General features: G+C 41.9%; 8 protein-coding genes and 1 pseudogene across 10 annotated transcripts in view; 2 read left to right on the top strand and 7 right to left on the bottom strand.

The window, feature by feature from the left end:
* Positions 1-9,160: 9,160 nt before the first annotated feature.
* On the top strand, positions 9,161-15,695 carry LOC124114685 (asparagine synthetase [glutamine-hydrolyzing]-like). Its single transcript, XM_048391854.1, has 10 exons — positions 9,161-9,200; positions 9,481-9,772; positions 9,921-10,151; positions 10,836-11,018; positions 11,147-11,239; positions 11,477-11,604; positions 12,436-12,562; positions 12,960-13,167; positions 13,529-13,766; positions 15,401-15,695. Exons 2-10 carry the CDS (start codon positions 9,520-9,522, stop codon positions 15,617-15,619), a joined length of 1,680 nt encoding a protein of 559 aa, XP_048247811.1. The 5' UTR covers positions 9,161-9,200; positions 9,481-9,519; the 3' UTR covers positions 15,620-15,695.
* A 5,782-nt stretch (positions 15,696-21,477) lies between these two features.
* Positions 21,478-53,134, top strand: LOC124114711 (asparagine synthetase [glutamine-hydrolyzing]-like). Its single transcript, XM_046475411.2, has 10 exons — positions 21,478-21,555; positions 40,201-40,488; positions 41,826-42,060; positions 42,546-42,728; positions 44,247-44,339; positions 44,619-44,746; positions 45,432-45,558; positions 46,017-46,224; positions 46,903-47,140; positions 52,067-53,134. The coding sequence occupies exons 2-10, from the start codon at positions 40,240-40,242 to the stop codon at positions 52,265-52,267; spliced, it is 1,662 nt and encodes a 553-aa protein (XP_046331367.2). The 5' UTR covers positions 21,478-21,555; positions 40,201-40,239; the 3' UTR covers positions 52,268-53,134.
* A 15,882-nt stretch (positions 53,135-69,016) lies between these two features.
* Positions 69,017-85,491, bottom strand: LOC124114705 (asparagine synthetase [glutamine-hydrolyzing]-like). 2 transcript variants are annotated; one of them, XM_048391023.1, is made up of 10 exons: positions 85,348-85,491; positions 79,198-79,468; positions 77,477-77,711; positions 75,327-75,509; positions 74,623-74,715; positions 73,213-73,340; positions 72,622-72,748; positions 72,142-72,349; positions 69,961-70,198; positions 69,017-69,350 (listed from the first exon to the last, which is right to left on the bottom strand). In XM_048391023.1, the coding sequence occupies exons 2-10, from the start codon at positions 79,444-79,446 to the stop codon at positions 69,120-69,122; spliced, it is 1,692 nt and encodes a 563-aa protein (XP_048246980.1). In that variant the 5' UTR covers positions 79,447-79,468; positions 85,348-85,491; the 3' UTR covers positions 69,017-69,119. The 2 variants fall into 2 exon arrangements, with proteins under 2 accessions (XP_048246980.1, XP_046331360.2); XM_046475404.2 differs by lacking the exon at positions 85,348-85,491 and having other exon boundaries at positions 79,198-79,992.
* Positions 85,492-87,985: 2,494 nt separating this feature from the next.
* LOC124114702 (polyribonucleotide 5'-hydroxyl-kinase Clp1-like) lies at positions 87,986-109,875 on the bottom strand. Of its 2 annotated transcripts, none has more exons than XM_046475399.2 (13): positions 109,756-109,875; positions 108,370-108,447; positions 107,406-107,519; positions 105,872-105,997; positions 103,790-103,903; positions 102,729-102,756; positions 101,646-101,816; positions 99,841-99,930; positions 99,363-99,463; positions 98,646-98,784; positions 96,495-96,575; positions 93,012-93,105; positions 87,986-91,005 (listed from the first exon to the last, which is right to left on the bottom strand). In XM_046475399.2, the coding sequence occupies exons 1-13, from the start codon at positions 109,774-109,776 to the stop codon at positions 90,894-90,896; spliced, it is 1,269 nt and encodes a 422-aa protein (XP_046331355.1). In that variant the 5' UTR covers positions 109,777-109,875; the 3' UTR covers positions 87,986-90,893. The 2 variants fall into 2 exon arrangements, with proteins under 2 accessions (XP_046331355.1, XP_046331356.1); XM_046475400.2 differs by lacking the exon at positions 87,986-91,005 and adding an exon at positions 91,035-92,513.
* Positions 109,876-113,622: 3,747 nt separating this feature from the next.
* Positions 113,623-116,033, bottom strand: LOC124114704 (tubulin alpha-1A chain-like). Its single transcript, XM_048391030.1, has 3 exons — positions 115,881-116,033; positions 115,103-115,325; positions 113,623-114,952 (listed from the first exon to the last, which is right to left on the bottom strand). The coding sequence occupies exons 1-3, from the start codon at positions 115,881-115,883 to the stop codon at positions 113,823-113,825; spliced, it is 1,356 nt and encodes a 451-aa protein (XP_048246987.1). The 5' UTR covers positions 115,884-116,033; the 3' UTR covers positions 113,623-113,822.
* A 4,985-nt stretch (positions 116,034-121,018) lies between these two features.
* On the bottom strand, positions 121,019-123,900 carry LOC124114701 (annotated as a pseudogene).
* Positions 123,901-130,619: 6,719 nt separating this feature from the next.
* Positions 130,620-133,287, bottom strand: LOC125377459 (tubulin alpha-1A chain-like). Its single transcript, XM_048391035.1, has 3 exons — positions 133,185-133,287; positions 132,389-132,611; positions 130,620-131,918 (listed from the first exon to the last, which is right to left on the bottom strand). The coding sequence occupies exons 1-3, from the start codon at positions 133,185-133,187 to the stop codon at positions 130,789-130,791; spliced, it is 1,356 nt and encodes a 451-aa protein (XP_048246992.1). The 5' UTR covers positions 133,188-133,287; the 3' UTR covers positions 130,620-130,788.
* A 3,829-nt stretch (positions 133,288-137,116) lies between these two features.
* On the bottom strand, positions 137,117-140,665 carry LOC124114697 (tubulin alpha-1A chain-like). The gene is made up of 3 exons (XM_046475395.2): positions 140,511-140,665; positions 138,714-138,936; positions 137,117-138,446 (listed from the first exon to the last, which is right to left on the bottom strand). Exons 1-3 carry the CDS (start codon positions 140,511-140,513, stop codon positions 137,317-137,319), a joined length of 1,356 nt encoding a protein of 451 aa, XP_046331351.1. The 5' UTR covers positions 140,514-140,665; the 3' UTR covers positions 137,117-137,316.
* Positions 140,666-142,110: 1,445 nt separating this feature from the next.
* Positions 142,111-142,929, bottom strand: part of LOC125377474 (tubulin alpha-1A chain-like) — a 1,700-nt gene continuing 881 nt past the window's right edge. The window contains exon 2 of the mRNA XM_048391053.1: positions 142,111-142,929. This exon is cut by the window's right edge and continues 517 nt beyond it. Coding sequence (XP_048247010.1) covers positions 142,317-142,929 — 613 coding nt within the window. The 3' untranslated portion in view covers positions 142,111-142,316.

Here is a 142,929-nt window from a genome sequence, read left to right as displayed (position 1 = left end):
CTGCTGCTGCCACTGTGGTTATTACCACTGTTATTACCATACCTCTATTACATGTGAAGCATCATATTAGTTATCCAATAATTATATAATGCGCTGTACAGCTGTAAATGATATTGTTTATCTGTATGTGTATATGGGCCAATGGCCTTTCATACAATAAAGATTGATTGATTGATTGAACTGGGTCTTCGGCTTGACGATCGAACGCTTTAACCACTAGACTACCCCACTGCCCCCATCGCTGTGGCGTTACCACAGTTGATATGTGTACTTGTGTAAACTACACATATGGAGAGACATAATTAGTGTGGGCACATAGTTAAGGTTCATAACAATATGAAATGCATTACTATGATTATCTATAACATATATTGAATCGTCAAATTGTCAAAATTATGTGTGTGTGTGTGTGTGTGTGTGTGTGTGTGAGTGTGTGTGTGTGTGTGTGTGTGTGTGTGTTTGTGTGTGTCCGACTCATTGTCTGTGTAAAATGGCAGTAGATAACTACATAACTCACACCAGAACGCACAATTGTTAACCATACAGTATAAATGGATAGAGAATTGCTACATAAATATGTATATATCTGTCTGAGCCTATACTATAATTGGATATATAGTCTAAACTTTATTTTACAAGCACTTTAGCATTAAATTTAATCCCCGAAGACAGTTTGATCGAAAGTCATTATAAGAAACGAGTTGTTTTCAAAAAATATTTACAACGCATTTCATTTCTGTTGTCCAAGGAATGGGGGTACGGGTTAATGACGCTCTCGAAAGTCCTTTATGTGACTTAAGGTAGAGACATATATCTAATTCATCTGTATTTTGTAAGGGAAACATAACTGTGTACATGTACAACTTTGGTTTGCATAATGTACATGCAACTTAATGAACATAATTGTGATCCCGAAATCGGACGTGCACATATTCGGCTTCAATTCCAAATCTAATGACCGAAAAAAATAATATTTTGGACGTTGCAAACAATACAAACTGGCTAATAAAACTGACAATTATTTGTCAATATATGATCTCCTTTTTATCAGTTTTAAGATTGATGGAGGCAAAATAGCGGTGAGAATTACAGGAATGGATAACTAAATATCATCAAAAACCGTTTTAATGTACGGCATTATGGGAAATATCGCTCTATCGCTTTCTCGCTTTCTCGCTCTATCGCTTTCTCGCTCTATCGCTTTCTCGCTTTATCGCTTTCTCGCTCTATCGCTTTCTCGCTTTATCGCTCTATCGCTTCTTCTAATGACTAACCTTAGTCATATGAAGGAATCGGGTGTTCTTTAACTTCTGTTGAATAGTATGTACTGTAAATCTTGAAATTAACGTTAGAGATAATTATAAATGCAAAAAAATTAGCGTAGACATAATTACCATATTCGACGTAATAAGAGCCCAGGCCGCTCTCAAAATTAGAATATTATTTTGGTGAAAAAAAAGTTGAGTTGAAAGATAAATTTCGTGGTTTATGCTTACAGCCTGAAATGTTTATGTACGACAGATATATTTTTCCCGAATTTAGTTGCCCATAATTAAGTGTGCATATAACGCACGAGTGCTTATAATACGCGAATAAATAAGTCTTGTGTACATTTATCAATCGGAAGGGGTGCTAATTGGGATTGTTCACTAGCCAATATAATTATTATTAGCAAATATCGCCGTGGGCGTTTATTAGAGCGCGGCGTTTATTACGTCGAATACGGTAGTTATACTTTGCATTTATGTCTCAGAAATGACTGTTGATAAGACAGCCTCACTGAACACTTTGAATAGCGGAAATACCAACTTGAATATAAAACCAATCAACTATCTATTTCCACATTACGGTTACTGAGAACAATATGTCATCCAAAACTAGAAATTACATAATGGACATTCGGTAGTATTACCATTGCTTGGGTGCAAACAGAATAAACATTGATATAAGCGTTGTTTTTAGGAAAACACTATTGCTTTTTAGGAAGTACGTACTACTCAGCGCTATTTGGTTTGATAACTTGGCCCGGGGGCGGGGGATCCAATAGCTAAATAGGGCCATAAATCAAACAAATTCTTTTATTCGCAGAAATACGTGGATTGCTATAAAAGCACATATGTCTGTACTGTCAAATTATATTTAAGTAACTTGTTTGATAGGCATTACTTAGACTGATGACTTTGGGGGGAATGCGTTGCCATTCATGGAGGAGGCATTGTTCCAATTCCTGGAGGTTAACTGGAGACACAGGGCGATTCCTGACTTTGCGGCCGAGAATGTCCAACATGTGTTCGATTGGGTTCATGTCCGGTGAACATGCCGGCCATGGTAAAACGTGAATGTTGGCGTTTGCTAGGAAGTTCTGGGTCAGCCGTGCCGTGTGAGGCCTCGCATTATCGTGCTGGAAAATGATACCATTAGGCTGTTGTTGGATGAATGGCACCACAACTGGTTGTAAGATGTCATCACGATAACGCTGCGCATTCAGGTTTCCTCGAATAACGACGAGTCTCGTTTTGACGTCACCGCAGATTTCACCCCAAACCATTAAACCTCCGCCTCCATATGGCCTGACTTGATGGATGCAGTTCGGTGCCAAACTTTCACCTACTCTTCGGTACACACGCTGCCGACCGTCGTTCCTGAAGATGCAAAATCTGCTTTCGTCAGAAAACATGACACGTGCCCAGTTCCACCGTTGCCACCGTCGAAGTCGCCTGGCCCATATCCGTCTGTTGAGTCGGTGTTGAGGTGTCAGGAACGTTCCTCGGTAGGGGCGACGTGCTCGGATATCATGTGCCCGCAGTCTCCTGTACACGGTTTGTCGACTAATCACGTGTCCCAGTGCCGTCCGTGCCGTTAACGTCGCCGTTACGAAGCGGTTCCGAAGGTGAAGTACCCGGATGTGGCGGTTCTCGGCCTGTCTGTTGTCCGACCTGTTTGACGCAACCGCTGCATTAACCTGGTGACGGTTATGCGCGCGCATCCTAACCTTCTCGCGACGTCGCGGTGCGTAGCTCCCTGTTGGAGCATTCCTACGGCTCTCTCTCTCTCAATCGCTGTCAAACGTTGCATTTCTTTTGTGTGCTTTTTGATCAAATGTTCCCGGTTTTATCGACCGAATACGTTTGGTTTGGATCGTAGGATACGCAAAAGTACCTTTTCAGACGAAAATCAACTCTTCATAATGAAATATATAGAAAAATGTGTGGTATCGTTTCTTTTGGACATTAGTTTATATACGTAAGATCCGGCGACGTAAGGAGGTGTTAATTGAAATTTATAGATAGCGCTGGAGATTAAGGGTCCTGCCCGGAGGGGCTTATGATAAGAGGGGATACACCGAATGTTTGCTGAATATATTAAACAGACAAAGGGCATAGAATTTAGGTGCACTTGGAAACATATTGAACCAGTTAGGTATTTAGATAAATGAAATGTTAAATAAGTATTGAAATGGTTTGCACTATTTTAAATAACAGTATTGAAATGGTTTGCACTATAACAGTGTCATGAGAACCATGCATGCTTGTCACCGTGTATCGTTTGTCAATTTGGGCTCAATAGTGAAGGACCTCTGGCTATTTCTCTGTACCTCTTCAGTTATTCACCCACAGGTTATTTTGTAATGAGAAAGAACTCTGGCTGTATGGGCTTTTTCAGTTCTTCCCATTATCTCAAATTGCTGTTTATTCGGGTGGTGAACTTCCATCCAATTTGCTTGGATGATGACATGAAAAGCTAAACAGTACAGCTTGGATGAAAAAGCAGTTGGCAGTTTGAAGGAAATATAAGGAGAAACCTTCATCCAATCGTCAAGAAAGTCTAGTAAGTATTCATCCGTTTTCACATTTATTACGGAATTACAGATATCTTCAATTGTTTTAAAGATATCTTGAAATGAATTGAAGATATCTTGAATGGAATTGAAGATATCTTGAATGGAATTGAAGATATCTTAAATGCAGATAATTGTAGATATCTGCAATAAAATTTAAGATATCTTCAATTGTTTTAAAGATATCTTGAAATGAATTGAAGATATCTTGAATGGAATTGAAGATATCTTGAAAAGAATTGCTGATATCTTAAATTCGATTATTGATATCAAAATATGATTTAAAGATATCAAAATGTCATGTTTTGTTATGTCATTAATTCAATTCCTGATATCTTGAAACTAAATACAGATTTAAATAATTAATTATTGATATCTTCAATTGTTGCCATTATTAAAGATGTAACATTAATAATGTTACTTAAATTAGATAACTGATATCAATAATTGATATAAAGATATCATCAAAAGTATTAATGATATCTTTAATTGAATGTTTGATATCAGTAACGGTCAGAATTAATGATATCTTGAATTGAATTTAAGATATCTCTAATCGAATGAAAGATATCTCTAATTGAATTAAAGATATCTGTAATGCATTTGTGGATATGTATAACTTATTTCAAGATATCTTGAATTGAATTAAAGATATCTTGAATTTTTTTCTAATATATTTATGTACTGCAGGATGGTAATTGTTTAATGATATCTTAAATACATTTAGAGATATCACAAACTAATTTGCTGATATCACCGTAACATTTTAAGATATCAGTAATTTTATTATGGATATCAGAAATGAATTTAAGATATCTTTAATTATTTTTTGATATCTTAAAAACATTATTGATATCTCTAAATAAAATACCGATATCTTTAAAACAATTAAAGATATCTGTAATTCTGTAATAAATGTGAAAACGGCTTGCCATACGAAGAAGCAGTTGGCAGTTAGATGGAAAGATAAGGAGAAGCCTTAATCCAATGGTTCGGCTTTTATCCAGGAGTTACGCTCTGTCAAGGAGGTCTAGTAAGTATTCATCTTTAGTGCTGTCCCAAAGTGGACCCTGGTTTAAAGTTGCAATCAACCTCAGCCTCGGCCTTCTCTGTTGCTGGACACGTGGTCAATGGATTTTGGAGAGGATACGTTAGCTTACTCTACACCTGATACTCCAGTGCTCTGGTATTCAATGAATTGGGGCATCAATAATCCAGACGAAGAGCACACCTATCACAATTACTAGTGTGCATTTCCCTATTTTATTTCACTGCCATACATTTAGATTAGTTGCTAAATTTGAAAAAAGCTACCTTGCACCCTGTGTATTCCTTATATAATGTCTCTAAATTTTGAGGAATAGAGAACATTTCTACATGCTTTTCAAGTGATCTCGATTTGGTATGTGCGTACGCTCTTTTTGCTGCAATCAAACCTGCAGTTTTTTCAGTTCAGTGAATTCATCATTACTAAAAGATGTACCATCGTATTTCAGACAATCGTTGACAAATTTCACATTTGCTTTTAAATAGTGCTTTTATAAAAAATGATTTATTTTCTATTTTGATATTATCAGTTGTCCATATATATTGTGTGCGAATATCTCCACATTCTGTTTGTTTAAATGACTAGTATTTTGACCAGGATTCCAATACCTCTTTCCAAAAGGGATTTCTGATCGTATGTAAAACGTTATTTTTCGATTAATTTGATCCCATATCTGTGGCTGCAAAGTGTAATTAGGAATATATATATAGAGATGATATTAGATGTTTGAGATTTGTGTTTTCAGTGTAATTTCTTCTTATCCCTGATATTTTTGTGTTACTATTGTTTCTAAGATCAATTGTACTCTAAGCCCACCATCGTTGTATTCTTTTATCATTATATTTCTTTTAATCTTGTCGGGTTTACCCTTCCAAATAAATGAGAAGCACTCTTGCGTTGAAAATTAGTTATTTTATCTGTTTTAGGATCAGGAAGTGCTGTAAAAAGATGGTTTAACGTGGGTAAAATCATACACTTTAATACTGTTAATCTTCCAAATGGCGTCATGTCATCGTCATACTTTTGTTGTGGCGGATAGGTTAGGACAACCTGCAACACATACACACGAATTATAACTATGCTTACCTCCACGAGATAAAAGCTAAAGTTGATTAATTAAATAAAATTGAACGCATTCATATGTGAAAAACATGATCAAGAAATATATCATATACGAACAAAGTTTTTAGGGTTGAAATCCTCTGTATGCAGTGTTTGTGATTGTGAAAGTGGTTGTGGATGAGTGGTTGAGGGTTGGGATAATATAGATGTTATAAACTGGGAGAGTGCAAACGTGAAAGAGAATGAGTGAGGACTGAAATAAGTAAGATTGAGTGTGCGAAAGTAATAAGCGATAGATTAATTGGTTTCTAGATGCAGGGATAGATTAAATTCATGATAACAGCTCTTTTTTTCGGCTCTATTTGGTTAAGAAACGAAATATATACACGTGTATTCATGTATTGGTCACACGAATGTGCAACGTGACAGGCTGCAGTCGTTGTGGTGTTTTCTGTGTGTCTCATTGTTCCAGTCTTCTACTATCAAGGTAGGCAGCTGTATTACTTCTCTGTAATACTGTGGATGTGTGTGTGTGTTTGTTTTGTGTGTGTGTGTGTGTTTGTGTGTGTTATATCGTGTGTGTGTGTGTGTCTGTGTTACAACGTGTGTGTGTGTGTTTCAACGTGTGTGTGTGTGTTACAACGTGTTTGTTTGTGTTACAACGTGTTTGTTTGTGTTACAACGTGTTTGTGTCTGTGTTACAACGTGTGTGTGTGTTACAACGTGTGTGTGTGTTACAATGTGTGTGTGTTAGTTACAACGTGTGTGTGTGTTACAACGTGTGTGTGTGTTACAACGTGTTTGTTTGTGTTACAACGTGTTTGTGTCTGTGTTACAACGTGTGTGTGTGTTACAACGTGTGTGTGTGTTACAATGTGTGTGTGTTAGTTACAACGTGTGTGTGTGTTACAACGTGTGTGTGTGTGTTACAACGTGTGTGTGTTACAACGTGTGTGTGTGCTACAATGTGTGTGTGTGTTACAACGTGTGTGTGTGTTACAATGTGTGTGTGTTAGTTACAACGTGTGTGTGTGTTACAACGTGTGTGTGTGTTACAACGTGTGTGTGTTACAACGTGTGTGTGTGCTACAATGTGTGTGTGTGTTACAACGTGTGTGTGTGTTACAACGTGTGTGTGTTACGTGTGTGTGTGTGCTGCCGTCGTTGTGGTGTTTTCTGTGTGTCTCATTGTTCCAGTCTTCTACTATCAAGGTAGGCAGCTGTATTACTTCTCTGTAATAATGTGGATGTGTGTGTGTGTTTCAACGTGTTTGTGTCTGTGTTACAACGTGTGTGTGTGTGTGTTACAACGTGTGTGTGTGTGTTAAAACGTGTGTGTGTGTGTGTTACAACGTGTGTGTGTGTGTTACAACGTGTGTGTGTGTGTTACAACGTGTGTGTGTCTGTGTTACAACGTGTGTGTGTGTTACAACGTGTGTGTGTTACAACGTGTGTGTGTGTGTTACAACGTGTGTGTGTGTTACAACGTGTGTGTGTGTGTTACAACGTGTGTGTGTGTTACGTGTGTGTGTGTTTTACAACGTGTGTGTGTGTTACAACGTGTGTGTGTGTGTTACAACGTGTGTGTGTGTTGGTTTTCATACTTCCTGGCACACTGGCACTTACTTTACAGGAGAAAATGTATGTTGTATTAAATGTCAAGGAAAGACACATTCTGCTTAAAATAATGTTTTTCAATAAAGGACTTACCTTCGAAGGTATGATTAAGTCATTCCACACACAATATTGTAGACATTCAGATGAATGTATTAAATGTGACAAGTTGCTTGCGAATATAATGCGTGACGCTTGCCTATTATTGTAACCTTTATATGGAGTGTTCATGGAGTGTTTCATCAGGGTTATAGTATTCATGGCTTAGTAAAACTTTGAAAACGTTTTATGGTAGACATTTCCAAATTTGACCAAAATGATGTTCCCGTGTTTCAGTGATCCATTCAAATATGCATTCAATCACTAGTTTGCCTATGGAATCTGTTTCGGTTGATATTTTGAGTTTGACGTTCCCTACATTTCGCAGTTTAAAATATCAAGCTGAAAAAGTACATATATCATACACATGGACGAACTTGTCCCCACTGCATGGCCGTCCAGCGTAGACGCTGTCTGCACCACTGTAGACGTGCTTGACGGTGGTTTCCTGTCAAAATGAGACGTCTGGCGGGTCTTCTGGCGACAATCCCTGCACATCTGAAGACGTACGGAAGGCCAGGGATGCTTCTTGCAGTCACTGTTGCTGGCTGGAATCGATTTCGTAGGTGTGTTGTTCGGATCCAGTTGTCTTGTCGATTATTGGTTACGCGTGGCCTGCCACTCCGAGGATGGTCTCTGACTGCATTCGTCAGTTGCCAACGGTGCCAAATGGTGTTTCTGTGGACGTTAAATTGTCTTGCAACATCACGTTGACTCGATCCTGCTTCAAGCAAACCAATGGCTCGCAGACGCTCATTTTCGGACAGTCGTGGCATTGAATAATTGCGTAATTTTGTTGTATTTCTGAGTGGTTGTTGTGAGCACGATTCTGAACAATGCATATGGAATCCCGTTAACGCACATGTTTTTATACCCATTCTTGAGGAGTGAAATGCATGGGGCTTACATAAAAGTCAACTTTTACATGGACTGCATGCTTTTCTGAAGCATTTGCGTTTTTGTGACTTGATTTCATACATGTACTACAATATTGAAAACCAAACTTTACTTGTTTGAAAAATACACTAAAATATTGGTGTCACAGGAACCTTTGTTGTTGAGTATATTATAGTTTGTAATAGTTGGTTAACAGTAAGTAATATACATCGCCCATTCAATTAACCAGCTGGTTCAACACCACTGTTTTTTAATATTTGTATTATTACAGATTACAGATTAAAATTAAAAAAACAGCAAAGAGGGATTTGGTGATGCTGGCACAGTCAGGCTGCTTTGACTCATCATCAGCTCAGGGCCCTTGCCCCGTCTACACGCAGCCCAGACAGCGAATGGGACTTCTCCCAGGAAACGCTGCCTAGTCAAACCCACCCAGAACTTTTCGGAGAATGTGAAACTCTCCAATACTGCAGCCTTCTACATTACCCAGATTGTCAGAAGGGCTGTATTCCTGGTAGCAAACCCGGGTACTCTCCCAATGCCAGTCAACTGATTGGGAGGTACCAAACCTAAGGCACTGAGAACAATGGGGAGTCGGACAACTTGGTACTTGGGATGCAAGCGTGACATTTCGAAAGCGAGGTCCGCATATTTGCCACGTTTTTCCTGAATCTTGTCAATCATATTTAAGCTGTACAAACCGATTTCTGTGTTGGAACAATGCTCGTAACAATACATATTATACCAATATATGTAGATTGCTATTGTTTGATAAGGAACAAACTACAAGCTAAACATATTGGGTGGAATGTTAAATATATTAATAGATAACGATTTTTCATGGGTTTACTTTTTTGTCCATATTTCTATCGTATCACCAACTCGAATCAAATAAAACCTCTATCTGTTTTTTTTATAACAGGGCAAGTGCCATCTCCTTGGGGCGTGTGACTGTATCACCATGTGTGGGATCTGGGCCGTGTTCGGTAGTGATGTACATGTCTCCGTGCAGTGTAAAGCTGCCCACAAGGTCGCACATCGTGGACCAGACGCCTTCAGGGTAGAAAACATCAACCACCTCCAGAACTGTTGTCTCGGCTTCCACCGATTGGCTATCGTTGATGACGTCAGAGGGATGCAGCCAATGAGACTGTACACCCATCCTCACATATGGCTGATATACAACGGGGAGATCTACAACTATAAATCAGTACGTCGGTATATTTATAATTATCATGTGATATGTCCTGGGTCTATTTATGTTATTCCAGTCAAACATACAGACAATAATTAACAGATTACTCAATTTTGCACCAAATCCATTACCCACTTTAACGACTAGATGGATATTCCAACAGGTAGCGAAAGAATATGGATTTCATCTGAACACAGACTGCGATGGAGAACCAATCATTCATCTGTACGCCAAATATGGCATTGATTTCCCCTCCCACTTGGATGGCGTGTTCGCCTTCTGTCTCCTCGACACAGCAAACAGAAAGGTCTTCATTGGTCGGGACACGTTTGGAGTCCGCCCCTGCTTCAAGCTTTTCACAGACAATGGCTTCCTAGCTGTGTGCTCAGAGGCTAAAGGTCAGATGTTAAACCATCCTATTCTGGCATATATGCTCAAGGTGCCCCATAACATCATTCAAAGTGAAAGTATATAGATGTTAAAACTGTACATTGAAATACAACACTTTTCTACTATACAGTTGTAAATGGAGACACCATAGAACCTAGAGCAAGACGTTATGATATTCAAGATGGAACATATTGAATAAGGGGTAGCACATTTTCAGAATGATCATGTGTTACCTTTGCTTTCCCTTGTTGCATATTCAGATGTATGACATAAAATATGTTGTATGGAAAGCAAGTTGCGCTGACTGGTTGACAGTCAATTCTTATACACACACATCCTTGTGATGTCTTGGCGGTACAGGTCTACGACAGCCTTAGGAGTCCGTGGGTTACATTTTAGATCCAACTGGATTACGATTCATAGTCTGTCAGCACCGAATCACAAGAATAGGCACACAATGTGTGGTAAATTGGGATTGCCCCACCTCCCACCCCCAACACACACACACACACACACACACACACACACACACACACACACACACACACACACACACACACACACACACACACACACACACACACACACACACACACACACACACACACACACACGCACGGCCTCATATGCTACAATAAATTACAACTGAAATACTGTAAAACAATAATATCTCACTCACATTACACATACAGGCTTATTTGGTTTGAGTCACGGCCTAACTGACGAGGCGGCTGACATCGTGCCCGTCGCACCCGGTACAGTGGAACAGTACGACCTCGACAACAACGGACGAGCCACGTTCCGGGAGAAGAGACAGTTCCATTCTATTGGCGACATGCCCCTGTATAAAACACCTGTAGACTCCGACTCACTAGGTAAGGGGCACTTTGTGTTTCAGTTGTGTGCATTTATTGAATCAAAGTCATGTTTATGCTCAGTGTAGTCTACAAAACGATTCTATGCACAATTTCTTATATTGTTAATGGAAGCTAAATTTCTACAGGAAGTGATGTGGCTGAGAACATCCGGGTACTGTTAGAAACCGCAGTGAAGAAACGTCTAATGGCCGACAGAAGGATTGGTTGTCTATTGTCAGGTGAGTCTGTCTATGATTGCAACATGTGAGTGCAAGAGTATAGTTTATATTGAAAATATTGAAAAGATACTGCTTTCCTATTGGGAAGTTCTAAGAATACCAAGGTCAAACTGACCTCAAAGTAAAAGGATAGTATCACAACCTCTACCATCTAAATCCTTCTAAGAAAAGTTATGTCGGTATTTGCTGGATAGCTATTTCTTCGAAAGTATACACTAAAAGCTTATCATCCCCAAGGGGGTCTCGACTCGAGTCTGGTAACAGCGTTGATGGTGAAGAATGCCAAGGAACAGAAGCTGTCCTACCCCATCCAGACCTTCTCTATTGGCATGGAGGGGAGTACAGATATCATGGCAGCCAGGAAGGTGAGTCTTGAAGCAGAACTTAAGGTGAGGTGAGGTGAAATTGGATTTAACGTCGCGTCGAAGATTATTGTACTTATATAGCGACGTTAGCATAACATAACCCGATACAGACCTTCTCTATTGGCATGGCGGGGGGGCACCGCTATCATGGCGGCCAGGAAGGTGAGTCTTGAAGCATCACATTACCCCATACAGACCTTCTCTATTGGCATGGCGGGGGGCACCGCTATCATGGCGGCCAAGAAGGTGAGTCTTGAAGCATCACCTTACCCCATACAGACCTTCTCTATTGGCATGGCGGGGGGCACCGCTATCATGGCGGCCAGGAAAGTGAGTCTTGAAGCAGAACTTAAGGTGAGGTGAGGTGAAATTGGATTTAACGTCGCGTCGAAGATTATTGTCTTGAAGCATTACATAATCCATACAGAACTCCTCTATTGGCTGGGAGGGGAGTACAGATCTCATAGCAGCCAGGAAGGCAAGTCATGGAGCATTACATTACTTTCCCTTTTTGTAGAGCAATATTCCTGCAGCTCCAGCCCTTGTGTCTACATTCAAAGAAATTTCAAAGAGCTGAAGGTATTTATTGAAGGTAACATTCAAGTCCACTTTTGGCGCATCGGTGATAAAAATGATGTTTTATGCAGTTCCCAATTTTGACCATATGTTACCGTGTTTTTTTCAGGTGAGCAATTGACTTGCCTTTGTGAATACCCCATAAGGCAAATGATAGAAAAATGAACTCGACTGACGATGAACATTTAATAAGAATGGATGCTATTGACAACTTATTTAAACTTTCACTTGATCTTTGTATTTGTTTTGATGCAGGTTGCGAAACATTTGAACACTGAACATCATGAAATTAAATTCACACCCCAAGACGCCTGCAGTGTTATAAATGAAGTAATTCGCCACACTGAAACATATGACGGTTCAACCATCAGATCTTCAATAGGTGTGTATGGTTACTGGTACATGCTGAACTGGTAAAACTTCTAGCATTCGAATGTAATTTTCGATAAGACAAAAGGAGAAATAATCACATATTATCAATATCATGTTGAAATGGCCATTCTTAGTGTCAGTTTCACGTGGTAATACTTTTATATCTGTAACTTTAATCCTCTTAATTTCGCAGACATTATTATATGTTTATTTGGTATGAAGGCGAGATAGCTACATTACCGTGTAGTGTCTGATCTCAGGCAGTTTTACTGCCCAATTTGAGTTTATTGTCTCCACTTTTCATGTACTAGCCTGGTAATATCTACCTTAACTACCCACGAGTCAATGCTCTTCCACAAAGGTACCAAATTTTTAAAACGATGTCATGTGTCATGTCTCATTTCCAGGTTTATACCTTGTCAGCAAGTACATCAAAGAGAACACAGACACCGTGGTCATCCTGTCCGGGGAGGGGTCTGACGAGCTGGCCCAGGGATACAACCACTTCCATAAAGCTCCATCAGCTGAGGCCGCGGACCAGGAGAGTCGGAGACTACTGAAAGACATCCACATGTACGACGTGCTGAGAGGGGACAGGGCCACGGCAGCTTGGGGGTAAGTTGACATACAATCCGGGACAGGCACTAGATATTTGTAGTTAATGAACATAGGGATTGGTTTCGGGTGGAAACTTCAGCATATATGGCGTGTTTTTTTTTTAAAACACGAATCCAATTCACCCTGCTAAAGCTGAGAGAGAATCTACATCATCACACATCTTCAATGACTTCACTGAATTCAGTAAATCACATACATTAAATGATAATCAGTAAATGTTATGTTTTGGATAATCCAGTAGAGGGGGTTACGTCATTTGAGAAAGTAAATACTTTTAAAATATTAAATGAGTGTTTCAGCACCAAGAGTTTACATACTAATATCTATGAAAATTCCGAGACTAATGCCTATCCTATAGACTGGAGATCCGGGTCCCCTTCCTTGACCATCAGTTCACCAGCTACTACTTGTCCCTCCCCAACGAGGACCGCGTCCCTCAGAAGGGGGTGGAGAAGTACCTACTCCGGTCAGCCTTCGGTGAGATGAACCTCCTACCCAAGGACATCTTGTGGAGGCCCAAGGAACCCTTCAGCGATGGAGTATCGGCTGTCAAGAGATCCCTTTATGAGGTCACCCAATATTTCTGTGATGAGCAGGTGAGTTTATCGAGTGAGATGGGATTACGTTGGCCTCATCTTCCTGAGGCAAAGACATCTTGTGGAGGCTTAGATGCCAAACATCCCCTGATTGAGATTATTCAAGAATCGGTGATCAAAGGCTTAGAACCATTACCACGGATCCCCACAGACGCCTTCTATTCAATGAGGATATAAGCGGGTATCTTCAGTTCATGTATATTATAACACATACGCCTCCATATGTTTATGTTACAAGAGATTTCGGAATCGTTTCCATATTGTCCAATCATAAGCTGACTTTCAGGTGCCCATGCCAGACTAATATTCGAGATTCGATTTGCCAGTGTTTGTGAGTGTATTCACAAGATGTGTACTGCTAGGACGCACATGGCAAATATGACAAAATCTGAATGAATGAAAAAGTAATGTTTGTGGTTGCCACGGGAGGCTGGCGTTACATCTGTTTTCTTGTTGATGGCAGAGATCAGGTCCATATCCAGAGCAATAGGGGGGAGGCAGTTTGGGGGCCTTCTCACTCAATACTGAAGTGGGATTAGGGCACCTGCACACTAGTAATTGTGATAGGTGTGCTCTTCGTCTGGATTATTGATGCCCCAATTCATTGAATACCAGAGCACTGGAGTATCAGGTGTAGAGTAAGCTAACGTATCTACTCCAAAATCCATTGACCACGTGTCCAGCAACAGAGAAGGCCGAGGCTGAGGGTGATTGCAACTTTAAACCAGGGTCCACTTTGGGACAGCACTAAAGATGAATACTTACTAGACTTTCTTGACGATTGGATGAAGGTTTCTCCTTATATTTCCTTCAAACTGCCAACTGCTTCTTCATCCAAGCTGTACTGTTAGCTTTTCATGTCATCATCAAAGCAATTTGGATGAAAGTTTACCACCAGAATAAACAGCAATTTTAAATTAAGGGAAGAACTGAAAAAAAGTCCATAGAACCAGAGTTCCTTTGCAAAGCAAAATAAGTTGTGAATGAATAACTGAAGATAAACAGAGATAAAGCCAGAGGTCCTTGGCTATTAAGCCCAAATTGACAAATTTACAAATAGACACATTGAAATGGCACTATCCCAAATAGCATGCATTGAAAATACACCTCGAACTGGATGTGTGATGATCGTGACTGTTTCGTGACTCTGAGAGCAGGTTAAGTGAAACCGAACTCCACATTTAGAAAATATTACAGAAATATTCAATGAAAATAGAAACCTGCCTCTCTCCTTAAAAACTATTAGGCAGAGATATGTCCGGGACAATCTCCAGATGCCACTACCATTGAAAACAAGCTTCAGGGGCATAAGAAATGCAGCTGAACTGGAGCGGGAGATTCGAGAATCTGGCAAACAGAGCCTTGAAATACATCAGGGATTCTACAGGACAATTTCCAAGCATATATTGAAACAATTTAGGTATAAGCAACAAATATGCATTTTTAAAAAAGGAAGAAACATTATATATATTATTCCATCTCGTTATAGATTTCGGACCTGTCTACACGCCGATCACGTCGGCGGCCATGCTTGTACGTTATAATATGGCCACTCACTGTACTATATGTATTAAGGTCTGATGAAAGGTGACGCTGGTGTTAAATAAAAGTAAAATCTCGACCCACTGTTTCAGATCAATGATGACCAGATGGAACAGGCAGCGTCCCTCTTCCCCTTCAACACACCCAGGACGAAGGAAGCGTTTTACTACAGGCAGGTGTTCGAGAACTACTACCCTACTAAGTCAGCCTGGATTCCCCGTATGTGGATGCCGCGCTGGGAGGATGCTACGGACCCCTCGGAAACGAGGTTTACCCAGAATGGAGTGTGCAGAATTGTATCTAAAATATAAAAAGTGTTAATAAATTGTCTGAGGGGACGTTACTTTGAATATTATGTGTATATGTCTGCGTGCATGTCTGTGTGTTATGCAATAGTTAAAACGTTTTGTTATCATGCAAAAAATCCCAACTTTGTGCAAAAACACCTCACTGTTAATAGGTTAATGACACGGTTTCGAGTGGAAACAAGTCAACACAAGTCTAGTGTCAGTGTCATTGCGCATGCTGAATCAAAATTTTAAATTGATCGTTTGTTCTTAGGCATTTTTCATAAAATGACGAAACCACAAATATAATTTGTTGAATTTTTTAAACCAATATTTTTTGGGGTATTCAAACAAGGATCGGCTGGATTCTATATTTGATTGTTTTTTTCACGTTTTCATTCGAAATTAACAACATACAAGCATTAATATCTTCGACACTAACAGCTCTTATTATTTTATCATATGTGTACATTGTAAAACATTTTTTCCAATTTGTAGAACGTTCTTGGATATTTGAATTTCTTTTTGCAATTGTATTAAATAGGTCCCATACTTGTGTCAATGCCTTAGCAAGGATGGAGCTGAAATGTTGCACATGGAAGAAGCCTTTCGTACTTTTGAATGGAATTCGGAATTATAAAGTTGATATCAGTGGTTACACACAGTCATGTTCAATAAATATATATATAGTGTCGCTAAACATTTTACATTATGTACTCGTGATACTAATACTTATCCTAGTAGCCTAGTTGTTGAAGCCTTCCTCCTCAGGGTACCTCATGGGTACAATGTGTGAAGCTCATTTCTGATGTCCTGCACCGTGATCTTGCTGGAATATTGCTAAAAGCGGCATAAAGCCACACTCACTTACTCTTTAACAATATTGTTTCTATTGGTGGCTCCATCAACCAACTCTTGATTGTTGAATAAAGTTGGGGTCCTCCTGACCATTCCGGTCCGCACATGGCATTGGCGAGGTAAACTGTTAACTGTGCTTTCTTTGCTTGGTTGCATACTTGACAATAATTGTATTATAAAACGGAACCAAATGTTGTTAATGTTCATATATGTGTCAGTTATTCTCCATCTAGTGTATATTATTTCAAAACCAAATGAACACAATTGTTGCAGTGCTAGATTGTTGTAATTATGTATACACACGTGCATGAACGTCGCTACACAAGTGCAATTATCTTGAACGAGGCGGCGTTAAACCCCATTTCACCTCACCCACCTAATTATGTATATAGTATAAAATAAAATAATTACAATACAGAGCTAAATCTATTTTAGATATGTTTGTTTGTTGTGTAATGTCGCAATATTCCAGCTATATCAGGCGGCCTTACACAAAAATATTATTTGTTTAGTACTTATATCAGATCTGTTTGACCCTATCAAGTTGATTTCCTTTGCCAATAAACAGACTTTGATCATTTTACTGAAATTAACTTCACCACCGCTTCAGGGAATTAACGAGTAGAATAACCACAACAAGGTGTATATTAATTTGCAAGTGACACTTAATCAACATGGCTGAAGTTTAGGGAACAGATACTGAACTAATTTGTGTCAGCGTTGCAGATAATCATCTGGAGACAACTACTTAAACTATATACATTATTAAACTTTAACTGGACTTTTAAACTAAAAAATGTTAAGTATCATGAGATAACATAAAATAGTGAGCCACCATAGACGGACTTGGTAAATGTTTGGATGCGTGATCTCCCCAAATAAATTGAACAGGACAGAACGATGTTTGAATTGTTACATAGCAGTATTATTGATTGTAAATGGCAGCACACTGATTGAAGGGCTCGTACAATGTTGAACAGTGGCAGCAACATGGACCTTGCCGCTATTAATATTCCAAACTCCGTCCGTCATCTTGGCTTGGACTCTCGCCCCGCGCACACGTCCTCCCAAGCTCTCCAAACCACCAAGCTGACAATGAGAGACCTCTCAATGTCGTTACCGAGGGAGCTTGTCTCCATCCTGGAGCCCTTGCTGGCCTGCCGGGTTGGGGACTACTCCCTCAGGACTTCCTACAAGTCCAACACCTCCACGCTCTCCATCTCCTTCGACCTAGGTCAGAGGAAGAGACCTCTGGTCAAAGCCCCGGCTAAGACCAAGCCTCAGGTGGCCCGAGCCCCAGCCCCTAAACCTCCTGCTCCCCGCCCGGCGCAGAAGAAGGGGCTCCCACGGGTAAAGAAGCTCCCTCCTCCAGTCCTCGACATGGAGATAGAGACTTCCCTCCCCACCACCCCGCCACCCCCGGTAGCTGCGTTGGACCTCGTTCCCCTCGACTCCAGAGGGGAGGAGCCCTTCCGCTCACCACGGGAGAAAGAAGAGGAAGAGGAGAGAAATCCCCTCACCCGAACCTGCCTCCCGCCCTCCTCCCATCACTGTGTCCACGGAAAGCCAGACCCAGTCGCCCACCATGAGTGACAGCGGAATCCAGACCGATCAACCAGAGCCCCCCTCTCTTAGTGACGTCCAGACCCAGACCACCCCGGTCCAGGTCGAGGATTCCAGCCTCAGAGCCGCACTACTAGAGAAGGCTAACAACATCATCAGACACTACAGGGCTCCCGGCATGCCAGATGCAACCCACCTCTGCAACAACGGGCAAGAGCTCTCCACCAACAACGTCAACACCGACGCCCCCCTCAGGATGATCCATATGATAGGTGCGGAGTGTTTCGACCACGAGATCTTCAAGTATCAAGATCTCTCCCACTTCCTCATGGACTGCGACATGAAGACTAACAAGCACTTCGTCGCCCACTCAGCCGCCCTCCTCACCAAGAACCTCTTCAAGTCGCCCATCCCCAAGGATGAGGCCCTTGCGAAGAGACTCCTGGGAGGATCTCGTCGCTAAGCACCATGCTCGCCCGCCGACGCCGTGCCTTCCCACGCTTGACCCCCTCCCCTCCAACCCACGCCCAAACTTTTCCATATTATTGAATATTTTTTCACTACCCCCCCCCCCCCCCCCCCCCCCCCCACCCAGCCAAACCCCCTCCCCCCGCAGCTTTATTAAATCAGATCTGTAAAAGTTACATTTTTTGGGGTCGCACTTCTTATTTATTCATTACGCTTCTTTTTCTCCCAATAGGATAAAGTGCTTCCCCGTGTGCGAAATACGCTATTAGTCTGAAAGCGCACGTTAAATCTCCTAGTGTCACTCACTCACTCCGAGCGCTGACACCTTTGTACCGTTGTGAGGAGCTTGCTTATAGACTTGTTACAGTTCTCAACTTCCAGAAGGCTGACGACGGCATTGCCTAAAAGTCGGGCCGGGCCGGGCCAAGACGGGCCAAAGTGTTACTGGCTAATTACTTCATTATCGGCGATCATACCTACATATAATTGATGCAACATACACACATGACATTAATGAACAATCACCAAACAAAAAAGTGCACCATAAATAAGTAATTCGGAGTAAATCGTTTGAAAACCAGAAAGTGGAGCTGTGTGTAAGCGTCGCTGATCTTGGTAACATGTAAAAGAGCAATCGTTAAACGAAATAAGATTTGAAACGTATCAAATACTTCTAGCTATCGTGATACAAATTTCCACCTGTCGACATGCGTTTATATTTATAGGAACGTACTATATCTAAGTAAATACCACTTTATAATGTCACTGATCGTCGTATTTAAAGCAGACACGTTGGTAAAAGTAGACCTCTTCTCCCTATACTCTCAACAGTCACACAAGTGTTCGGTCCGACTTGGCCCGGGCTGTCAAAATCAACTTTAAACTCACATATGTATCATCAAATGGATTCACATCTATAAACTAGTATAATATCTACCCAAATTCCACTTTATAGTGTCTCAGAACGCGGTATTGAAAGAAAACAAGGGGCTCAAAGTGAAGCCCTTTTCCCTCTACATTCTCAACATATTCTCTATAAGAAGTGTTTGGCTTGGCCCGGGCGGTCAAAATCAACTTTAAACACACAAATGTATCTCCAAATGTGTTTACATCTATAGATTAGTATTAAATCTACCTATATACCACTTTATAATGTCACGGTACATCGTATTTAAAGAAAACAAGGGGCTCAAAGTGAAGCCCTTTTCCCTCTACATTCTCAACATAGTCTCTATCAGAAGTGTATTGCTTGTGTTGGGTCCGACTTGGCCCGGGCGGTCAAAATCAACTTTAAACACACAGATGTATCTTCAAATGTGTTTACATCTATAGACTAGTGTTATATCTACCTATATACCACTTCATAATGTCACGGTACACCGTATTTAAAGAAAACAAGGGGCTCAAAGTAAAGCATTTTTTTATGTATTTTCTTAAGAAAATATATGTCAGAAGTGTTCGGTCCGACTTGGCCCGGGCTGTCAAAATCATCTTAAACCTCACAGATGTATCATCAAATGGATTCACATCTTTAGATTAGTATTATATCTTCCTAAATACCAGGCCATGCCCATTAGTTCTGCCGTGAATATTGATTGGTTGTTTGGGAGTCGGAAGGATTGTGTGGTTTTAGTTGGTTGTGTGGTATGGACTCCGAAACCTGTGTGTTTGGAGGTCGGATCTGAAGATCCGTCCGTGTAAATGTGACACCAATTTGGCCAATTTTAGTGTATGTATGCTAGTGTGGTGGTTTTAGCTATGTTTGGGTCGGTTCGTTTATTTATTTGGCTAGCTAGTGTTGTGTCTATTTTGGGTATTTTAAGTTTAGGGGTGAAGATATTTGATTGTTTGCAGTTTTGTTTAAGATTTTTAATTTGGTGTTCATTTAGGTAGTTTGTTATTCTTTGGGATATTGGGGTAAGTAAGGGGTGTTTACGAGCTAGAGCTTGGTTTTTGGGGCTGATGTTTTGGTTTATTAAGTTTTGGATGAGAGGGTTTGATTGGGACGCGGCCCAGAAATTTAAGCTTAGCTGTTCCCGAGACACTAAAGTTTTACATAGGTAGATATAATACTAGTCTATAGATGTTAAGTATGTGTTGTAATTTTAGAAGCGCTTTGACAGTTATTAACACGTGTCGGCCCTATGACATTCGCGAATATCCACTTGCAGAAAACATCCTGTGTTGGTTTAACATGAATTAGTAAAGGTTAATTAGGGATGCCAAACACGATAATTAATGAAAGAAAAGTAGTCAAAACACTGTCATTTCGAATTCCTGCCGAGGACATCACACCCCTACACGCTAAGGTCGGGTGAGAAACCTTCTCATCAAAGAAAAGACACAGTCAAGACACTGACTTTTCGGTATGTAGCTATAATTATCAGTTTATTACATTGCTGAAGATGCATTTTGAATCAAACTCAATTAAATGAGCAAAACTATACGTTTCTGGACAATTGAGATCTGCCTAGATATGCACGTTTCGTTTTATTATTCTGCAATCCATTTTTAGTATTACCCGCTGGCCCGGCCCCACTTTTCTTGGCCCGACTTTTAGGCAATCCCCTGACTGTACCGATATAAGAGCGAGACGAGGTCTTCTTGTTACGACCTGATTTGTGTCTTGTCCCAGATTCAAGACATTGAACTGTTACAATACTGGACGTTCGTGAGTGCACTGAATCTTGCATGGTTCATAGCTGATTTCACAATTCAGTTCTGTACGTACCGATTTCTCAACAGAAGTAACAGAATAAATATACCAAATTATTGATTCATTGTTATAGGTTTCCCCGTTGTATATTATCAATACGGATTGCTGAATATCTATTCTAACCCGGATCTTCACGGGTAGCAACGTCAATGAACCATGACGTACGCGTATACAACGACAATGTTTACGTTCTGAAGGCAATCACAGTACTACATGTGTCCTGTGGCAAGGTCCTGACACTCCCGTGGCAACATTCATCGTAAGTATACAACGACAATGTTTACGTTCTGAAGGCAATCACAGTACTACATGTGTCCTATGGCAAGGTCCTGACACTCCCGTGGCAACATTCATCGTAAGTATACAACACTTCACTTGGCTGTCGTTGACAAAATATACGGACGTTGTCATGTCCTTTGACATATGTTTGTCACGATTTCATGCCATTGATATGAATATATATTAATATTTCTTTATATGACGCTCTTTGAAATTGTAGTAGAACGAGCATGCTTGATTGTACCCACAACGTTGTGAAATGTAGAACCTAAAGGCTGGAGGTGTTGGACTATTGCTTGACATAAGCGATCCAGGCTATAAACCATGATCCCTGATCTCCATGTAAAGATCGAAAAGTGATAGCATCGCCTATCATGTTGGTTGGTTTGGAGTGTAACCCAATTAGGATCGATGACATGCATCGACCAAGTCAGCGAGCCTGATACTTACGTTTTGCTCTTGACTCCAGATGATTATCTGCAACGCTGACACAAATTAGTTCAGTATTTGTTCCCTAAACTTCAGTCCTGTTGATTTAGTGTCACTTGCAAATTAATATACACCTTGTTGTGGTTATTCTACTCGTTAATTCCCTGAAGCGGTGGTGACGTTAATTTCAGTAAAATGATCAAAGTCTGTGTATTGGCAAAGGAAATCAACTTGATAGGGTCAAACAGATCTGAGATATGTACTAAACAAATAATATTTGTGGAGGGCCGCCTGATATAGCTGGAATATTGCGACATTACACAACAAACATATCTAAAATAGATTTAGCTCTGTATTGTAATTATTTTATTTTATACTATATACATAATTAGGTGGGTGAGGTGAAATGGGGTTTAACGCCGCCTCGTTCAAGATAATTGCACTTGTGTAGCGACGTTCATGCACGTGTGCGTGTGGCTGTTTGTACTAGTCAAGACTAATGTCAATTTAATAGCCTACTGAGATACACACATAATACCTCACAGAAAACTGACTCCAAGCCAACCAGTCCTTGTTTCAGCCCCTTAATGCCGAGCACCAGCCAGGGTAACAAGAACCATCTTTTAACGTCTTTTGGTATGACGCGGCAGGGGTTCTACAACAAGACTACGGAGGCGGTCCTATACATTATTACAACAATCTGGCACTGCAACATTTGTGTACATTTGGTTTTGAAATAATATACACTAGATGGAGAATAACTGACACATATGAACATTAACAACATTTGGCTACGTTTTATAATACAATTATTGTCTAGTATGGAACCAAACAAAGAAAGCACAGTTAACAGTTTACCTCGCCAATGCCATGTGTGAACCGGAATGGTCAGTTGGACCCCAACTTTATTCAACTATCAGGCGTTGGTTGATGGAGCCACCAATATTAACAGACATAATATTGTTAAAGAGTAAGTGAGTGTGGTTTTATGCCGCATTTAGCAATATTCCAGCAAGATCACGGTGCAGGACATCAGAAATGAGCTTCACACATTGTACCCATATGGGGAATCGAACCTGGGTCCTCGGCGTAACGAGCGAACGCTTTGATCATTAGGCTACCACACCGTCGTTATTGTCAATGATCTATTTCTCCCTTCTCACTTCGCGAATACGTTCAACATATTCAGGCAATGTGACAATAGTTCATTGTCTCCCCCCATCGTCATTTGTACCTTCAGACCAACATTACTTTCATTTCATTTCATAGGTAGCTGGGGAGCGTCCAACCTGGAATTCCCACGTGGCCAGTACCATAAGAACAATCTCATCATCATAATGTTCCACTACCAAAAGTACCATATTGGAATATTGTCATAATTTCAGATGCAAGATCGGTGATGTGTATCTGTTTATGCATAAAGATTCAAAATGACAAAACACTCACCACAATGCAGTATGACAGAGGGATGACTTCAACTTTCCAATAGTCAACTTCCCCTTCATGTCGAACAATATTCCGGCAGCTCCAGCCTTCGGTGTTTACGTTTTAACTTTTGAGATACAATCGGGCATGCTCTTCCTACCAAGATTTCAAAGGGCGACTCTTGCCCAGGATTTGTTTGATCAAAGTTACAACATTCAAGTCCCCAGTAAAGCTTTCAAAACGTTTTATGGGAGACATGTGAAAGACATTTCCTAATTTGACGCATCAGTGACAAAAAGTGTCCGATGCAATTTCCTATTTCGACCTGTACCATGTGTTTTCATGCTTTTTTCATGTGAACAATTGACTTGTCTTTGCATGTGTTTTATGACGGGTGCCACCGTTTGGGCAGGATATGCCCACCTTTTAGCTGACACCTGGTATACTCACTATTTGATAGTGATTCATAAACACATGCTCATGATATACTCGGAATCGTACAATCGACGCTGCAGAGATGATGAATGTGGAAAGGGTTTTGTCATTTTTATTTATTGCGTGTGCATGTGTTTGTGACTTATGCGACAGGTCAGGCAGGATATGCTCAACTTATCGCGAACATCCGGTATGATGAATATTTAAAAGTGATTCATGAACAGATGCTCATGGTATAGTCGGAATCGTACAATCGCTTTTGGCCAAGATTTCGTATAAATATGGTATTGCTTATATATTTCTCCACATTTACACCAGCAGCAAAATCCTGGGCAATCAGACAGCCAAGTTTCTCATACAAACACTCGTATTTCAAGATTACTACAATTCATATTTTTTTAAATCTCTGAATTACTACATTGCAGAAAATTCTAAACCCAGTAGGTCATGTGGTCTCCCAAACTCGTCAAACAGGTGATCATCAGCTAAGGGCCCTTGCCCCCTCTACACGCAGCCAAGACAGTAAATGGGACTTCTCCCAGGATTATTTAGGGGCATACTATGTCGCTTAAGATACTGTGTTTGTGCCAAAGCTGGCCATGCGCTGACACGGTGTTAGACAGTCTCATTAAATCCATTGCATAATCTCCATTTCATATTTACATTTGAATGCAAAATCACACATTGACGTTTCGAGTGGGAAGATACTGGTCCTGAGCAGCAAAGAGAAAGTGTTCTGATTCGCTTCATCCACGCGAACAACTATCCAGGGTTGCTGATCTTCTCAACCCACCTCACATAAACGTATGTCGTGATCGTTCAGAGATCCTTTCCTTGATTACTCGAGGCTGTGCCGATTTGATATTGACACTCATTTCTGTACCGTCCAGTAGTACAGAACAATCAACAAAATATCATTTTGATTTTTATTGTAAACATTTGGATGTGCATTAATTAGTTTCTAGCTGCTCCAGGGAATTAATTGTTGCATGTTAAACACTAAATGTTGAGTAGAGCGTGATATTCACTGGAGCGGCGCTATCGTGTTATTCGGTAAACAAATCCATTGTATGTTTAAATATGTATTAGTCAAACGAACGTGTGCGACACGACAGGCTGGGGTCGCTGTGGACATAAATGTGTGTCTCCGTGTTCCACTCTTCCTGGCTGATTTCTTAGGTATTTGTGGTACACAGTGACTGGTTCTTGATGTGTGAACGATTATTAACATTGTAACAAAATACGCTTTTTGAGATGGAAATAAAATCAACAAAACTATTGCATTCCCCGGCTGTCCACGAGAGATTATCCGCTCTGAGGTCCGCGCGTAGTATATATATACTTCAGTCAGGATCCTGAGTCTCTACCCCAAGGCTTTGTTAAATCGCTTACGATGGTCTGGCTGCTTGGGTGGTCACGTTCGAAACTCAGGTTTCGTTAGTAAGTGGTTACGGGACATTGTTCAAGACACTGTCTTGATTCTGATTTAGTCTGGTTGTACTGAACTAAACTTAGTAACTAGGGTTTGTAATACTTAGTTTTTCTAGTAATCCGCAGATAACCAGCTTTCCCGTGATTGCCTAGCTACTTAGTAACTAGTGTTACCAATACTCCATTTTTCTAGTAATCTGTTGATAACCAATCTTCCGGTGATAGTCTAGCTGTTTGTATTATTTTGAATTTTAGTATTTCCTTGTTCAGTCAAAGTGGCTGAATCGTTATTCGAACTAGTTTAATTTTATTGGCAAAGTAATTTAGTTTAGGGATAGTTTAGTCACACAAAAAACTCCACAGCTGCTGTAGCCTTTTACTTCACACGTTCGTTTGACAAATGCATGAATATATAATTGTTTTTTTACCGAATGATCAGATAGAGATGCGCTGGTGAATTTAATCAGCAACTACTCTCTGGAACAGCAGGAAACAAGTACATTAATGGTCCCGAGAAAATATCCCTCGCTGTGGACCATCATGTGTGTCTCCGTGTTCCACTCTTCCTGTCTGATTTCTTAGGTATTTGTATTACACAGTGACTGGTTCTTGATGCATGAATGATTATTAACACTGTAACAAAATACGCTTTTTGAGATGGAAATAAAATCAACAAAATCATTTCCATAGTTTACCTCTTTTCCATTCCAATCCGACTATATCATAAGCATGTTTTTAGGAATCATATCAGGTTAGAGCGTATCCACCACAAACACATGCAGATGCAAGTCAGGTATTTGCAAGTCAAAGACATACATGTACAGTTACCACATTGAAATAACACAACTTTATACGAAGCTTCTGAAATAAACTTAGGGGAGAGCTGGTTTCGTGTATTAGAGGAAAGCGCTGGGATATGCATGCATATATTTACAAAGGATTTATCAGACCGATTATAACTAGATTTGATTGAGAAATTTAAATCAATTAGACGTATATTTCTTAGAACTGATAAGTACATGTAAATCTTCCATGAACTGATATTTAAGCATCTTCGGGAATTATAACATGGTGCCCCGATTTTGATTTCAGTGGAGGGTACGGGTGGCCCAGTCGTCTAAGGCGCTGCGATTCGCTATGCCTTTGGGCACGCCAGAAACCTATGATTGTGGGTTCGAATCCCGGTTCGCCCCGATTATGTTTCTAGATTTGTCAGCACCATACCAGTGCTCGTGTGTATTACCAAAGTGGTAAACGTCTGAGGCCTGCATCACTTAAGGCTTTCCTCCCGAAAAAGGCTGACTCACTCACAATGAGCAATGAAACTTATGAAAATAATTTTTCTCGACATGATATGTACACATTATATTTTCGCCGGGCATATAAACAGTGCATTTTCTTACTTATTTGTAATCCAATGTTATGAAATCCACCGATGTGTATAATTAAAAAAAATGAAACGAACTTATAAGAAAATATTTCCCAGTGACAATATCAAATTATTATCTATCCAGTGTCATGAAATTGAATGCTACCATGACTTTGAAGGACAATCTAATTTCACTGGTTAATTTTACTAAATTTGATTGTGTGACTGTGAGTGAGTGAGTTGGGTTTAACGCCGCTTTTAACACTATTCCAGTTATATCACGGCGTGTCAGCTTAATGTGGGAGGAAAGCCCGAAGTGATGCAAGTCTCGGACGTTTACCACTTCGGTGACACCAACGAGCACGGGTATGGTGCTGACAAACCTAGAAACATAATTGGGGCGAACCGGGATTCGAACCCACAATCATAGGTTTCTGGCGTGCCCAAGGGACGCAACTCTGCACAGCGAATCGCGGCGCCTTAGACAATTTAAGAGATAACCGCTTCACATCGCGTAGGAATATTGTTCACGTTATGACCCCGGCATAATGTAAACATGTTAGACATGGACGCGAATTTTGAATGAGAGCCGTTTGTAATTGCAAAACATATACAAATAATAATATGCGACTATATAATCAATCAATCTCAAATAACAACAAAACGATTACACGGTCACTGTTTGGTGATCGAAAACTGAACTCACGATGTTCGGCTATCCTGTAGAATATTGATCAAAATACTGCCCAAAGTAGTAGAAGTACGGTTGCTGTCACTGTCCCCTCAAGTATTATACCATTCGTGTTTCTTGTTTCTTAGAGTATCGATGCTCGAATGTCTGGCTTATTTCAAATTGGAAACAGTAGTGTGGTTATCAACAACAACTTTTGCAATTATGATAAGGATAATAGGATTTTACTGTGTTGAATTTGTGCACTCTGCGAGACTCATTTGAAAAAGGGATATTTTCTCGGGACCATTAATGTACTTGTTTCCTGCTGTTCCAGAGAGTAGTTGCTGATTAAATTCACCAGCGCAACTCTATCTGATCATTCGGTAAACAAAACAATTATATATTCATGCATTTGTCAAACGAACGTGTGAAGTAAAAGGCTACAGCAGCTGTGGAGTTTTTTGTGTGACTAAACTATCCCTAAACTAAATTACTTTGCCAATAAAATTAAACTAGTTCGAATAACGATTCAGCCACTTTGACTGAACAAGGAAATACTAAAATTCAAAATAATACAAACAGCTAGACTATCACCGGAAGATTGGTTATCAAGAGATTACTAGAAAAATGGAGTACGACACTTTATTCAGATGTATTGTAGGCCATAGGCCCATGATACAATGGTTACAGTGTGGTAATGGGAGTTGGATATCCCAACAGACTTTGCCTTAGATTCATAGCTTTCAGAATATACATGGCTAGTTTCTTAACAGTAAATGGGTTGGTAGATGACATTAAAATATTGTACTTATGTCTTGTCGGGAACTCATAATAATGCAAGGATATATATTCTGACCTCAAAGCTTGATAACAATCACAAATTAAAATAAAGTGATACTCATCTTCGATATAACCATGTTTACAGACAGTACAAACTCTTTATTCTCTAGGTTCCTTGTTATGTCTACCTGATTCAATTCTTAGATGATGAGAACTACATCTGAAACGTGCCATAATACTTCTAAATTTATCACATGATAGCCTTGTAATATACATTTCAACACCAAATGTTTGCTTATACAAAGAATAATAATATGATTTCGAACTTTCATGTATAGCTGAATGCCAGTCTTGTTGGTACGATAATTTTAGCCTCACAAAAAAATCCTTTATGAACAAAGGTATATTTGCAACACACTGTTGATCCCATATAAAACCAAATCCTGCTGACACAATTATGTGTCTAATTTTGGAAACCCAGTTTACTTTACCATTACTTGCAGTTGCATATTATAGCATTTCTTTACATATCTAGATTCTGGCATTTTCAAAATTTTGCACCAATATTTAACAACTCTTTTATAAGCATAAATGTATAGAGGATATCGGCCATATTCACCTCTTATATTGGATTTGAGGTGGAGACCTTAACACCTAAAAAGCGCTTACAAGCCATCATGTGGATACTTTCAATATCATTACAAATTTCAGGACTCAGACCCCATATTTCTGCTCCATATAGCAAAATTGGGCTAATTTTGGTATCAAATATTTTTAAAAATAAATCAAAGGGTATTGGCTTAAAGTTGGACAGAGATTTCAGTATGCCACATAGTACTTTCTTAGCTTGTAGTGCTGCAACCTTAATATGTTTACCCCATGATAAAGTTCTTGTAAAAGATAAACCTAAATATTTGTACGAAGTTACACACTCAAGACTGGAACCATCAAAGTTCCATTTCTCATACTTTGATAAAACACCACCTTTTTTAAAAACAATGACTTTAGTTTTTTCCAGATTAACACACAAATGGTAGGTATCACAAAAATATTTTAACGTATCAATACGTTTCTGGAGACCATAAACAGTGTCAGAAAGCAAAACAACATCATCTGCAAATAATAACAAAAATAGTTGAATAAGTTCAGGATGAAGCTGTATGCCTGTTGAACAAGATAATTCTATATCCATTGCAAACTCATTTATAAGCATAGAAAATAATAATGGACTTAAGACGCATCCCTGCCTTAAGCCAAGAGGACAATGAAATTCTTCAGAGAAAATATTATTTGACCTTACACTAGCCTTAACACACTTATATATAGACTTTAAAGAAAGTAAAAACTTGGTGGATACACCCTGCTGCATTAATATAGACCACAATTTAGACCGATCAACAAGGTCAAAAGCCTTTTTAAAATCTACAAATAATGCATAAATTTTGCCATGCTTTTTTGCTAAATAACGCTGAATGACTGCTTGTAAAATATAAATGTTGTCTATTGTACTATATTCTTTACGAAAACCAGCTTGGGATTCCACAATTTTATCATATGCACTGGACCAAAAGGATAGCCTGTTATTTAAAATTGAAGTATAAAGTTTACTAAATACACTCAAAAAGGTTATTCCTCTATAATTATTGGGTAAGGAGGGATCACCTTTCTTATGTAATGGAATTATTATGCCAGTACACCAAGAATGTGGAAAGCTACCTGTGTCAAAAATAATATTAAAGACAAGTTCAATATATGAGACTAAAATATCCTGAGCCGCCACAAAGAACTCTGGTATTATATGATCGAACCCTGCAGACTTTGAACATTTAAGCTGTGAAATTGCTTTTAATATTTCCTCTCGGGAGATAGGTGAATCTAAAATGTTCTTAGAGACATCATCAGTTAAGGTATTTCCACATGGTTTAACAACGTCATCAAAACACTCATTGTCAACTTCACCAGCATCTTCTTGTGGGTCTGTCGAATAAACAGAACTATTAAACAAATCATTAAAATGCTCATACCACATGACTGTAGATATAGGTGATATATTATTACTAGATGATAAACAATCTCTCAATATTCTCCAAAAATATTTAGCATTATTTATGTGTGACAATAATTTAACTCTAATATTCTCAGCATACAGTCTCTTTTTGTTCCTAAGAATAGTTGTGTACAGATTACGGGCTGTAATAAAGTTCTGAAGAGATATATTGTCCCTGAGTTGTCTGAATACTTTCAAAAGTCTATCTCTTTCCATCCTGGAGTAAACACATTCCTTATCATACCAAGGTTGTGACTTCGGTTTTATGGACAGATCCCTTTTCATACAGTCAGCTGCGGAGCATATAGCTGTGGTAAGTTTGTCTATAGCTGCATCAATATCAGTCATAGCTACGTCAGAGCATGATATTAACATATTTAAAATACCTGGTGACATAAGGTTGTCCCTAAAATCAGACAGCTTGTCAGTGTCCCACATATATTTATAACTGGCACTTGCACCAGCACGTGCTTCTTGCCTCTCTGCATGTGCTGCCGACTGAACACGTGATTGAAATGAACATGAGACCTGTAAGTGGGGGGATTCCCCTCTCAAAACAATATTAAAGCTATCACACAAAGAAAACAGGTTGCTGGAAGCAATAATATAGTCAATCACACTTGTTCCTGTGGAACTAATATAGGTAAAATCACCTGTACCTGCATCACGACCCACTCTTCCATTAAATATATTCAGATTCAAAGTTGCACGGAGATCCAACAATTTTCGGCCATACTTGTTGATTTTTTTGTCACATGAATGCCTAGTAATATTGAGACTATCACACATAAAATCAAAGAAATTTATATTTAAGTGTTCGGCTATATCATCATTTACAAAATCCACATCTGTGCCTGTCCGAGCGTTAAAATCGCCACCAAGAATTATATCAACATCGCCCACTTTCTGCAGGACATCAAATAAATCTTCTTGAAATAAAGTGATACCACATCTACAGTTCCTCCTGTCATACCATGACGACCCATCTGGGTTAATATAAACTGAACACAACAAGATATCTTTTTCATGAACAAATAAGGACTTATTAAATGCAATGTATACCGCATTTGGAGTATTGGAAACACTAGTTACTAAGTAGCTAGGCAATCACGGGAAAGTTGGTTATCTGCGGATTACTAGAAAAACTCAGTATTACAAACCCTAGTTACTAAGTTTAGTTCAGTACAACCAGACTAAATCAGAATCAAGACAGTGTCTTGAACAATGTCCCGTAACCACTTACTAACGAAACCTGAGTTTCGAACGTGACCACCCAAGTAGCCAGACCATCGTAAGCGATTTAACAAAGCCTTGGGGTAGAGACTCAGGATCCTGACTGAAGTATATATATACTACGCGCGGACCTCAGAGCGGATAATCTCTCGTGGACAGCCGGGGAATGCAATAGTTTTGTTGATTTTATTTCCATCTCAAAAAGCGTATTTTGTTACAATGTTAATAATCGTTCACACATCAAGAACCAGTCACTGTGTACCACAAATACCTAAGAAATCAGCCAGGAAGAGTGGAACACGGAGACACACATTTAGGTCCACAGCGACCCCAGCCTGTCGTGTCGCACACGTTCGTTTGACTAATACATAAACATACAATGGTTTTGTTTACCGAATAACACGATAGCGCCGCTCCAGTGAATATCACGCTCTACTCAACATTTAGTGTTTAACATGCATTAATTCCCTGGAGCAGTTAGAAACTAATTAATGCACATCCAAATGTTTACAATAGTAGTACTTTGACATACGAGTGTTTGTATGAGAAACTTGGCTGTCTGATTGCCCAGGATTTTGCTGCTGGTGTAAAAGTGAAGAAAAATATAAGCAATACCATATTTATAAGAAATCTTGGCCAAAAGCGATTGTACGATTCCGACTATACCATGAGCATGTGTTCATGAATCACTTTAATATTCGTCATGCCAGATGTTCGCGATAAGGTGAGCATATCCTGCCTGACCTGTCGCATAAGCCACAAACACATGCACAATCAATAAATATAAATGACATAACCTTTTCCATATTCAATGGAAATCTCTGTAGATTGTAGGATCCCGAGTATATCATGAACACGTGTTTATGAATCACTATCAAATAGTAATGATACCAGGTGTTCGTGAAAGGTGAGCATATCCAGCCCCAACGGTGGCACCCGTCACAAACACATGTAAAGGCAAGTCAATTGTTCACCTAAAAAAAAGCATAAGAACACATGGTACAAGTCGAAATAGGAAACTGCATCGGACATCATTTTTGTCACTTTACGTCAAATTTGGAAATGTCCTTCACATGTCTCCCATAAAACGTTTTGAAAGCTTCACTGGGGACTTGAATGTTGTAACTTTGATCAAACAAATCCTGAGCAAGAGTCGCCCTTTGAAATCTTGGTAGGAAGAGCATGCCCGATTGTGTCTCAAAAGTTGTAAAACGTAAACACAGAAGACTGGAGCTGCTGGAATATTGTTCGACATGAAGGGGAAGTTGACTATTGGAAAGTTGAAGTCATCCCTTTGTCATACAGTCTTGTGGAGAATCTGAATCGTTATTCATAAATCTAAATCTGAAACAAATGAGGCGGACACACTGGCCTCCTATATTTCTAGTTCAGATAGGTTAATCAGTGGAAGGGAATTGGCTATTGGATGGTTATTGGACGATATCAGATCATCAATGTACCTGAAGCTTAAGTTAAACTTCTTGGCCAAATTAACATGTTTTGACTTTGCCAATCCGTGTAGACATTCCGATTCATATGCATACAAAAACAGATCCACAAGAATGTGAACACAATTGGTGCCCATGGGGATTCCGCCTTCTTGCCAAAATACCTTACCCCCAAATTTTACATTAATGTTATCAAGTCCAGCATTTCACATAGTTTCCTCAGTAATCTTCAGATAGCATTTGCTTTCAATTTTGAAAAAATTACCTGAACCTCTGAATATGGGTACGTAACTGTATCAGTGTTCATCATTTTTGTAACAAAAGACCATTGAATCAAGGACTAAAGTGTGTCACGTGGGATAGTGGTGTACAAAGTTGAAAAATCAAATGTTTGTAAAGAATAGAATGTCAAGTCAATTGTTCACCTGAAAAAAACGGAACATTTGCAACAAGTTAAAAAAGGGAACTGATCTGACATGATTATTTTCTTTGATGCAACAAATTTTGAAATGTCCTCCGCATTTTTACCGTAAAACGGTTGTGAAAGCTTTGCTGGCGACCGATTTAAGTTTGATCAAGCAACTTTTGAACAAGAGTCGGACGGCGTTCTTTGAAATCACTTTGAAATCTTGGTGGAAAGAAACATGATTTGCAGGGATAGTTGACATATTCCTAGTGACAATTTGGAAGGAAAGAAAAGTTTCACGCTGCAGCAGAGACTTTGACATCACCGTTTACAAATTTGATAGAACAGCCAGATAGAATCTTCAGGGGTAGTTGTCTTGATCCTATTGTGGGTAACTTGATTTTGTTATCATTCAACTTGAGATAGTTAACATACACCTACAGCTCTATCGTATTTGGTAAAGCCACCCAATATATATTCATGTATTAGTCACACGAATGTGCGACGTGACAGGCTGCAGTCGTTGTGGTGTTTTCTGTGTGTCTCATTGTTCCAGTCTTCTACTGTCAAGGTAGGCAGCTGTATTACTTCTCTGTAATAATGTGGATGTGTGTGTGTTTGTTTTGTGTGTGTGTGTGTGTGTTATATCGTGTGTGTGTGTGTTACAACGTGTGTATGTGTGTTACAACGTGTGTGTGTGTTACAACGTGTTTGTGTCTGTGTTACAACGTGTGTGTGTTACAACGTGTTTGTGTCTGTGTTACAACGTGTTTGTGTCTGTGTTACAACGTGTTTGTGTCTGTGTTACAACGTGTGTGTGTTACAACGTGTTTGTGTCTGTGTTACAACGTGTTTGTGTCTGTGTTACAACGTGTGTGTGTTACAACGTGTTTGTGTGTGTGTTACAACGTGTTTGTGTGTGCACGTGTGTTACAACGTGTGTGTGTTACAACGTGTTTGTGTCTGTGTTACAACGTGTTTGTGTCTGTGTTATAACCTGTGTGTGTGTTTCATGTCGTTTCTGTGAAGATGTACACACTCCACCTGAGGTATCACAGGCCACCCTCCCTTCTACCTTGAGACAAACTCCCTCCCTGGCACAGTCCACACTCATGATGCAACAGTCCACACAAGGCCACATCCATGGTGTAATAAAAATCAAGTTAACTAATTATCATTAATAAATTAATAACATAAATAATGTGACAGTTATTGTTGTTGGGTTTTTATTTAAAGGAAGAAAAGGAGAAACAAATGCATAAAGCATTATGTTTTTTTAATATTTTTTTCATTTCAAAAGTAAAACAGAAAAGAAAAGAAAATAAATTCTCCTTTCCTTCTTTCATGGTTTTTTCATCAAGTATGAACTAGTGACTTCAGTGAGCACTGAGAGTTTTATCAACCCATTTGGATTCTGTGTCCCAGTCATAACAGTATGTGAAAAGAGTTATGTAGACACTACAATTGTTCCAAGTTCATAGCCAGTAACCAATATAGGGTGAGGTTTATCAAGCCAGCTGTATTTGATGTCTCAGTCATAAACAGTGTGTGGTAGAGTTTTTCTTTAACTGCACTCAAAATGACCTAAGATCATAGTCAGTAACCAATACCTTGTGCCCAGCGAACTGTCAAGTGTCCTGTTCCACTGACCTAGTCATCTATTATTACTACTGGTGAAGTGTACTGTAACTGTGTCAATGATTTTATCCCTGAAGTGCATCTCATGTCATCACTGAATGCCATTCAGTAATTGTTTCTGTTACCGCTTCAGTGATTCTCGAACTCCTACACGGATTTCTATTGTTTCTGGTTCAGTGATTTCTATTGTTTCCGCTTCAGTGACCGCAAGGCGCAAGGCAAAACTCAAACTCCTATATTTTCAACTACTTGTGTGTCACTTTGTTCCAGTCTTCTACTGTCAAGGTAGGCAGCTGTATTACTTCTCTGTAATAATGTGGATGTGTGTGTGTTTGTTTTGTGTGTGTTATATCGTGTGTGTGTGTGTGTGTTACAACGTGTGTGTGTGTTACAACGTGTGTGTGTGTTACAACGTGTTTGTGTCTGTGTTACAACGTGTGTGTGTGTGTGTTACAACGTGTGTGTGTGTTACAGCGTGTTTGTGTCTGTGTTACAACGTGTGTGTGTGTGTGTGTTACAACGTGTGTGTGTTACAACGTGTTTGTGTCTGTGTTACAACGTGTGTGTGTGTGTTACAACGTGTGTGTGTGTTACAACGTGTTTGTGTCTGTGTTACAACGTGTGTGTGTGTGTTACAACGTGTGTGTGTGTTACAACGTGTTTGTGTCTGTGTTACAACGTGTGTGTGTCTGTGTTACAACGTGTGTGTGTGTTTCATGTCATTTCTGTGAAGATGTACACTATTTTCGGTTTTCATACCTCCTTAATCATTGGCACTTTCTTTAATGGATGGATAATATATACTAGTATTTATTTATAGTTATTCCCATTTCATGAAAAGCAAAATTTTGTTTATAAATAAGCTCTCAACTCAAGTTCTCCAAAATGTTATTGTCGATATTCAGAGGATTTATTTGATATGATACAATATATTTTGATTGCATATGTGAATATAATAAACGGGAACTCATTTTTGATGACAGGAATGGAAATATAATACATTTTATTAAAATTGAATTTAAAAAAAAAAATCGTTTATGAAGTCATGAATGTTTATATGGCACCTGCTTCAGAGGAGAGATTTCATGGAAGTATGTTTGAAATATATGAACTGGCGAGCTAAACCAGTATCATCATGTTTGATGGTGGCTACAAACGAAACAAAGAAGGAATGCTATTTGATGGTGATGTATTTGATGCGGGTATACGAAATTACATCCATTTGTGTAAAGTAGGATTCGAGATTAAGTGAGTGAGTGAGTATGGTTTTACGCCGCTTTTAGCAATATTCCAACAATATCACGGCGGGGGACACCAGAAATGGGCCTCACACATCGAGATTAAGGGGTGAGCAATGAGGATTAGAGTAAAAAAATAGTTGGTAATTGGGATTCAGTGGAGGATTGGGTTGGCATCCTCATCAATGCGTATCTCACTACAGGTGACGTCCGCATGACGTCTCAAGGAACATGGGGGCGGCGGGGTAGCCTAGTGGTTAACCTTCTTGGTGCCACGGGACCATATTTGTATATATGTTCCTCTTCAACTATGAATTGTGTTGTCAAAATATAAACATCATCACCCTAATCGTCTCAGCTTTAACATCGTGTATCTCATATTTTAAACAGTGCTACAGATTGCGAAATATAGTGAGATTAGTAAAGTGGTTATCGCTCTTCTCGACCTTTTTCTACCATGTTGAATGACGGCGATTTTTTTATTATGCACCCATGTCACATACACGTAACTATTATAATATCAGACAGTCAATTTGAACAGGAACTTGATCAGACGGGTCAGAAATATTTACTTTTCTCCACTGCACAGTTATTGGCGTATGATTTATAACGTTTAGTCCGCAACGGAAGTGTTTTGTTCAAGTATTGCATATGTTTATTGACCGTGTGTCATGGCGACTTAGCACGGCGTGAGAGGAGAAACGGCAGCGCAGTTTGTCTTTCTGTTTATGATGCTGATTTACAGAAAATATTGAAATATAAAATATGGAAAGATAGATATGATCGTTTATATAAAGGTGGTATAGTATATATTTATGGGCAGGAAGTTTATGATCAAAACGTGATCGACAAAAGTATCGACAGGGCACGTTTGCATCACAACTGTGCCGCGATTTCTTGTCTACCAGTTGTCTTTCATGCTAGCCCGTTTCTACAAATAACTGCTGCTTTTTTCATATGAATTGACTAAGAGTCATGTGTGATTGCCCAATCTACCTGACCCTGTGAATGAATTGCCCTTACCGTTTGACATTTTGTCGCAAAAGGAGTTCTCAAAAGTGTGTCCATGACATCCAACGTGAGTCGACGCCATATTGTAAACAAATTGTGTCAAGGGCGGTTTGACATGTGGTAGCTCTGCCCCCGTTTCTGTCGATGGCACACGCGATACAAACATAATACAACTGTTGAAAACATCAACATAACGTCTAAAATGATGACAGCAATACCTATTTGCATTTGGGTTAGACGCTTCTGGATACGATGTGCTGTAAAGTTAGATTTCGACTTGCCTTTCCTTTCATTGAAACTGTGATAATGGCGCCATGATGGTTTGCCGAAACTAGTACTTTCCGTGAGTCTAATGTACATGGTACATGCTGTGATTGTACAAGATATTTGATAACCAATTGTGTATGTATATATATCATCAAATACACATTACAAATATCAGAAAATTGAATATATTATCATAACACGACAGTTCGTATTTCCAACATTCTGACATGGATATTAGATGTAATTAATATTAGATTTACAAATTATTGATATAGACTGTACTCTCGATTAACGTATGATACTCTATTGCGAGTCTTCAACTCTTATTTGATATGCTGTCTGAAATGTCAGCAATGAGTAAACGCTTTATATTTTTTCGTTCAATGACGTAACAATCTGCAATTTTATTTGGTTAGGCGGTCGGTGATTTCCCCATGCTGTGAATTTGTCGTCTGGACAGGTGCGCGTGATTTGACCTTGCTTGTTGTGACGTAAATGACGTTTTGTGTGTCTTACCGGTTTCACCTATTGTATGCGCAGCTAGCTTTGCGCGTTTACAGACAACTGTAGACATGATTCGAGTTTAAGATATTCGTACCGTCGAAGATTTCAATCTTAGCTAAGATCGCGATCTTAAATCAAAGCCGTCTTACAATCGCGCTAAGATCATCAAGTGGATGAGGACAATTGTATGGTCATTGTAAAGTTTATTGCAGCCGCCTAAGATAGATTGTAACTAAGATTGTTCTGTGCAAGTGGGCCCAGATCTGACGATCCAGATGATCCCTCAAATTCTGAATGGGGTTTAAATCTGATGAGCGAGCTGGTCATGGAAGAACGGCGACCCTTTACGTCGCTGTGACGAACATGTTCCGATCGTCGCGTGGCGTCGTCACGCCTGGTCTGCCTGACCTGATCCTGTCCTGTGCACTGCCAGTCTGTCACGTTCAAACAGTCTGACGATGGCTGCAGGTGTACAGTTGAAGTTTTTCGCAATCTGGGTTTGGCTGGCTCCTATTGGTTTCATCCACACCGCCGCCACTCGCTGTCTTATGCATTTAAACGCGGCATAGCTTTTGTGATTATTTCATTACCTGTGATATATTGCTCTGTATACTATTCCTGCATGTGTAGTTGTGCACATGGTCACAACATGACCATAATTATGCAGTGTTTGGCGACTGTTTTCAGCCTAGTAACTTTTGATAACGTTTGTATTTTGGGTCGAATACAATTTTTGAATGTATATATCTTTTACATACCCCCAGTCTTGATGTACATGGCTTCAATGTTTTGATCAGGGGGCACGGGTGGCCCAGTCGTCTAAGGCGCCGCGATTCGCTGTGCAGAGTTGCGTCCCTTGGGCACGCCAGAAACCTATGATTGTGGGTTCGAATCCCGGTTCGCCCCGATTATGGTTCTAGGTTTGTCAGCACCATACCCGTGCTCGTGGGTTTCACCGAAGTGGTAAACGTGTGAGACCTGCATCACTTCGGGCTTTCCTCCTACATTAAGCTGACACGCCGCGATATAACTGGAATACTGTTAAAAGCGGCGTTAAACCAAACTCAGTCACTTAGTCAGTCAATGTTTTGATCGTACTCGTGACTGAACTCATGCGAATCAAATTTTATGTTAGATTCGCAACGCGCTATCATATTACTGCAATGCGTGTAAACATGTTTATATTCTGATATATTTGTAATCCAGTGTCATGTGAACCCACGATGTGAATAATAACGACACATAAGACTGATGAGTGAATTTTTTGTCCAGCAAGGACGATAGCTCTATCCATTTTGACATTGAATTTGTAAATGTGAATATATCATCACAGTGCAAAGGTTGAAATACGAAATACTCTCACGGCGAATTCTAAAAAAGATTCAAATGAATCTACTACAGGCAATTATGAAACCAAGATGAAATGTTAATATATTATCGTATCTATAACACGAAATCGTGACACAATTATTTCAATAGGAGGTGAGGTGAAATGTGGTTTAACGTCGCGTCCAAGATTATTGCACTTATATAGCGACGTGCATGTACGTGTGTGTGTTTGTGTGGCTGCTTGTACTAGTCCGGACTGATGCCGATTTTTAATGCTAGCTCACTGAGATACCATGCCGCAGTTTAACATGAATACCCAACTCAGACACAGTATTCTGACACCGAGCCGACCAGTCCTTGTTTTAGCCCCTCAAAGTCGAGCGCCAGACAGGGTAACAACAAGTACCATCTTTTAACGTCTTTTGGTATGACGCGGTCGGGGATCGAACCCCGGACCTTCCGCTCTCCGGGCGGACGCTCTACCACTAGACCACGGAGACGGTCGTATTTCAATAGGAACACGACATCAGAATATTTTGTCAGTGACAGCAATCTGAACTGTTGCACACTGACGATGAATGTACGATAGTTTCAGGGCGTCCAAATATACACTGTTTGTACTTTAACCTTGATAAAGGACAGACGAAGTGCTGTGGCTGCTTTCAGAGACAGCAACGTGACCCTAATGACGCCGTTGTACCTTAATGATTCACTGACGTTTCAGTGCATCGCGATAAGTTCAGTTCTTGAGATTATAGGTATACATAGGTATAACAGTATCTGTTGATTACTGTTATTTGATATGAAACCGAAAAATACAAGTTTACTAAACACATGGTTCCTACCTTTGGTGGGATATTACAGCTTTTGAGGAAAATCCTTTGCAGCCTTATCATCCATATTCCTCACCACCAACTCAGTATACCAACGAAAAACAAATAAAACCTTTATCAATTGTAAGCCGCGAATAGCTAGCTGCAATATTGCCGCTGTGGGTTTTAGCAGTGTTTACTGACTCACTATCAATTGTTTTTGTTTTTGTTTTGTTTTTATAACAGGGCAGTTGCTATCTCCTTGGGGCGTGTTACTGTATCACCATGTGTGGGATCTGGGCCGTGTTCGGTAGTGATGTACATGTCTCCGTGCAGTGTAAAGCTGCCCACAAGGTCGCACATCGTGGACCAGACGCCTTCAGGGTAGAAAACATCAAGCATTTCAAGAACTGTTGTCTCGGCTTCCACCGATTGGCTATCGTTGATGACGTCAGAGGGATGCAGCCAATGAGATTGTACACCCATCCTCACATATGGCTGATATACAACGGGGAGATCTACAACTATAAATCAGTACGTCGGTATATCAATAATTATCTGTTACATGTTAGTTTCCAAATTGAAACGCGAAGAAATATATAAACACTGGTTGAGAAATCGGTACCATATAACTAAATTGTGAAATGATTGAATAATCTCCAAAGATCAATGAACAATTAACAAATTATATTGACACACGGCGGATTTGGCTTTCAACCGTAAATGCCAATGCAGTGGGTCAAATATATGGCAAGTGAGTAAGTTTGGTTTAACGCCGCTTTTAACAGTATTCCAGTTACACCACGGCGTGTCAGCTTAATGCGGGAGGAAAGCCCGAAGTGATGCAGATCTCACACGTTTACCACTTCGGTGAAACCCATGAGCACGGGTATGGTGCTGACAAACCTAGAAACATAATTGGGGCGAACCGGAATTCGAACCCACAATCATAGGTTTCTGGCGTGCCCAAGGGACGCAACTCTGCACAGCGAATCGCGGAGCCTTAGACGACTGGGCTACCCGTGCCCCCGGCAGCCGCAATAAATAATAGGCCCTATTACACACATCAGTGCACTCACGTATGTCCAGTATTGTCACAGAATGTCACCACACAAAGTTGGTGTTTTCCGACCCGAACACAGTCGACACTGGGTATGTAGACAAGACGCAAATCAGGTCGTAAAAAGGAGGGCATCGAATAGCCCTCGTCTCGCTCTTACAAAGGTACAGTCAGCATTCTGGAAACTGCTACCCAAAAGCACGTATAGTCAGTTCCGGAAGTTGAGAACTGTTATAAGCCTGTAAGCAAGCTCCTCACAACGTAGTCCTCTGTACCGGGAGGGTTACATTGGTTGCAAGCGCTGGGATGGAGTTTGGACTCCGCAAAGTTCAGGTCACTGCCATTGTTCAATATTGTACGACCGCTTCAATCAGTGAGCTGCCATTAACAATCGAAGCTATTGCTACAAAACAATAAAAACACTGTTATGTCCGCTTTCTGCCATATCCCTAATGGGGGAATCGAGCCCAGATCATCGGGGTGCAGATCGAATGCTTTAACCTCTAGGCTACCCCCGTTATGTCCTAGTAGGTCCTGGGTATACATGCAGCACGCCATGATCTGGTCATGGCAAATATGTTATTCTAGTCAACGATACATGATATTTAACACAGAGTTTGTTTTTTTATAAAGTACAGCTAAACTTCTTCAGTGGCAGATGGATTAGCGATGTCATTTGATTGTGGCGGTAAGATAAATAGTGACGTCACATTGGGCTGCAAAGAATTGTGAATTGTGTGCAAAGATTCACAGAAGCAATATCTCTCCGTTGAAGTCAGTTTGGGGTGAAAATGCATGTTTATTCCTACAGGTTGCGAAAGAACATGGATTCCATCTGACCACAGACTGCGATGGAGAACCAATCATTCATCTGTATGCCAAATATGGTATTGATTTCCCCGCCCACCTGGATGGTGTGTTCGCCTTCTGTCTCCTCGACACGGCTAACAGGAAGGTCTTCATTGGTCGGGACACGTTTGGAGTCCGCCCGTGCTTCAAGCTTGTCACAGACAAAGGCTTCCTGGCTGTGTGCTCAGAGGCAAAAGGTCAGATGTTAAACTATCTTACATATGCTTAAGGTTATTTAAGTAACATTAAATAGTAAAGTAAAGTAAATACAAATTAAAAGACTCACCAGTTGTCATATTACATAGTGTTAAACGGATACACTATTGGTAGTTAGACACAAAATTTCAGATACTGTGCAATAAAATGGACCATGCTGAATAATAAGGATAACGTACATTTTCAGAATGATCCTAACTTTAAGTTCTGTGTAAAGCAAGTTGACAATGATTGGTTCACCACCAATTATATTACACACACATGCTGATTATAAATAGGCTTGAAGTTGGACGAATACACTCCTAAGAGTTTCAAAGATCCAGTGTTGGTGGGTTTAACTTCTATATTCAGCTCGATTATGATTCGAAATTGGGATTGCCTTCCACGGTCTGACAACCCATGATAAATAATAACTGAAATAATGTAAAACAGTAATAACTCACTCACTCACTCACTCCGCATACAGGTTTGTTTGGTTTGAGTCACAGCCTAACTGACGAGGCTGCTGACATCGTGCCCGTCGCACCCGGTACAGTGGAACAGTACGACCTCGTCAACAACGGACGAGCCACGTTCCGGGAGATGAAACAGTTCCATTCTATTGGCGACATGCCCCTGTATAAAACACCTGTAGACTCCGACTCACTAGGTAAGGGGTACTTTGTGTTTCAGTTGTGTGCATTGTTTGAACCAAAGTCATGTAAATGTATACTTTGTGTTGTCTACAAAACGATTCTACGACTGTTTTGAAATGGTGTTCTTCCATTTAGACTACAGAAACGAATACCAATCTTATTAACTTCTGAAAATATATATTAAAATATGAAAGAATAATGAAGGACATGTCATCGATTATGTATGTCATGGGTCATGAAAGAAAATATTTAAAAATTTAAAAATTCATGAAGATGCATGTTTTCTTTTTACCACAATTTGCGGTATTTTTTTGAGAGGTATGAAGTTATCTTGCTCCAGTTGTCATCAAACAAAATGATTGAACAATCCGAGAATCTGCGGTGATATCTTCTCAGAATCCGATAATTGCAAACCTACCGGGCCTTTATCAAATTGACAGATATTATGACATAACTCTTTTGAATATGAGTTTAGTGGTAGTTGATTAATCATTAAGCATAGTGAAGCAATTATTGTTGTAACACAGAATTTTACCTTAAAGTTTTTATTCCAACAAATGGTACGGTATCAAGGTATATTAACCCCACCACCCCAGCACCACACACACACACACACACACACACACACACACACACACACACACACGGGTGACATTAACTACCCTGCATTTTCGAGGATGAGCTGCAGCTGCCTGCTGATGTCAACTTCATACTCAAATGATAGGGGGCACGGGTGGCCAAGTCGTCTAAGGCGCCGCGATTCGCTGTGCAGAGTTGCGTCCCTTGGGCACGCCAGAAACCTATGATTGTGGGTTCGAATCCCGGTTCGCCCCGATTATGTTTCTAGGTTTGTCAGCACCATACCCGTGCTTGTGGGTCTCACCGAAGTGGTAAACGTCTGAGACCTGCATCACTTCGGGCTTTCATCCCACATTGAGCTGACACGCCGTGATATAACTGGAATACTGTTGGAAGCAGCGTAAAACCCAACTCACTCACTCACTCAAATGATAAACAAACAGAGTCACCAATAATGCTCAGTGACGTCTCACATTTCAGGCAAGATTGAAAGAGTTATCTAACTTGTTTGTTGAGGGCGTGGCCAACTCTGGCGGCGGATTGATTTGATGAAAAACAAGAACAAGAAAAACATATTCGAGGGAATACTTTTATTGTGGAACTGAGAGGAGCTTTTCTCAAGTTCTTATGAAAGTGCTGTGAACGAGGTATTTTGGATGACCAATATAGAAATCTGTTAGTCCGATTTGCGATACAACAGCTGGTCATTGCCATCACGAGGACAGACCAATGCAATTGGGATACTATGACATAAAATGAACCAAGTCATCGAACCTCACCACCTGATTCATTTATCCGCCACGTAAAACATAGGTTGCTGGGAACGTATATGCTTGCCAGGAATCCAATGGCATAGGAACTGGTAAAAGCTTCAAACAGTGGAAGAGAATAATGATACAACAAGACATTTTACATATTGTCCTCTATTGCAAATGGTATCTATTTTTCTACAGGAAGTGATGTGGCAGAGAACATCCGGGTACTGTTAGAGACGGCTGTCAAGAAACGACTAATGGCCGACAGAAGGATTGGTTGTCTTTTGTCAGGTGAGTTTGACTATGATTGCAACATGTGAGTCCAAGAGTATTATTACCTTGCTATAAGGGCTGTCATTGTTTTCCAGGCAGTGTTCCCCCTAATAACACATTAAATGATTCTGCTACACTGTGAGGCAGGTCATTGAACTTTCAGGGACACGATTAATTAATAACAGTAAAAAGGGGATTATCCAACCACTACCATGTAAATCTTTTAAACTACAGTAAGGTTGGCATTTGCTGGATAGTTGTATACACAATAAGCTATCTAATTGTACCATTCTCAAGGGGGTCTGGACTCGAGTCTGGTAACAGCGTTGATGGTTAAGAATGCCAAGTTACAGAAATTGTCCTACCCCATCCAGACCTTCTCTATTGGCATGGAGGGGAGTACAGATATCATGGCAGCCAGGAAGGTGAGTCTTGAATCATTACATTAACCAATACAGACCTTTTCTATTGGCATGGAGGAGAGTACAGATATCATGGCAGCCAGGAAGGTGAGTCTTGAAGCATTACATTACCCCATCCAGACCTTCTCTATTGGCATGGAGGGGAGTACAGATGTCATGGCAGCCATGAAGGTGAGTCTTGGAGCATTACATTAACCAATACAGACCTTTTCTATTGGCATGGAGGAGAGTACAGATATCATGGCAGCCAGGAAGGTGAGTCTTGAAGCATTACATTACCCCATCCAGACCTTCTCTATTGGCATGGAGGGGAGTACAGATCTCATGGCAACCAGGAAGGTGAGTCTTGCGGCATCACATATTGGCATGGAGGGGAGTATAATGACATCGAGGAAGGTGGCCCTTGCAAAATTGCAATACTCTACACAGAAAAGTACTAATGATGTTTACATGTCATCACAATATTACCGACTGGGGTGAAAAAATTAAATGCAGAGGCAGCTTCAAGACAATGGAAAACTAAACACAGTTCATACAGTTAATGGCATACATCAAGTTGTACCTATTAGCTGTGCCGTGTGAATGATCGCAAATGAACTAGACTTACGTTAAACATTACTGTTTCCAGAGTTGATACTATTGATAAAATATTTGAGCTTTCACCTTCTCGTTATTTGTTTTGATGCAGGTTGCGAAACATTTGGACACTGAACATCACGAAATTAGCTTCACACCCCCAGAAGCCTGCAGTGTTATAGATGAAGTAATTCGTCACATCGAGACATTTGACATTACAACCATCAGGTCTTCAATATGTATGTATGGCTACTGGCAAATACAAAACTGGCTGAACTTTAGCATACAAATGTAATTCTGGAAAATTTACTAGCCTGGCTTGGTACAACCTACCTTAACATATAAAGCTCGTCAATAAGAAATTCACCTGTGAAGATCCGGGGTAGAATAGGTTTTCAGCAACCCATACTTGCCGTAAAAGGCGACTATGCTTGTCATAAGAGGCGACGAACGGGATCGGGTGGTCAGGCTCGCTGACTTGCTTGATGCATGTCATCATATCCCAATTTTGTGGATCGATGCTCATGATGTCAATCACTGGATTGTCTTGTCCAGACTCGATTATTTACAGATCGGCGTCATATAGCTGGAATATTGCTGAGTGCGGCGTTTCAAACAAACAATAAGAAATTAACAATAGAACCAGAAATGTACTAGATTGTATGAACGATGTCATGTGTCAGGTCTTATTTTCCAGGTTTACACCTTGTCAGCAAGTACATCAAACAGAACACAGACACCGTGGTCATCCTGTCCGGGGAGGGGTCTGACGAGCTAACCCAGGGGTACATCTACTTCAATAAAGCTCCATCAGCTGAGGCCGCGGACCAGGAGAGTCGGAGACTCCTGAAAGACATCCACATGTACGACGTGCTGAGAGGGGACAGGGCCACGGCAGCTTGGGGGTAAGGCAACTCATCATCTGGGGCGGTCACCAACCATTTGTAGATAATATCCACAGGAATTGGTTGTACGGGAGACTTCATCATCTTCAGGGTGCGTCCAGGGAGCTCAGTATCAGGGGATCTGCTGAACGTTGTAAGGCGTCGACTGTCACCAGTAGTTGGACATTTCCGATAAACCATCGGCGAGAAACGAGCCCCACAAGTCTTACCGTGACGTGAGATTACTCTGAAATTAAAAGCACAAATCACATTCAGCGTGAAGCATGCCACAGCTCAGAGAAAATTTTCATCATTGGACATCTCCAATAACTTCATTGAATTTCGTAAATCATATACATTAAATGACAATCAGTAAATGTTACTAATGGATAATCCAGTATAGGGTGTTAAGTCATTTGAGAAAGTAAATACTTTTAAAATATCTAATGAGTCTTTCATTACCAAGAGTTTACCTACTTACGAAAGACTATTGAGGCAATAACGAATCTTTTTTTTCGAAATAACGAATTTATTTTCATAATAAAGAATCTTTTTTCCGTTATAATGTAATTATTTCCGTAATAACGAATCTTTTTTCCGGTCTTTTCGTGTCTTTTCCATATTTCAATTTTGACCCTAATAGGCTTTCGTACCTACTGCCTATTTCTGAAAGTTCCAAGATTAATTCCTTTCCTGTAGACTGGAGATCCGGGTCCCTTTCCTTGACCATCAGTTCACCAGCTACTACCTGTCCCTCCCCGCTGAGGACCGCGTCCCTCAGAAGGGGGTTGAGAAGTACCTCCTCCGGTCAGCCTTTGATGGGATGAACCTCCTGCCCAAGGACATCTTGTGGAGGCCCAAGGAAGCCTTCAGTGATGGAGTGACAGCTGTCAAAGATCCTTTGTTTGAGATCATTCAAGACTTCTGTGATAAGCAGGTGAGCAAGGACTTATAACATGATTCATAACCCGAAATATCGCTATTTCCGTGAATCCCACAAGGGTCTTCATTATAATGATGTTATAAGAGGGTATGAATATAGGTATGCATGTATGCACATGCAGAAAAGTTAAGCGCCAACATATTCATAGTCTCTTGATTTCACGTGTGGGAATCAGAAATACGAAATATGATGATGTATGACTGAATTAGGCTTCCATAGTTTCAGGAACCCAAATTTGTCCAGATACCACAAGGAAAGTGTGCTTTACGTGTTGCTGCAGTTCCCCTACCCTATAAATAGTGGTTGCATTTTGCTCCTGTGTGAGATTCCCCTTCAAATAGAGGTTGAAAATCAGCCATGGTGAGGAGAAAGTTACGAACGCTGAAAGATGGCAAGTGATAGGCATGAAAAATGCTGGCATGTCATGCAGGGCCATTGCAAAACAAATGGGTCGTCATCACAGTGTTATCACTCGTTTGATTGTCAAACATGGCCAAACCAATGATGTCAATGACAGGCATAGGTCTGGTAGGCCAAGAAAGACCTCTAACAGAGAGGATAGACGTCTTTTCAGGATAGTCAGACGAAATCCATTTGCCACTTCAACAGATTTAAGACTGCAGTGGATTACCCATCAGAGACTCTCGACGATGACCGAAAGGCGTCGCCTCAGAGCCGCTGGTTATAATGCCAGAAGACCAGTAAAACGTCCTCAATCAACTGAGAGGCACATGCGGAATCGTCTGATATGGTGTCGTGGCCGTAGTCGATGGAACTTGGCCAACTGGAGAAGGATCCATTGGTCTGACGAGTGTCGAATGCTGCTACGATCTGTTGATGGTCGAATACATGTTTGGAGGCAACGTAACACTCGTTTTGCACCAAGGAACATCCAGAAGACCTTAGCATGTGGTGGGGGATCTGTCATGATATGGGGTTGTGTTTCCTTCGGCTGCAAACTTTTCGCTGGGGACAATTCGTGGAAACCTGAATGGCCAACAATACCAAGATGCCGTTCGGTGGTAGTCCCTCATTTTGACAACCATCCTCTTCAGACAAGACCTGTTTACATGGACAACAATGCTAGACCACACAGATCTCGGGCAGTTTTGGCTTATTTGCGTCAAGAAGCTATCACCACTCTTCCTTGGCCGGCCTGTCGTCCGGATCTTAATCCGATTGAGCATCTCTGGGACATTCTTGGGCCGGAAAATCAGACATCGTGATCCCCCAGTTCAAAATCTCGCTGGACTTGAAGCCGCACTTCATGAAGAATGGATCCGTTTGCCTCAGAGAAGCATTCAACGACTTGTAATGAGTATGAGGCGTAGGGTTAAAGCTGTGGTCAATGTCCGTGGATCATACACACGTTACTGGCGTTTCTGTCTTGCAATAGACTCTGCACTCCCTAGGGTGTCTATGTGACATCTGATATGGTCTGCTGACATCATGACAGTTACATGACAAACAAAGTTTTTCAATGTTTTCTAATCCTTCATTTCTGGTCTTCGGTAAAATTCCTTTCTGCTCATATTCTTTTGGAACACAAGATAAACTTGCTTTGGGACAACTTTTGCATCACATGAGGTTTACATATACGGCTAATAACAATCGTACATCTCGTTATAATAGTCACCACTTGATGACATGCACTAACCAATTCAGCGAACCTGACCACCCGATCCCGTTAGTCGCCTCTTACGACGAGCATAGTCGACTTTTACGGCAAGCATCGGACGCCGAAGACCTATTCTACCCCGGATCTTCACGGGTCTCAATCAAACGAATTTTTAACTCACCAGTGAGGTGAGCGTATGTCATGACCTGGTTGTCCGGCGTCCAACTGAACCATTGAAGCTGAAACTTGCTTGTTCCCACCAATGTTGACATCTGAATGTCATGAAGAGGTTTGAGTCAAATATTTAAACAATATCTTATTATGGCTATTTCCACCCCAAATGCATGTCCACGTAATACGTGGTTCTTTGTTTGGTACTGTTGAAAATTTCGACCATCCTACTTAATTCTCCCAAAATGAGGTGAGGTGAAGTGAAATGGGGTTTAACGTCGCGTCCAAGATTATTGCACTTATATAGCGACGTGCATGTACGTGTGTGTGTTTGTGTGGCTGCTAGTACTAGTCCGGACTGATGCCGATTTATAGTGCTAGCTCACTGAGATACCATGCCGCAGTTTAACATGAATATCCCACTCAGACACAGTATACTGACTCCGAGCCGACCAGTCCTTGTTTTAGCCCTTTAATGCCGAGCGCCAGACAGGGTAACAACAAGTACCATCTTTAAACGTCTTTTGGTATGACGCGGTCGGGGATCGAACCCCGTACCTTCCGCTCTCCGGGCGGACGCTCTACCACTAGACCACGGGGGCGGTCTTCTCCCAAAATGAAATGGACTTCAGCTTTACACTGTCAACAACTTTCCCTCTATGTCGAGCAATATTCCTGCAGCTCTAACCTATGGTTTCTACAAACACATTTTGAGGTACAATCCAGAATGATTTTTCGACCAGGATTTCAAAGAGCATCACACGATTCCTCTTTGTTGATGAGGGTAATAACATTCAAACCCATAGTAAAGCTTTCAAACAGTTTGATAGGAGACACTGAGTGGAATTTCATGCATCAGTGACAAAAGGATGTCTGATGCAATTCCTTATTTGGACCGAATGTTCCCGTATGTTTTCAATCGAGCATGTTACACAAACGGAATGTATATGTTTTTTGCTCACGTGATTACCTGGTCATGACTCTAGTCACAATTCCAACAAAGGGAGATAACTCTTACCTCCTTATCTTGAAGTATTTCTATTATTCCAGAGTTATCTATTCTTGCCAGGTGTGGGTTTTGGACTTTATTCCTGTTGTATGCACAGTGTTTTGAAGGGCATTCAAACAACCTGTACAGGATAAGGCACTTGGTGTACTTAAGTTAAAATAAGATATTAGATAACTCTTACCTCTCATCTTGAAGTAATTATATTGCTTCCAGAGTAATCAATTCTTGCCAGGTGTGCACTTTATGTGCTTTAGCTAATAAACGTTTGAATTGAGCGACGTGAGTTTTTCTAAACCGTTGTGATGTACCTGGAATATCCTCACCGTCCTAGGCCTTTGATGTGGAGGTCATGATTTCCTTCAATACTTGCTCTACTGAAACTACTGTCAGTTCGAAGTTTCATAAACATTGGCCTCAGAATCTGTGGGAAAAATAGGAACCTGTTTGAATCAATTTCTCGAGAACGAAAATGGTAAATACAGGAGCTCTGAATCACCAAGGAGACGCCATCCTGACCCCAAATCATTTTGGTTCAGTACAAAATATATTGCACCAGCTCAGTTCCATCTAACCATCCAGGCAATGCAATTCCAGAGGTCGTCTCTACTATCCTCATATGAATGAGTGCAAAAAGGAGAATGGATCGACGTGACAATGATTCTTGATTAGTCAGTTTTTGGACCAAGGTCCAGTACATTTATCAGCAAGTCCCAAAGATAAACCAAAGATACTTTTTATTACAACCAAGGAACAACATTCTTTACATTCTTAGAACGTATTTGAGGAAAGTGGACATGGACATTCTCAAAACCTCAAAGGGATTGATTGAATATTTGCAATCTCAGTTCAATGAAGTCATTGGATTTTTCTACTTTGTACTCCATTTACACACACGGCAAACTTAAAGAACGCAATATATGGAATGTTGCATTTCCTCATTGGTATGTGGAATTTGGGGAATTGACATTGGGGCAAGAAATAGGCATTTGTGGAAACGAACTTGTTCTCTCCTTACTATTCTGTTTACCAATCCATATGAGTCTGTTTAATATTTAGATCTATGCAAAAATGCTGTCCACAAGATTGAATTGTGAATTTTCCCTTTATGTTGAGAAATATTCTAGCAAATCCAGCCAATGGTGTCTACATTTCTATACGTTTGAGGTACAATCGGGCATGATCTATTTGAGAGCATCATGTGACTCTTACTCAAAACTGTCCTCAGGCTTTCAACATTCAAGGCCTTGGTAAAACTTTGAAAATATGAACTGTCGACACGTGGAGGACAGTTCCAAATTTGACGCATTAATGACCAAAATGATGTCTGATGCGATTCCCTGTTTTGACTCGTACCATATGTTCCCATGTTATTTCGGGTGTACAACTGACTTATCTTTACGATAGGGGAGTGCCGGTTTGGAGGCCTTCTTCTCTCAATACCGATAACGGGTAAAGGCACCAGCAAGCTTTACTTGTTATAGGTTTGACCTTCGTGTGGATCATGGATGTTCCATCTCACTGAAAAGAGTAGCACTGGCATAGGTGTTGGTCTTCATCAGGTGTGGATCGAGTAAGCTAACATCTCCAAAGTCCATTGACCATGTGTCCAGAATCAGAAAGGACCAAGGCAGAGGGTGGCTGCAACTGTAAACCATGGTCTTCTTTGGGAAAATGCTAAAGATAAATACTTGTGAGACTTGCTTGACATAGTGTAGTTCATGGATAAAGCCGATTGGATGGATTAAGGCTTCACCCTTACCTTTCCATCCGAATGCCAGTTAGTTCTTCTTCTAAGTCGTTAAGCCATGCATATAAACATCCAGGCAGATTGGACGAAATTTGAGATTCTGAGAAGCACTGAAAGAAGAACACGCAACCAGTTTTCTTGCTTAGTGCACACTAAACTGGAGTTGAATAACTGAAGAGAGACAGACAAAACGACAGAGTTCTTTGGCTACTCAGCACAAATTGTGAAGAGAATCGATACCTGTTGATACGCATACATGGGTTGCATGACACTATCCGAGGTAAGGGTTAGGTTCACTAAGTCAAGGTGACAGTGCTGATGAAAATAAAAGGCATACATATACACACAGCTGTGATCGCGAACTCACTGTTTCAGATCAATGATGAGCAGATGCAACAGGCAGCAACCCTTTTCCCATTCAACACACCCAGGACGAAGGAAGCGTTCTACTACAGGCAGGTGTTCGAGAACTACTACCCTACTAAGTCAGGCTGGGTGCCCTATATGTGGATGCCACGCTGGGTGGATGCTACGGACCCTTCAGCCAGAACAGTCAATATCTATGAGCAAATGTGATTATTATGTGTACACGTTTACAACATTCAAGGCCTCGGTAACATTTTTAATGAATTTTAAGGTATAACGCCCTTTCTTTTTCATCACTTTTAAAAAAATGATGAGGATAAGAAGAGTAAAGAACTGACAAAAAATATCAGTTCTGGAAGAAACTATCAGAAATGACTTTCAAAACATAAACGAATAATTATTAACTGATTTATCAATTAATAAAAACAACTTATAAATTAAAAGCGACAAAACAATTTCCATATCCATAAGAAGTCTCGATAAAACAGAGTCGATTGTACGATTTCGACCATATTATGACCAATTGCACTATCAAATAGTGATAAGACCATGTGTTCACGAAAAAGTGAGCGCTTCCTGGCCCACTTGTGGCACCCGTCACAAACACAAACAATAACATGTCAATTGTTCACCTGAAAAAACAACATATGGCACAAGTCAAAAAAAGGGAATTGCCATTTTTGTCACTGGTGCCTCACATTTGGAAATGTGCTCAATACGTCTACCATAACACTTTCTGAAAACTTAACCAAGTCCTTGAATGTTTTAACCCTTTTCAAACAACTGAGTAAGAGTTGTATAACGTTCTCTGAAAATGTAGACACCAAGGACTGGAGCTGCAGGAATATTGTTCGACATAAAGGGAAAGTTGACTATACTGAAGTCATCTCACTTGTCATACAGTCTTGTGGAGAGTGTTTTGTCACTCTGAATCTCTATGCATGGATCAAAATATGAAACAGATGAAGCGGTCTCACTGTTCTCCTTTATCTCTAATTCAGATAAGAACAGGTCTTCAGCAACCAATGCTTGCCGTAAGAGACAACTATGCTTGTCCTAAAAGGCGACTAACGGGATCGGGTGGTCAGACTCACTGACTTAGCTGATGAATGTCATCGTATCCCAAATTCGTAGATCGATGCTCATTATATTAATCACTGGATTGTGTGGTCCAGACTCGATTATTTACAGACCGCCGTCATATAGCTGGAATATTGCTGCAAAACAAACAAATAAACATCTAGTTCGTGTGAGTAAATTAGTGGAAAGGAATTGGCTATTTGATGGCTATTATATATAAATTCAAATTAAAAATAGTACGAAAGGAGAAAAACCAACTAGCTCTCTTGAGAAACCGAAATTACACAAGCAAGCTTTTAAATAGTAGCCTCAATGAATATGGAGACACGGATATAGATGGCAAAACTATTTAAAATATTTCTACAATAATCTGCACAAAAAAAAAAAACACACCTGAGAGAGCCAATGCTGTTGATATGAACAATATCAATACATCAAAACTAAGTGAAGACGACGTAGAAAATCTTGGAAAGAAACTAGGCACTGAGGAAATTAGAAAGGCAGTTCTATCCATGAAGCATAATAAGAGCCTAGGTATTGATGGATAAACGTTTGAATTTTTCAGGTTTTCTGGGAGAGTGTTTGTTCCATGGATTCATAGATTTAAAACGGAAACCTTTAATAGATAATGTATTATCTATAACAATGTATAGAGGAATTATTACTTGTCTTCCCAGAACCATATTAAGACAGGAGATTAATTAACAATTGGAGTCCTCTTACATTGTTAAAATTCCCTTTATCAAATAACAAGTACGTGTTTTGAAAATAGATTAAAAGCAACATTGGATACAATGATATATGACAATAAAACTGGCTTTATTCCTGGAAGATGCATAACTGAAAATATTATAATATTCTATGATATTTTCTTTGAAACTAGAAGATTTAACAAACCAGACATGCCTTTATAAATTAATTTTAAAAAGGTTTTTGACACCGTCTGTGAACAATATATTTAACAAGTAATAGAACATTTGGATTTGGATCAAATATCATTAAATGGATAAAGATTTTAATTCATAATGCATCTGCATCTGTGTACAAAATAGGCATCTTTCATTTTTGTAAGTTAAAGAGGGGATGCAGACAGGGAGACCCGGTCTCTCCCTATCGATTCCGATTTGTAGTCGAATATTAGGTATCAGGGATAATTATAACATTAAGGGCATTACACTAAATAACCTGGAACAAAATTTAGAACAATATTTGGGCGATACCCGGCTCTTTTTATATGTATCTGAAAATAGCCTAAATGCAGCCATGGAAACACTAAATTATTTCTACAAATTGTCTTGTCTTCAAATACATGTGGATCAGACTAAAACAATCTGGAAAGGTAGAAGTACTATAACTTTAGACAATGATTTAAAGTTGGACAGGAACAAAGGCGATTTTGAAACCTTATGCATGAAACTAAATCCTTCTTTAAATTACTTCTGGGTGATCAATACAAGAAAACGAATAGACATAACAAACAGAATACTTGCCATTTGGAGTAGAAGAAATTTAACACTAATAGGGAAAACCACAGTGACAGTTTGGCTGTCTCCACACTAGTGCATATTTCTCTGCACTTCCTAACCTAAACACATTTATACATGAAATCAACACAATGTTTATACTTTTATCTGGAATGACAAAGAGATAAGATTAAAAAAGAACTATAATTCTAGCATACAGTGATGGTGGTCTTAGAATGATTGACATTGAATCTCATATAAATTCTCTTTAAATGTCCACCTTCAAACAACATATTAAAGAGAAATACTTGCAATGAACTTAGTTGATGCTGATATTTGTACATTCTAAAAATGATGTGGAGAATATTTATCACATATTTATCATGAATGTGGACACGTGAAGTAAATGAAATATTTATCAACAGTATCTAACTATTGAACTCTTGTTTGGATTTTGTTTATACAACCATGCAGTTAATCATATTCTGCTCTCAGCAAGAGGGTTCATTTACTTATCATGTATTAATTCCTTTGTCAAAAATAAAGTGCGTTTTCACAGCATGTCGTGTAGGTCTGTGCAGCACAATGTATTATATTTATAAGACCCGTGAAGACCCGGGGTAGAATAGGTCTTCAGCAACCCATGATTGCCGTAACAGGCGACTATGCTTGTCGTGACAGGCGACTAACGGGATCGGGTGGTCAGGCTTGCTGACTTGGTTGATGCATGTCATCGATCCCAATTGCGTGGATTGATGCTCGTGATGTCAATCACTGGATTGTCTGGTCCAGACTCGATTATTTACCTACCGCCGTCATATAGAATATTGCTGAGTGCGGTGTTAAACAAGAAACAAACCAAACCAAAACTTATGACCTAGCAATACTTTCACAAATGGGAAAAGTGAAAGTGAAGTGAAATCTGCAAAGTTTATCTACAACATTATAATCTTATGCCGTTAAGGTCAACACAGTCATGCACATTTCATCGGTTTCAATACCACATATTACATCCCGCTACCTTATAAAATGGGATACGTTGACAGTTACTTGTGTAGTTATTGCTCAAATGATAAAGAAACGATTTTAGACTACTTTTTTGGAAACATCAAAAGGTACGCCCCATCTGGTCCAATATGGAATACTGGCTTCTCAATAAAGTGAAAATATATATTCATATTTCAAAAGAAAACGTTTTACCCGGGTATACTTTACAAAACAATAATCCTGTAAACACCAAAAAAACTTATTTTCGACAAAAGAATTGAACACAAAATGCCAACTATATGTGTTATATGCGTAACTGTTAAATGAAAATGCAACACATAAAATAAAAAGGTAAAATAAAACGAGTACGTACGCTATCAAACACCTTTTGACATTTACGAATCGGTTTTGTGTGTGAAGCGTTACTTTAGTGTAGGCAGCGTTATCGTGTGTGTATGTATGTATGTGTGTGTGTGTTCACTATTGTTGATTTTCACACCTCCTTGTACACTGGCATTTACTGTAACACCTCACACGACTTTTGCCCAAATGTTTGAACAGAGTGTATTGTGTTCAAGGCTTAGTATAGCTGTCATAACGTTTTATGATAGACATGTTGATGACATTTCCAGGACATCTGACCAAAATTAGGTTCCCGTGCTTTTGTCAGGTGAACATTTGCCTTGCCTTTGCATGTGTTTGTGACTGATACCACCGATGTTGCAAACACCTGGTATTTTGAAAGGGTCGCTTTTATTTATCATTATCACAATACACATCACATGATTGTGTGGTCCATGTTTACAGACCGCCGTCATATAGTTGGAATATTACTGAGTGTGGCGTTACAACAAACAAACTCTTCTTTTTTGAAACTTGTGTTGGTATGCTTTCCTACTTCACGGACTCCTGTTCATATCTGACTTTAAACACTATGCCAATGGAATCTGTTTCGGCAGATATTCGAGGTTGATTAATCTCTGAACGTGGACGTTTTGAATTGTTATAGGAAACTCCCTTTCCTAACATTTCGCTGTTTGAAACTTTACCACTTTCCAATCAAATTGCCAAAAAATTAAAAACAAACTAAATCATTGCAAAACATATCGTTCAAACACAAAAATTGCTCTATACACGTACACGGCAAGTTTTTTTATTTTAAAAAATGCGAAAAACTAAAATATACAACGTTGCTCTGGGCAGTCGAAATAAAACGTGTAATAAGGGTATATAAATGATACGAAGGCCCACATTAATAAAAACAACAACAACAGAAATGCCGAACAAGGCGAGCGGGCCTTGGGTATGTTACAGATGGGGGCCACTCATGCTCAAATTGCTAGAACTTTTTGTTGATTAACAGGCAGAACCAGGGTAACTACGCTCAATGAAGACCGGTACTTCCGTATTTTGCAGCTCCGGAATCAATTCATGACAGTGACGTCATCAGCGACATTGCCTTAGGGCATAAAGTTAGTCGCCAGACAGTGGTCGGGGGACTTATGGGTCAAGGTATTGGAGCTTATAGGCCTCACAGAGGACAGTTATTGACAGCGCAGAGATTTAGATGGCCCCAACTGTTGGCAGCGACGTGACTTGCAGAAGGTAGTCTTCACTGATAAAAGCCGGTTCTGTCTGTTTAGAGCTGATTGAAGACAGCGTGTTTACCGCCTAAGGGCGTTCAAGGAGGTCGTGCCGCATGGTGGAAGGGGTATTATGGTGTGGGGAGGAATTTAAGGGCAGGAGAGGAGAAGAGTGAGTGAGTGAGTGAGTTGGGTTTAACGCCGCTTTTAACAGTATTCCAGTTGTATCGCGGCGTGTCAGCTTAATGTGGGAGGAAAGCCCGAAGTGATGCAGGTCTCAGACGTTTACATGTACCACTTCGGTGAAACCCACGAGCACGGGTATAGTGCTGACAAACCTAGAAACATAATCGGGGCGAACCGGGGTCGAACCCACAATCATAAGTTTCTGGCGTAGCCAAGGGACGCAACTCTGCACAGCGAATGGCGGCGCCTTAGACGACTAGGCCACCCGTGCCCCCGAGAGGAGAAGAGAGGATTTGACACCACTTGGCATTGTTAACGGAAATTTGACAGCTCAGCGGTAGATGGATGACATTCTTCGTCCGATTGTTCTACCATTTCAATAACAGCTGCCACGTGGTATCCTTTATCAGCATGACAACGCCAGACCCCATACAGCCCGAAGCGTACATAACTTTCTGGCAGCCAACAACGTCAACGTGCTGCCGTGGCCTGCACGCACCCCAGACAATTCATGGATGGTCGTGTTCGATGGCGACCACATCCTCCAGCAACCGACGAGAACTGATGCAGGCCCCCCAAGAAGACTGGCGACGTATCCCACGTAACATCTTCAGATGGCTGACATTTTCTGTGCCCCGGAGTGTTTTTGTGAGTCTTGTAGGTGGGGCTGGTCATACAAACTGTTAATGTGACGTGTCATTGTACTTGAGCGATTTAAGATGCGTGTGCCCTTTTCCCCATTACGTTAAATGCTTGTTTTTGCAGGTAAATAAAGATGAATGTGTCTGCAACATAATACTTCAGTTTTACTTCTTCAGACCCTTTTTGGAAAATAGCATATCAAAATAATGTCCATCAGTAGATAGCTGACACAGCATTGAAGAACAGTCCTGAATGGGTATACAAGTAAGAATATTAGTCCTCGACAAATTATGCTTATCGTAAGAGGCGAATAAATGGTCAGGGTGGGTGTCTTGGTTTATTGTATAAGTCATCATACACCAATTTGCGTTGACGGATGCTCATGATTTCGATCACTGAATCAGACTAAATTATTTACAGACCGCCGTCATATAGGTTTAATATTGCTGAGTACAGCAACTAACAAATAAAAGGACTACTTGTTAGAAAAGTTGTTTAATATTAGTTTAAAAAATTGTGATTGTCTGATATACAATGGGATTGATAAAGTGACACGCACGTGTTGCCATCTCCACATAAACAGTTTTACACCATAATTAAGTTTAATATGTACAAGAAATAAATGCATAAATGCATACATATAACCACACTAGTTTGCCTTTTACGACCAATTAAATCCGTTTGGGCAGATAATCGATATATTCCCTCGCGTTGATGGTTTATATTTACATACACTCATCATACAATTACTTGTCGTGCAAATATATTCAACGTTAAAAGTGAATAAATAGAATGGCCCGCGGAGGGTAATAAAATGATAAACATTTTGAATTCATTAACATAATCATGTTCTGCGTGGAAAATGTGTTTCCTTCATAACCGAGTTAATCGTCACCCCAAAGAAATGGGTCTAAGACTGGTTGTAGCCCCTCGTGCAAATTGAGCTGCAAAGAAAGGTGTTGTCTGATATTGTTATAGTTAATACATTCAAGACAATAATATAAACTGTTTTCATTGGAAGATCAACATGAACACGATATTTGATTGGTCAGATTTACTTTAAACCCGTGGAGACTCCGGGTACGAAGGTAGGTCCTCAGCAACCCATGCTTGTCGTCGGGTGGTGAGGCTCGGGTGGTGAGGCTCGGATGGTGAGGCTCGGTTGATGACATGTCAGTGTGTCCCAATTCGCGTGGATAGATGTCAATGACTTTCTTATCTGGTCCAGACTCCATTATTTACAGACCGCTTCCATGTAGCTGAAATGTAAAACAAACAAAGTAAACAAATATTTGTTGGACAAGCTGTTTAAGTTTAGTTTAAACATATATTACTGTTTGAATGGTCAATTGGATTGAGCGAAACTGACACACTCATATGCCCCTATCCCGATGACATGACAGATTAACTATAGTCATGGTGTTCATTGTGACGTGTTCTTGAACTTCTCTTAAGTAGATCCCCTGAAGATCCGGGGTAGAATAGTTCTTCAGCAACCCATGCTTGCCGTGAAGATCAGGGGTAGAATAGGTCTTCAGCAACCCATGCTTGCCGTGAAGATCCGGGGTAGAATAGGTCTTCAGCAACCCATGCTTGGCGTAAAAGGCGACTATGCTTGTCGTAAAAGGCGACTAACGGGATCGGGTGGTCAGGCTCGCTGATTTGGTTGATGCATGTCACCGATCCGAATTGCATGGATCGATGCTCATGATGTTAATAACTGGATTGTCTGGTCCAGACTCGACTATTTACAGACCGCCGTCATATAGCTGGAATATTGCTGAGTGCGGCGTAAAACAACAAACCAAACCAAAACAAACATCTCTGGAGTAGCATGCATCATTATGCAGTATCAAAGTATGTTGAATATGTACATACGTACATAAATACATTGACTCTCAACAGACCAGTGCTTACGCTACTTCATGAATGTTACAGAACGTTGGCATATCTAATGCCCCAGTTATTAAAGTCTGGTGCTGATGTCGATTGTTGGATTCCTTTTGTTTAGTTTGTAAGCGTCGGTTGTACCATACATAGCGCAGTCAATGATAGTCACACCACCTGGTTCAACATCACTGCTGGTTGTCACTTTTATTATTCATATTCATTATTGGAGCATCCATTATGATCTATTTTAAGCGTTTAATTCTCATCATAAAGTAATAGCAGAGTGCTGTTACACATTGCTGCTGGTTCTTACTTGAACCATTGTGAGTGTATATAGGGGAGGTGAAATGGGTATAAAGTCGCGTTCAAGATTAGTACACTTATATAGCGACGTGGATGCACGTGTGTGTGTTTGTGTGTGTGTGTGTGTGTGTGTGTGTGTGCGTGCGCGTGCGCGCGTGCGTGTGTGTGTGTGTGTGTGTGTGTGTGTGTGTGTGTGTGTGTGTGTGTGTGTGTGTGTGTGTGTGTGTGTGTGTGTGTGTGTGGCTGCGTGTACTAGTCCGGACTAATGCCAAATGTATCATGCTAGCCTACTGAGATACAATGCCACAGTTTAACATTATCTCACTCAGACACAATATAGTAACTCCGAGCCAACCAATCCATGTTTTAGCCCGTTAAAGCCGACGGCCAGGCAGGGAAAAAACAAGTACCATCGTTTAACGTCTTTTGGTGTGACGCGGCCGGGGATCGAACCCCTGACCTTCCGCTCTTCGGTCAGACGGTGACTATATGAAACACTCCGCGTGTTTCAATTTAATTTGTTGATTATTGATTGGTCTTGTGTGGTCATTTACTGATTTCACAACAAGTTCTATACGAACAGATTTCTGTGTTAACCTTTTTGTTTGATTTGGAAGACATCTCGTAACAATAAATACAAAACACTATCTGTAGATTGCTAGTAATGACAAGGAAAAAACTGCAAGTTTGCTGAACATGTTGGTGGAATATTGGATATTTTAAGAAATAACATGGTTTTGCAACCTTGTTATCCATAATTCTTTCGTATCACCAATTTAAAAAACATTCAAATCAAATGAAACCTATATCTGTTTTTTTTATAACAGGGCAGTTGCTATCTCCTAAGGGCTTGTGACTGTATCACCATGTGTGGGATCTGGGCCGTGTTCGGTAGTGATGTACATGTCTTCGTGCAGTGTAAAGCTGCCCACAAGGTCGCACATCGTGGACCAGACGCCTTCAGGGTAGAAAACATCAACCATCTCCAGAACTGTTGTCTCGGCTTCCACCGATTGGCTATCGTTGATGACGTCAGAGGGATGCAGCCAATGAGACTGTACACCCATCCTCACATATGGCTGATATACAACGGGGAGATCTACAACTATAAATCAGTATGCCGGTATATTTAAGAACTGACTTTCACTTTGAGTGAGTTCGTTGGAGTATGAACCTTTGTAGAGTGTGGGCCAAACTGTATGAACGTCGGAGCTTGCGTCTGGGTCTATTTATACAGTACGCCATTATCTGTAAATTAGAAATATATTATTCCATATATGTACAGATGCTATTTAAATGATTACTCTTTTTTGCACCAAATCCAAAACTTATTTAAACGAATACATATGTTTGTATTCCAATAAGTAGCGAACCAACATGGAATCCATCTGAACACAGACTGCGATGGAGAAGCAATCATTCATCTGTATATCAAATATGGTATTGATTTCCCCTCCCATCTAGTTGGGGTATTCGCCTTCTGTCTCCGCGACATGGCTAACAGGAAGGTCTTCATTGGTCGGGACACGTTTGGACTCCACCCGTGCTTCAAGCTTGTCACAGACAATGGCTTCCTAGCTGTGTGTTCAGAGGCTAAAGGTCAGATGTTAAACTATCATATACTGGTATATATGCTCAAGGACCCCACCCCAAAAAAACAACAACAACAAAACAAACAAAATCAACAAAAACAAAACAAAACAACAACAACAAAACAAAACAAAACAACCAAAAACAACAATATAAATTATTTTAAAAAAAAGTACGAAAAAAAACACGAAAGTATATAGATATTAAAACTGTAGATTGAAATACAATTAAACCTACAACAGTTTTTATATTACACATGTAAATGGAGATACTTTTAGAATCTAAAACAAAATCATTTATGATATTCAAGATGGAGCATATTCAAAGAGAGGAGAGAGAGAGAGAGAGAGAGAGAGAGAGAGAGAGAGAGAGAGAGAGAGAGAGAGAGTGCGTGTGTGTGTGTGTGTTTTTTTTGTGTGTGTGTGTGTGTGTGTGTGTGTGTGTGCATTTTCAGAATGATCATGTCTTGCTTTTGCTTAACACCAGTAGTCAACTGCAGATTCAGATGTATCACACAAAATATGTTGTATGTAAAGCAAGTTGCACTGATTGGTTCACAGTCAATTCTTTTACACACACATCCTGGTGATGTATAGTCGGTACAGGTCTACGACAGCCTTGTGATGTTTAGTCGGTACAGGTATACGACAGCCTTGTGATGTATAATCGGCACAGGTCTACGACTACGACAGCCTTGTGATGTATAGTCGGCACAGGTCTACGACAGCCTTGTGATGTAAAGTCGGTACAGGTCTACGACAGCCTTGTGATGTATAGTCGGCACAGGTCTACGACAGCCTTGTGATGTATAGTCGGTACAGGTCTACGACAGATTTGTGATGTATAGTCGGTACAGGTCTACGACAGCCTTGTGATGTATAGTCGGTACAGGTCTACGACAGCCTTGTGAGGTATAGTCGGTACAGGTCTACGACAGCCTTGTGATGTATAGTCGGTACAGGTCTACGACAGCCTTGTGATGTATAGTCGGCACAGGTCTACGACAGCCTTGTGATGTATAGTCGGTACAGGTCTACGACAGCCTTGTGATGTAAAGTCGGTACAGGTCTACGACAGCCTTGTGATGTATAGTCGGTACAGGTCTACGACAGCCTTGTGATGTATAGTCTGTACAGGTCTACGACAGCCTTGTGATGTAAAGTCGGTACAGGTCTACGACAGCCTTGTGATGTATAGTCGGTACAGGTCTACGACAGCCTTGTGATGTAAAGTCGGTACAGGTCTACGACAGCCTTGTGATGTAAAGTCGGTACAGGTCTACGACAGCCTTGTGATGTAAAGTCGGTACAGGTCTACGACAGCCTTGTGATGTATAGTCGGCACAGGTCTACGACAGACTTGTGATGTATAGTCGGTACAAGTCTACGACAGCCTTGTGATGTATAGTCGGTACAAGTCTACGACAGCCTTGTTATGTATTATCGGTACAGGTCTACGACAGCCTTGTGATGTACAGTCGGCACAGGTCTACGACAGCCTTGTGATGTATAGTCGGTACAAGTCTACGACAGCCTTGTGATGTATTGTCGGTACAGGTCTACGGCAGTCTTAGGAGTCCGTGGATTAATTTTAGATCCAACTGGATCACGATTCATAGTCTGTCGGCACCAAATCACCAGAATAGTCCGACGATGTGGGGTACATTTGGATTGCCCCCACAGCCTCACACGCCATAATAAATTATAACTGAAATACTGTAAAACAGTAATAACTCATTCACTCACTCACTCACTCACTCACTCCACATACAGGTCTATTTGGTTTGAGTCACAACTTAACTGACGGCAGCTGACATCGTTCCCGTCAACCCCGGTACAGAAGAACAGTACGACCTCGACAACAACGGACGAGCCATGTTCAGGAAGATGAAACAGTTTCATTCTATTGGTGACATGCCCCTGTACAAAACACCTGTAGACTCCGACTCACTAGGTACTTTGTGTTTCAGTTGTGTGCATTTATTTAACCAAAGTCATGATTTTGTTGTTTAAGCAATATTCCAGCTATAAGGCGGCGGTCTGTAAATAATCGAGTCTGGACCAGACAGTCCAGTGATTGAAATCATGAACATCGATCCACGCAATTGGGACCGATGACATGCATCCACCAAGTCAGCGAGCCAAAGCCATGTAGGGTTATGCTCTGTAATAAATAATTACAAAAAAACCCCACATATTGTCTCATATTGCAAATGGAAGCTATTTTTTTACAGGAAGTGATAAGGCAGAGAACATCCGGGTACTGTTAGAAACCGCAGTTAAGAAACGACTAATGGCCGACAGATGGATTGGTTGTCTATTGTCAGGTGAGTGTCTATGATTGCAACATGTGAGTGCAAGAGTATAGTTTTCATGGCTGTAATTGCTGTCAGGCTGAATTCCATAGTTTCCGAGGCAGTGTTCCCAACGAAAACAATAAAATGATACAGCTTTCCTGTTGGACAGTTCTAAGAATACCAAGGACAACCTGACCTCCCAGTAGAAGGATAGTATCCAGCCACTACCATCTAAATCCTTCTTACTACAGTTAGGTCAGCATTTGCTGGATAGTTAATTCTTTGAAAGTATACACTAAAAGCTTATCATCCCAAGAGGGTCTGGCCTCGAGTCATGTAACGGCGCTGATGGTGAAGAATGCCAGGGAACAGAAGACCTTCTCTATTGGCATGGAGGAGAGTACAGATATCATGGCAGCCAGGAAGGTAAGTCTTGAAGCATTACATTACCCAATCCAGACCTTCTCTATTGGCATGGCGGGGAGTAAAGATCTCATAGCAGCCAGGAAGGTAAGTCTTGAAGCATTACATTACCCCATACAGACCTTCTCTATTGGCATGGAGGGACGTACAGATACCATGGCAGCCAGGAAGGTGAGTCTCGAAGCATGGAATTACTTTCCCTTGTGTCGAGCAATATTCCTGCAGCCCAAGCTTTGGTGTCATTTCACAACTTTCGAGGTACAATCGAGTGTGCTCTTTCAACAAAGATTTCAAAGAGCAGCATACAACTCTTGCTCAGAAGTTGTTTGATCAAGGTAACATTCAAGGCCTCAGCAAAGCAATTTTCTTGTGTACCATATATTCCCATGTTTTGTCAGGCGAACAATATACTTGCCTTCGCATGTGTTTATGGCTGGTGCCAACGGTGTGGCAGGATACGCTCACCTAGCCACGGTATCATCAATATTTGATAGTGATTCATAAACACTATCACTGTCATGGAAAGCATCCCAAGGGGGTCCCCCATCAAGGCATATACAAATGGTGTTGAGTTATAACCATTATCCTCTACTTCCACCAACGGCGTCAATTAGCTTTACATGTTATTACAATATTGGGTGAAAACAGCGCTAACACAATGGAAAGCTAAAAGACGTCAGTTCATTTGCATTCTAAACTGACGGCCAAAAGAAACGTGACCAACATTAACTGATTTGCAACTTTGAAACAAAGATGCCAACCTGTTCACAAACAGTAAAGAACACATCTCATGAATACAGCCGTCATGTTCTCTGTCGTTCGTTGCACGTGCTTTACGGATTTTGGGAGATATTGGTGTTTTTCAGCATGTTTGAATAAATTACGCACGGATCTGTTCCCTATCATTGGTTGCGATGATTAACACCAACGAACATGCCAAGACTGTCCGCTGTCCAGAGGGAGAGAGCCATAGGTATGCTGCAGATGGGAGCGACACAGAGAGCGATTGCCATTAACATGAACCGCTCCAAGATGACCATTACCAGACTGGTCGCACGTCTCCGACAGAATGGCAGAACCGCAGACAGACCACGGAGTGGCAGACCAAAGGTCACGACCCCGCAGGATGACCGCTATTTACGGGTACTTCATCTGAGGAACAGATTTCTCACTGTGACGTCATCAGCTGCCAACAGCTTAGGACATCCGGTCAGCAGACAAACAGTGACCAGACGACAAAGACATTATGGTCTCCGGGCTTATCGCCCTTTCAAGGGCATGACCTTGACTCGTCAAAATCGACGTGCCAGATTGACGTGGTGCAGGCAAACTCAGCGATGGCAACAAAGGGAATGGCGGCGAGTGCTGTTTAGTGACGAGAGCAGGTTCCAACTCTTCAAACCTGATGGGCGGACGCGAGTTTATCGACGACGTGGTGAACGTACGGCTCCTTGTTGTGTCCAGGAGGTGGAACCTTACGGGGGCGGAAGTGTGATGGTCTGGGGCGGCATTTGCGGGGACGAGAAGACGGAACTTCTCATCCTCGAAGGCAATCTGACAGCACAACGCACAATATCTTACGGCCAGTGGTTCTTCCTTTCATCCAGCGTCAACAACGGACGGTGTTCCAACAAGATAACGCCACACCCCATAAAGCCCGTATTACTAGAAACTTCCTCAACGCCAACAACGTGACTGTCCTGCCGTGGCCAGCTCGATCACCAGATCTGTCACCCATAGACCATCTCTGGGACCAGCTGGGGCGTCGTCTTCATCCTCCCTTCACGAGACACGCGTTGATCGTTGCCCTCCGTGAGGAGTGGAATCGGATACCTGCAGTCGATGTGAGGATGCTTGTCTACTCAGTTCGACGCCGCGTTCGAAGATGCATTGCCGCTCATGGAGGTCATATCCCGTATAGAACGGTCTGGGCCGTCGTCACCTTAAAGATGTAACCAATGTTGTTGATCGAATACTGGACGAATGACCCCTTTTCAAGAAATGTCCCTGTTGGAGGTCAAGGACTTTGTTGTTGAATGAGCAAGGTGAACGTATTCGTGCATGCAGGTCGCTGTATAAGTGCAATAATCTAATTTTGTCTATGGTATTAATTAAAATAATAACAATCCAGAACTAAGTTTAGATATGTTTGTTTGTTGTGTAATGTCGCAATATTCCAGCTATATCAGGCGGCCTTCCACAAATAGTATTTGTTTAGTACTTATCTCAGATCTGTTTGACCCTATCAAGTTGATTTCCTTTGCCAATATTTGTTTGTTTGTTTGTTGTTTAACGCCGCACTCAACAATATTCCGGCTATATGACGCCCGGTCTGTACATAATGGAGTCTGGATCAGAAACTCCAGTGATTGACATCATGAGCATCGATCCACGCAATTGGGATACGATGACATGCATCAACCAAGTCAGCGAGCCTGACCACCCGATCCCGTTAGTCGCCTTTGCCAATAAACAGACTTTGATCATTTTACTGAAATTAACTTCACCACCGCTTCAGGAAATTAACGAGTAGAATAACCACAGCAAGGTGTATATTAATTTGCAAGTGACACTAAATCAACAGGACTGAAGTTTAGGGAACAAATACTGAACTAATTTGTGTCAGCGTTGCAGATAATCATCTGGAGTCAAGAGCAAAACGTATCTCCATAATGACATGTTTAACATGCCAAGACAACTACTTAAACTATATAAATGATTAAACTTTAACTGAATTTGTTAACTAAAAAACTGTGAATTAGAGTTTCAATTAGCACCAAGCCAGTTCCTCAGTTTCCACAGACGGACATAACGTCAAAGCTAAATGTTTTTCTGGGTGATCTCCCCAAATGAATAGAATAAGTATACATGGGACTGACTCATTAAGATGTCCTGGTAGAACTACTCATAGTACGGAGAGATTTGTAAAGCATCTTATGACAACCGTATTAAGGCTAGCATGACAGGACCTGCCATTCCTGCTTGGGCAGGAAATGATACGGCTCCTGTCCTAAATAAAAGAGACAAAGCCCTTTTCATAATCATAATATTAAATTAATATTTGCTTAAAGCATATTCCATTGTACGGTCCTACTATATCACAATCATATGTTTTAGAATCACTATCAAATAGTGATAACCTGTGTTCGCGAAAAGGTGAGCGTATCCTGCCCCACCGGTGGCACCTCACAAACACATGCAAAGGCAGGTCAAGTGTTCACCTGAAGAAAGACAGCACGGGAACATGTGTTCCACTCTTAATATGAAACAGATGTGATGGTATCACTGGCCTCTGATATTTCTAGCTCAGCTGGGTATATCAGTGGATAGGAATTTGCTCTGTGACCATTATAGAACGACATCAGATCATCGATATACCTGAAGCTTAAGTTCAACTTCTTGACCAAATTCCGGTTGCAGTTTGCCAATCCGGGCAAAACTTCTGACTCGTGTGCACAACAAACATCGCCCAGCAACCATAGGAGCACAGTTGGTACCCAATGAGATGTCTACTTCTTGCCTAACTGTCCCGTCTATTATTTCACATAAACATATCTAATATCTCATGTTTTCTCTGTGAACATCACATAACTTACATTTTCTGTCATATTTTGAAAATGAAGACAGATGTATAACTATATCTGTGATATAGTTATATCACTATATATTTAGTGACAAATGGATGAAAGTTTTCCTTAAGTTTGCCATGTGGGATAGTGAAAACTCTAACCTTTGACACAACTGAACTTGGTTCGTTTCTGAGATATAAACATATTTTTATCCGGAATCGCCACAGATAAATGGTCACAGGCGTGGAACTATATCTTCCAGCACATCATGACTGACGATTTCGGTAACTCCATATATAGAATCATTACTGGTACCATTTAAGAACAAATATAAATATGTGGAACCAAGTTTGGTTTGGTTTGGTTTGGTTGTTGTTTAACGCCGCACTAGAGCTATATGACGGCGGTCTGTTAATAATCGAGTCTGGACCAGACAATCCAGTGATTGACATCATGAGCATCGATCTTCACAATCGGGATACGATGACATGCATCTGTCAAGTCAGCGAACCTGACCGCCCGATCCCGTTAGTCGCCTCTTACGACAAGCATAGACGTCTTTTCGGCAAGCATGGGTTGCTGAAGACCTATTCATCCCGGATCTTCACGGCAAGCATGGGTTGCTGAACACTATTCATCCCGGATCTTCACGGCAAGCATGGGTTGCTGAAGACCTATTCATCCCGGATCTTCACGGCAAGCATGGGTTGCTGAAGACCTATTCTACCCCGGATCTTCACGGGTCGTGGAACCAAGTCATGTTTTTTATTAGCAGCTATATCACAGAAGCATGATAACAAATGAAATCGTAATACATTTTATATCACGACCTCTACATTGACTTATACACTAATTTACCAATGATGCTGGAGATGGAATAATCTTTCCAGTCACTGCTTCAAGACAAACAATTTTCATTGAACGCCAAAATCTTGAAAATAATAATTCATTACATATATTTTCCACGACATTCAGCATGACCAGCAATATTTATTTATTTTTTGTAAAACCGGGGTCACAAATATTTGTTTCTGGTATTTACACAGAATATCATATGGTCGGCACCTCTGGGGATGTCAGGCAGGTTTGCTTATAGTGATTAAGTGTTCTGGCGGAGGGGTCCGTGGCGTCCACCCAGCGCGGCATCCACATACAGGGAACCCAGGCTGACTTGGAGGGGTAGTACTTCTCGAACACTTGCCTGTAATACATGGCTTCCTTCGTCTCGGGGGTGTTGAAGGGGTACAGAGACGCTGCCTGTTCCATCGCTTCATCACTGACCTGAAGCAGTGGTTATGTCAGTGAATGGATTGTCAACATGACCAGGGTGGTGACATGACAGCATCCAGCCTGGACACATCCCCAGAACAGTCACATGAGTCGACAGTGTGAGTACCTGATGGTAACGGTTCGTTGGTTGGTTTGTTGTTTAACGCCGCACTCAGCAATATTCCAGCAATATGGCGGCGGTCTGGAAATAATCAAGTCTTGACCAGGCAATCCAGTGATTAATATCATGAGCATCGATCCACACAATTGGGGTCGATGACATGCATCAACCAAGTCAGCGAGCCTGACCACCCGATCCCGTTAGTCGCCTCTTACGACAAGCATAGTCGCCTGTTACGGCAAGCATGGGTTGCTGAAGACCTATTCTACCCCGGATCTTCACGGGTCTGATGGTAATTTTACATGCTCTCACTGCTTTCTGTACTAATGCAGCCAAACATTGGAACTATTACTCCACTGTGCTAGTGGTTGAACCCGCAACCAAATGGCGGTTATTTTTAAATACAGTGTTGCCAAGTACTTCCATCTATATCTTTGGTTTGTTTGTCAAGTGAAATTTATATTTATCAGGTAAAATGTACCTTATGACGTCACACCTCACCTGTTTTTCACAGATCTCTTGAATAATTTCAAACAGGGGCTTTTCGACTGATGAAACTCCATCGCTAAATCCTTCTTTGGGCCTCCACAAGATGTCCTTGGGCAGGAGGTTCACCACATCAAAGGCTGACCGGAGGAGGTACTTCTCCACCCCCTTCTGAGGGACGCGGTCCTCGTTGGGGAGGGACAGGTAGTAGCTGGTGAACTGATGGTCAAGGAAGGGGACCCGGATCTCCAGTCTATAGGATAGGTATTAGTCTCGGAATTTTCATAGATAATAGTATGTAAACTCTTGGTGCTGAAACACTCAGACGTATGTAACACTTTTTATTTATAGCAGCATACTTAATGGTTGCAAGAGCACGATTAATATAAAATCTTCCAGGAACCTTCCACTAGGCTACCCGACCGTATGGTTTTACGCCGCTTTTAGCAATATTCCAGCAATATCACGGCGGGGGACACCAGAAATGGGCTTCACACATTGTACCCATGTCGGGAATCGAACCCGGGTCTTCGGCGTGTCGAGCGAACGCTTTATCCACTAGGCTACCCGACCGCCCCCATATCCACAAGAAAACTTGACAAAAGCAATTGTCGATTGTTCGATACCGACTATATCATGAGCACGTGTTTAAGAATGACTATCACATTGTGATAACAGGTGTTCGCGAAAAGTTCAGCGAATCCTGTTCCACCGGTGACACTCATCACAAACACATGCAAAGGCAAGTCAATTGTTCACCTGAAAAAACAACACGGGAACATATGATAGAAGTCAAAATTGAAAATGCCCTCAACGGGACTATCATATCATATTGTAACCTTGATCAAACAACTTCTGAGCAAGAGTCGTATGAGGCTCTTTGAAATTTTGGTAGAAAGAGCAGGCTCGATTGAAGCTCAAAAGTAGTGAAATGTAGACACCAAAAGACTGGAACTGTAGGAATAATGCTCAACAAGGCAAAGTTCACTTTTGGAAAGTGGAAGTCATCCCTCTTGTCATACCTTTTTGGGGATATATTTTCACTCTGAATGTGAAACAGACGAGTCTTGGGGAGAGTGTTTTGTCACTCTGAATACTTATGCATAGATGTGAATATGAAACAGATGATGCGGTCTAACTGGTCTCCTTTATTTCAAGTTCAGGTGGCTAAATCACGATTAACTATAGCAATATGAAAGAATCGGATGTTCCTTTACTTCCTTTGAGTAGCATATATGTTATACACTATACCATGCCGTTTTAGCTTTGGCCAACATTTTTAGATAATTGTAATCTTAATTACTTTTGATTTCAATAAAACATAATTTTAAATTGTGTTCATATTTTATATCATGATGAAATTAATTCCATATTTCAGCAAAAACAGTTCACATGTAATGGAGTACAACTTATTGATGCATACCAACCAACCAACTATTTAATATATGTATAGCATCAAGTATAGTATAATCATTACCTGCACGTACATGATCATTCAAGAGCTACCATTGCGGAAGCATCTAGTAGACTGAGCGACACATCAACCGGAACGTCTGTGTCACGAATTGATACGTTCAAATCCTTTAAAACGAGACATTTCAAAGGGCCATGTTCCATTTCCCATCATTACTTTAAGGATTGTTTTTTACTTTTATGATCACATTGTGTGAGTGGCTGATACTCTCGGTTGGGGAGAAATAAAGATGCTTACCCTTTTAGCGAACACCTGGTGTCAACACTGATTTCCAGCGGTACATTCATGTATTTTTCACAATTCTTTTGCCTTTTACGCCAAATTGGATCTGTTTTGATGGCAGGATCAACACACTACCATTCACCTCACGCCCTTTGTCTTCTTGGCGGGGGCACGGGTGGCCCAGTCGTCTAAGGCGCCGCGATTCGCTGTGCAGAGTTGCACCATACCCGTGCTCGTGGGTTTCATCGAAGTGGTAAACGTCAGAGACCTGCATCACTTCGGGCTTTCCTCCCACATTAAGCTGACACGCCGTGATATAACTGGAATACTGTTAAAAGCGGCGTTAAACCAAACTCACTCACATACTCACTCTTGGCACGTTTTACATCAAGGCCGTAGTTAACTTTTTCTGACAAGGGGGGCAAATATTTGTACAAGTATCACTGTATCAACAAATAAAACGGCGTTAAACAACAAACAAACAAACCTCATCAACTCACCCCCAAGCCGCTGTTGCCCTGTCTGCTCTCAAAACGTCATACAGAAACAGTTTGTCAAGCAGTCTCCGACTCTCCTGGTCCGCGGCCTCAGCTGATGGAGCTTTGTGGAAGTAGATGTACCCCTGGGCCAGCTCGTCAGACCCCTCCCCGGACAGGATGACCACTGTGTCTGTGTTCTCTTTGATGTACTTGCTGACTTGGAACATACCTGGAAATGCATACATATTGTTCATTTTAATAGTACCAGCGTGACAATGATATTTTTTGGCAAGAGCGAAACATTTCCTATTCTGGATCCTGTGTTTGAAGTTCGATCCATGTCTTTTCAATAATTATGTTATAAGTAATTTGAATGGGATGTAAAAACATTTAGCGTTTTTGGTCAGGGGTCAATGTGGATGTTTTCATACTGTCACGTGATCTGTTCCAGACCAATTAATACGGCGTAAGTGTATTGTGATATGATAATGTTGTCATTACCAACTGCGCCCCGGATGGTTATAATATCATAGGTCTCAAGATGCCAGATTATGTCCTCCAAGACGTCAAGGACGTCCTCTGCTGTGAGGATAATCTCATGATGTTCGGTACCTAGGAACTGCGCTACCTGCCAACCAAAAGTAAAATGTCAACATTAACCTTTTACCTGCATTGTTTGTTTGTTATTTAACGCCGCACTCAGCAATGTTCCAGCTATATGACGGCGGTCTGTAAATAATCGAGTCTTGACCAGGCAATCCAGTAATTAATATCATGAGCATCGATTTCGCTAATGGAATCCGCGCCGATGACATGCATCAACCAAGTCAGCGAGCCTGACCACCCGATCCCGTTAGTCGCCTCTTACGACCTGCATTGAAGTGTAACGGAGGCCAGACAAAACCTCTGAAAATTGGAACATGAAATTGATTTTTAGGTAACATATTATGATGACGAAATACAACCATTATTCATACAGCATTATATTTTTTCATTTTTTGAAGATATACAGCTTCCAGTTTGTATAATATATCTGTAATTCACATCCATGGATGAGGTCTGTATGGGGTAATGTAATGCTCTAAGACTCACCTTCCTGGCTGCCATGATATCTGTACTTCCCTCCATGCCAATAGTGAAAGTTTGTATGCGGTAGGGTAGCTTCAGTTCCTTGGCATTTTTCACTAACAGCGCGGCCACCAGACTCGAGTCGAGGCCCCCTGGAAAGTGAAGGACAACGTTTCATGAGAGCACATCTGGTTTTACGCGGTACAATGTGTTCAAGACATGTCACGGTGGTCTGTATATGATCCCCTGTACGCTGACAAAAACCATTAAGCATTTAGTACTGGAAATCATGGGTTGAATCAAGGCAAACTGCAAGTAGTTAGCGGAAGCATTTAGTACTGGAATTCATGGGTGGAATCAAGGGAAACTGCAAGTAGTTGGTGGAAGCATTTAGTACTGTAAAAATTATGGGTGGAATCAAGGAAAACTGCAAGTTGTTGGCGGAAGCATTTAGTACTGGAAATTATGGGTGGAATCAAGGAAAACTGCAAGTTGTTGGCGGAAGCATTTAGTACTGGAAATTATGGGTGGAATCAAGGGAAACTGCAAGTAGTTGGTGGAAGCATTTAGTACTGGAAATTATGGGTGGAATCAAGTGAAACTGCAAGTAGTTGGTGGAAGCATTTAGTACTGGAAATTATGGGTGGAATCAAGGGAAACTGCAAGTAGTTGGTGGAAGCATTTAGTACTGGAAATTATGGGTGGAATCAAGGGAAACTGCAAGTAATTCGTGGAAGCATTTAGTACTGGAAATTATGGGTGGAGTCAAGGGAAACTGCAAGTAGTTGACGGAAGCATTTAGTACTGGAAATTATGGGTGGAATCAAGGGAAACTGCAAGTAGTTGGCGGAAACATTTAGTACTGGAAATTATGGGTGGAATCAAGGGAAACTGCAAGTAGTTGGTGGAAGCATTTAATACTGGAAATTATGGGTGGAATCAAGGGAAACTGCAAGTAGTTGGTGGAAGCATTTAGTACTGGAAATTATGGGTGGAATCAAGGGAAACTGCAAGTAGTTGGTGGAAGCATTTAGTACTGGAAATTATGGATGGAATCAAGGGAAACTGCAAGTAGTTGACGGAAGCATTTAGTACTGGAAATTATGGGTGGAATCAAGGGAAACTGCAAGTAGTTGACGGAAGCATTTAGTACTGGAAATTATGGGTGGAATCAAGGGAAACTGCAAGTAGTTGGCGGAAACAGTGAGTACTGCAAGCTCTGGATGGAAGCAGTGGATGGAAGCAGTGGGTGAAAACAGGATGGAAGAAAGGGACGGAAACGGTTGGTGGAAGCAGTGGATGGAGGCAGTCACGGAAGTTATGGATAGATTCTAAACGCATGTATTGTATTTTATTGACCTCTCAAGACAGATCTCAGTGTGCAGTTACCTTATAAAACGGAAAGAGAAAAACTTATCCCAAACACAACTTTACCTGACAACAAACAACCAACCCTTCTCTCGGCCATTAAACGCTTCTTGACAGCCGTTCCTAACAGCAACCGGATGTTCTCTGACACGTCACTTCCTGTAGAAAACGTAACAATAATTGTTCCATCGTATGCGATACCAGTGTGTTGTTGAACTACTAAACCAGAATGATAATGTTTCTGCGATAAAGTTCGGTTTTGACTTTGTAAAAGTCTGCATTGGTCAACAGTATCACATCATTCTGATCTCGTTGAGGACCTCTTCAACGTGAAAGAAAATATATATTTGAATGCTCGTTTTTCACAAACCAAACCGGTATGCAATATCAAATGATACTCTACACGAAACTGACAAAGACACCAACATCTGAAGAAATCCCCTACCTAGTGTACCCGAGAAGATCCGGGGTAGAATAGGTCTTCAGCAACCCATGCTTGCCGTAAAAGGCGACAATGCTTGTCGTAAGAGGCGACTAACGGGATCGGGTGGTCAGGCTCGCCGACTTTGGTTGATGCATGTCATCGTATCCCAATTGCGTGGATCGATGCTCATGGTGTCAATCACTGGATTGTCTGGTCTAGACTCGATTTTTTACAGACTGCCGTCATATAGTGGCGTTGGCGAGTGTGGCGTTAAACAAACAAACAAACAAACAATCAAAATATTCTATGCCATTCTATTTAATAACAATCAAAACAAAAACCCTACCTAGTGAGTCGGAGTCTAGAGGTGTTTTATACAGGGGCATGTCGCCAATAGAATGGAACTGTTTCATCTCCCGGAACGTGGCTCGTCCGTTGTTGTCGAGGTCGTACTGTTCCACTGTACCGGGGGCGACGGGGACGATGTTAGCATCCTCATCAGTGAGGTTGTGCGTTAGACCAAATAAGCCTGTGCGGGGTAAAGAATTTATTGTTGTCAAAATTATGGTTTAATTGGACACGGACACTTCAAGGAATATTCCTAAATTCGAGACTTCTTCAAACTCTCCATTATAATAATTTATGTTATGCATCATTCCTGTAAAGCATGTGTACACTCTATTCGCATTTTAATGGAGCCACTGGTATATTTAATGCTGTTTTCATGTACGTGTATATATATTGAACCGCAAAAGAAACGTCACCCAAAGTAACATTGCATGAAAAGTTGTCTGGGTAATTTTTGTCAAAGTTTTTAAAATGTAACAATACCTTGTCCGGAAAAATGAAATTTGATGATAAAAAAACAAAGCAGAGTACAATAAAACCGATCGCCCAAACGCATCACGGCAACGGCCATGGTAACCCGATGCACGTGAGTTCCGTGCAAATTCAAATGCACATGCGTTCCCCCATTTCTTGCCCTATAAAAATCCACCCAGATCGGATAACATTCATTCGTTATTGAATTGCTACCACATGCCAAGATTGACAAGAAATCAGTGACATCAAGCCCTTGGACGATTGCAAGCTGGACAAACCGCCCGGCAAGTAGCCAATGCATTTCAAGTCCACGTAAGGACCATATACATGCTCCAGCAACGGTACCAGACCACCAACACTACAGATGGCCGACCACGTAGTGGAAGACCAAGGGTCACAACTCGACGTCAGGATCGTCAGACGCGACAGCATCTTCAAGATCGCTTTGTTACTGCTGCGGAAACTGCTCGACAGACCATGGGGACTCACCAGCGACACATTAGTGCAGACACCGTGCGTCGACGATTGACGAGCAGACACCACCACCGTCACAGGCAACACCGAGGACCCATTCTGACACAACGTCATCGCCGGGACCGTCTTCAGTGGGCATCACGGCACCAGCATTGGCGCCACCAGCAGTGGAGAAGAGTCCTCTTCTCAGAGCCGTTACTGTATCTCAACAGCAGATGGCACAGAGAGAGAGAGAGAGAGAGATAGAGAGAGAGAGAGTCTGGCGACGTCGTGGGGAACGTTATTCGGATGCTTGTGTTGTTGAGAGAGACTCGTGGGGTGGTCCGAGCATCATGGTGTGGGGTGGAATTGGTCTTGCACAGAGGGTCGGCCCTGTGGTCTTCCAGAACATCGGTCCATGGAGAGGCAATGGTGTCACAGCAGCTCGGTACATTGATCAAGTTTTGAGACCACACGCCATACCTCATTTGGCACGTCGCTGCAACCACGAGTTTCAGCATGATAACGCCCATGCCCGCACTGCGAGAGCAACAAGAGACATCCTCCAGCAGAATGGCATCAGAACCATGCAGTGGCCTGCCTTCAGCCCCGATTTAAATCCCATTGAGCACCTGTGGGACGAGGTTCAAAGACGGCTGAATGACGTCCGACCAAGGCCGGCAGCTGCAGCTGAACTGCGTCAGGCGTTCCTCAGAGTGTGGGCTCAAGTGCCTAAGGCCTTCATCAGACGCCTCATCCATTCCATGTATCGACGTTGCACGAAAGTCATCAATGCACATTGCGGACGCACGAGATACTGACTTGTAATGCCATTTTCTCAGAGACTTTAATTTCAACCTTGATGATCCGTTTTGCCAAGTTTCATCTTTTTAATATGTCTCAAAGTAAGTTTACAGTGTTTGGACAAATAAGGTTTCTCATATATCTGTCCATGTACGTTTCTTTTGCGGTTCAGTATATTATCAGTTTTTAAGTTTGGAGTGTCGATAAATAATAGTTATTTTCCTACCTGAAGTTGAGTAGTATATATGTTATGAAAGAATCTAGTATTGTGTATAGCTATTTTCCTAAAGCTTCTTATTCATATGATAAACTGAATTTTATAGACAGTATATAAAATATGAATTACCATTTTCACTATTAAACAAATAATTAAATTACCTTTAATATCACATAGAGATATTGTTAAAAATCACGGACCTTTCGCCTCCGAGCACACAGCTAGGAAGCCATTGTCTGTGACAAGCTTGAAGCTGGGGCGGACTCCAAACGTGTCCCGACCAATGAAGACCTTCCTGTTAGCCGTGTCGAGGAGACAGAAGGCGAACACCCCATCCAGGTGGGCGGGGAAATCAATACCATATTTGGCATAGAGATGTATGATTGGTTCTGTGTCACAGTTGGTGCTCAGATGAAAATCATGCTCTTTTGCTACCTAGGATTAGATATCACAATTCAAATATGCAGGAGTAGAAGGCTACTCAGTGTGTTTGATCAAACGTGAGCGTTCTTGTGACAGATGTTAGAGGCTTTACATATATTACTTCCCATATGCCCATGACTTAATATGGAATAACACTGCAGGTCTAAGTTACTTAGTATGAACGTAGCGTCCAAAACCTATTGTACAAGATAACGTGAACATGTATGATTGGAATTTGATGACATATAGCATACGTGATCTCTAAGGCAGGTCTCCATCACATCAACATATAGGGATGACTTTCGTATAAGGCCACTTGCGGTAACATTATGAAACTTGGCTCAAAATTCAGGTAACTTCGGAATAATGCTTGAAAAGTCAAAGCACTTTGCAATCAGTTTTGATGACTTACTCAAAACCTGTCATGTATCAAGGTCCTGACTGTGTCAAGGTCATTCACTCAGGAGTATGGGTTTACGCCGTTTCTAGCAATATTCCAGCAATATCACGGTGGGGGACACCAGAAATGGGCTTCACACATTGTGCCCATGTCGGGAATCGAATCCGGGTCTTCGACGTGACGAGCGAACGCTTTAACCACTAGGCTACCCGATCGCCCCCACTCAGGACAGGATTTGTTATAGTTTCATTCAGAAATTATTGTCAGTGTGGTGTAGAGACGACATATGTTTAACACCGCCGGGGTGTGCGATAAGTGAGGCTTTTGGATGTAAATTAGATGGCACGACGGTCAAGGTCACAAGGTATAGGGTGGACATATGACACTGTCATGTCAAATGTGAAGGTCATTCAAACATAACAGTATAATTCGGACTGTATTAACAGTTAGCTACAGTATCTTTATTACTTATTATTACTTTATTATTCATAGTTGCAACAAATTATGCTTTCAATGTGAAATTGTCTGGTTGAGACTGAACGTCAAGATCATCGAACCGGAAGTGCTAACCATGTTCTTCTCCCTTAGTGAAACCAGAGGCATAGGACATATAATTGCAAAAAGCCAAAGTAATACCTTAAGACGTGAAATGCTTATAACGTTATCATAATGGTAGCTTCAGGCGTTGAAATTATGTAACGTTCGATCTGTGAAATGTTTAGTCATTTGATAAAATGGCTGTGACCCCTTGTCATGTGTGTAATGTATTGTGCATGTTGTGGGCGGCACAGTTACCCATTGCTGTAAGCGACCGGAATAAAACGCACACGTGCTTTACAACAACCTGCCTTATGTCGTTCTTACAATATGGTAAAATGACTTGAAATAGTCATCGTGTCCAGTGACGAAGCGTCACAGTATGGTGAGACAGTTTTGCGGCATTCGGGAAGGATGGTTATATGGAGGAATGCATAAAACAAGGATTCTTTCGATAGGGTATCAGTTTACATGTGAGTACATATATACAGTGTTACGTAACACAGGGCAGTATTCGTGTTTGAAGAATTGCCCTACAGAATGAGTGACAGGATGACCTACTGATTTATAGTTGTAGATCTCCCCGTTGTTTATCAGCCATATGTGAGGATGGGTGTACAGTCTCATTGGCTGCATCCCTCTGACGTCATCAACGATAGCCAATCGGTGGAAGCCGAGACAACAGTTCTGGAGATGGTTGATGTTTTCTATCCTGAAGGCGTCTGGTCCACGATGTGCGACCTTATGGGCAGCTTTACACTGCACGGAGACATGTACATCACTACCGAACACGGCCCAGATCCCACACATGGCGTTGTCACAAAGCAAGCCTCTGAGGAAATACAATATCATCCCTAGGTCCTTTCTCTTTTCTAAAACCACTCAATGAAAAAAATAAAAAAATATAATGATTGATGAATATGTATTTATAATATAACCACCTCCACATCTGCTGTCGCCAATCTCAGGATATGCAACGCATGAACATGAAGTCCTGATGTCAGATACACTACTTGTATCTGGAGAGTGAGGGAGTGGGTATGGTTTTACGCCGCTTTTAGCAATATTCCAGAATATCACGTTGGGTGATGCCAGATATGGGCTTCACATATTGTACCTATGTAGGGAATCGAACCCATGCTTCAATGACAAGCAAACGCTTTAACCACAGGCGATATCACCGCTGCCTCCTGGAGAGACTATCGATCGGGTATTGCTTAGTTTAGTCCCGAAAATGTGACAATATCAACAAAAAACGGCAAGGTTTAAAAAATTATTGTGATTAGTAGAGGACAGCGCTTTGGTAGCCAAGCCAGCAGGAGTTGAAGGCATGCGCACGCCCTCCCGGAAACGGACGTGACGCCATCTTGGATGCGCACGCATGACCCGGCATGCCCCTCTTCGCCAGTCCAAGATGGCAGCACTTCCGGTAGGGGAGATAACTCCTGCTGGCTTGGCTACCAAAGCGCTGTCCTCTACTACTATGTGTTCCTTTGTAATGAAAGGTTCACCGTCAAGCATATATTGCAAGGGATTCATATCATGCAGGAAGCAGAGGAACGGTAAGTTCCTATGATCCCCTTCGAGGTGACATAGCTTTGGTCACTGCTTTCATATACCCCGTGTTTTAACTGTATGGCGAAATCAAAACACGAGAATTTGGTCACAATGTACATCGCAAGCTTCAGGCATATCGATGATCCGATATTGTTCAATAATGGTCCGTTTGGTACAAAGCCCATTTCTGGTGTCCCCCGCCATGATATTGCTGGATTATTGCTAATGCGTTGTGAATCCATACTCACTCACTCACTCAAGACAGTGAAGTAAAGTTATGCTTGATTAAGGGACATGATAAATGATGAAATTATTCAACCACTTTTGTACTCTTAGTGACGTATTTGTGAAAGTGGATATGTTGCAACTGTTAATTTTACTAGCATTTCGCGTCGTAGTGTTATTGTCACGAGGCTCATGTGTGCACGTAAATGGCGTATGAGTGGAATATAAAATTAAGTTTGTTGAAAGGATGGAACACAGCAAATGAAGTCACATGTGTAGACGTGACGCTAGTATTATAGGCATGAAAATGTGATACATATTTAGATAATTAAAGTGAAGATAAATCAATAAATCATAGAAATAAAAGGGAATGTATACCAGATATTATAACAAGAATTGGCGCCATCAAAACAATAAAAGTAACATAATAATAACCAGGGGTGACGGTAGTAGGTCGAGCGTTAGAGTACTAGAGCAAAACAATAAAAGTAACATAATAATAACCAGGGGTGACAGTAGTAGGTCGAGGGTCGGAGTACTAGAGCAAAACAATAAAAGTAACATAATAATAACCAGGGGTGACAGTAGTAGGTCGAGCGTTAGAGTACTAGAGCAAAACAATAAAAGTAACATAATAATAACCAGGGGTGACGGTAGTAGGTCGAGCGTTAGAGTACTAGAGCAAAACAATAAAAGTAACATAATAATAACCAGGGGTGACGGTAGTAGGTCGAGGGTCGGAGTACTAGAGCAAAACAATAAAAGTAACATAATAATAACCAGGGGTGACGGTAGTAGGTCGAGCGTTAGAGTACTAGAGCAAAACAATAAAAGTAACATAATAATAACCAGGGGTGACGGTAGTAGGTCGAGGGTTGGAGTACTAGAGCAAAACAATAAAAGTAACATAATAATAACCAGGGGTGACGGTAGTGGGTCGAGGGTCGGAGTACTAGAGCAAAACAATAAAAGTAACATAATAATAACCAGGGGTGACGGTAGTAGGTCGAGGGTCGGAGTACTAGAGCAAAACAATAAAAGTAGAATAACAAGGGAATATGCGAGTTGCCAGAGACGAAATAGATAAAAAGAGAAAACGTAGAGGAAATTGCCCTCGGGTACATATATGGTTTTCGGGGGGTGAGTGGGTTGGAATGATCTAGTGTAGCTGGCAAAGGTGGTTGACAATGATACATGGAAAAATAAGTAGAACTGTGACGTAGGTACCGGTTTAAATAGGGACAAAAGCCCCAAGATCGAGAGAGCAGCTGGGGAGACGACATCGGGACTGGTGCTCCGTTCTCGGCTTGTTGTCACGATCTTTCGAACCAGAAACCAAACTTAAGCACCAGCATTTCGACTGAGACTGAAGCTTTGCGGCCGAAGTCTCGTATTTAAGTGACAACTAGAGTGGGTTGACCGGCAACACAAAGTGGGAATAAAAGCTGTTACACGAAGATCACTCTTTGTGCTTGTTGGAGTAACTACGGTAATAGGTCCAAGGCCCTCGGGTACTGACATTGTACCTCTCGCACATCCCGGACTGTCAGCACCAAGAACGAGGGGATTGCCGTAGTTCAGGTGAAGAGGTACACGAATTCCTACCTTTAATTAACAGCAATTACCATCAATTAACATCATAAAATTACCTTGGACACTAGTATTAACAAAAATATGTTTTAGGTGAGGTAAGGTGAAATTGGGTTTAACATTGCATCAAAGATTATTGCTCTCATATAGTGACGTGAATGCATGAGTGTGTGTGTGAATGTGTGTGTGGGTGTGTGTGTGTGGGGTGTGTGTGTGTGTGTGTGTGTGTGTGTGTGTGTGTGTGTGTGTGTGTGTAAGAGAGAGGGAGAGAGAGAGAGAGAGAGAGAGAGTGGCTGCTTGTGCGATTTCTAGTGCTAGCTCAAAATGGATCTCTTTATACTCTTATTTGCAGATGACATTATCCTATTTGATAGCACTGTTTTCGGGTTACAAAAACGTTTAGATAAGTTGGTTGATTATTGCAATAAGTGGCAATTAAGGGTTAATTCTACCAAGAATCATTATTTTTCGTAAGGCAGGTAGGCTTAAAAGCTATGAAAAGTTTTTTCTTAATGGCAGCCCTCTTGAGATAGTCCCCAGTTATAAATATCTTGGAGTACATTTTTCTAGCTCGGGTTCCTGGTATAAAACTCAAAAGATATTATCCCAACAAGCTTGGAAGGTAATATTATTGTTACAATCACATATGTACAATTTTTACCAACTTCCCCTGAAAATGTTACTTCGTATTTTTTATGTTAAAGTACTGCCCATATTATTTTATAGCTCAGAGATAAGTGGATTTCATCCCTCTAAAGATATTGTAGATGTTCATGATAAATTCTGCAAGCTTATTTTGAAACTGAGAAGAACTGTTCCTAATATTGTAGCAAGAGCTGAGCTTGGGAGATACTCGTTAAAAGTAAATCAACATCTGAAAATCATTGAGTACTGGCTGCGTTTATTAACTCAGAACGAAAACAGTATATTATATCACACGTATGTGTACTAGTATGACCGGGCAGAAAAGGGTCTAGATTGCTGGGCATTGAAAGTTAAAAATCTGTTGTTTTCCTTTGGATATGGTGAAATTTGGAATAGACAATCAGTTTCTTGTATTCATTCATTTATATCCGCTTTTAGAACAAGATGTATTGATATTGATAACCAGTGTCTCTTTGAATCTTTTGACAAATTATCTTCATTATATTTGTATAAAACAATTAAGCTATCAAATGAATATGAAAATTATTTAAGTGTTGTGAATATTGCTGCATTTAGGAATACTCTCTCACAGTTTCGCACGTCGAGCAGTGATCTTATGGTATCACAGGGTAGAAAGTTAGGTATTCCAAAATGTGAAAGATTTTGTCCATTTTGTATCATTCCAAATGTAGAAACAGAATACCATGTTTGTTTAGTTTTTCCGTTTTATGACGATCTTAGAAGAAACTTTCTGCCAAGTTATTATTATACATCTCCATCAGAGCATAAATGTAAAGTTTTATTTACCACCAGTAATGCTTTCACAATCAATAATCATGCCAAGTGTACATTCTTTGCTCTTAAAATGAGGAGCAAGCAGTTGTCCATTATATAAACTACTAATTCTACCACCATATGTATATGGTCTCAGATACACTTGTACTGATTAGTATTGATATATCTACATGCACTTGTGGCGCAACATGTTTGAATGCTTGAATATATATTGCAAAATGGGCCTGTGGCCTGATTTACTGAATTAAACCACTACTACTACCATCAGTTATACGAAACACATGTAAACTCTATAGAAACGAAGTTGAATGTACAGGTATTATGAGTGAATCATGTAAGGATGATTATCTGTAACAGCCCAATGATCTATAGGCTATGCATGCTGTTAATAAATACTGAGATATACATGCATGTCAGTGTTTGATAGTTATTCAAGTAAGGGCGAGCGAGTGAGTATGGTTTTACGCCGTTTTAGCAATATTCCAGCAATATCACGGCGGGGGACACCAGAAATGGGCTTCACACATTGTACCCATGTCGGGAATCGAACCCGGGTCTTCGGCGTGACGAGCGGACGCTTTAACCACTAGGCTACCCGATCGCCCCTATTCAAATAAGACATTTCTTGACGATAATGAACTATCATGACTGGATATACTTGAATGCATATTAAAGTAGGCAAATACTGTCACATGACAACAGTCCCACTTGGGATAGCATTAATGTGGAGATATTATTACCACAGCTCTATATTCCAATGTCAATTATGTAGATTTTGCACAATGTATTTTAGTGGGGTGATCCCACTTGCAAGAACAATTACACATATCTGATTGATTAACATAAGAAACATCAGCCAGCCACGGGGCAGACAGCAGTCTACACTATAGTGTCTCCACGAATTATACAATAGCTGCAAAGCAATTTGTTATTATCATTAAGACAAAAAGTCAATGCACTCCGGTGATAGTCTTGCTTTCAAAAACGACTACCAACACAGAGTCCCTCGAATCACAAAGAACATTTATAGTACAGGTACGTTATAATTTGTTTTACATATAGGGACAAGGATACATATATCCTAAGTTGTTTCAATTCAGAGGTGAGGTGAAATGGGGTTTAACATCGCGTCTAAGATCATTGCACTTATATAGCGACGTGCATGTACGTGTGTGTGTTTGTGTGGCTGCTTGTACTAGTCCGGACTGATGCCGATTTATAGTGCTAGCTCACTGAGATACCATGCCGCATTTTAACATGAATACCCCACTCAGACACAGTATACTGACTCCGAGCCGACCAGCCCCTTAATGCCGAGCGCCAGACAGGGTAACAACAAGTACCATCTTTTAACGTCTTTTGGTATGACGCGGCCGGGGATCGAACCCCGTACCGTTCGGCTCTCCGGGCGGACGCTCTACCACTAGACCACGGAGGCGATGTCAATTCAGAAAATCAGTAAATAACTAGTAGTTAGTCACTTGAAACATCTTCATCTATAGACAACGTGAACGCATTTTCTTTCTGAGGCAGAAAATTGTCATTATTAGCCTAAGTTCTCATACTGCGTAAGACCCGTGAAGACCAACCCATGCTTGCCGTAAAAGGTCTGGATATAATAGACGCTGGACCAGACAATCCAGTGATTGACATCATGAGCATCGATTCACGCAACTGGGATACGATGACATGTATCAACCAAGTCAGCGAGCCTGACCACCCGATCCCGTTAGTCGCCTCTTACGACAAGCATGGTCACATTTTACGGCAAGTATGGGTTGCTGAAGGCCGATACTACCCCGGATCTTCACGGGGCGAAGGGGCACTGAATGAAATTCTCGCCATTTCCCAGCATGAGCAATGTTGGACGTTACAGCCACACTGACATCTTGCACTTACCCGGCTACAGGGTGTTGGAGCTGACGCTCGACCACACAGACATGCAGTGCCACACACGTGGAAATACGTGACTACTGGGGAGTCGGCTGGCAGTATTCTTCGAAACAGCCGTTTGTTACAACAATATGTTAACTTGTGCTGTAGTTATTCTATCCTGTCAGTTGCTTTGGTAACTCATACACATCTGTAATATATAACGCTTTGCAACTCATACACATCTGTAATATATGACGTAAAAAAAAATACAATTTATCATAAATTAAAATGACTGCGGTGTCAGCTGTTTCCTCGTTGCTGGGACAACACATGTACATGTGAAACCAGGCGTGGCATGAGGCAGCGTGTAAACAAAGCAACAAAACCCTTTCCATTTGCATAAGGTGGTTTGGTTGCTTGTTGTTTAACGCCGCACTCAACAATATTCAAGCTATATGACGACAGCCTGTAAATAATCGAGTCTGGACCAAACAATCCAGTGATTGATATCATGAGCGTCGATTCAAGCATTTGGGATACGATGACATGCATCAACCAAATCAGCAAACCTGACCACCCGATCCCGTTAGTCGCCTCATATGACAAGCATAGTCGCCTTTTACGACAAGCATGGGATGTTGAAGACCTATTCTACCCCGGATCCTGAATTTAAGCAAGGCAGAACCACAGAAGATAGTTCTAAAGATACCACGTCTGAAACTCAAGCAGGGGATGTCCATCGCATGGAAATTACTGTCCGACGTGTTACAAATCAGCATATTGCTGAAACTATTAGGAACAGGTTTGGGTCAGGATGGCTAATCTTAACTCACCCAGTCCACAGGAGCAAACAAGCAAGACACCAGATGAGACTGCACCGTTTATAGAGAATACTACACTCATTCTCGTTAGAAATCATTTTTACGAAACGAGTAGACCTTCTATGGTATCTGACCGAGCGAAAGCGATTTTCATACATCTGTTCAATTACTTTGGACATTCTACCTTGTAACCTTTATTTGTAGAAGTTTCTTCAATCAACATTTTCAAATGATGGTGTTGAATGGACTAGTTGGGATTGAACGGAGTGCTCTGAAACTTGTGTGTTTTGGCATAATTTTCAACGTCAGGGTGTGTTATATTTGGAGTTTGGGATTTGTCGAGTGTGCTGTAATACTTAACTTAGATGGTGTTTCTTGTCACCCGAGATGGACCTACTGTATGACCTGATGCCAGCTTCATTTCTGTGCCCCGTCACTCCTCATCTGCCGCCGCTTCTCGGCCTAGAATGCACGGAGAAGGTCGGCCAACTCAGAAACCGGAATAGTAATTCTACATATATTTTCTCGTCGGTAAAACAGGTAGGCAAGTTTTTGTTTGTTTTTTAATTTAAGTTTCTTTCCTTAACTTTTTCTGTTTCTCAAAATCTTGGATTTCTTTTCCGATACAATAGCGAACCGGGTTGTGTCGGCGCCCACATCTAAGGGACAACATTGTTTTCATTCGCATATTGTCTAGGTGCTGGATTCCTGTCATTTCCGGAAGCAAGGCATCAAAGTCAATATCGCTCAGTAAATAAATTTCGTTCATCTCAGTAATTTTACAGAATTAATTTTCATCACTTGCGTTATAAGCAGATAGATAGCCATTCCATATCCAAATCACCGTAAGGACAGTCCATTTTGTTTCATCTAGCAGCTAGACGGCATTAAACACCAAAACCAACCATTTATTTAATTTTTAGTCAGGTGAAATGTTACAAGACCAGGCAAAAATACTAAATTCATTATATTGCTGATATATGCAGGGATTAAACAGAAAATAGAAAAAACGAGTTGATTGTAAACACCGATCGAGAATTCGGGGAAACCCCGGAAAGTAGTTCCGGCAGTTCACACGACCAATTTCACACAAAAATGTCGATGGGTACTTTTCTGTCCGTTCACAGTTGTGTGAACTCCAAATATCAGATCACGTGACTACCCATTCAGCCAACCAGCATGAAAGAAACATTGTAAACTTGAAGGTATGACATTATTTCACTGTAAAGACAGATGTTATGATCATTTCCTACTGTGCATTCTTAGAATGTGTAATTTGTCCTCGTGACCATATGGTTGAAACGGATGCTGCAGATGCCGTACTGAGACGGAGCCGGACACCCACAGGACGACCTGGACCCATGGTTAGTCATGTGATTTACTGTTTAATGACAAAAAAGATCCGGACATATATGGTTACACAAGTCACTAATGTTCGCATTTATGTTTAAACAAAGATAAAACGTCAATCAACTTCAGTGTATGCATGACCAGATCATCTCAAACATGTATCTCAATACATTTTTCCAGGGCTACGGTCAAACTATTCCCAATCGGACATTTTGTACCTCTCGGGACTTACAGCGGGTACTCGGGTAGGGTCGGGTAATAGGGGGTGGGTACCCGGTTAGTAAATTTGGACTCGTCCCAGCCCTAACCTCTTAGCCTGACCACCTGTTCCGTCTAGTCGCTCGTATGAGAAGCATACTGTGTACATGTAGACTGCAGGGGACCTGTTCCAACCCAGGGGCATCACGTGGGTCATCATGTATACAGAAAGAAAAAAATGATTCCAACATTGTCATGGCAGATATGTAACTTTAACAGGACAAACTCACTTCCATGATAAAATGCTTTATTCCAAGAGAAACTCCATTCATTTGAAATGGTATGAATACAATAACAAATCGCAATGAACAAACACCCTCGTCTTAACTCGGGACAATATATAACATGTAAAATAGATGACATCGAACAGATTTAGCTATTCATCCTTAAAAAATATAATATTCAAAGTTTCTAAAATTTACACAATCACGTATTAAGTGTAAGTCTGAAATACATAAGCACTTCTTCGACAATGATTTTGCAGAAACTGGTGTGGGGAGTCGTCTTTCTTAGGTTGAGCCGCATCAGCTATTATATGATGTCAGCTTACTGAGGTTTATACCGATAAGGCTGCTGGCTGACAATCAAAAACTGTTTAGGGCTTAATGATCACAATGTATATAAAATTGAATCTATCGAACAGTATTGATATAGGCAAGTTGATGGTGTGTAGGATCTTATTTCATTTAATAAGTATGATGCGACACATCTGCTCCTTGAGTGAGTGATTGATGTGGGTTTCACAAAGTATTTCCCTTGTTTCTGGATGTTACAGCTTAATGAGCAAGTGTTGCAGGTTTCTAGTAAAAAGTATGAGCACTGTGCTGAGACCTCGGAACACTATCACTACCCATGACAAAGGGACACAACTCTGCACAACCTTTCCATGGTTTTCCTAAGGCTAAAACAATAATAAGAGTCTTGGTTCTCAGGCACTGCCCACATCATCATAAAGTCCGCCGCAAATTTCGTTTTTATTTCCATTATCAAAATAATCAAAAAATCCTAATTCTTAAAAACAATGCGATCCAATATAGCACACAGTTACTTCCCTTTACATGCACACTGATTTACTGCGCATCTGGTGTTATGGTCATGGTGGTAATAGCAGTTTGCATAATTGTTTATGTAGGGAGGTCCTTACTAGTTTGATCAATCAAAAAACAAAACAAAAAACAAAAAACAAAACAAAACCGCCTGTCCACCTGCACGATGTTTTCATTGCCTGAGAACCAATTCTTTTATTTTTTACGCCTTAAAGACATCTAAAGAAAGTGATCTCTTTCATGTAGCAACAGCACAAAATGATATTTCTTTTAAGATAATGACTGTTCATGTATGATGAATGTTCCTTATGAAATATGTACATTGTGTTATCTACAAAATATTTACATCTTCTACAACATGTGGGGGGCGGTCGGGTAGCCTAGAGGTTAAAGTGTTCGCTTGTCACGCCGAAAACCCCGGTTCAATTACCGACATGGGTACAATGTGGGAAGCCAATTCTGGTGTCCCCCACTCTGATATTGCTGGAATATTGCTAAAAGTGGCGTAAAACCATACTCACTCACTCACTCACTCACTCACTCACTCACTCACTCACTACAACATGTGGACAAGTGAACTATCAAATGCAGGTTAGTATGCCTCAGCTCAGACCTTGAATATTGCTAAAGGAGGCATTTAACCATACTCACTCACTCACTCACTCACTCACTCACTCACTACAACATGTGGACAAGTGAACTTTCAACTGCAGGTTAGTCTGCCTCAGCTCAGACCTTGTCTCTGGTGCTGATCTGGGTAACATTGGCAGATGAACCCAATGAGTAGAGGTATCCAGTTGCACACAGATTTGTTTGAAGACTCAAGTTACCGAGTTCATTGGAATAATGGTCCTCATTCCACAAGCAATCTCAGCAACTAATAGATGACAGTCTTTTAAGACATGACCTTACACCGTTTCACCCCATTGAAGCTATCAGCTACACAGCTATCGCAGCTCCCATTGTTAGCAGACTTCCAAGGGTCGTTGTTCTTCAAATCATTGTAGAATGAAGGTTTTCACGGTTGGAGTCCATCATAACTCAAGCAACAATGTAGCCAGTGAAGCAACATAATCGCGGTGAATTGGGATTTGAAACCACATTCATAGATTTCTGGCGTGCCCAAGGGACACAACTTTTCACAGTGAATTGTACCGCCTTGGACGACTGAGCCACCCAGTGAGGTATATAACATGTGCTACCATGATAGGCAGCTGTAGGGTATGACTGGGTCTGGAGGAGGTTGTACAAGCAAGGCACAATTTGGGAGAGGGTCGTAAAAAACAGTCGTGGCACTGTAGCTCACCTGCAAATGTAGTAAAAACAACAAAGACAGCTGATAGACAAACGTTGCTGTCAGCATTGACACTCAAATATTTTCTTCATAAATACTAAAGGCTTGCGCTAAATTCTAAAAAGAAATAAACAAAATATAATGTCAACATAAGGAGGAACATGTATGCCATCTCCTCCAGTCTGGCAATTTCAGAGGAGGAAAAGTTTACGGAGGTAAAAATTACACTTTTGAGAGAATTTAAAAGCACAGCACAAAGCGATGGTGGTGGTGGTGGTGGTGATGGTGATGGTGATGGTGATGGTGATGGTGGTGGTGATGATATATTGTTGCCCAGGGGTTGGATGAAGGACTTGTAAAACAGTTGATGACATACAAAACAGGGGTTGACACCGTTGGTCAATCCAACTATTCTGCAGGCCCTTTTGGACTAAACATTTATGTAAAATAGTTAGATTTTGGTAGAAAACAAATCCCTCTTGATTTGCATTTGTCTTGGACTAATGGACAAGTGAGTGTCTATCCTTAAAAAATAGGCAACCATCGGTAGGGCTGGGATTGTGTGCTCATGATTCAGGAATCCTGACTACAAGTCTGTGTGTTGCACATTGTATAATGGGTCATTATCAGAATGCGAGCACTATTGTTCTGGGCATTGTGTCTGATTGTGTATGATCCACAGTAGTCAGTGCAGACACTCTCACTGGACAGGTGCGACTTATTCCTTGTCAGAGTAACTATGTTTTCTCTGTCTGAGACTGCTGGAAAGTTCAGTGCCCATGTTGTGACAATGCCTGCACTTCACTTGATGTCCATAAACTGAATGTCCATGACAAACAGGTTGGTGTTGGGCAGTGGTGGAGCACCTGGGGACAGCACATTGAACGTCATTTTCTCCATGTTCACCGACGTCCTGCAATACAAACACTCAGTTAGTCAGAGCATTAGCACATTGAACGTCATTTTCTCCATGTTCACCGACGTCCTGCAATACAAACACCCAGTTAGTCAGAGCATTAGCACATTGAAAGTCATTTTCTCCATGTTCACCGACGTCCTGCAATACAAACACTCAGTTAGTCAGAGCATTAGCACACTGAACGTCATTTTCTCCATGTTCACCGACGTCCTGCAATACAAACACTCAGTTAGTCAGAGCATCAGCACATTGAACGTCATTTTCTCCATGTTCACCGACGTCCTGCAATACAAACACTCAGTTAGTCAGAGCATCAGCACATTGAACATCATTTTCTCCATGTTCACCGACGGCCTGCAATGCAAACACCCAGTTAGTCAGAGCATCAGCACATTGAACGTCATTTTCTCCATGTTCACTGACGTCCTGCAATACAAACACCCAGTTAGTCAGAGCATCAGCACATTGAACGTCATTTTCTCCATGTTCACCGACGTCCTGCAATACAAACACCCAGTTAGTCAGAGCATCAGCACATTGAACGTCATTTTCTCCATGTTCACCGACGTCCTGCAATACAAACACTCAGTTAGTCAGAGCATCAGCACATTGAACGTCATTTTCTCCATGTTCACCGATGTCCTGCAATACAAACACCCAGTTAGTCAGAGCATCAGCACATTGAACGTCATTTTCTCCATGTTCACCGACGTCCTGCGATACAAACACTCAGTTAGTCACAGCATCAGCACATTGAAAGTCATTTTCTCCATGTTCACCGACGTCCTGCAATACAAACACTCAGTTAGTCAGAGCATCAGCACACTGAACGTCATTTTCTCCATTTTCACCGACTTCCTGCAATACAAACACTCAGTCAGAGCATCAGCACATTGAACGTCATTTTCTCCATGTTCACCGACGTCCTGCAATACAAGCACTCAGTTAGTCAGAGCATCAGCACATTGAACGTCATTTTCTCCATGTTCACTGACGTCCTGCAATACAAACACCCAGTTAGTCAGAGCATCAGCACATTGAACGTCATTTTCTCCATGTTCACCGACGTCCTGCAATACAAACACCCAGTTAGTCAGAGCATCAGCACATTGATTGTCATTTTCTCCATGTTCACTGACGTCCTGCAATACAAACACTCAGTTAGTCAGAGCATCAGCACACTGAACGTCATTTTCTCCATGTTCACTGATGTCCTGCAATACAAACACTCAGTTAGTCAGAGCATCAGCACATTGAACGTCATTTTCTCCATGTTCACCGACGTCCTGCGATACAAACACCCAGTTAGTCAGAGCATCAGCACATTGAACGTCATTTTCTCCATGTTCACCGACGTCCTGCAATACAAACACCCAGTTAGTCAGAGCATCAGCACATTGAACGTCATTTTCTCCATGTTCACTGACGTCCTGCAATACAAACACTCAGTTAGTCAGAGCATCAGCACATTGAACGTCATTTTCTCCATGTTCACCGACGTCCTGCAATGCAAACACTCAGTCAGAGCATCAGCACATTGAACGTCATTTTCTCCATGTTCCCTTCAAGTTTGTTTGTTTGTGTGTTGACTCAGCAATATTCCATTTATATGATGGTGGTCTGGACCAGACAATCCAGTGACTGACATCATGAGCATTGATCCATGCAATTGGGATACGATGACATGCATCAACCCAGTCAGCGAGCCTGACCACCTGATCCCGTTAGTCGCCTATTACAACAAGCACAGTCGCCTTTTACGGCAAGCATGGGTTGCTGAAGACCGATTCTACCCTGGATCTTCACGGGTCGAAACGGGTTAACCCCTGCATGTTGACATGAAAACCTTGTTGTACCCTGGTCCCATAAATTTATCAAGGTTGAAACATAGTCATGACTGATGCATAAAACCTCGGACTTTTGATGACTTTGTCATGCTTTTTCATTAATTTATGCAAAGACTGCCAGGAGTCACTCATTCTGCCAGCCGGCATACTCACACAACAATAAATCCCAGCGTGTTCGACTCAATCATGGTCTGTTCGATGGTGGTGGAGGAGTTGATGCTCAGGACATGGTGCAGGATGTTGTTACCTGGAATATTCAACACAGGTAAACATAGACAGTTGAACAGCATCAGTTGAATACAGACACAGAGGAAGAGAGACAGGTGAATAGAGACACAGAGGAAGAAAGACAGGTGAATAGAGACACAGAGGAAGAGAGACAGATGAATACAGACACAGAGGAAGAGAGACAGGTGAATAGAGACACAGAGGAAGAGAGACAGGTGAATACAGACACAGAGGAAGAGAGACAGGTGAATACAGACACAGAGGAAGAGAGACAGGTGAATAGAGACACAGAGGAAGAGAGACAGGTGAATAGAGACACAGAGGAAGAGAGACAGGTGAATACAGACACAGAGGAAGAGAGACAGGTGAATACAGACACAGAGGAAGAGAGACAGGTGAATAGAGACACAGAGGAAGAGAGACAGGTGAATAGAGACACAGAGGAAGAGAGACAGGTGAATACAGACAGAGGAAGAGAGACAGGTGAATACAGACACAGAGGAAGAGAGACAGGTGAATAGGGACACAGAGGAAGAGAGACAGGTGAATACAGACAGAGGAAGAGAGACAGGTGAATACAGACACAGAGGAAGAGAGACAGGTGAATACAGACACAGAGGAAGAGAGACAGGTGAATACAGACACAGAGGAAGAGAGACAGATGAATACAGACACAGAGGAAGAGAGACAGGTGAATAGAGACACAGAGGAAGAGAGACAGGTGAATAGAGACACAGAGGAAGAGAGACAGGTGAATACAGACACAGAGGAAGAGAGACAGGTGAATACAGACACAGAGGAAGAGAGACAGGTGAATAGAGACACAGAGGAAGAGAGACAGGTGAATAGAGACACAGAGGAAGAGAGACAGGTGAATACAGACACAGAGGAAGAGAGACAGGTGAATACAGACACAGAGGAAGAGAGACAGGTGAATAGAGACACAGAGGAAGAGAGACAGGTGAATAGAGACACAGAGGAAGAGAGACAGGTGAATACAGACAGAGGAAGAGAGACAGGTGAATACAGACACAGAGGAAGAGAGACAGGTGAATAGGGACACAGAGGAAGAGAGACAGGTGAATACAGACAGAGGAAGAGAGACAGGTGAATACAGACACAGAGGAAGAGAGACAGGTGAATAGAGACACAGAGGAAGAGAGACAGGTGAATACAGACACAGAGGAAGAGAGACACAGAGGAAGAGAGACAAGTGAATAGAGACACAGAGGAAGAGAGACAGGTGAATACAGACACAGAGGAAGAGAGACAGGTGAATACAGACACAGAGGAAGAGAGACAGGTGAATACAGACACAGAGGAAGAGAGACAGGTGAATAGAGACACAGAGGAAGAGAGACAGGTGAATAGAGACACAGAGGAAGAGAGACAGGTGAATACAGACAGAGGAAGAGAGACAGGTGAATACAGACACAGAGGAAGAGAGACAGGTGAATAGAGACACAGAGGAAGAGAGACAGGTGAATACAGACACAGAGGAAGAGACACAGAGGAAGAGAGACAAGTGAATAGAGACACAGAGGAAGAGAGACAGGTGAATACAGACACAGAGGAAGAGAGACAGGTGAATACAGACACAGAGGAAGAGAGACAGGTGAATACAGACACAGAGGAAGAGAGACAGGTGAATACAGACACAGAGGAAGAGAGACAGGTGAATAGAGACACAGAGGAAGAGAGACAGGTGAATACAGACACAGAGGAAGAGAGACAGGTGAATAGAGACAGGTGAATAGAGACACAGAGGAAGAGAGACAGGTGAATACAGACACAGAGGAAGAGAGACAGGTGAATACAGACACAGAGGAAGAGAGACAGGTGAATACAGACACAGAGGAAGAGAGACAGGTGAATACAGACACAGAGGAAGAGAGACAGGTGAATAGAGACACAGGAAGAGAGACAGGTGAATAGAAACACAGAGGAAGAGAGACAGGTGAATAGAGACACAGGAAGAGAGACAGGTGAATAGAGACACAGAGGAATAGAGACAGGTGAATAGAGACACAGAGGAAGAGAGACAGGTGAGTAGAGACACAGAAGAAGAGAGACAGGTGAATAGAGACACAGAGGAAGAGAGACACAGAGGAAGAGAGACAGGTGAATAGAGACACAGAGGAAGAGAGACAGGTGAATAGAGACACAGAGGAAGAGAGACGGGTGAATACAGACAGGTGATGTGTCAACAGAGCCACAGGAATCACATAAGCTCTTCAACTTCAAATTGCTATTGTTCATCAAAATCACCTCCATCAGGTCATAGAGTATTTAAATGTCAATATCACCCATATGAGTAGAAACATTGAGTGTAATCATGGTAATAACTTTTGGATATTTGCAATTTAGTGATTCTCAAAGCTGATTGGTCAGTTGAAGCCCTATGATGTCACAGTGCTTCACTGTTAAAATACAACCTGACTTCATACATTGTTCATGACGTCACAACTTGATTTCATGACTGAACAATAGTTTGCAATCAGTAAAGTTTATCTAGTGGGTTGACATTTCATAAGATTTTTCTTCATTTTCTCTCTTAAAATGTCAGTGAGTAATATATAGAATAACCCACTCAAAACTCGAAATTATGAACTATCTGCCCCTCGCCAAAGCCTCGGGACTTTCATCATACATTCAGAAGGTACAGATAATCCATCATTCCTCACGTTGGTTATTCTCTAAATAGACTTCCTTCATGATATCAGTGAAATGTCAATAGTAAGCACCAACTGGGGACAAGGTTACTGCTTCACAAGCTTCCAAGCCAAACTTTACAAAGCTTATGTGAGTGAGTGAGTATGGTTTGACGCCGCTTTTAGCAATATTTCAGCAATATCATGGCGGAGGACTCCAGAAATGGGCTTCACACATTGTACCCATGTGTGGAATCAAACGCTTAAACCACTAAGCTACCCCACTGCCCCTCACAAAGCTTAAAGGTCAATTAATGTGTAATTGTTTGACGAAATCTGATGCAATAAAGAATTTACAGTAAACTATGTTTGTAACGAACACGCTTATAACGAAATGGCGAATATAATGAACTGTTATTTTTGGTCCCTGCAATTTGCTGTATAGTGAGTGAGTATGGTTTTACGCCGCTTTTAGCAATATTCCGGTTTTCGGCGTGACGAGCAAACGCTTTAACCACTAGGCTACCCGACCCCCCAAATTTGCTGTATAAATGCTGTATACATGGTTATAAAGAACTACGGTTAAAACAAACTGGAATTAGTGCTCCATTTGATTTTGTTATAAGCGTAGTCTACTGTAGACCAATTCGGGACACTTGCTACAGTATGCTGAATTCTTTGCTTCAAATAAAATGGCTCCTAAATGTGTGCCCCGAAATACTGATGCACAACTCATCCTTTGTTTGTGTAGACTTACTGGGCAGCAGGGGTACCAGCTTGGTCTTGTTGTCCTGGGCTTTCATCCCCAGGGGCAGGCACGATTCGGGCAGGGGTGGGGCTGGCAACACACACAACATTACTCCAGTGACAACATCAACAGTACATGCCTATAACATGTATAAAGGTTCATACAGATACGGAAAACTAAAATTCAAGTCGTTTTCAAGGCCTTTTTGAGGTTTGACTTTTATTTTCAGTGCTGTTAAGTTTTGTTTTTAGCTTATGTCTGTCCACATTTTTGTTTTAAATCAATTATACCATGTATTAATCATAAGATCTGAAAAGCAGTATGAATTTTCACAACCATCAATAAAAGATATTAAGTCAGTCAAGAACTTCTATACATGTACTTATACTAACAGGCATGTATGTCTTTTTGTACAAATTCAAGGCTTTTCAAGCTAAGTTGGTGATTTTCAAGGCTTTTCAAGGTTGACACTAAAAATCAAGGCTTTTTAGAGACAATAATATTTAAGGGCTTTTCAAGCGATTTTTACCTTGTATATATAGCATGCTTAGAATCAGTAGGGTTAAACATTGCTTTGTACGGTATTTCAGTTATGTTAAAGCAAATTGACTTGTTTACCACTTTGAGGAAACTGACGAGTGTGGTCATAATGACAAACCAAGGGTTGTTTGAGAGGCATTTCTTAGAAGGTGACGAATGACAAAGTGGACAAAAAATTTATCGATAAGAACGTCTTTATTATACTGTAATAGCGACATTCAGGTATAGATCTTCATATCGTTGTCAAGGGAAACGTTGCTATTATAGAATAATAAAGAAGTTATTATCTATAAATAATATGTCCACGTAACGGAGGGTCATAATTCAGGTAAATCTGAGAATCACGGAGATCAAATTACGGAACACGAGATCATTGTAATATGCTGCCTGGTTGAGTATTTAGTTCACATGAAGCATGTAAGCTAGTGGTGGGACGGTACACCTATGCTTCGGTGGATTGTAATTTTTTCTTCTCGATACAAGTATCGATCACAGTCACACGCTAAGTAAACAAAATCGATTCTGACCTTAAATGTTTGATTAAATAACTGTTCCACTAAACACTAATCAGTAGTGCAAGTTAATAGTGAAAACATAAATATTTTCATCCATTGCCCCATACTTCAAACTGCCACCTGTAAATCATCAGTGTGCCAGGTATTTGGCCATCCTGTCTATGAAAAAGATGGCTTACGCACCACAGATAAGAGCACATCCAAGTATCGTGATACATATCAGATCGTGAGTAAGGTATCGTGATATGTATTGGATCTCACAGTTGGTGTATCATCCCAGCCCTACTGTAAGCATGGAGAGCTTTATACTCAGTACGTGCAAACTGTTGAGGGCGTACTATACATCATTCATAGTTTGCCTCATATAAATATAGAATACTAAACGAGCTCCCGTGTAATACCAATTTAATGAAACGAGTGAATAGTTGTGGTATGTGATGGGCGAAAGCTTTCGCTCGTGATATACCACAACTATTCACGAGTTTCATAAAATTGGTTTTACATGGGAGCGAGTTGAGTATTTTATTTATTACTTGCTATTTATAACGTTTTTAGAATTATACTGTTGAGTGTGAATAGGCTGACACCTACACGATCCACAGCATAATCCAATTGAGTTTAACACAATAATACTTCAAACACGTCAAAAGTTGAAACATATGAATTTAATACCATACAACGGCCCACCTTTAGAATTCAGGCATCTGTTCGACAAAATTATAGTAGCGTTAAGGTTATCGCAACTCACATACTTTAACTTAGACCAACGACTGTTGTGCTACAGTATGAGGGTTGCTGGGGTCATCGAGTGTGCACAAGCTCCTCTCATTGATCTATCATCTCCACACGCAATGTCGTTGAATAAGCCAAGGGATGTGGAGAGCTTTCAATATTTGTTCGTGAAACGTGTTCCGAGAGTACATAAGCACGCGTTTTGGTATTACACAATGTGTAATACAGCTGTATGTTTATTAAACGGGTGATCTCTTCACGGGCAAGTAATAAATATCATACACATATAAAACATTGCATTACAAAGGCACACACTGGAGCATGGTGCTTTAGACATTGTGATATCACTCTAAATCATTGTCTCTCTGATTACCTCCAATCTTAAATATTTTGACATCTGCAAACTTGACTTCGAACGTGTGAGGGTACAGGGTGTTCTTGATGCCGTAGAAGTATTCCCGCACCTTGGCGTCCCTGCCCTCGGCACGCACGTGTGTTGACCGCTCCACTACCTGACATGGCAAACACAAAACACAGTAATGTCAATAATAGTACCAGATTTCAAATAAATGTGAAATTCAGAGATCATCTTAGGCCAATGTACTGCATTGAGTAGGTGATTGACTGATTGTTTGTTGTTTAACGCCGCACTCAGCAATATTCCAACTATACGATGGCGGTCTGTCAATAATCGAGTCTGGACCAGACAATCCAGGCATCGATCCAGGCAATTGGGATACGATGACATGCATCAACCAAGTCAGCGAGTCTGACCACCCGATCACATTAGTCGCCTCTTACGACAAGAATTGTTTCCTCTTACGGCAAGCATGGGTTGCTGAAGACCTATTCTACCCTGGGCCTTCACGGGTCTTGAGTTTGTGATGGATGTCTATGGTAGGTGTTACGATTAGCTAGCTGTCTACCAAGTCTATGGTGCTTAAAAACCAAAGATGATCATCTGTACATATCTGGGATTCGAACCCACTCTCTACAGACCTTGAGACAACTGTCGCACCTGAGCCCCGACATGATGCTTTGTAATCTAGCATCATGCATATTGTAGTCATGACAATGGCAACCTACTCACCCCTCCTGACTTTGGCAGCAGGATGATCTTGACGAATTCCGGCATGTCTCGTTTCATCTCATTATACAGCCGCTCTTGGTCCAAGACAATCACAGCATCAACTGTGGGAGAAACAAGGGAGATAACTGCTTTTTGGGGGTTTTTTTTTGGGGGGGGGGGGGGTTTTGTGTGTTTTTTTCATTGTTGTTTCACGCCCCACTCTGCACTATTCCAGTTATATGACGGCAGTCTGTAAGTAATCGAATCTGGACCAGACAATCCAGTGACCACCTGACCCTGTTTGTCGCCTCTTATGACAAGTAGTCTCCTTTTACAGCAAGAATGGGTTGCTGAAGACCTATTCTACCCCGGGTCTTCACGGGTCAGATAACTGGAGGTAAAGAGGGGAGATAACTATAGGCAGCTAGGGGAGATAAGTAGAGTGAGTCAGTATGGTGTCACACCACTTTTAGCAATATTCCAGCAATATATATCATACCTTCAAAGGCTCCTGCAGCTTGTTTAATGGCCTCGTATCCCCCTCCTCGTATCCAACCCCCCGTGTTGATGATAACCCCGCTCATATTGGCTGAAACAAACAAGACGAAGGTAACATGTGTTTGTTCTAATAACCTGATTTAGGCATCCACTGACCATGCTGATCCAAACTTTCACAAAATAGACATACAAATTTAAAACAATTAAAAAAAGTTCTCTTTCAGTTAAATTCAGTTTAATTTAAAAGTTTCAGTTTTACTTAAACATGTTAAACAAATACAGTAAAGATCTGGGAAAGAATCTGTTACAAAAAGAGGCCAAACTTTGCTGCCACGTTCCAGCTGTATGACAGCTGCTTGTAAAAAATCAAGTCTGGATCAAACAATCCAGTGATGGTATTGTGAGCAACGATCCATGTCGTCAGGGTACGATGATGTAAGGTTTGGGTACACAATCAACCAAGTCACTGATCCAGACCACCCGATCCGTTGCCTCTAACCACCAACATAGGCTGCTGGGGACCAATTCTTACCCGGCACCCTCACAGGTCGAGGTCTAACTAGATGATAACATTCACATGACCATATTTCAATCTGATAAGTTCCCCCTATTTTTTGTTTGACAAAATTGCTGTTCATTGTGAAATAATAACAGACTATGAATACTAACTGGCAGATTTTCATCCAAATTCCTCAAAAATGTGATTGTTGCAATCGTACACTCCAAGATCATTGAGTAACTTTACTCAAGAGAATTTCTAAACAAATGCCACGGCAATAGGCTAAAAAAAATAATAGTCTTAGTTCTCAGGCACTGCCCTCATCATCATAAAGTCAGGCGCATGTTTCGTTTTTATTTCTATTTTCCAAAAAATAAAAAAATCCTATAACTTCAAAACAATGCGATCCAATATATCATGCAGTTACTTCTCTTTACATGAACACTCCTTTATTGCGCATCTCATGTCGTATTCTAGACTAAAATCTAGTCTCTGAAATGAACATATCGTACATAAAAAAAACAGTTGTTCAGTTATCTTAATAAAAATGTTATAAAAAGGAGCCCAGTGACTCTCTTCATTTTCCTGATACTGCAGTGATCTAGACTTGCCAAACATTATAGACTTGCATGGGCTGTATTTGATATATAATTGTATCAGGGTCTGTAAGACAGACTAGTCGTATTCACATGGCCATGGCGACAATACGAGTTTGTATGCTGGTTTATGTAGGGAGGCCCTTTCCCAGGTTGATGGTACACAACTGTTTATTTGGTTACATACTAGTTTGAACAAGCCAAAAACAACCAAAAACAGCCCCCCTCTATGTTTTTAAAAGCCATTGCCTGTGAACCAATTCTTTAATTTTTTTAAGTCTTATACAGTTATAAGCATGATAAGACGTAAGTAAAAAATAATCGGCAACATCCTCAAAAACTTTGGATGCATGTTCAATACTTTTACACATATCCATAGCTTGAAGACTTAAAGATAAATTGTTTGATAGGCATCACTTAGAAGTTGACGGATGACAAAGTAGACAAAATTTGTGGATAACAACTTCTTTAATACTGTAAAGGCGACGTTTCGGTACAGATCCTTATATCGTTGTCAAGCAAGACATTATACAACAGTATAAGGATCTATACCGAAACGTCGCCTTTACACTATTAAAGAAGTTGTCTACTTAGACATAAAGATGTTTAAAAAAGAGCACCCATAAAAGCATATTGAAGGCTCCAAAGAATCTCAAAGACTCCCAAGGGTCCCTCAATCAAATAAAGGACATGAAAGTGAAGTTAACTTGCCTTTGTTGCTGGATTCACATCGCAGATTGATGACATCGGCCAGTCGCGACACGAGGAGATTGAAGAGTGTGAGATTCTCGCTAGGGGACTTGTGTCCGAAGTGGAAACAGAGTGGTGCTGCCTCCGAGAAGCCCTCCTCCACATCAGCAGGCCGCTCCACGACGATAGCCCCTACATTGGGGGGACAGCATCTCAGTTACAGTAGAGTGAGTGAGTGAGTGAGTGAGTGAGTGAGTGAGTGAGTGCGTGCGTGGGTGGGTGTGTGGGTGGGTGTGAGTGAGTGAGTGCGTGCGTGCGTGGGTGGGTGGGTGTGTGGGTGGGTGTGAGTAAGTGAGTGAGTGAGTGAGTTAAAATTTAACGTCACACAGTTATAACGAACTACAAGGGACTGGAGAAATCAGTTTGTTATATACATTGTTAGTTATATACGTTTTCGCTTGGAAACACCTGCTATCTTGCATAAAACGATAGACAATACACATAATAGCAGCGTTGACTATTAGCGGTGATCACTTCATAGCATTCAAATAATAACATTGTCAGTGATTTTGCTCTGGCCTCGTTTTGCTGACTGCATTCATGAACCCATGTCTTGGTGAGTGGCAGCTCGTAACTTTTACGAGGCGGGGCCAAAATCAGTCAACAAGCAGGGTTTGAGAATGGACTGTCTTCTTAATGATGGTACTTAATGTTGATTTTGAATGTCAAATTCCATTGACACTATAACACAATCACAATATGTTTAATGTTTGTTTTAAGACAAGATTAGTCCAATTACATTTGTTTATTTGTTGTTTAACGCCGCACTCAGCAATATGCCAGCTATATGATGGTGGTCCGTAAATAATCGAATCTGGACCAGACAATCCAGCAATTGACATCATGAGCATCGGTCAACACATTTGAGATGCGATAGCATGCATCAACCAAGTCAGTGAAGCTGACCACCCGATCCCCATAGTCGCCTCTAACAACAAGCATGGGTTGCTGAAGACCTATTCTCTACCCGGATCTTCACGTGCCGAGGAACCTTGAGAACATTTCATAGACGTCTCACTCTCTTTCTGTGGTTTGTTCACCTACCTATTGTTCCTGGGATTCCTATCTGATTCTGAAAGAACAAGAACAAGAACAAGTGTTGAGGCAAATACTACTTCCAGAACCAGGACGTGATGTGTGCACATACATGACTATCAAGAGTGAGTGAGTGAGTATGGTTGTACGCCACGTTTAGCATGTTTAGCAATATTCTAGCAATGTCACAGCGGGGGACACCAGATTGTGCCCATGAGGGGAATCAAACCAGGGCCTTCAGCGAGACAGGCAAACCCTTTAACCACTAGGCTACCCCACCATCCCTGACTATCAAGACATATAAACTTAACTCCATTTACTTGAAATTAATCCTGTCAAAAAAGCAGCATGTTTAACAAAATCAAATGCAGTAGTTTCTTCAGTGTGGTTGGCAGGGATGAAACCCTTGCATATTATGACATGACCTGAACAAATAGGTAATCTTCAGTCTCAATCACATATCTGTGTGTGTGTGTGTGTGTGTGTGTGTGTGTGTGTGTGTGTGTGTGTGTGTGTGTGTGTGTCTGTGTGTGTGGGTGTCTGTGTGTGTGGGTGTCTGTGTGTGTGTGTGTCTGTGTGTGTGTGTGTCTGTGTGTGGGTGTCTGTGTGTGCGCGTGTGTGTCTGTGTGTGTGTGTGTGTGTGGGTGTCTGTGTGTGTGGGTGTCTGTGTGTGTGTGTGGGTGTCTGTGTGTGTGTCTGTGTGTCTGTGTGTGGGTGTCTGTGTGTGCGCGTGTGGCTGCTTGTACTTGTTTGGACTGACTTAATAGTACTTGCTCACTGAGATACCAAGCTGCAGTTTAATATGGATACCCCAATCAGACACAGTATATTGACCCCTTGCCGAAAAGTCCTTGTTTTCTCCAATTAACTTCAATGCTGAACTCCACGCAGGCTAACAACAATAACCATCTTTTAACATATTTTTTAGCCAAGGAATCTAACCAATGATCTTCCACTCTCTGGGCAGACGCTCTATCCACTGGACCATGTTAAGAAAAAGACACATTAGCTGTGATGTTTGGCACACAAAGTAAAGGACTCGTGACATTCCAATCATGTCTGCTTCTCACCTGACCAACGTCTAGATCCGCCAGGACTGGAGCACGCCCGAGCCGCACAGCGTAGTTGCAGAGGAGGCGGCACAGCGTGCTCTTTCCGACATCAGTTGGCCCAACAACAAGCACCTGCACAACACAGACTGACATAAGTGGTGGAGCAATACACCCAACATTGGGGGACTCATGATACTCAGCGAGGTGGAGTGAGTGAGTGAGTGAGTGAGTATGGTTTTACGCTGCTTTTAGCAATATCACGGCGGGGGACACCAGAAATGGGCTTCACACATTGTACCCATGTCGGGAATCGAACCCGGGTCTTCGGCGTGACGAGCTAACGCTTTAACCACTAGGCTACCCGACCGCCCCTTGGCGAGATTGAGGGAAATGGGGTTTAATGTCACGTCCAAGATTATTGCACTTATATAGTTTGCTTTGTTTGTTTGCTGTTTAATGCCGCACTCAGCAATATTCAAGCTATATGACGGCGGTCTGTAAATAATCGAGTCTGGACCTGACAATCCAGTGATTGACATCATGAGCATCGATCTAGGCAATTGGGATACAATGACATGTATGAACCAAATCAGCGAGTCTGACCACCTGACCCTTTTAGTCGCCTCTTACGACAAGCGAAGTGCATGCACATGTGCGGGTATTTGCTTATACCAGTCTGCACCAATGTCGATTTTATAATGCTAGCCCACTCAGATACCATGCCGCAGTTTAACATGAATACCCCACTCAGACACAGTATACTGGCTCCGAGCTGACCAGTCCTTGTTTTAGCCCCTTCATGCCGAGCATCAGACAGGGTAACAAAAAGTACAATATTCTAATGAGTTAAGACACAGCCGGGGATCAAACAATGGACCTTCTGCTCTCCGGGCCAATACTCTACCACTAGACAACGGAGGCGGTCCATGATACTCTGTGTCACGAGTTGAGTATGGTACTGTGAGGTCATGTATTGATACAAAATGATACAAAGTGTTAAAGGTTACATGTAACAGTACATGAAACTTAACTGTAACATACTATTTGCTAATTGCATTTACAAGAGCTCTCAAAACACTTTTCATTAATTAACTCAACACCTGCCATGTTGGCTTTACATGTTTATACTTTATATATGTTTTGATTGGTTGTCTATTGAGTCCCTTTGAAGATGCATTACATCTCATGGTGATTGATTGATTGAACATTCCTGTAAATAATCGAGTCTGGACCAGACAATACAGTGGTCGACATGACCAGCATCAATCCACGTAACTGGGATAGGATGACATGCATTGACCAAATCAGCAAGCCTGTCCACCCGATCCATTTGGACCCTCTTATGACAACTAAAAACATCTTCATTCATGCATCATGCTCATCCTATGTACGGTGTCATTGATTGGAAATTTCAGTATTGAAATAGCGATGGCGTCATATGATGGCAGTCTGTAAATAATCAAGACTGGACAAGACAATCCAGCAACTTACATCAGGAACATCAATCTATGCAAGAGACGATGACACGCATAAACCAAGACAACGAGTCTGACCCCCCTATCTTGTTGGTCGCCCCTTTACGATAAGCATGGGTTGCTGAAGTTCACCTCTAACCCAGATCATCATGACACATCTATTAATAATAACTATTCTGTATATGTGTAAGACACAAATGACCACCATAGTCCTGCCATTTAATGCTAAATATGAACTAGACTGATCCATTAAATGATTAGAAATGAGCACTTCTGATTAAATGCAATGTTTTTATACTTACCTAACGCTACACCTACAGCACTGTGTAGCATCAGGTAAGGCAAAACATGAGCATTTCTGATTATATGCAATTTTTTTATACGTACCTGATGCTACATGGTGCTGTAGGTGTAGCGTCAGGTAAGGTATAACTTGAATTTCTGCCTTCTCATGAACCATCTTAAGCATGGTAATCTAAACCATTGCAAACAATTCTGTTCATCAGTGATTTAGAATATTTTTCATAAATTTGTATCGATACAGGATGACATTAAAAATGTACCGATACATTGATATCCCGATATACAAGGACATCCCCAAGTCATCCCGCTCCTCGTATCTCACCCTTGGTCCGCGGGAGTTCTCGGTATCTGCTTTCTCCCTCATCTGTTCCAGCGCTGCATGTGTATTTACGTACATCACCATCGGGGTCTCCTTGGAAACATAGGCAACTTCCGTCTTGCCGCTGAGGTTACAAGGTCAAGGCCAATGTTGTGTAAACATGATACATGTCATATAAAAGTCCAGATTCCACCCTTGACAAACTAGGCTGGAATTATGGAGTCATATATTTTGGCTGGACTAAGGAGTCTATGTATAGTCCAATCAAAATCTCATAACGAAATCGACATCTGTCATGCAGATTTCAGTCGATTACAGGATTTGCAAAGCATGTGTACATCCAACTCGGTTCCAAATCTGTTCATGTTTTTAAACAAGGTGCTCATGTGATTGGATGCATTTCACAAAGACCCTTTATATTACAAAATAGATTTTGATTATGGATCAGATCATCCTGACTGGAGCCGCGATTTTGTTTGAAGCAAATGCAAATGGTATGAAAGCTGGAATGTGATTGGTCAATAGGAGGGACATAACTCGTAATAGACACTGGTGGTGTTACGATCGAGCCCACAAATTCCAGCCTAGTTCAGCAAGGGTGGAAACTGGACTTTTACAGTCAGTTAACCAATCTGTATGTAATTCTACAGCAATATTGAATACCTATGGGTTGAGATCAGTATCGACAAAAGGTTATAATTAACATGATTAATATTACTATGACTCTGAAAAGCACTTGATTCTGATTGGTCAATCAAGGATTTCAATCACATCTGATTTGTTTATACAGCTGATTTGACATATTTGAGGACAGCATCATTTCTAATACTTATAGAAATTCTTTCTCAATCATTGTCGGTCAGCATTGGCAATAATATGTACACTTGTCTACAATTCACAAGAACTGGGTTATTACAATAGTCACAGTATGTGTGGCAATACATTTGGGGCAGAAAGCAAAGATAGAAACTGACTAAATCAATGTTTTTAAATCGTAGGGAAAACAGACAGCGGAGATTCTGTTTGTTTGTTAATATGTTTGTTGTTTAACGCTGCACTCAGCAATATTCCAGCTATATGACAGTGGTTTGTAAATAATCGAGTCTGGATCAGATAATCCAGTGACTGATATCAGGAGCACTGAGCTACTCAATTGCGATACGATGACATGCATCAACCAAGTCAGCGAGCCTGACCACCCAATCCTGTTAGTCGCCTCTTACGACAAGCATAGTTGCCTTTTACGGCAGATAATAGGTTTCTGAAGATTGCTGATGTTCACATGACACTTCTTTAGTACTGACTGTTATGTCAAATATTCTGTGTCACAATGAATGGTGTGATATAAAAAATAGTAGTATGTGGTCCAGAGCTTACCTCGCCTCAATTTCGTTAGGGGCGACCACTTTATGTTTGCTTATGAAATAGCCTAAGAAACAAAAATACTTCTTCACTGGTTATCTTTGTTTAACATCAACAATATATCTCTTGTGCTGAGAGAGACGAAGAGCGTATCTTGTGTATGGTGAAAGGATATTTTGATGGTACAACCATGCCATGTGAACACGGCCACTTTGGAGCCGGCTTGAAACACATAGCGCTTATTTTTGGTTAATTCCGTGCCAAACACCTCAGCCATTCCATCGCATAACTGAAAGACAAGATCATGTCAACATTTAGTAACAATGGTAACGCATGTTGTTATCAAGAAAATCAGAATTGACAGATATCAAAAGTTCTGATGATCATAATTAACTATTATATACCATTCCATATTATGTATGTATTAAATCACCAGTCATGACAGACTTGTGACAACACCATGTCAGGGATTCTGGGATATGACAAAAGTTATGGGTATTGCCAACAGTATAGTTTCATAAGCGTGGTAAGGCCATGTAGAGAGGGGTTGGGAATGAGTTTAATAAGGAAGGTGTAAAGTCAAGCTCAAACCAAGATTGTTCAGGCCATACAGTTTGTATTGACCTTGATTCTTTCATTAAAATAAAACACAATGGATCAATAGATGCAATGTAATGACCACTTTTTCCTTTGTGTGTTCTATTACTTGTGATATATATACAGAGGGAAGGTTTACAATAAGAAAGGTATTTTCTCCTCTTTTTCTCCATAAAGTGTTACACAGACCGATAATAAGCGAACAGAAAATTGATAAATGGGGTGCTTATTAAAACTATATACAAGTTAAATATATTTTCAGAGATCAAGCGGTAGTAAATAATTAGTTCAAACATTCATGAAACTAACATTTTCTCATAACAGTTACAATGCAATTATTTTCCCCATTTTCAGAGCTGTTTACTGTAAAAAATCTGTAAATGTAGACATTCAGTCTTATGAAGATTACTTACAAATTGGTCTTTAAGTTGGTCAGGGGTGCTTATTGGAGGAGGGTGCTTGATCATGTTAATACGGTTATACATCTTACAATTACACAATACAGTCTACACAACAGGCATAATACTAACTTACATACTTACCTCTAAGTTCACACTTGCTTTAGATTCCACTTCAAATCTTAATTCAGAAAACTTCTCAAGTTTGTATTCTTCCTTTCTCTACAAACAAGAAATATTATCAAGATCATATTTCAGCGAGTACATACATCCAATCTTGCTCTTCAGTTCTGAGATCTCAGGGTCTTTACCAAATGATATAGAAATGGCACTAGTCCTGTGGTCCATGCCAAACTGGTCATGCATACACTGAAGCTGACTGAAGCTTTAACTTGATTCAAACATATAAAAAACAGAAGCAATGCATGCAAAGTCAGAAAGAAAAGCACACATTAGTGACTTGTAGTGTAAGCATGGAGTTAGAGTGAATTTTGTCTTTAAACAATATATCACGTGACAAAACATGGGTCCGGGTAGTCCTGTGGTTAACCATGTCCTACTCAGTACCGACCTGACCCGAGTACACAAGCTACCTGTCCCAGCCCTACTATACATGTTAGATGATGTATGTAATCTACAACCTTCTTACACCTCTTGTCTGTTGACATACGGGCATATTCAGATGTAACTATGGGCTGATGACCTACACCTTGGTAACAAACTGAATTGAATTTGATCAAATGTGTGTATCATTTATAACTTTGTTTATGACAATAAGGTAACATCTTTGGAGTAGGTTCATTTTCAGTCTGATTATTGATCCAGGTTAATGTTGTATGTCGTTTCAGTCACTGCTGGGTCAAGTGTCAACCACATGGGTCATGATTATCAGATTTTATTAGTTCAGTGTACACATCTTATAAAATCTAGCAAATAGTACCCATGATGGGAGAGCTTTTCGAAGTTATTAATGAACCTGTGGCGGTCACATGTGTTAGACATCATCAACCATTTGACCGATCTTTGAAAGATGATTGTAAATTATAATCACCTTTCAAAGATCAGTCAACTGATCTATGGATGTGTCAAATAGATACGAAGGTAATTCATAGATAGCTGTAGACTAACTGTCAGTCTTGGCAACGTTTCTATAGTCCTTGCCAAACTGCCCAAAAGTTAAGGTATCCTAAGGACTAGTAGAAATTTGCCTTTTTCAAGGGTTTCTAGATGTTATCATTATAAGGATTAGGCCTAGTGGACTAAAACTGTTCGATTCTATCACTGAAAATCTGTGTGATATTGACTGATGTTCTAACCAGATTTCTTACTGTATTTGGCAGTGTAAACAAACTGCCTACTTCAGTCTAAAATTGGTTAGTCCCGTTGAACAATTATGTCATAGTCACACTGATTGGGCCCACACACCAGCTGACGATTTTGCATATGGACAATATGCCGATTCGTCTAAACACTGTACCAGCTGGATGAAACTATTCACTGTCGGACTCATATTGTATCCCTAAAACATACCTCTTCTTTATCGTCAGCCATAGCTTTGGTTCTAAGTTGTTCCTTCAAATATTTCTATTTGTTTACGAGTTGCGCCTCACATGCAACATTCAATGGGCGCTGCCATGTTTTGTCACGTGACACACCGTTCGGACATTTTCGGTGCTTTCCGTTAACTGACGCGTTTCGCAGAATGATTGTTTACATGGCGTATTTTATGGCACTTCTAACACTTGTAACATGGAATTATTAAAGAAAAAGAAAATATACCCCGTTGAATTCCTTTCGTCTTTGAAAGATCAGTGTATTTTTGAAACACGAAATGTCAAACACTCATATACTTCAGTTATCAAATCTAGCTACAATCTAGGGGGTGGGGGTGTTAAGGGCTAAGATTGCAAAGGGGTCTGGGTGGTGGTGGTGGTGTGTGGATGGGGGGTGGGTGTCCAAGGGGTAAAATGATAAAGGGGATGTAAATATATAAGATGATCACTAAGCGTTAGGTTATACGAGGGTGCCATGCAGAGGCACAGTCGCGCGCGTGTGTGTGTGACTAACTAAAGTAATGTCAGAAATGCTAGAAAAATGCTTTTCTGGCTTCATTTAAAAAACACGAGTCATAGGGCTATGAAAATTGCATATTTCAAAGTAAGGCAAATTGACCTAATCTAGCCTATCCTAGCCCTGACTGTGATAGTGCCCTGAATTGTACGGAGATAATGTGACCTCATAGACGAGATGGAATATTTCTCTCTGAATATTTCCCCCATAGCTTGGGCAGTTCGGTAATTTTCACACTACCTAAACTAATAAATGGTTCCCTCCATCTCTCTAAAGTGTAAAGTACTAATATGCATGTCCTAGTACCGACTCCATGTCGTGTACCGTGGCTATGGCTATGCAAGTGTAATGTAACATGCATCATGAGAGCAGTGTTGATAAAACAAACGCAGCGTCATTTTGTTATATTAGAAGATGCGCATCTAGAATTTTCTCCATGTGATATTTTTGGTGTTGATTAGATGTTTTCGGAAGACTACATTATTATCATTACAACAAAGTCACGTGCGTATATTTCTATAGTTCGTTTTAGACTGCCATCATTGGACTTATAATATATCCGAACTTTAGGGTTTTCGTTTGAATTTTTATCCTGTAAAATTGTCGATGGGACTCCTTGTAACCGAAATACTTCAAACCACAGGTAGGTCTATCGGTAGTTATTCGATATTTCAATAGCAACAGTCTGTGAAAAGTTCTATCCTTTTTTAACCGGCAAAAAACACTTTTCTAGCATTTCCGACAGTACTTTAGTCCGGACATATGCCGATTTCATAGTGATAGCTCACTGAAAATATCATGCGCAGCCTAACATAAATACCCCACTCAGACACAGTCTACTGACTCCGAGCCGACCAGTCATGGTTTTAGCCCCTTAATGCCGAGCACCAGGCAGGGTAACAACAAGTACCATCTTTTAACGTCTTTTGGTATGATGCATCTAGAGATAGAATGCCCGACCTTCCGCTCTCCGGGCAGACGCTCTAGACCACGGAGGCGGTCACCGAGTGTAGTGAGTGAGTGAGTGAGTATGGTTTTACGCCGCTTTTAGCAATATTCCAGCAGTTTCACGGCGGGGACACCAGAAATGGGCTTCACACATCGTACCCATGTGGGGAACGAATCCGGGCCTTCGGCGTGACGAGTGAACGCTTTAACCACTAGGCTACCCCACCGCCCCGTTGAGCCTTATGTTTCAGTGTTAATCATTGTTCCTGGTGTTTTTCCCCCAAAATATATACAAATTTAAAAGTCCACCAACCTATCTATCCTATTTTGAAACAAAACCGGAACGATTCAATTATTATCAGTGTTTTGAGTAAGTCGTTTTGATATTTAAGAATTGACATCTTTGGCATTTGTGGGGGTAAGATAAAGATTTTACACCGGTTTTACGTGCATTCCTCAATAAACACAAAGATATGTCGAAGTCAATTCTTATTAAAACAAAAAAACAAACAAGTTCAGCAATAATAAATTTACAGACTGCTTATTTAATCAGAGATTCCTCAGTGCAACCCTATCACCATGTTAAACTGCGGCATGGTATCTCAGTGGGTCGACACTATAAAACCGGCGTTAGTCCGGACTAGTACAAGCCGCCATATAGACACGCATGCTCATGCACGTCGCTACATGAGCGCAATAATCTTGAAGCGGTGTTAAACCCTATTTCACCCCACCATTGTTTGTTTCATTTAAACCCGAAAGTCGGAGACTGGAAATTTCCTTACAGAGCCCGGGGTGCCTGGTGACATGACCTGTGTGGAGTTTTTATCACGATCTCTTCGCACGGATGAGAGGTTCCATATCCAATATATGGGTGAGGTTACACGCACGTTGTTGAGCTTTGGATTTTAATCAGGAAATATAGCGACAACAACTTTCCATAATCATAAGAAATCGCTATTGTACGATTACGACTATACCATGAGCATGTGTTGAATCACTATCAAATAGTGATGATAACAGGTGTTCGCGAAATTAAATAGTTGTGCGCAGATATGTTTCTAAGGATGACTTGTTGCCAACAATGGCGACAGTGAGAGCTATCTTTATATCAGAGACCATATAATAGATATAATCTATTATATGGTCTCTGTTTATATATATGTTTATATATATTCAAGGCCCTGAAAAAACCAACACCTACCGAAAATAGTGACTTTTGAAGTGCATCGCCGAAAGCGATATATATTTGTAACGAATACTATATGTCAATATTTATTCCTTTGAAAAACAGACGTGTGTATATAAACAAAGTGCACCCTAAAACAGCGTTCGCTGTTATTACAATAAAGACACCCGCAAAGATCCGGGGTAGAATAGGTCTTTAGCACCCCATGCTTGCTGTAAAAGGAGACTATGTTTGTCGTAAAAGGTGACTAACGGGATCGGGTGGTCAGGCTCGCTGACTTGGTTGATGCATGTCATCGTATCCCAAATGCGTGGATCGATGCTCATGATGCCAATCACTGGATTGTCTGGTCCAGATTTATAACAGACCTCCGTCATATAGCTGGAATATTGGTGATTGTGGCGTTAAACAACAAACAAAAACCATAAAGAGGTGTGTTATTCTTTGCTTCCCTTTATCGTGCCAGGATCCGAAGATCATGAGTTCGAATCTCAGATTAGCCCTGATTATAGTCCTTGGTTTGTCTACACCATATACGTGCGTCATTTTAGGCTTTCTCATACCACATCAGGGGCGGTCGGGTAGCCTTGTGGTTAAAGCGTTAGCTCGTCACGCCGAAGACCCGGGTTCGATTCCCGACATGGGTACAATGTGTGAAGCCCATTTCTGGTGTCCCCCGCCGTGATATTGCTGGAATATTGCTAAAAGCGGCGTAAAACCTCACTCACTCACTCACTCACTCATACCACATCAACACGCCATATACTGGTATATAACTGCAGTAGCGTCGCACCTAACACAATCACTATATTTCATTGTCATTTACATGTGTTACTTTGCATTGATCATTGGTATAGGCATGTAGCATGACAAGTTATTTTATGTTTTATTTTAAATATGACAGATAATAATTTAAAAGGTCAGAGGCGCCCTTGTCCTTGTTTATAGCAGTGACAATACGTAATTGGTTATTATTAATTGTTAGTATCATTAATGTCATCTCAAACAAATATCCTTATCCCGGAAATAACATCCTCGTGTCATTACTAAAAGGGTTAGATTATGTGTGGACAAACCACGAATGCTGCAGCTATAGGGATTCGATCTAGTCAACAAACCCATGTGCATCAGAATAAGTAACAGAATGTCTGTGTAAACAAGAGTTGATACAGGACAATAATGTACACAAATACGTTCAACATGTTTTATTCAATCTGGCACAAAATGGCACAAAGCAACCATCGGTTTACACCTGATAGCCGTCTTTGTCGAGTAAAGGTTCAGATTACACCTCGGTGTAAAAGCCAATTGTTTTTAAAATATCAAAGTTTCTTCACTTGTTCAAATTGAATTTCATGTTGAATCATGGGGATGGCGGATGGAGTTGTACTTAATACTCCTCACCCTCCTCCTCTCCCTCGCCCTCAACAGAGTCGACTCCAACCTCCTCGTAGTCCTTCTCCAGAGCAGCCAAGTCCTCACGGGCCTCGGAGAACTCCCCCTCCTCCATACCCTCACCCACGTACCAGTGGACGAAGGCACGCTTGGCGTACATCAGATCGAACTTGTGGTCAAGACGAGCCCAGGCCTCGGCGATGGCTGTGGTGTTGCTCAACATGCAGACAGCCCTCTGGACCTTGGCCAAGTCACCGCCGGGGACAACAGTGGGTGGCTGGTAGTTGATGCCGACCTTGAAGCCAGTGGGACACCAGTCGACGAACTGGATGGTCCTCTTGGTCTTGATGGTGGCGATGGCAGCGTTGACGTCCTTGGGGACGACATCACCTCGGTACAACATGCAGCAGGCCATGTACTTGCCGTGACGGGGGTCACACTTGACCATCTGGTTGGCGGGCTCGAATGTAGCGTTGGTGATCTCAGCTACAGACAGCTGCTCATGGTAGGCCTTCTCAGCGGAGATGACTGGGGCATAGGTAGCCAGAGGGAAGTGGATACGTGGGTAGGGCACCAAGTTGGTCTGGAACTCTGTCAGATCCACGTTCAGGGCACCGTCGAAACGGAGAGAGGCAGTGATGGAGCTGACAATCTGACCAATCAGACGGTTGAGGTTGGTGTAAGTTGGACGCTCGATGTCGAGGTTACGTCTGCAGATGTCGTAGATGGCCTCGTTGTCGACCATGAAGGCACAGTCAGAGTGTTCCAGGGTGGTGTGGGTGGTCAGGATGGAGTTGTAGGGCTCAACGACGGCAGTGGAGATCTGGGGAGCGGGATAGACAGCGAACTCCAACTTGGACTTCTTGCCGTAGTCGACGGACAGTCTCTCCATCAAGAGAGAGGTGAAGCCGGAGCCAGTGCCGCCACCGAAGCTGTGGAAGATGAGGAAGCCCTGGAGTCCAGTGCACTGGTCAGCCAACTTCCTGATGCGGTCAAGGACGAGGTCGACGATCTCCTTGCCGATGGTGTAGTGACCACGGGCGTAGTTGTTGGCGGCGTCCTCCTTGCCGGTGATGAGCTGCTCGGGGTGGAACAGTTGTCGGTAGGTGCCGGTACGGACCTCATCTGAAGGTAATACGGGATGAGATAAGCATCTTCTACATACTTACATCTAAAATTCTAAAATAATGATATGTTACATGTACCACCACAACGGTTGAGAATACATATTCTGATTGGTGAATGAGACAAGAATAATATGAAAGGAATACCTACCGACAACAGTGGGCTCGAGGTCGACGAAGACGGCCCTGGGGACGTGTTTCCCTGCACCGGTCTCGCTGAAGAAGGTGTTGAAGGAGTCGTCCCCACCCCCGATGGTCTTGTCTGAGGGCATCTGACCATCAGGCTGGATGCCGTGCTCCAGACAGTACAACTCCCAGCATGCATTGCCGATCTGGACTCCGGCCTGGCCGACGTGGATGGAGATGCATTCCCTCTGAAAACCAGACAGACGCGTTTTAGGTAAATGGAATATAACAGTAATGGGTGCATGCACTACACTGCTTGTGATTAAAGGTTGTGTGAGCCCTTTTTGGTTGGATATCTTCAGGTGGTCTAAAACAATATTCCTAACAAAGCATATGATAATTATAATTATGTAGCTTTAAGTAGATCCAGGGGACGGGGAAGAATGATACTAAACTTGATATTTCCTCCTTTTGAATACTGAAATACCCGCTTCAATCTCAACACTCGAACATCAACATCACGTATTGCAATTTTGAACTTAAACAGTTTAACAAACACACAACGTCATCAATGCTTAGTTTTGAACACGAACATTCTCTCACAAAACAAACTATTTAGTTATTCGTTAAAATCTCTGCGTCCGATCACCTGTTCTGGGCCGACCTAGGGGCGTACTTATTACTCATACACTTTGACACGTAACCCGAAACTGTCGCTGAACGTAGAGCTGAAGGGCGTGTTTCTGTGAGCTGTTAGCTGCAATGTTTAACCGAGATCGAGAAACAGCAATGAGGGTACTCACCATGATTGCAGTTTGATACAACAAATCTCACTGGACTGGCGATGAAGTCTGACGGAGAGTTGAAATGTGCCCGTACACCTGTCTCTTGGCTTATATACCCAGCCTTGTTGTGGCCTCGTCGCCATGGCAGGATTATTTGTCCTTGGTTACTGACAACAACGCGAACGCGTCGTTTCTATGTACTCCCGCTGGCTACTTAAGTTTCAAATTACCCCCTTTGTCAATTAAGAAGGGTCCATATATTATTTTTAAGGTACTTACGGTGACGTATTTCTAGAGACGTGTGTGCTGGCAATTCTCATTTTAAAGCTTAAGTAATCGCCATGTTCCCCGCTGTGTCGAAACTGATTAAAGACGTGAACAAATACATATATACCGGGCTGTTCTGAAAGCCATAACAAATACAGCATATGCTTAATGATATGTAGAAACATGTCGTGTCCAATAGCAATATATAATAACGGATACTCCCTGTGCCGTTATACAGAAGTCCTTTCCGAACCGCAGGTTCAGGTATCTTTATCAATAAATGTCAGAAGTATCTGTGTACAAACTCCGTGAACGCAATTACATCGGGATTGTATGTGTGTGATCCTGCACACGTTGGTGATAAATGACGACAGGCGTGTTACAGGCCGTGTTTAATTTAGTTGCCCTCGTATGTTAGAGGCCGGTGTTTGATGGAGACCCGACGTATTGTAAAGACAAATACGTGAAGGAGACCCGACGTATTGTAAAGACCAATACGTGACGAGACCCGACCTATTGTAAAGATCAATACGTGATGGAGACCCGACCTATTGTAAAGACCAATACGTCATGGAGACCCGACCTATTGTAAAGACCAATACGTGAAGGAGACCCGACCTATTGTGAAGACCAATACGTGAAGGAGACCCGACCTATTAAGACCAATACGTGATGGAGACCCGACGTATTGTAAAGACCAATACGTGAAGGAGACCCGACCTATTGTAAAGACCAATACGTGAAGGAGACCCGACGTGTTGCAAAGACCAATACGTGAAGGAGACCCGACGTATTGTAAAGACCAATACGTCATGGAGACCCGACCTATTGTAAAAACCAATACGTCATGGAGACCCGACCTAAAGTGAAGACCAATACGTCATGGAGACCCGACCTATTGTTAAGACCAATACGTGATGGAGACCCGATCTATTGTAAAGACCAATACGTGATGGAGACCCGATCTATTGTAAAGACCAATACGTGATGGAGACCCGATCTATTGTAAAGACTAATACGTCATGGAGACCCGATCTATTGTAAAGACCAATACGTCATGGAGACCCGATCTTTTGTAAAGACCAATACGTGATGGAGACCCGATCTATTGTAAAGACCAATACGTGATGGAGACCCGATCTTTTTTAAAGACCAATACGTGATGGAGACCCGACCTTTTGTAAAGACCAATACGTGATTGAGACCCCCACCTATTGCAAAGACCAATGCGTGATGGAGGACCCAACGTTATTTGGAGCTCAGTCTGAAGGAGATCCGACATAGTTAGAAGTCGGTGTTTTGAGGAACACCAACGAATGTTGGAAATCTGTGTTTGATGGAGAGCCGACGTATTCTTGGGACCGTTGTGTTAGCTGATTTTTAATGTGAAACGCACCTTGTACTTACCAAGTAATTCATAAATGGGGGCTATAACCCACATGAGATCAAATACATCCTACGTAGATATGATATATTTAGACCCAGTAGTCATGCTTCAACGACGAATAAACACCATAACAGTTGAGTTGGCCGAAGGGGTACAACACGTGCAGCTAGAATGTTCTGTCGAAGAATGTGCGTGCGTGCGTGCGTGCGTATAAATGTCGTCCGCGTCGGTAGTGTAAACTACGTAATGTCGCATATAAATCCAGATATCATTGTAATCATAATAACTTTTAACACGAATATTATTGACCACTATTGATAAAGCAGAGACAGACATACTATTTCGTTATAAGATACCATTATATTGAAACAACGTTTTAATACCTAAAGTCTTTCTTTATGATATCGAACTTCGATTTTGTGATATTATTTAGTCATATGAAGAAATTTCAAAATGGAATTACTGATGTCAATAAATAATATCAATTACAAATATCACGAATTCGTTTAGAACTGCCAGTATTAACGATTGAAATGATTGATTTCAATGAATTGATTGATTCATATTACCATTTAATAGAGCCCCCCACAACCTCTGGAGGAACAGGCGATGTTCAGTGGTTATTTAGGAGATAAAACTAATGTCTTTTGAAATTTGGTGCAGTAACAGTGTACAGTAGATACCTTTTCTACCTCTACCTTTTAACCAATCAGAATCAAGCATTCTTCAATGTCATAGTAGAATATCTAGTATCGACTTCTCCTGTCTGTTATATGTCTTGTAGTAGTGTAGTATAAGTTATTACGCTGCTTACATTGGTATTACGGGTTAGAATATGTCACCAGCAGCCGATGTGTTCACCCGAGAAGATCCGGGTCAGAATAGGTCTTCAGCAACCCATGCTTGTCGTAAGAGGTGACTAACGGGATCGGGTGGTCAGGCTCGCTGATTGGTTTATGCATGTCGTCGTATCCCAATTGCGTGGATCGATGCTCATCATGTCAATCATTGGAATGTGTTGACTGTCGTCATATAGCTGGAATATTGCTGAGTGTGGCGTTAAACAACAAACAAACAAACGAACAAAACCTATGATTGTCGTAAGATGCAACTGCACGTAGCGGGTGGTCAGACACGATGGCACTGTGGATGGCGTATCAACTTACCCCGAATGTGTGGGACGGGGTTCTTGATACAGTCACTGATTTTTACAGGCCGTCGTCATATATACACATGCACAAAAGTTAAGCGCCACCATATTCATAGTCTCTTGATTTCACGTGTGGAATCAGAAATACGAAATATGATGATGTATGACTGAATTAGGCTTCCATAGTTCATGAACCCAAATTTGTCCAGATACCACAAGGAAAGCGTGCTTTACGTGTTGCTGCAGTTCCTCTACCCTATAAATAGTGAAATTCAAGTTTCAGACACGTGGTTGCATTTTGCTCCTGTGTGAGATTCCCCTTCCAATAGAGGTTGAAAATTAGCCATGGTGAGGGGAAAGTTAACGAACGCTGAAATATGGCAAGTGATAGGCATGACAAATGCTGTCATGTCATGCAGGGCCATTGCAAGACAAATGGGTCGTCATCACAGTGTTATCACTCGTTTGATTGTCAAACATATTCAAACCAATGATGTCAATGACAGGCACAGATTTAAGACTGCAGTGGATTACCCATCAGAGACTCTCGACGATGACCGTAAGGCGCCGCCTCAGAGCGGCTGGTTATAACGCCAGAAGACCAGTAAAACGTCCTCAACTGACTGAGAGGCACATGCGGAATCGTCTGATATGGTGTCGTGCCCGTAGTCGATGGAACTTGGCCAACTGGAGAAGGATCCATTGGTCTGACGAGTGTCGAATGCTGCTACGAACTGTTGATGGTCGAATACGTGTTTGGAGGCAACGTAATACTCGTTTTGCACCAAGGAACATCCAGAAGACCTTAGCATGTGGCGGGGGTCTGTCATGATATGGGGTTGTGTTTCCTTTCCACTGGTGACAATTCGTGGAAACCTGAATGGCCAACAATACCAAGATGCCGTTCTTCGTCCAGTGATAGTCCCTCATTTTGACAACCATCCTCTTCAGACAAGACCTGTTTACATGGACGACAATGCTAGACCACACAGATCTCGGACAGTTTTGGCTATTTGCGTCAAGAAGCTATTGCCACTCTTCCTTGGCCGGCCTGTAGTCCGGATCTTAATCTGATTGAGCATCTGTGGGACATTCTTGGCCGGAAAATCAGACATCGTGATCCCCCAGTTCAAAATCTCGCTGGACTTGAAGCCGCACTTAATGAAGAATGGATCCGTTTGCCTCAGAGAAGCATTCAACGACTTGTAATGAGTATGAGGCGTAGGGTTGAAGCTGTGGTCAATGTCCGTGGACCATACACACGTTACTGACGTTTCTGTCTTGCAATAGACTCTGCACTCCCTAGGGTGTCTATGTGACACCTGGTATGGTCTGCTGATATCATGACAGTTACATGACAAAAGAAGTTTTTCAATGTTTTCTAATCCTTCAATTTATGGTCTTCGGTAAAATTTCTTTCTGCTCATATTCTTTTGGAACACAAGATAAACTTGCTTTGGGACAACTTTTGCATTACATGAGGTTTACAAATACGGCTTATAACAATCGTACATCTCGTTATAATAGTCATCATTAAGTGCCAAAAGTAACAGCTAACAAATATGGTGGGTGGCGCTTAACTTGTGTGCATGTGTATATATAGTTAACGGGGGCGGGGAGGGGTGTGTGGGGTATTAAAGGGTTATTGAGACCTGTTATGTTTTCAGTTACAGCTGCAACACTTTTATTAATTAAAACCATGCGCCAAAATATTTTTGTAAAACGCGAAATGGACATTTTGAGGCAGACAACTTTCTTTTAAAAACAATATGTAGCCACCATGTTGCTTGTTTGTTTGTTTGTTGTTTAACGCCGCACTCAACAATATTCCAGCTTTTGGACGGCGGTTCTTTAAATAATCGAGTCTGGACCAGACAATCCAGTGATTGACATCATGAGCACCGATAGTCGCCTTTTACGTCTCTTTATTTATAATTTGACATCAGAAATTAATGAAAGGTACGTCTTTAATTATTCACTTCCAAAGCAATCCGCTGAAACATGATACGTTGTCCACGGGTCTGGATGGGGACATGGGCTGACGAACCCTCTTGGTTAGTTAATGTTCCCCGGGAATGCATCAACCAAGTCAGTGAGCCATGGCCACCCGATCCCGTTAGTTGCCTCCTCCTGAAGACCTGTTCTTGCCCGGGTCGTCACGGGTTCATTGGACAAATACAAGAACAGGGACTTATTATACGTCAAAAATATTTGAATTATTATTGGCACAACTACATTTTAGTTTCACCTGAGATCACACTGGTTGTATTGAATGTATAAGTGTCTCACCCTCCCCCCCCCCCCCCCCCCCCCCCCCCCCCCGCCCCCTCCCACATCCCACCCACAACCCCGCTAAATCTCACCGTCCTCCTCTCCCTCGCCCTCAACAAAGTCGATTCCAACCTCCTCGTAGTCTTTCTCCAGAGCAGCCATGTCCACACGGGCCTTGGAGAACTCTCCCTCCTCCATAACCCTCACCCACGTACCAGTGGACGAAGGCACGCTTGGCGTACATCAGATCGAACTTGTGGCCAAGACGAGCCCAGGCCTCGGCGATGGCTGTGGTGTTGCTCAACATGCAGACAGCCCTCTGGACCTTGGCCAAGTCACCACCGGGGACAACAGTGGGTGGCTGGTAGTTGATGCCGACCTTGAAGCCAGTGGGACACCAGTCGACGAACTGGATGGTCCTCTTGGTCTTGATGGTGGCGATGGCAGCGTTGACGTCCTTGGGGACGACATCACCTCGGTACAACATGCAGCAGGCCATGTACTTGCCGTGACGGGGGTCACACTTGACCATCTGGTTGGCGGGCTCGAATGTAGCGTTGGTGATCTCAGCTACAGACAGCTGCTCATGGTAGGCCTTCTCAGCGGAGATGACTGGGGCATAGGTAGCCAGAGGGAAGTGGATACGTGGGTAGGGCACCAAGTTGGTCTGAAACTCTGTCAAAACCACGTTCAGGGCACCGTCGAAACGGAGAGAGGCAGTGATGGAGCTGACAATCTGACCAATCAGACGATTGACGTTGGTGTATGTTGGACGCTCGATGTCGAGGTTACGTCTGCAGATGTCGTAGATGGCCTCGTTGTCGACTATGAAGGCACAGTCAGAGTGTTCCAGGGTGGTGTGGGTGGTCAGGATGGAGTTGTAGGGCTCAACGACGGCAGTGGAGATCTGGGGAGCGGGGCAGACAGCGAACTCCAACTTGGACTTCTTGCCGTAGTCGACGGAGAGTCTCCCCATCAAGAGAGAGGTGAAGCCGGAGCCAGTGCCACCATCGAGGCTGTGGAAGATGAGAAAGCCCTGGAGTCCAGTGCACTGGTCAGCCAACTTCCTGATGCGGTCAAGGACGAGGTCGACGATCTCCTTGCCGATGGTGTAGTGACCACGGGCGTAGTTGTTGGCGGCGTCCTCCTTGCCGGTGATGAGCTGCTCGGGGTGGAACAGTTGTCGGTAGGTGCCGGTACGGACCTCATCTGAAGATACAATAACACCATTAACATCGATTTCTGTAGTAGTGACTGCATGAATTTTGGGAAATAAGGGTTGACACAGGTCGATAACGAATGCATACTTTAAATGACGAACAGGGTTTGGAGAATTAGCACATTGCATTTTTAGCTTGATTTGTTATTGATAGCAGTTATTGATAAAGAACTTGAATACACAGTCATTTGCCGTTTGTTCGTTTGTTTGTTGTTTAACGCTGCACTCCGCAATATTCTAGCTATATGACGGCAATCTGCAATTAATCGAGTCTGGACCAGACAATCCAGTTATTGACCTCATGAGCATCAATCTACGCAATTTGGATACGATGGCATGCATCAACTAAGTAAGCGAGCCTGACCACCCGATCCCGTTTGTCGCTTCTTTAGACAAGCATAGACGCCTTTTACGGTAAGCATGGGTTGCTGAAGACCTATTCTACCCCGGTTCTTCACGGGTCACACACGTACCGATGACAGTGGGCTCGAGGTCGACGAAGACGGCCCTGGGGATGTATTTCCCTTGCCAGGTCTCGATGAAGAAGGTGTTGAAGGAGTCGTCCCCACCCCCGATGGTCTTGTCTGAGGGCATCTGACCATCAGGCTGGATGCCGTGCTCCAGACAGTACAACTCCCAGCATGCATTGCCGATCTGGACTCCGGCCTGGCCGACGTGGATGGAGATGCATTCCCTCTTAAATACAGACAGTCGCGTTTTAGATAAATGATAGGATTTTTTACAAGCAAGACATCTCTTGCTTATTGTTTTGAAATAATTATATGGAATTTAACTTTCCTTAAAATAATAACAATATATTAAAAATAATCACAATATATCGAGAATTACCACCACAATTCCAAAACACACTTTACTGATGTTACAATGACATGGAACGAGTTTATTCTCTCTTTCCTTCTGTAAATAGGCATGTTTTCAAGGGGGTAATTTATCAATAAAGGTAAAATGACCGTATTGAGCTGAACAATGCTTTCCACGATATACCCATCAAATTAAGAAAGACGATAGTGATTATGGGGAATTCATTATTAATACCCACATGGGCAATACGTCCACGTACACACACGTGTTATCAGTTATCAAATGAAGACATCAAGTTAAGGTATGTGCTCACGTGTGAACCATCCCCACACCCCCAATATGCAATCAGCGAACAAATAATCATTTTAAAAATGTTTTTACGTAAACATTCCGTTGTTTGTTTCTTTGTTTGTTGTTTAATTTTTGCACTCAAACATGTCAATAATCGAGACTGGACCAGACAATCCAGTGATTGACATCATGATCATCGATCTTCGCAGTTGACATGCATTAACCAAGTCAGCGAGCCTGACCACTCGATACCGTTAGTCCTTTGAAAGCTCACTTTGAAATATTGAGTTACAAGTATATAATGGTTAATATGTACATAATATTTATATAATGATAGAATGTGAAGATCTGACTGCAACATTAAGTTTAAGCGAGCTAGGCGATGTTCATTCTTCAAGAAACTATCAGTGCTCTATTTAAGGTAGTTAAGCCGTTGCCTTAAAAATATATGAATTACATTCAATGAAAGTGCTCACCATGATTGGAGTTTGACACTATACAAAAACTCCCTGGAACGGTGATGAAGTGTCGTGGAGAGTTGAAGTATTGCCGTCCATCACCTCCACCCTTACATAACCGTCGCTGGCTGTGTTCTTCGGCAGAGTAGGGGCTATCTCATTTGTTCTTGACAACAGAGTCGCTTTGTGTGCCCCTCACGTAACCAGGAAGGGATTTAATCAGTTAGGAGGCGTCTTTCTTATCTGAGAGTCTTGTGAGTTTGAACACAGTGAGAACTTTCTTTGCTACTTGAAGTACAAAAAACTCCTGAACTACTGCCGTAAATAATAGTAAAAATTATACAAGATAATTATGAGAAATTGTTTCAAAATTGCAACTCATGTTTGCAGTCAAAATCGATCACATTCAACCAACTCGTCTTAGCCTCTAACATGTATGCATCATGTCTAAATCGAATTACTGCAAAGACAAGGTCCAGGACAATAAGCGTTGATTTTTGTTCTAATTTTGTTACGAAAAGTCTAATTGTCGTTGAAACTCAATGTTATGAACAACTGAATCTTAACAGAAACAGTTTAATACGATTACTACAGTATTTAACAAAAAAATGCACAGCCAAAAATCAACATGAAAGATCACAGGATTTGTTTCTTATGGTTTCTGTAACCGTGTTGTTACCATTGTTTTGTCAGTAAAACGACATCGTCAACTCTGTAGGGACCAGGTGGAGGGACGCCCACAGTGCCCTAGGACGAGTCTGAGGGGGAAGTGTAGGGACCAGGAGGAGGACCAGCCACAGTGCCCTAGGACGAGTCTCAGGGGGAAGTGTAGGGACCAGGAGGGGGACGAGTCTCAGGGGGAAGTGTTGGGACCAGGAGGGGGACGAGTCTCAGGGGGAAGTGTTGGGACCAGGAGGGGGACGAGTCTCAGGGGGAAGTGTTGGGACCAGGAGGAGGACGAGTCTCAGGGGGAAGTGTAGGGACCAGGAGGAGGACCAGCCACAGTGCCCTAGGACGAGTCTCAGGGGGAAGTGTAGGGACCAGGAGGGGGACGAGTCTCAGGGGGAAGTGTTGGGACCAGGAGGGGGACGAGTGTCAGGGGGAAGTGTTGGGACCAGGAGGGGGACGAGTGTCAGGGGGAAGTGTTGGGACCAGGAGGAGGACGAGTCTCAGGGGGAAGTGTTGGGACCAGGAGGAGGACGAGTCTCAGGGGGAAGTGTAGGGACCAGGAGGAGGACCAGCCACAGTGCCCTAGGACGAGTCTCAGGGGGAAGTGTAGGGACCAGGAGGGGGACGAGTCTCAGGGGGAAGTGTAGGGACCAGGAGGAGGACCAGCCACAGTGCCCTAGGACGAGTCTCAGGGGGAAGTGTAGGGACCAGGAGGGGGACGAGTCTCAGGGGGAAGTGTAGGGACCAGGAGGAGGACCAGCCACAGTGCCCTAGGACGAGTCTCAGGGGGAAGTGTAGGGACCAGGAGGAGGACCAGCCACAGTGCCCTAGGACGAGTCTCAGGGGGAAGTGTTGGGACCAGGAGGAGGACGAGTCTCAGGGGGAAGTGTAGGGACCAGGAGGGGGACGAGTCTCAGGGGGAAGTGTTGGGACCAGGAGGAGGACGAGTGTCAGGGGGAAGTGTTGGGACCAGGAGGAGGACGAGTCTCAGGGGGAAGTGTAGGGACCAGGAGGGGGACGAGTCTCAGGGGGAAGTGTAGGGACCAGGAGGAGGACCAGCCACAGTGCCCTAGGACGAGTCTCAGGGGGAAGTGTAGGGACCAGGAGGAGGACCAGCCACAGTGCCCTAGGACGAGTCTCAGGGGGAAGTGTTGGGACCAGGAGGAGGACGAGTGTCAGGGGGAAGTGTTGGGACCAGGAGGAGGACGAGTCTCAGGGGGAAGTGTAGGGACCAGGAGGGGGACGAGTCTCAGGGGGAAGTGTAGGGACCAGGAGGAGGACCAGCCACAGTGCCCTAGGACGAGTCTCAGGGGGAAGTGTAGGGACCAGGAGGGGGACGAGTCTCAGGGGGAAGTGTAGGGACCAGGAGGAGGACCAGCCACAGTGCCCTAGGACGAGTCTCAGGGGGAAGTGTTGGGACCAGGAGGAGGACCAGCCACAGTGCCCTAGGACGAGTCTCAGGGGGAAGTGTTGGGACCAGGAGGAGGGCCAGCCACAGTGCCCTAGGACGAGTCTCAGGGGGAAGTGTTGGGACCAGGAGGAGGGCCAGCCACAGTGCCCTAGGACGAGTCTCAGGGGGAAGTGTTGGGACCAGGAGGAGGGCCAGCCACAGTGCCCTAGGACGAGTCTCAGGGGGAAGTGTAGGGACCAGGAGGAGGGACAGCCACAGTGCCCTAGACCGAGTCTCAGGGGGAAGTGTAGGGACCAGGAGGAGGGCCAGCCACAGTGCCCTAGGACGAGTGTCAGGGGGAAGTGTTGGGACCAGGAGGAGGGCCAGCCACAGTGCCCTAGAAGAAGTCTCAGGGGGAAGTGTTCAAGCACAAACCCCGCCCACTCTATTACCAACCAATCAGGAAACAGTAGTCCGCTAGCTAATCAAATGTGAAGGGTACATCAAGTTATGTGGCAGTGAATTTATTTTGCCCCATACTGTAATTATATTGCAGTGCTGTCTTATGCATGCACGATTTGATCTCAAGCGGTAGGAATACCACAGTGAGGTATTTATCCCCACTTCGTTCACTTCGAGGGGGTGTCACTGGGTCGTACAACCAGTCTAGTCACGGCTTCCCTCTCTATCAATTTGTCCGGCTTCCGTAACCATTCGACAATGTCCGGCGGTCGTCGTTGTCCCATATATATTCATGTATTGAACATGTTTTTGTAATTTTGATAATATCACGCAGAAGTGGGATTATCTAGTACTGGTAGATACTGTACATATATGGTTGTAAATCTATGATGTTTCGTGGCACCGTTGGATAGCGTATTTTCAGCGCTTTACTGAGGTATCTCCATTGGTTTAATAGTAAGTTTGCCAGTCGGGTTTTCCCTATGTTTGAAAACACATCTTGTTAAGCTCGTCATTCGTATAAAACTCTGGGCGAACTGATGTGTTTTACCCCCGGGTATCGCTAGAATCTTTACGGGTCGTCTTGCTTATGTTTTGGTCAGGTCAAAACTTAGGTTTCATTAGTAAGTGGTTATGGGGCAGTTTACTCCCTGGTACTGACTTACTCTGGTGGTATTGAGCTAACATTATTAGCTAGGCTTTCATATTTTGAACCGGCTTTTCTAGTAATCCGTGGATAACCAACTTTACCGTGATCGCTTAGTTTAGGTCAAGTACCTATTTATGATTGGGAGTCAAGGTCTTTTTCTTAATGACTGTGAGTCTAGATACTCCGTAAGTCAAGTACCTTGTATTTTGGTCTATAAGACTAGTTTGCTATTAAGGCGTTTTCGTCTATTTTATTGTCCACGAGACTTGCTTTAGGGATAAGCCTTCAGTGTCTATATCTCCCTATCTTTCCCCGTTGAGGTTATTCACTCATAAGAGTGTTGAGTTAATGAACTCTTAGTTGTTAATTGGTCGCACCCGACTTAATTGGATGCCATTGTATCCTGTCAATTATATGAATTTCGGAAGTGTAAAACAAACTTGTCAATCGGATAAAGCCGATTGTCGGATTAGCGAATGAGGGATTAACAAGGCTTGACTGTATCTAGTCAAAGTGTTGATTAAGCTACTATTCTTTTTTATTACTGTTATACATGGGTGGCCCAGTTGTCTAAGTTGGCACAATGCGCTGTGCAGGGTTGCGTCCCTTGGGCACACCAGAAGCCTATGAGTGTGGGTTCAAATCCCGGTTCGCTCCGATTATGGGTCTAGGTTTGTAAGCACCATACCCGTGCTCGCGGGTTTAACCAAAGAGGTAAACGTCTGAGACTTGAATCACTTCGAGCACTTCTCCCACGTTAAACTGACGCGCCGTGATATGAAGCTAGAATGTTGTCTCGATCACTACCGGTATGATATTGATTGTTTTATGTAATGGGTAGATGGAGTGTTCTGTCGAAGAGGGGCGGTCGGGTAGCCTAGTGGTAAAAGCGTTCGCTCGTCACGCCGAAGACCCGGGTTCGATTCCCGACATGGGTACAATGTGTGAAGCCCATTTCTGGTGACCCCCGCCGTGATATTGCTGGAATATTGCTAAAAGCGGCGTAAAACCATACTCACTCACTCACTCTGTCGAAGAAAGAAACTGAGATCACTCCCGCTACGATAGTGCTTCGTGTGTCCTATCCTTATCTTGATCTCACACTCCCCAGCTAAACACGCAACAAGGGGATATTAATATGTCCTTTATTGGGGACTGAACAGAAGTGTCGAGGTACTAGGCAGTTCGAGACATCCGGAGATGCCCGGCGTTAGCAGTCAATTTAATAGTGACTGCGGGGCACTGCTTTACAGTATTATTCGTATTTTCAGATTTCAGAAATCAATTTTCTGAGACTACAACATAATGATGTCAAATCTTTCTGAGCCGTCGGTTCCAAATGTAGTTTGTGACTGTTAAGTCTACAGGTAGCCCAGCTCTACATTGACAACACTATAAGTTGTAGCAGGATCACGAGGGGTATGTATGCTTTGTGGAATTAAAACCACATAAAACCACATATACCCCGAGTGAAACATCTATAACGAATTTATCTTGTTCGACTGAGCTCAGGTTAATCTGTGCTGTGTCACGTGACTTTCACCGACTCGTAAACAACGTATAACATTCGTAGCCGGATTTAAGATTTGTCTCCCGCTCAGACATCCAAGTGAAAAAAACTGTTTTCTTCGAGTGGTGTGTGTATCGGGGGGTGGGATGGGGTGGGGGGTAGGGATGTGGTGTGTGTGTGTGTGTGTGTGTGTGTGTGTGTGTGTGTGTGTGTGTGTGTGTGTGCGTGCGGGTAGATTCTTAATGTCCGCCCCCTTGGTAGTGTAAACAGCATATAAATCCAGTCACATGAGGATATCTAAAAATAGAATTAATGATATCAGTAATAAATTGTCAATTGCTATTATCATGAATTCGTTTAAAACTCCTAATATTAATAATTGCAATGACTGAGTTCAATAAATTGATTGATTATTATTCATATTGGCGACTATGCTTGTCGTAAGAGGCGACTGACGGGATCGGGTGGTCAGGCTCGCTGACTGCATTTCATCGATCCCAATTTCGTGGTTCGATGCTCATGACATCAATCACTAGATTGTCTTGTCCAGACTCGATTATTTATAGCCCGCCATCATATTGCCGGAATATTGCTGAGTGCGGCGTTACACAACAAACAAAAAAACAATCGCGTTAAATCCAGCTCAGTCAAGTCTGAGGTGCATTGGTGATAAGGCTGTGGGTGGTTGTCTGCTCAATGGACACCAGCGCGTTGCTAATAACTACCCAAAACATGTCGTGCACTCATAGCTAGTCTACTTGTGCCTCCCCAACAGCAATATAATCTCTGCTTGACAGTTGGTAGATAAGAAGAACTGATATGTTTCTGGAGGGATTCGAGGTTTTGGCTAGTGTGTTACCCCGTCCCGCAAGCATTCGTATCGATAGCTTATATACACATGGGTACTGTTACGATTTGTATGTTAAGTGTAGCAGAGGCTCACTCCGACTTGTTGCTGAAATATTACTTGCAGCATCATAGCGTGTCTTTGCAGTTTAACGCTGCACTAATATTCCAACTATATGACGGCGGTCTGTAAACATCAGTGAGTGTATTATGAACACCGTCCCGCACATTCGGAGTAGGTCGACACGCCAGCAACCACGCCACCGAGTTTGACTGCCCGCTACATGTAATTGCATCTGCGACCAGCACGGGATTTGTTTGTTATTTAACGCGGTACACAGTTATATGACGGTTTGACGCCACCTTGAACTTTACTGCAGTTATATATTATATATGGCGCGTTGATGTAGTATGAGATGGCCTAAAATGGTGCAGGGTGTAGACGAACCAAGGACTATAATCAGGGCTAATCTGAGATTCGAACTCACGATCGTCGGATCCTGGCACGATAAAGGGAAGCAACGAATACTACACGTCTTTATAGTTTGTGTTTGTGTAAAGGCCAATTCTACCCGTATCTTCACGGGAGACAAGCGTAGGTTCCTGGGGAAATTTCTAACCCCGAACCCCGAATCGTCACGGGTATAACGCGATTGTAAGCTATGTTTCATGTGAATCTAAGTCAGAGCAAGTATGTGACCCAAGATGAATTTGTTACAATGTGTATGAACTGTTTTTACATCTAAAAAAATCAGTTTGAGTAAAAAGCTTGCTCATCTTCAATTATAAGAAAAACGATACCTAGCCCCCTCAAAATCTATTTATTAATCAAAATAATCACAAATACTCGTTGAGTTAGTTAAGTTTAACGCCTTTTTTAACAGAACTTCGGTTATCATCACTGACTGTGAGTTGAATGTGGAAGTGTTGCAGGTCTTAAACTTTGGTGAAACTCGCGACCACGGGTTTTGTTTGTTTGTTTGTTTGTTTGTTTGTTTGATGTTAAACGCCGCACAATATGCCAGTGATTGACATCACCCCCCTCAATCTTCGCAATTGGGACACGATGACATGCCTCAACCAAGTGTCAGCGAGCCTGACCACCCGATCCCGTCAGTCGCCTCTTACGACAAGCATGGGTCGCTGAAGGCCAATCTTCGGGGACATGAGCAGGGGTATGGTGCTGATAAATAAGAAACATTATCGGTGCGGCCAGGGATTCCAAGCTTGGATCATTGGCTCCTGGTGCGCATAAGGGACACAACTCAACACAGCAAATGGCGTCGCTGCAGATGACTGGATCAAAGGTGCCCCCCTTACAACTCTTAGAATGCACTCATTGGACAAATAAAAGTACAGGGGAATCTATATTTGTCAAAAATATTTTTATTGGCACATATATGAAACCTATTAAATACATTTTGGTTTATACCTGAGATCACAGTGGTTGTATTGTGTGTATCAGTTATTTTCTCCCAAAGATGTTTAAATCGGATTTCATGTTGCATCAAAGGGGATGGAGGATGGAGTTGTACTTAATACTCCTCACCCTCCTCCTCTCCCTCGCCATCAACAGAGTCGACTCCAACCTCCTCGTAGTCCTTCTCCAGAGCAGCCAAGTCCTCACGGGCCTCGGAGAACTCTCCCTCCTCCATACCCTCACCCACGTACCAGTGGACGAAGGCACGCTTGGCGTACATCAGATCGAACTTGTGGTCAAGACGAGCCCAGGCCTCGGCGATGGCTGTGGTGTTGCTCAACATGCAGACAGCTCTCTGGACCTTGGCCAAGTCACCACCGGGGACAACAGTGGGTGGCTGGTAGTTGATGCCGACCTTGAAGCCAGTGGGACACCAGTCGACGAACTGGATGGTCCTCTTGGTCTTGATGGTGGCGATGGCAGCGTTGACGTCCTTGGGGACGACATCACCTCTGTACAACATGCAGCAGGCCATGTACTTGCCGTGACGAGGGTCACACTTGACCATCTGGTTGGCGGGCTCGAATGTAGCGTTGGTGATCTCAGCTACAGACAGCTGCTCATGGTAGGCCTTCTCAGCGGAGATGACTGGGGCATAGGTAGCCAGAGGGAAGTGGATACGTGGGTAGGGCACCAAGTTGGTCTGGAACTCTGTCAGATCCACGTTCAGGGCACCGTCGAAACGGAGAGAGGCAGTGATGGAGCTGACAATCTGACCAATCAACCGGTTGAGGTTGGTGTAGGTTGGACGCTCGATGTCGAGGTTACGTCTGCAGATGTCGTAGATGGCCTCGTTGTCGACCATGAAGGCACAGTCGGAGTGTTCCAGGGTGGTGTGGGTGGTCAGGATGGAGTTGTAGGGCTCAACGACGGCAGTGGAGATCTGGGGAGCGGGGTAGACAGCGAACTCCAACTTGGACTTCTTGCCGTAGTCGACGGACAGTCTCTCCATCAAGAGAGAGGTGAAGCCGGAGCCAGTGCCGCCACCGAAGCTGTGGAAGATGAGGAAGCCCTGGAGACCAGTGCACTGGTCAGCCAACTTCCTGATGCGGTCAAGAACGAGGTCGACGATCTCTTTGCCGATGGTGTAGTGACCACGGGCGTAGTTGTTGGCGGCGTCCTCCTTGCCGGTGATGAGCTGCTCGGGGTGGAACAGCTGGCGGTAGGTGCCGGTACGGACCTCATCTGAAGATACAAAAACACCATTAGCATCGATTTCTGTAGTAGTGACGTCATCTATTACAGCTAATAAGGGTTGACGTAGCCCGATAACGAATGTACGCTTTATTGTTCTCAATCTGGAACATGGTCTGAGTGAGTGAGTGAGTTGGGTTTAATGCCGCTTTTAACAGTATTCCAGTTATATCGCGGTGTGTCTGCTTAATATGGGAGGAAAGCCCGGAGTGATGCAGGTCTTAGACGTTTACCACTTCGGTGAAACTCACGAGCACGGATATGGTCCTGAAAAACCTGGAAACATAATCGGTGTGAACCGGGATTCGAACCCATTATGATAGGTTTCTGGCGTGTCCGAGGGACGTAACTATCCAAAGAGAATCGCGGCGCTTTAGACGACTGCCCCCGAACATGATATAGCATGCTTAGGAAAAAGAATTATATAAGTTATTGATAAAGATTTTGAAATACACACTCACCGATGACGGTGGGCTCGAGGTCGACGAACACGGCCCTGGGGACGTGTTTCCCTGCACCGGTCTCGCTGAAGAAGGTGTTGAAGGAGTCGTCCCCACCCCCGATGGTCTTGTCTGAGGGCATCTGACCATCAGGCTGGATGCCATGCTCCAGACAGTACAACTCCCAGCATGCATTGCCGATCTGGACTCCGGCCTGGCCGACGTGGATGGAGATGCATTCCCTCTGAAATACAGACAGACACGTTTTAGATTGAAAACATTTCAACACATATCTTGCTTATTGTTTTGAATTAATTATATGGAAAGATAATCATTATATATCGAGAATAACCACAAAATTCCAAAACACACTTTTCTGACGTTACAAACACAGAGGACAAATTTATCTTCTGTATACAATTATCTCCCAATTTAAGTTAAATATGGCGTTGTTTTTCAACGGTCGAGATGTATTAATGAGGCTAAAATGATCGTGTTAAGCTAAACAATTACTTTCCACCCTAAAAACATTACAATAACAAATACAACCTAAATGAACGTTTATTGTGTGATTATGCGTAATGCATGATTAATTTCAACCTTGGACAATACGTCTACGTACACACAACGGGGAGTTGTTTTGGCGTTTTATTATTTTTTAATGAAGATCTCGAGTCAAGGTATGTGCTTTCGTGTGAACCAACATAGACGTATATGCACATATAATACATAAATATGTAAACATACTAAAAAGCACACATATATGTAATACATCACTGACAAATATATATTAATTACATTAAATAGAGGTACTCACCATGATTGAAGTTTGGCACTATACAAAAACTCACTGGACTGGCGATGAAGTCTCGTTGAGAGTTGAAGTATGCCAATCCACCCACCTCCACCCTTATATACCAGTACCCGGTCCTTTGTTGTGTTCGTCGTCAGGGTGGGGGCAATCTCATTGGTCCTGGGTAACACGGTCGCCGTGTGCGACTCGCGCGTAACCATGTAGCGCCTTTGTCATTTGGAGGTGCGTGTCCTTTCTAATCTGAGTTTTGTCAGGCCTGTATGTTTTGTGAAATCTACCCTACCCTTGTTAGTTACTTATTATCAATAAGTACAGACGCGTCTCCCCACGAACTCGTCTCTTTTTCAACAAGGTATTCTCATTTAGATATCTTTAAGTTTAATCTTTGAAGTTTAAACAATTTAAATAATAAATGAGAACGACGTACAGTAAACTACGGTTATAACGAACACGCTTATAACGGACTGACGGATATAACGAACTTACTTTTTGGACCCGACTCTTTGCTGTAGTTATACTGTACGTATGCTTATAACGAACTACGGTTATAACTAACTAAAATTAGTAGTCCCTTTGAGGTCGTTATAACCGTAGTTTTACCGTATTTGTTCATTGTATTACCACAGAGAGTTGTTCTGTTGTTGAACGACACTGGTAGCCCAGGAGACACAGATTATAGGATAGGCTTGTTATGGTTTCGAATCCCTTGCGGTAACCTTTGTCTTGTCAGACGACATTGTCAGACGACATTGTTAACGCTGATCTGGTAGCATTAATGCCCTCAGTATTGGCGTATCTGTCTTGCCTAATCGCGTCACACCTGTGTCGCGAGGTAAAGGATATCGTGAGGTATGTGACTTGAGGTTCGTCAGGGTCCGTAAAGAGTAAATCTTGATGAGCCCCGTGAACTTGTAACTGAAGTATTGATGAACACGAACTGGCCCTGACTTGATTGTCTGGTGGATAAAGTGGTTGAGTGAGATTTCATATCGTGATTATTACAGTAATCACTTGGCTGAATCATACATACAGTTAAATCTTGCACTGGCTCTAACACAGTTGTAGCGTGCAGCGGTTGTATGGGTATCCTTACTTTCCAACAATGATTTATTTTGTAATATATTGTAAAATTATTCTACATTCACTGCGACTACAGAAGTACCCAGCTTTAAGAGACACGTAGTATCCATTCAAAAAACGTTATTTAAGAAAAGACCAAATTAATATGGAAGTCAAATCTTATGAATAAAAAGGTAAACAATAATAACTTCACAGACTGCTTCTTTAATCATTAACACAAATTCTGTGAACAATGACATGAAATAAGTGACATCGTTCACCGCAAACACAAACCCCGCCGGCTCAATAACTAGCCAATCAGGAAGCAATAGCCAGCTAATTGACGTGGCCTACGTTTATTCAGGTTTATCGTTAGCTAATCAAATGTGAAGGAATCATTTGCAATTTATATATAGATACATTTGTTTGTTTGTTGTTTAACGCCGCACCCAGCAATATTCCAGCTATATGACGGCTGTCTGTAAATAATCGAGTCTGAACCAGACAATCCAGTGGTTGACATCATGAGCATCGAGCCAAGTCAGCGAGCCTGACCACGCGATCCTCTTACGACAGGCATAGTAGCCTTTTACGGCAAGCATGAAGACCTATTCTGCCCCGGATCGTCACGGGTAGCAATTTATTTATAATGTTACTTCAGACATTAATGAAAGGTACGTCTTTAATTATTCATTTAAGGATTGTCTGTGTATTTTATTCGGTTCATTGAGGTATGAATCGAAAAACCGATGTGCAAACTGTATGAATCCGCGTAGCGTTGCATTGACAATAAAGATGCTGAAATCCATAAGTGAACTCTGTCTCCCCGAACGATACCGGATACATGTATTCAAATTGAGATTACTGCATATCCATTATTCGCTATTCCGGACATTTGTTAATCCGGACGCTATAATTGGAAATGGTATATCAGATTAACGGGGTTTCAAAGAATCGAGTTCTTAAAAGATTCATCTGATTATGGTAATGATATTTTGTATGAGTATTACCCTGACTAAACCAGTGGTGATGCGTCTGTCTGATCTCAGACAACGACCGTCACAGAAAGTAAAACCTCTATAATAATCTACTCATCGTATACCGGGCACGGATGGCCCAGTCGGCCAAGGCGCCGCAATTCGCTGTGCAGAATTGCGTCCCTTGGGCACGGCAGAAACCTATGATTGGTTGTTTTTTTTTGTTTAACACCGCACTCAGCAACATTCAAGCTATATGACGGCGGTCTGTAAATAATCGAGTCTGGACCAGACAATCCAGTGATTGACATCATGAGCATCGATCTACACAATTGGGATACGATGACATGCATCAACCAAGTCAGCGAGCCTGACAACCCGATCCAAGAAACCTTTGAGTGTGGGTTCGCCCCTATTATGTTTTAGGTTAGGTACCATGCTCGTGGATTCATCAAAGTGGTAAATGCCTGAGACCTGCATCACTTCGGGATTTCCTCCCACATTAAGCCGAATATTCTGGAATACTGTGAAAAGCGGAGTTGAACCAATCTCAGTCATTCAAGGCGAACTTGGGTGCTATGCATATATATCCTTGTAATGTGTATCCGCGACCAGGTGATATCCCATATATATCCTATCAGCCTATCAAACCCTACCAGCCTTGGGTTAGACCTGGCAAGGTATAATATTTATTCCAAGTATATTGTTATAGCGTTTGTTTTTCGTTATAGTACTGATATGTCCCGACCGCCTCCGTGGTCTTGTGGTAGAGCGTCCGCCCGGAGAGCGGAAGGTCCGTGGTTCGATCCCCGGCCGCGTCATACCAAAAGACGTTAAAAGATGGTACTTGCTGTTACCCTGTCTGGCGCTCGGCATTAAGGGGCTAAAACAAGGACTGGTCGGCTCGGAGTCAGTATACTGTGTCTGAGAAGGGTATTCATGTTTAACTGCGGCATGGTATCTCAGTGGGCTAGCACTATAAATCGGCATCAGTCCGGACTAGTACAAGCAGCCACACAAACACACACACGTACATGCACGTCGCTATATAAGTGCAATAATCTTAGACGCGACGTTAAACCCAATTTCACCTCACCTCACCTCACCTGATATGTCCCATTATTAAGACAACGATTAGAAATAATAGAAATAAACCACAATTACAATAGGACTAAATGAAAAGGCAACACTTTCCTCCTTTTTTTCTCATTACATCTGATTTTATAAGGGTCATAATCTAAGATGAACTTTCGTCATTGTGGGGGTTTTGGTAGGTTTCAGATAGGCATCAGAAACCTTCGAAAGCAAATCATTTTCCCATATTTCAAGATTCCATGGTGCATATCGGGTTTAGTCTTCTGTACATATTGCTCGGGTTGTTTCGTTCCCTTCAGAGTGTATAGCAGTATGATAAGGTGATATATAATGAGGGGCGCCTATGGTCTAATTCGTCATGATCAGGCAAGAAAACCACCTGGGAACGATTCCCTACTGCCGTGAGATTGCTTTTGCGCCAAAACATTCAACTCACTCACTCATTTTATAATACACGGCATCGAGGGACACATCACTGTATTGATAGTGTACTGTGACCACATTTAGCAATATTACACTAAAATTGGTGACGAGCGGAGGCTTTTACCGTCCAAATCCACTGTACCAACCTTTCTATTCTAGCAACGACCCCAACCCCCACCCCCACCCCCACCCCACCCCGGACAATTATTTTCCCAGGAATACTCCCCCTAAAATATCACATTTTTTAAGGAAAACTTTCTATCAATAGTTCTTGGGTTAGGTCAACTTTGTGGTTCCTACAACCCTTGATCATTAAAGTGCAAATTTTAAATGAACTACAGAGTAAGTATTTTCAATCATAATTACCGAAACATCTTCAAATATGTTCAACACGTTTTTATTCAATTCGATTTGGCACAAAAGTGAAGCATATGAATGCACTGGACTGTTCCCGTGATTCAGCGTAAATGATTGATATTACACCTTGCTATAAACGTCAGTGGTTTCTGAGCACAAGTTCTTTCGTCAATTGGTGAAATCGGATTTCATGTTGAATCATGGGATGGCGGATGGAGTTTTATTTAATACTCCTCACCCTCCTCCTCTCCCTCGCCCTCAACGGAGTCGACGCCAACCTCCTCGTAGTCCTTCTCCAGAGCAGCCAAGTCCTCACGGGCCTCGGAGAACTCTCCCTCCTCCATACCCTCACCCACGTACCAGTGGACGAAGGCACGCTTGGCGTACATCAGATCGAACTTGTGGTCAAGACGAGCCCAGGCCTCGGCGATGGCTGTGGTGTTGCTCAACATACAGAGAGCTCTCTGGACCTTGGCCAAGTCACCACCGGGGACAACAGTGGGTGGCTGGTAGTTGATGCCGACCTTGAAGCCAGTGGGACACCAGTCGACGAACTGGATGGTCCTCTTGGTCTTGATGGTGGCGATGGCAGCGTTGACGTCCTTGGGGACGACATCACCTCTGTACAACATGCAGCAGGCCATGTACTTGCCGTGACGGGGGTCACACTTGACCATCTGGTTGGCGGGCTCGAATGTAGCGTTGGTGATCTCAGCTACAGACAGCTGCTCATGGTAGGCCTTCTCAGCGGAGATGACTGGGGCATAGGTAGCCAGAGGGAAGTGGATACGTGGGTAGGGCACCAAGTTGGTCTGGAACTCTGTCAGATCCACGTTCAGGGCACCGTCGAAACGGAGAGAGGCAGTGATGGAGCTGACAATCTGACCAATCAGACGGTTGAGGTTGGTGTAAGTTGGACGCTCGATGTCGAGGTTACGTCTGCAGATGTCGTAGATGGCCTCGTTGTCGACCATGAAGGCACAGTCAGAGTGTTCCAGGGTGGTGTGGGTGGTCAGGATGGAGTTGTAGGGCTCCACGACGGCAGTGGAGATCTGGGGAGCGGGATAGACAGCGAACTCCAACTTGGACTTCTTGCCGTAGTCGACGGACAGTCTCTCCATCAAGAGAGAGGTGAAGCCGGAGCCAGTGCCGCCACCGAAGCTGTGGAAGATGAGGAAGCCCTGGAGTCCAGTGCACTGGTCAGCCAACTTCCTGATGCGGTCAAGGACGAGGTCGACGATCTCCTTGCCGATGGTGTAGTGACCACGGGCGTAGTTGTTGGCGGCGTCCTCCTTGCCGGTGATGAGCTGCTCGGGGTGGAACAGTTGTCGGTAGGTGCCGGTACGGACCTCATCTGAAGATAAAATAACACCATTAACATCGATTTTTTCATGTATGTTTGGTATTTGGTAGGGGACTTTTTTATCCACATAGATCCGACATCAGTGTTTGACGACAGTAGTGACTGCAAGTATTACAGGCATTGAGAGTTGACGCAGGTCGATAATTCGAAAATTTGATTTCTTGATATTGATTTGTTATTGATATCAGTTTTATATGAAGATAAAATTATATGCATGACAATCAGTGATGACACCAGAGACGACTAATACACACTCACCGATGACGGTGGGCTCGAGGTCGACGAAGACGGCCCTGGGGACGTGTTTCCCTGCACCGGTCTCGCTGAAGAAGGTGTTGAAGGAGTCGTCCCCACCCCCGATGGTCTTGTCTGAGGGCATCTGACCATCAGGCTGGATGCCGTGCTCCAGACAGTACAACTCCCAGCATGCATTGCCGATCTGGACTCCGGCCTGGCCGACGTGGATGGAGATGCATTCCCTCTGAAAACCAGACAGTCGCGTTTTAGGTGAATAATAACATTAAGAACAATTATAACATCTCTTGTATAATAATGAAATCTCTTTGAAATAATGATAAGAAATACCACTCACTTAAATATATAAATTATATTTTGAAGATAACTACATATCGATAACACGCACCATATTTCAATACATTACAATGACGGGAAGAACAGCCGTCTTTTGTTTATCTTCCGATTTTAACAAATAGAGCATTTTAAAAAACTAACGTCTTATGTTTACTTCAAATTGATTATGTGCCTTTATCAACGGTGGTGATTTATGAAAGAGGCCTGTATCACTATGTAAACTAAACAATTACTTTCCACCATAAAAAACAACAGCATTAAATTAAGAAAGTAGAGCTTAATGAACGTTAATTGTGTGATAATGAGTAATGCATTATTAAATACAACCTCGGACAATATGTCTACGTACACACAACGGGTAGTTGTTTTGGCGCTTTATTATTTTAATAGATAAAGAAATCGAGTCACGATATATGCTAAATGTAATTAAAATAAAATATAATGAATAAATGAATAGAACAATCAGCGAACAAATGATAATTTACAAAATATTTTATGACGTAAATATTCCTTTGCAAATCTTACTTTCGAACTTTGAGTTACACGTATTTGATATAAATGTTTAATCATGCATGGGTGATCCGAGCGCAGCATTTATTTTCATTCAAGGCAGGTGATCCTCGTGTTTCAAGTGAGGTTGCAGGTTCGATTCACGTCATTGAATTTTCATATGATAAATATTGTGATTTTAACTAGTCAAAAATATTAGATGCATATTATAAGGTTGTTGATACAATTCTCCTGTAAACCCAAGGTCTTACAATTCAATAGTAAAACCTCTCAGCCGGGCTCACTTGAAAGTAGTACCTCTCACAAGGTAACTGTGATGGCAGATAAGTTACTGTGATGGACAGATAAGTTATTGTGATGGACAGATAAGTTATTAAACAAACTGTGAGGCCACAGGCCAATGTTAAACAGCACTTAGGAGTGAGTGTTGAGTGAGTATGGTTTTACGCCGCTTTTGACAATGTTTCAGCAATATCAAGGCGGGGGACACCAGAAATAGGCTTCACACATTGTACCCATGTCGGGAATCGAACCCGGGTCTTCTGGGTGACGAGAGATGGCTTTAACCTATTGGCTACCCGATCGCCCCACAGCACGTAGGAAGCGGTTGCGTATAACATGAATTAATTTCTAACTGACACGATAAATATACATGGACAAATGTCGTTTAGCATTATTGAGAAAGCAAGATACCCACAACACCACAAGCAAACGTGGCAGTGGGTTTATAAAAGACCATCAATCACCTATTTAAGTTAGTTAAACCGACTATTGACGACCCATACTCAAATGGGCTCACGAAACGTGAACACAATCTAACAATACACCTGGTGAAGATATGGCTTTCTCTCAGCTTAAGTAGAGTCACGAAGCCGGAGCTTGTAAGCACATGTTTGTTATGACTCGAAGCCTATCCCTTTCGTATACTATAATTCAAGTAATGTAAGTGCTCACCATGATTGAAGTTTGGCGCTATACAAAAACTCCCTGGACCGGCGATGAAGTCTCGTGGAGAGTTGAAGTATGCCCGTTCACCCGCCTCCACGCTTTATATACCTGTCCTTTGGTGTGTTCGTTGTCAGGGTGGGGACAATCTCATTGGCCCTTGACAACACGGTGGCCCAGATGATGTATACATAGTACGACCTTCGCCTTGGAGAGTTCGTTTGGCCTGTTTGTTGTGAAACTTAACCTAGATTTTGTCAGTTTCTAATTGACAATAAGTCGGGCTCGCTGACTTGGTTGATGCATGTCATCGTATCCCAATTGCGTGGATCGATGCTCATCGTGTCAATCACTGGATTGTCTTGTCCAGACTCGATTATTTAAAGACAGCCGTCATATAGCTGGAATATTACTGGGTGGGGGATTAAACAACAAACAAACAAACAAACATGTACATGGAAGTATGGCTTGTATATATATTTTTGAAATACTGTACAATGTCTGTATTTGAAAGTACAGTAAAGTACGGTTATAACGAACTCAAAGGGACTACTAATTTTAGTTCGCTATAACCGTTGTTCGTTATAAGCATATATACAGCATAATACAGCTAATTATCGGGTCCAAAAAAGTAGTTCGTTATATCCGTCAGTTCGTTATAAGCGTGTTCGTTATAACCGTAGTTTACTGTATTAAGAATGTGAATAGTTTAATGTCCTATCAGCCTTAGGCTATACATCTGGTCGGGTCTAATACCTGTATTTATTCCAATTATGTTGTAAAAACGTTCCTTTGACATTGTAGAACCTTATCCAGAGTAATTCGATGATTAAGACAGCCATAACCAATACTAGAAATACACCACAATCACGATAGGACTCAAATCAAAGGGCCATAATTTCATCTGTTAGTCTCACTACATCTAATTTTATATGAATCATAATCTCAGAAGACCTTTTGCCATTGTAGGTTTTGGTAGGTTTCAGATAGGCCCCCAGAAGCTTTTTGGAACGTGAATGATTTTCACTAATTCAGAATTCCATTCTGCCTATCGAGTTTGGTCTATACACACTGATCTGGTTGTTTAGTTCCAATCAGAGTAAAAAGCACTGTGATTGGGAGATATGTGGTTTTTTGTGAGTTATTACACAGCACAACGTGCATGTTGGGGAGCCTTGTGGTTAAAGCGTTTGCTCGTCATGCAGAAGACCCGGGTTCGATTCCCGACATATTTACAATGTGTGAAGCTCATTTCTCGTGTCCCCCCTCATGATCTATACACACTGATCTGGTTGTTTAGTTCCAATCAGAGTAAAAAGCACTGTGATTGGGAGATATGTGGTTTTTTGTGAGTTATTACACAGCACAACGTGCATGTTGGGGAGCCTTGTGGTTAAAGCGTTTGCTCGTCATGCAGAAGACCCGGGTTCGATTCCCGACATATTTACAATGTGTGAAGCTCATTTCTCGTGTCCCCCCTCATGATCTTGCTAAAATATTGCTTCAGGCGGCGCAAAACCACACTCACTCACTAACTTACTCACTCGTCACGGGTATACATTAAACGAACTACGGTGTAAATATGAATAATTACCAAAACATGTTCAAATATGTTCAACACGTTTTTATTCCATTCGATTTGGCACAATAGTGAAGCATGCAATAACCTTGGAATGTTCCTGAGATTCAGAATAAATGTCCTGATTCAGACTATATCTTGCTATAAACTTCAGTGGTTTCTGAGCACAAGTTCTTTTGTCAATTGGTGAAATCGGATTTCATGTTGAATCATGGGAATGGCGGATGGAGTTGTACTTAATACTCCTCACCCTCCTCCTCTCCCTCGCCCTCAACAGAGTCGACTCCAACCTCCTCGTAGTCCTTCTCCAGAGCAGCCAAGTCCTCACGGGCCTCGGAGAACTCTCCCTCCTCCATACCCTCACCCACGTACCAGTGGACGAAGGCACGCTTGGCGTACATCAGATCGAACTTGTGGTCAAGACGAGCCCAGGCCTCGGCGATGGCTGTGGTGTTGCTCAACATACAGAGAGCTCTCTGGACCTTGGCCAAGTCACCACCGGGGACAACAGTGGGTGGCTGGTAGTTGATGCCGACCTTGAAGCCAGTGGGACACCAGTCGACGAACTGGATGGTCCTCTTGGTCTTGATGGTGGCGATGGCAGCGTTGACGTCCTTGGGGACGACATCACCTCTGTACAACATGCAGCAGGCCATATACTTGCCGTGACGGGGGTCACACTTGACCATCTGGTTGGCGGGCTCGAATGTAGCGTTGGTGATCTCAGCTACAGACAGCTGCTCATGGTAGGCCTTCTCAGCGGAGATGACTGGGGCATAGGTAGCCAGAGGAAAGTGGATACGTGGGTAGGGCACCAAGTTGGTCTGGAACTCTGTCAGATCCACGTTC

The sequence above is a fragment of the Haliotis rufescens genome, unplaced genomic scaffold, assembly GCF_023055435.1.
Source record: "Haliotis rufescens isolate VD_foot unplaced genomic scaffold, xgHalRufe1.0.p SCAF_10, whole genome shotgun sequence".
NCBI lineage: Eukaryota > Metazoa > Mollusca > Gastropoda > Lepetellida > Haliotidae > Haliotis > Haliotis rufescens.
This window is presented reverse-complemented; position numbering and strand designations above follow the sequence as displayed.

Coding starts and splice junctions, on each gene's coding strand:
- LOC124114704 (XM_048391030.1), bottom strand. Junction 114,953..115,102: donor CCTCGAGCCCACTGTTGTCG/GTAGGTATTCCT, acceptor TATTACCTTCAG/ATGAGGTCCGTACCGGCACC.
- LOC125377459 (XM_048391035.1), bottom strand. Junction 131,919..132,388: donor CCTCGAGCCCACCGTCATCG/GTGAGTGTGTAT, acceptor TTGTATCTTCAG/ATGAGGTCCGTACCGGCACC.
- LOC124114705 (XM_046475404.2), bottom strand. CDS start 79,488: ATGATATTGTATTTCCTCAGAGGCTTGCTTTGTGACAACGCCATGTGT. Junction 73,341..74,622: donor GGTTGGTTGTTTGTTGTCAG/GTAAAGTTGTGT, acceptor TTCACTTTCCAG/GGGGCCTCGACTCGAGTCTG. Junction 72,350..72,621: donor AACCATCCGGGGCGCAGTTG/GTAATGACAACA, acceptor ATGCATTTCCAG/GTATGTTCCAAGTCAGCAAG.
- LOC124114685 (XM_048391854.1), top strand. CDS start 9,520: ATGTGTGGGATCTGGGCCGTGTTCGGTAGTGATGTACATGTCTCCGTG. Junction 12,563..12,959: donor AACCATCAGATCTTCAATAG/GTGTGTATGGTT, acceptor TCTCATTTCCAG/GTTTATACCTTGTCAGCAAG. Junction 13,767..15,400: donor AATATTTCTGTGATGAGCAG/GTGAGTTTATCG, acceptor CCACTGTTTCAG/ATCAATGATGACCAGATGGA.
- LOC124114697 (XM_046475395.2), bottom strand. Junction 138,447..138,713: donor CCTCGAGCCCACCGTCATCG/GTGAGTGTGTAT, acceptor TTTTATCTTCAG/ATGAGGTCCGTACCGGCACC.
- LOC124114711 (XM_046475411.2), top strand. CDS start 40,240: ATGTGTGGGATCTGGGCCGTGTTCGGTAGTGATGTACATGTCTCCGTG. Junction 45,559..46,016: donor AACCATCAGGTCTTCAATAT/GTATGTATGGCT, acceptor CTTATTTTCCAG/GTTTACACCTTGTCAGCAAG. Junction 47,141..52,066: donor AAGACTTCTGTGATAAGCAG/GTGAGCAAGGAC, acceptor TCACTGTTTCAG/ATCAATGATGAGCAGATGCA.
- LOC124114702 (XM_046475399.2), bottom strand. CDS start 109,776: ATGGCTGACGATAAAGAAGAG. Junction 93,106..96,494: donor GCTGGTACCCCTGCTGCCCA/GTAAGTCTACAC, acceptor TGAATATTCCAG/GTAACAACATCCTGCACCAT. Junction 91,006..93,011: donor ACGCTGGGATTTATTGTTGT/GTGAGTATGCCG, acceptor TTTGTATTGCAG/GACGTCGGTGAACATGGAGA.